Source organism: Cupressus sempervirens, chromosome 5 (assembly GCF_028749045.1).
Source record: "Cupressus sempervirens isolate cs-2001-9-10 chromosome 5, ASM2874904v1, whole genome shotgun sequence".
Classification (NCBI taxonomy): domain Eukaryota; kingdom Viridiplantae; phylum Streptophyta; class Pinopsida; order Cupressales; family Cupressaceae; genus Cupressus; species Cupressus sempervirens.
The window spans coordinates 330,476,244-330,620,422 of NC_143122.1; the positions used below are offsets into that span (position 1 = coordinate 330,476,244).

At 35.4% G+C, this 144,179-nt stretch overlaps 1 protein-coding gene across 3 annotated transcripts; it reads right to left on the bottom strand.

Annotated features, from left to right (window-relative positions):
* Nucleotides 1-23,445: 23,445 nt before the first annotated feature.
* LOC149556030 (UDP-D-xylose:L-fucose alpha-1,3-D-xylosyltransferase MGP4-like) lies at nt 23,446-95,341 on the bottom strand. Of its 3 annotated transcripts, none has more exons than XM_089830143.1 (5): nt 94,981-95,309; nt 94,327-94,890; nt 93,911-94,072; nt 78,266-78,481; nt 23,446-24,187 (listed from the first exon to the last, which is right to left on the bottom strand). In XM_089830143.1, the coding sequence occupies exons 2-5, from the start codon at nt 94,822-94,824 to the stop codon at nt 23,972-23,974; spliced, it is 1,092 nt and encodes a 363-aa protein (XP_089686269.1). In that variant the 5' UTR covers nt 94,825-94,890; nt 94,981-95,309; the 3' UTR covers nt 23,446-23,971. The 3 variants fall into 3 exon arrangements, with proteins under 3 accessions (XP_089686269.1, XP_089686270.1, XP_089686268.1); XM_089830142.1 differs by having other exon boundaries at nt 23,899-24,205; nt 94,981-95,231; XM_089830144.1 differs by having other exon boundaries at nt 23,446-24,015; nt 94,327-95,341.
* Between the last annotated feature and the right edge of the window lie 48,838 nt (nt 95,342-144,179).

Below are 144,179 nucleotides of genomic sequence, written 5' to 3' on the forward strand. Positions count from 1 at the left end.
ATTACTATCTTGGTAAACATATATGTTGGATTATCATCTATATGTATCTTCTCCAACTTTAACTATCCATCATCCAAAACTAACTGAATGAAATGGTATAGTAATTGTATGTGTTTTGTCTTTGAATGTAGAGCAGAATTCTTTGCAAGATGAATGGTACTCTAGCTATTTGTAAACAAATAATTATCCCTCTGTGGGTGTCCCAATTCTTCCATGAAGAATTGAAGCCATATCATATCCTTGGTTGCCTCTATAGCAACAATATACTCTGTCTCTATAGTGGATAAAGTATTAACCTTTTGTAACCGAGAAATCCAGCTCATTGTTACCCCCACCAACACTAAATACATAACCTATAGTACTATTCCTGGTATCAATATCCCCTACCAAATCTAAGTCAACATAGCCCTATAAATTAGTAGTAGAGCCCCCAAAATGTAAACACTTACTAGATATTCCTCTCAAATAATCGAGAATCCATTTAATTGCATTCTAATGCTCAATTCTTGGATGACTCATATACCTGCTAACAGCTCCCACTGCATGTGCAATATTTGGCCTGGTACATACCATAGCATACATAAAGCATCATACAATTGAATCATAAGGTACCTTAGACATATTAGCCTCCTCTTCTTGTCTCTTTGGACACATCTCCTTAGTCAATTTCAAATAACCAAGTAAATGTGTGTTGACAGCTTTAGCATTCTCCATAGAGAAACATTGCAACACCTTCATAATATAATCAACCTGAGATAATGCCAATTTTCTATTTTTCCTATCTCTCCAAATTTTCATAGCAAGGATTTATTTTTCTTCCCCTAAATCCTTCATAGCAAATGAATGTGCTAATTATTCCTTTAACCGCTTAATGCAATCCATGTTAGACCCAGCTACAAGCATATCATCAACATATAATCATAAAATAATGTAGTTGTCATCATCCAACCTCTTAAAATAAACACAATGCTCTAAACGACACCTACTATATCCATGTTCATGCATAAAATTATCAAATTTCAGATACGATTTCCGAGGTGCTTGCTTCAAGCCAAATTAGCTTTTGTGCAATCTGCACACTAAGTTCTCCTTACCTTAGACCTCAAATCCCTATCATTGTGCAATATATATATATCTCTTCATCCAAATCACCATGAAGAAAGGTCATTTTAACATCAAGTTGCTCCAAATTCAAATCTTCAATAGCCACAATATTTACAACAATGTGAATACAAGTCATTTTAACAACAGAAGAAAATATCTCATCAAAATCAATGCCCTTTTTCCATGCAAATCCTTTTACCACTAACCTTGTTTTAAATTATTTCTTACCTCCACCCTCTTATTTTAACCTATAAACCCATTTATTCTATAAAGCCCCTTTATTTACAAGTAACTTGCATAAATCCTATGACTTATTTTTGAGCAAAGAGTCAATTTCTTCTTTTTTTGCAGACTCCCACTGAATCTTTGTATCCACCTACACAGCTTCATCATAAAATTCACATTCACCAGCATCAATAAGTAAAATAGAATACAAAAAAGGAGAAAATATTTCTAGATGTCTAATTAGCCTTGTTGACCATCTAACATTCACTAGGGTGTGTGGTATTTGTTGTTGTGGTTGTTGCAGATCATGAGGAGTTGTTGGAACATCATCTTTTGGAGTGTCATCCAACACTACATAATCATTTTCTTTCTTCCCATGTTGTTGCAAGATATCTTTGTACAATGTTTTCTCATTGAATATGACATCTATGTTTCTTATAATTTTAAAAATTTTAAAATCTCAAAGCCTATAACCAAATTCATCAATGCCATATCCAACAAATGCACATTTATTTGACTTAGCTTCTAGCTTGGTTCTATTTTTAGAATCTATATGTGCAAATACTTCACAATGAAAGGTTTGATAAAAGAATAATCACCTTCTTACCAGTCCATGCTTCCTCTAGAATACCATAGGCCAAAGGAGTAGAGGCACCTCTATTAATCAAATATACAACAATATTGACAACCTATGCTGACTTGTTTAAGGGCAACCCAACATGCAACCTCATGCTCCTTGCACGTTCCATTATTGTCCTTGTCATGTGTTCAGCCACTCCATTTTCCTATGGAGTCCTTGGAACAATTTTTTTTCTACAAATGTCATTAGTGGAGCAATAACCTTCAAATTCTCTGTTGCAATACTCACCACCATTATCAGATCTGAGACATTTTAATCTTTTACCAATCTCATTCTCAACCAAGCATTTCCATTTCTTAAAAGTTTGAAATAGATCAGATTTATGTCTAAGGAAATAAACCCATACTTTTGTAGTTGCATCATCAATAAATGTAACATAATAATGAGATCCACCATGGAAAGATACCTGAGTTAGTCCCCATACATCTGTATGCACAAGCTCTAATTTCTCATTTTTCTTTTCCTTCCCAATCTTCACAAAACTCACTTTCTTTTATTTTTCATACACACAACTTTCACAAAAATCCATATTAAGACATTCTAGACCTGGTAAAACTTTCTTTAAACAAAGTAATTTCATAGTTTTCTCACTCATGTGCCCAAGTTTGTGGTGTCATAGTGTTGTATCAGAATCTACAGCATTTGTTTGTTCTCCCTGCTCAACTACAGCAACTGTTCCTGAACATTCATTTTTCTCTGAAACAATCAAAGTAGAAGGAATTGTATAACCTATACAAAGATATAAGGTGCCTACTTTCACACCTTTTGATACTACAAGGGAACCTTTTGAAATCTTCCATTTTTTATCATTAAAAGTAACTACACAACCCTCATCACTGAGTTTCCCTACTAAAATTAAATTCCTACTTAGCCTTGAAACATGTCTTACCTCATGTAGTAGCCAGTGATTCTCATTTTACAACTTAATCTTAGTTTTTCCCTTTCTAACAATCTAACATGGTTCATTATCCCCCAAATAAACAAGCCCAAAATCCCCTCAACATAATCAATAAAATAACCTCTATGAGGTGTAGCATGAAATGAAGCCCAAGAATCTAAAACGCATGAATGATCAACACTTTCTAAAGAAAGAATCAAAGCATCCTCTTTAGATTTGTTACTTACCACATTTGCCTCCTTGTTCCCTTCTAGTTTATCTCTTTCATTGTTCTTTTGAGTCCAACAATCTTTCTTCTTATGCCCCAGTTTACCACAATACTAGCAATCTCTTGGTCATATGGATTAAGACCTATTTCCCTTTGACTTTCTTCTTGATTTCCCACAATTCTTAGATTTACTTCCTCTCTCAGTCATTATGCCTCTTCTTTGTGTGTTCAAAGCACTTCCTCATGTAGATACTCCTGAGGTTTTCATACGAGTTTTCTCACTCAGAATAACACCAATCAAATGATCAAATTTTAGGGTATTAGATCTAGAAACAGAATTACTCACAACCATTACCAAGCCGTTCTATCTTTCTAGCAAAGAACACAAAATCAAGAGAGCCCTAATTTCTTCATCAAAATTGACATTCACAGAAGATAACTGACTAGTAATAGTATTAAGCTCATTTAAATAATTTGCAATAGATCCACCTTCTGACATCTTCGTATTAAATAGATGCTTTATGAGAAATGCCTTGTTTCAAATGGAGGGATTTTCATATAGTTTTGCTAGGGTTTGCATCAACTCTTTCATCGTCTTTGCTTTTGTAATGTTAAATGTCACTGATGGTGCCAAACATAATCGAATACTTCCAAGTACCTTATTGTCTAGAACCTCTCAGTCCTCATCTATCATAATTCCTTATTTCTTGGCTTTTTCTTCCAATAGCTTCAATAAATCCTTTTGATAAAGATAGTCTTCCATTTATATCTTCCATAATTGAAAGTTCTACACATTAAACTTCTCAACCTTCAACTTATCCTCATTTGCCATCGCTCCCACTCAACTGTGAGACCTTCCTATAGAGGATAGCTATAAAAAATGATGATAGTCTGGTTAAAATAAAAATATAAAAAATGACGATTTTCTGGCTTTGGTACCACTTGTTAGGATTAACCTCAAACTGAAGTAACAGTTACATGAAAATATAACCAATATCATAAAATAATAAATTGTACAAAAGACAACACAAGAAACAAAGATTTAACATAGTTCACCCAATCCTTGGGCCACGTCCACCAACAGCAAGTCCAATATTATTATTATCCAATGATTACAATCCACAATCCCTTATAGTTCAATATTGTCGCAAGAAGATACAATATCACCATACATAATGAAATCCCTAATCTTAAGCCTTTTTATACAAGTTTTTTCTGCTTACAAAATTAGGGCTCAAATAAGTCGTCCAGCAGAAAAATAGTAGTCAACATCTTTTACAATATAAGGTCATTTTTTACTTTGAGAGCGATGTCCCCAAAGACCCCTGAGTGGGGTTGCGCCTTGACCCCACCCTGTACTGCAACAAGGAGCGCACTTGGAGCACTACCCCAAGACCTCGTAGGGGCACTGCCCCTTGACCCTGTGTTGGGGGCGCTACCCCCAAACCCCCAAAAAAATAATATGGGGAGAAACCATGTCGAATAAACCTTCAAGATTGATTAGGTTCCACATCACAACATAATTCTCCCTCTGTTTCACTACTTTCTTATTTTTCTCTCCCTCTTTGACAATAATGCCAAAGACATCTTAGTCACTATGTTGAGTTCAATGTCAAACATCTCTATTTTCATGCAAATATCAATTATTTCTAATCTATAGTATTTCCTTGTCTGTCATCAAGTAACAACTTATGTTTCAACTCTTCTCACTACTTCACATCACTCCACACATTTAGGAAGATCCTAAAGTGTGATCTCTTGCATCAATATGTAAGATATTTTGATAACAACATTTGATGTAAGGCTACATTACTTCTCAGTTTGTTTTCAATAGGGGAATGACCCCTAACTTGCCTCTTAAGTACACATGTGCTTCTTTAAGTAGTGCCTTAGTGAATAAATAATCTATATGTTCCTTTGTGTTCACATATTCAAGCCTCACTTCTTTATCTTGCACTAACTCTCTCAAGTAATGATACTTGATCTCAATATGCTTTGTCTTTGTATACATCATAGGATTCTTTGAGATGTTCATATCAGTTGTATTGTCATAATAGATCACTACAGGTTCATTAATCTCTTCCTTCATACCTTTTAATAATTGTTTAATCCACACAATATTTGAAAAATCCACTGTTGTAGCAACATAATCATCTTACTGAGTGGACGACAAAGTTACTCTACATGGTGTGTCTACTAAGCTAACTGAGAAATTCATTTCTAAAGTCACTGGTCTTCCCATGAAAGGTATCAAGTTTTTGAAGCAGCCCAGTATTTCCAATGTGGCCAACAAAAAATTCCCGAAGACGAAAGAAGAGGAGCTAAAATTGGAAAAGAATGGTGACTTCTTTGATGTGCAACAAATAAAAGGTATTTGGCATGATGTGCTTGGTTGTATTCACGAATATTTCATCCTTGATGGAAGAAATAAAAGGGTGCACAAACTAGGTGGATGACAAAGTTACTCTACATGGTGTGTCCATTAAGCTGACTGAGGAATACATTGTTGAAGTCACTGGTCTTCCCATGAAAGGTATCAAGTTTTTGAAGTAGACTAGTATTTCCAATGCGGCCTACAAAAAATTCTCGAAGACAGAAGAAGAGGAGCTGCAATTGGAAAAGAATGGCGACTTCTTTGATGTGCAACAGATAAAAGGTATTTGGCGTGATGTGCTTGGTTGTATTCGTGAATATTTCATCTTTGATGGAAGAAATAAAAGGGTGCACAAATTCCACTTTGTCTTCCTTAACCATTTTAGTTCTCGAAGAAAAATTGAGGAAGAGGAAACTAAGGTGGAGAGCATTGATGGCTCAAATAAGGATGCCCCTGAGGAAGAGGAGGGGACGGATGCTGGGGAGTTTAGCTCTAACCTAGATGGTTACCTGGATTCGAAAGAGAATAATGAGGATGGGAGAAAGGAAAATACTACGGAGGTGAATTCAGAACAGAGCAAGTCTGATAATGAGGACACTCATATTGTGGCAGGGGGAGGTGATAAAGAGAAAGAAAATGATAATTTAGCCATTTTGAGTGAGGAGGAAAGCATGGGGAAAGCTTCCACTCCTCTTAAGGAGACTGAGGGACATGATAAGGAGGGCCAGAGCCATCATATTCATGCAAAGCCTAGTGAGGTGAAGTCGTTGGATGGGGGGATTCATATTGATAAAGATGGCCCTGTTCCACACACCACTGTTGATGATGTAGGTGACTCCCCGGTGAGGGAAACCAAACTCTCCTTCCTTCACTCTGCTAAACAAAAAGTTGACTCCTTCCTTTAGGTCGATTCTTGGTTATATAATGAAATAATGGGGCTGAAGAAGAAAATGGATACCTTGCAACATAACTAGGAGGCTGACCGGGCTATTATTCAACACATGGAGGTGCAAATGGGAGATATCCCAAAAAAAACTAAAGGATTATAAGCAGAATCTTAGACTACTCATCAAGGAAAGTAGAATAAAAATGGAGCAAGTTACCTCTAGCATCTATGCAGTTGCGGCAACTTTGGGTAAAAGAGTTAATGAAGGAACCATATCTTCGGAAGGCCCAAGCAAGAGGAAAAGAAAGAGTTCAAGGAAAAAAGCTTTGATTGTTGATGCTTCTTTGGCTGCTAACTCCATCTAGGACACGGCTAAGATTGGTAAGGAGGCTATGAAGATGATTACGAAATTGCAATAGTTTCCTGGGTCTTCTTCTTTGCTCGAGTTCTTATGCAGGTCCTGTTTGCTGGTTGGTTCTTCTAGTTCCTGTGTTTGGTCTTGTTTTCTGGATTTTATTTTTTAACTTGTACTATTGGTTCCAGGTCCTTGTAAAAGTTGGGTATATTATCTGGACTTTTTTAGTGGTTTCAAGTCCCTGTAAAACCTGATTTTGATGCTACTTTTCAGTAGGTTTTTGGGCTCTTTCCTGTTGGATGGCTCATTTTTTCCTTTTTTGAGGATGTGAAAGGGTTTCGGGGTCCCTTCAAAACCTATTTTTACTGTAATCTAAAACATACTCATCTTATACTGTAGGTTGTGAAAAAAATTATGCTTCTTGGTTGCCCATGAAATCAGACTCTTATGTCATCAACATTACTAGCCCAATCAGTATATGTAAATACTTTCAGTTCAAACATGTCATTCTTCTTGTACCATAAGCCATAGCCTTCTATTCCTTTCAGATATCTCATTATTCTTTTCACAATCATCATATGATTCTCCTTAGGATTAGCATAAAATCTTGCAACTATTCCAACCACTAATGTAATGTCGGGTCTGCTATGGATAAAATATTGCACTTTTTCAATCATTGATCTATACAGTATTTGATTTATATCTACAGAATCATCATTCTTTAGAAGTTTATGTCTAGTAGTCATAGGTGTTCCAACTAGTCTTGAACCTTCTATACCCAAAAAAAATTGTATCTCCTTGATATACTTTGATTGTGTAATGTATATTCCTCCTTTTTTTTGATAGACTTGTAAATCAACAAATAATTTAATCTCTCCAAACATTCAAATCTCAAACTCTTTCTTCATTTCATTTGCAAAAGTTTTACATAATGAATCTTGTCCTTGAAATATGATATCCTCAACAAATATTTCAGCTAGCAATACCGTGTTCTCAAATTCACTTTTCAACTACACACTGTCGTTATCATTAGTTGTTGCAAAACCAATCTTCACCAAATAATTATATAACCTTTCATAACATGCTCTAGGGGCTTGCTTCAAACCAAAGTTTTTTATAACTTACATACAATGTTTATCTTGTTAGGCTCAAGAAATCTTTCAGGTTGTTCAATGTAGACTTCTTCTTCTAGCATGCCAATGAAAAATGTAGACTTCACATCCATTTGATAAATTTTAAACCTTTGTAAGCAACATATGCAAGAAAAGATTTTACTCCTTCCAACCTTGCAACTAGAGAAAAATTCTCTCCATAGTCATTCCTTCTTCTTGTGCATATCCCTTGCAAACTAGTTTTGTCTTATTTCTTTTGACTTCACCTTTCTCATTTAGCTTGTTTTTGAATACTCAATTTGTTCCAATCACATTCTTGTTCTTTGATCTATGTACAAGTGTCCATGTTTTGTTCTTTTCAATATGGTCAATTTCCTCACTCATAGCTCTTATCCAGTCTTCATTCTCAAGTGCAACCTTAACTCTTCTAGGTTCAAACTCACACAACTAACATGTACCATTCTTTAATTTGTTTCTTGTCATTACTCCTAAATCTTTATCTCCAATGATTTGATCTGTTACATGATGTTTTCTTACTATTTCAAATCTTCTTACTTCTTGTGGTAGTTCAATTGGTTCAGCATGTTCACTCTCTTCATGTCCCTCTTGTTGTATCTCTAGATGTATTATGGTTCATTCATCTGATGGTCAGCAATCATTGCCTATTGCTTGGCTTCAATAGTCTAATGCTCGACAGGTTGTTGTAGCTCAGCAACACTCCTTTTTGAGACTCAATAATGTCCTCAATCTGCATCACTTCATCTTATCTTTCAAGTTTAGGAATGGTACTAGGTTCTCCTTCATAGACATATACAAAAAAATTGTAATCTTTAGGTTCCTTCTTGCATTCAACTTCATTATTTTATGTGAATTCACTAACACCACATTTGCACTTTCTGCAATCTTGTTAGTGTTAGAATTCAAACACTTATATGTCTTACACTTTGTGGAATATGTCTTAATCAATTTTTGCATTAAGTTTACCTTTCCTAGTATCTTTTGTAATATAACATTTTCTTTGAAATACTTTGAAGTAATTCACATTAGGTGCATGACCATACCAAAGTTCAAAAGGTTATTTATCAGTACCTTTCTTGACTTGTACTTGATTCAAGGTATAAACAGTAGTACTTACAGCTTCTCTCCAGTATTTTTGTGAGACATTCTTTTCCATCATTAATGGTCTTGCACAATCCATGATAGATCTATTCCTTCTTTTAGCTATACCATTCTATGGTGGAGTTCTAGGTGCAGACATCTGCCTTATGATACCTCTATCATTGCATAATATGTTGAATTTTTCATATACAAATTATCCTCCTCTGTTAGATCTCAAGAATTTCTAACTCTTACCTATTTTATCCTCAACTCTAGCTAAATGCCACTTAAACATTTGAAAAGCATCGAATATTTCTTTAAGAAACATCACAAACATCATCCTATAGTAATCATCAACAAATAAGATAACGTACTTATCACCATAGTAGCTTTGCACTCCAATGGGACCACATAAGTCAGTATGAACTAACTTCAAAACATCATCAAATGAGTAAACTTTTCTCTTAAAACTAGACTTTGCCATTTTTCTCAATTGAGAATTTGTGCACATCACCTTATCATGTTTACTCAGTTTTGAAAATCCTCTTACTCTCTTCTTCTCACTAATCTCAACAAGATTATCAAAATTCACATGACACAACCTCCTATGTCATAACCAAACATCTTCAAATTGTGCAAACAAACATATTTCATTAGATATGTCTGATAGGACAAGTTACCTTTAGTTTGTTTTCCACTTCTAATTAGTTCACAACTAGCATCAGAGATTTATTTTTTCTTATTCTAAAATTTAACTCTATAACCTAAATTGATCAATTGTGCCACTCAACAAGTTATATTTCAGACCTTCAACCAATATGCATTATCACAATTTGGTCTTATCATTGTAATACCTCTCATTTACTACCATTGTAGACTTAGTTGTTAAAGTTCTATATGACTCTCCTATAGATATGTTAGCTCTTATTTGATATTTGAAATGCAATGCTTTGATATGTTGAGTAATTGATTATGTAAGATTGTAACAATTTTCTACTTGTAGTAACGATGTTTTAATTGCTCTTAGTTAGTTAATTAAATTACTTTTATGATGATAACATATGGTGGGGTCTTAGAAAGATGTTTTTTATGTCTTCAAAATGATGAGATGCTAATGTTAGAATATGATGTTATTTATATTTAGAATTTACTGTTATACTTACCTCATACTTGCATGTGTATGGTGTGTGTGTCTATTTTACGTTTACGTTTGACGTGTCTGTATGGTTGAGGGAGTGAGTCATAGTCACCTGATAGTCGGGATCTACACGTTGTACCACTCTATGTCATTTCTTGTTTAGCTTAGATATATATGCACATCTACATTCTTGTCTTTTATACAAATTCGTAGGCACCGGGTATCGACTTCCCTGAATTGTCAAGATGAGTGTGCCCAGTCACAAAAACTCAATGGTGAAAATGGGAAGATAAAGTTCATGTCCAATCCCAGCTATGGCCTAATTACTTGTCCTGAGAAGGACATGTATTTGACTTTTCACCCTTTTTAAATCTATGAGTGTATCTTTGTCTATGTTGTTTAATTTTGAGTTTTGGTCAATCTTGGGAATATTGCTTTTATGTGGATTTCGCTATATGATTTATTTGGTAAATGATTTAATTAAAAATTTTGAGTTAATCATATAATATTGAGAATTATTAAATATTATTTGATTAAAAAGAAAATATTAAAATATGAGAGTATTTAATTATTTAAAAACTAATTAAATGGGTGTTTTAATTTAAAAGACTTAATTTGGAAGTCTAAATTGAAAAATTGGTTAAAGAGAAATTAAATTATGATGATATTTAATTAATTAAGTATGTGCTTCAATTTAAAAGTTTTAATTTTAAAGTCTAATTTAAGAAGTTGGATAGAAAGAGAATTATAGTATTAAAAGATTAAAGATTTAATATTGCTTTATTATAAATATTTAATTAATAATAATAAAATTAGACTTGCATTTAAATAATGAGCTTTAATTATTATTATTAATTTAATTAATAAATACACTTTAAATAGTGCTTGCACTCATTAATAAAGTGGGGGAAAAGAAAATAAAAGAATATTTTAATTAAAAAGTTCTTTAAGAATGAATGAAATAATTAAACAATTAAAATAGTAATTATTATTTAATAAAGTTAGTTGTTTATAGTAATTATATAACACAAACCTTAGTTAGGATTACGGTTATTTATTAAAGGGTTTGTAGTTCATTTTAGTGACACAAGTTTTTGGGAGCGAAATTCAAAATTGGATCAAAAGAATTGTTGAAAGTTTTAAAGGATTTGGATTTGCATGAGTTTACAAATTGTCTCAGATTTTAGTTGTGATTTTGAGGTGGGGTTTTAAAATCCATTGTGGAATTTTATTGAAAAATCTGTCTATTCTGTGTCTTCTTGGTGCTTGCAGAATACTTATTAATTTATTGTATTAATTTTTGGATAAAGAATTATATTGTAGATTTTGAAAAGGAAAACTTATTGATCAATAAAACTTGACTAAGGAAAATTGTAGAAACAACAAAAAATTATTATGATTGTATTCTTTTAAATCCCTTCCTAATATATGAAAATTTTAATATTGAAAATTGGAAGAAAACAACAAATTGAACAGTTAAGGTTTCAACTTTAAATTGTCATTAGAACCTTGTGATTATCATGAATTTTCTAAATAAAGATAAATATTCTTCTTATATCTAAAATAATTTAATTGTAAAATTTATTGAAAAAATAAAACAATTTTTTGAGAGGAAAACACATTGTAACTAAACTTATACATGCATGTGAAAACAAATATACTAAAGATAGAAAACTAAGTATAAATTATGTTTGCATGATTTGAGACATCAAAGACATATGAAAATACTAATTATATGTTTATTTTTATTTTATAATAATATAATTTAAGTTTTGAATTATTTTTTTTTAAAAAGAAATTATGATTAATTATTAATTTTAGAAAAAAAAATTTAAAAATTTTTAAAATTATATATATATTTGTGTGTGTGTGTAATTTATTTATTTTGAAAATGAAATAAAGAAATTTTATTTATCTTGAAAATTAAATAAAGAAATTTTATTTATTTTTTTATAAGTTGGTTTTTAATATCAATTACTTTTAAAACTCTTAGTGCAATATAACTTATTATATATTTATTAATGCAAGTGGAGTTACAAATTAATAAATATATAATTGTGATTTAGTTATATTTTAAGAAAAGTTATAGTGGAGTTCACTATATAATCATCTAGTTATGAATATTTAATATTATGAGAGAAATGGTAAATAACTTAACTATAATTATAATTTCAAATTTGAGTTATCTCTAATTGCATTATGAATTAGAGGAAAAGTAAATATTAATATTGGAATTAAATAGAAGTCAAATTAATATTTTAAAAATAAAATTGATATTAATATTTAATAATAGCATACATTTATGTTATTAATTAAATCATTTATAATTTAATATTATTTAAATTAATAACATGATAATGTTGCATGATATTTTATATGCAAAAAGAGATTTGATATTTAAATACTTATTGATTTAAATAAGTATATTAGCATAACAATTTATATTAACATGTATATTTTTATTTTATTTTTAAACACATCTTTATGGTCCAAACTAAATAAGAGAAAATGATGGAAATAAATCATATGGTTGAAAACATTGTGTTTTCTTATATATTATATTTATAGTCTTGTGATATTTATTTTCGTGATGATTTTCTTTGTGGGTTGTTTAGTTGGCCAAGTTAGGATGTGCACCAAAGGCATTTTTGATATTTTTTTTATAATTATTTGACTGGATGTCATGATGTATTTTATGATTCAAATCGAGGTTTATCTTATGAGATATCTTTTGATGAGCATTTATGGGAACTTGGGTTTTGAGAACCAAGGTTATTTTTGGGTTACCTATTAAGGAACCAAATTCGATTAATGTTACTTTTTTGGTATGGGACACAATTTTGGTTTGTGAATTTTGGAAACATAGTCTAGGTGCATGCCTGTAGGATTGGCTTGCAATAGAAGTCAGGGCCCAAAGAGGCTACCAGGGTAACTCATCGTAAGTTGTGTAACTAGTGATAACATAGCAATTTAAAATATTTAGACACATCAAAATGATAAGTTAGAGATGTTTCATCATCCATGCCGTCAGTGCTTGTATGGGCTAAGGATGGGAATGAGATGATATCTAATGAGAGGTATGACTAGTTTTTCTCATCTTCATGAGAGGGTATTCTGGTTCCGCATGTGTCACATTGAAAGTCTAAGTTCCAGAGTGACAACTCCAGGGTAACTCAATGCTTGAGGGTTTGGGGTCTAGTGAGAGACCAATCCAAGGTAACTCAAGTAGTTTGACCATGTGATGACACTCTCTAGTATGTAGCATGAGTCTCCTTCATGTTTTCTTTATATTTTCCTCTGGTGGTTTATTTTTTGGTGATATTTTATGGTTGGATGTGTTTATTGCTAATGATTTACTTTCATTGATGATAGTTGGTGATCTATTGGTTGTACTTTTGACATGTGATTTTGACTAGGAGTGTATATTTTTCGTTGATGTTATCTCTTAATTTTTGATACTTGATTTATACTTGGTATTTGTATGTTGACTTGGTATGTGGTGTTGGTATTGGATTGAGTGTCCTTTCCATTTTAATTATCCCTTCTTCTTGAGTAGTTTGTGTTAGCCTTGAGGTAGTTTTGGCTGTTAAGATTCATTTCCTAGGAATGTTTTATAATTGATTAGTCATTTGTGGATCGCTCATTATCTTCCCTGCACGGTAGGAGTGGAAGCCTAACTAGGTGACCACGCGGTCGGGAGGTAGTGTCTTCTTACCATTTCGGTTCCCCTCACATTGCTAGTTGTTGGATGCTCATTGGTGTAGTTGTACCCTTTATTATCCTTATTCATATCTTGGAGACTTCTATTCAGTTAAGTTATATATGTTAACATGTATCATGTATTTAGATGCACTTGTAATTATTCTCGCATACCCTATAACATGTGCAGTGGATTTTATTCATTAGATGTATTGTGTTCGATGTATTTATGATTTTTCTTATGAGATGACATATTTGTTATTTTCTTGTGATCATGACATTGCACTTGAGACTTAAACTAATTATTATAAACTTCTTAAATGTGACTCAATGTTAAGGAACCCTTGAGGAATAGAAATTTGTATTTGTAATTGCTTATGTGTACTTGATGGGTATGTGTATATTGCTTTCGCATTGTTACCTTGTGTTCTTTAAACTTTAAAAGAAATAGTTCAATAAAAATTGAATCATGTTAGGTTATTTCTCATGGGTTCCCGAGCGGGGACAATCATTTAGTGTAATTGATCATTTTCCTTTCACATAACATGGTGCATCATTTTCAAACTTGACACTGCTTCCTTTATAATGTACTAGCTTGTCAAACTTACTTGTATCACCAGTCATGTGGTGTGAACATCCACTATCAATTATCCATCTATCATTATTTCTTATATTTGAGACTAAAGCTGTTTTCTCATACATTTCATCATCAGATTCATCTTTCATAGCAACGTCGACAACTTCTTCATCATTCTCATCAATATCACTACTAGTAGTTCCTTCAACAATGTAACAGGATTTCTTACATGTTCCCTTGCAGTGTCTATTTCCTCAGTTGTGTCCATTATCTCTCCTTGGTATTTACTATCCTTCCTTTCATCCCTTTCTTCTCTATCAGGACACCTTGCTGCAATATGGCCAACCTTGTTGCATGTAAACAAATAATAATGAGTTTACCTTCATATTTTCCCTTTCTTCTTGGTAGTCCTTCAGCCAATAATGCCTCAAGTTCATCATCTCATTCACTCTCACTATTCACATTCTTACTTTTCTTTTTTCCTCTAGATTTATCAAGAGTTAGTTTTCCTTTGAAAGCACTTTCAACAGTAGTAGGTCTGTAATTATCAAAATTAGCCAACTCAAAAGTTGTGAGTCTACCAACTAGACTATCCAATGTCAGATCATTACCTAGTGTACATCTAAGTTCTTGTATTGCAGAAACTCTAATAGCATAGATAGGAAGTAAAGTTCTCAATGCCTTCTTGAACATTGTTTCCTCATATATGATACCACCAGAACTCCTGATAGCATTCACCACTTATTTGATTCTTCCAACATATTAAGCCACATTTTCACCTTCCTTCATCCTTATGTCATCAAACTTTCCTCTTAAGCTTTTTGCCTCAACTCTCAGCACATTTGTGTCTCCTCCATGGATGACATACTTGTATACAACAAAGATGTGGGCGAGCACAAGGAACATCTTTGGGAGGTATTTAAACTACTCAAAATGCATGACTTGTATGTGAAGAAGGAGAAGTGCATGTTTGCACAAGAGGAAGTGTCATTTTTGGGACACATCGTGGGACACGAGTAGATCAACCTAGATCTGGAGAAGCTAACAACGATTTGAGACTAAGAGTCGCTTCACAATGTTCACGAGGTGAGGCAGTTTCTTGGCCTATCCAAATACTACCAAAAGTTCATAGAAGGCTACTCCAAGATTTTCATCCCTTTGACCGAGTTGCAGAAGAAAGACAGAAGTTGGAAATGGGGTGACAAACAAAAATATGCATTCGACACTTTGAAGGTGAAGCTAACCGAGGAGCCCGTTCTAGCCTTGCGGAGATTGGATGGATCATTTGAGGAGTCAAATGATGTGAACCTTGGTGAAACTACCATGTCACATGCGATCATACTTGATTGAAGTTCTTGGGAAGCCAAGATCACAAGTAGTGAAGAAGTGTTTGCAACTAGATAGCTTGGGTTTCCTTCTAAGGAACAAATTGGCAAGCACGCCTCCAACATCTACACTGCATGCTTCACTTTCAAATGATTTAGGGGAGGTTCTACTTGCCTACATGTTGATTTCAGGATCGAGAACCATCCCTCTAACCTAGATGACATCTATTTGGAAGATGCCTTACTTGATCATTGGGAGCACCATGGATCAACTTCATTGAGAGATCTGATGATACTTGGTAATGGTGTGAACTTGCAGACTGGAGGATGCACTAAGGCCTTGACACTTTTGGACAGTTGTGCAGAGGCACTTGACCAATGGAACTAGAATAGTCAAGAGACCTTGGATCCATTGGATAATAATCTTTCCAAGCTAGCAAAGCTACTTTACCATAGGTTTGTGTCCAAGGCTAGATGGTCGTGGCCAGACTTGATAGAACAACACAGAATGGTATACTTGGATGATGTGGAGATTGTTTTGGGGAGAGAGATATTGATCCAACCTAGCCAAGTCAGGAAGTTCAAATGAGGTTGAATACTTTGAGTGACATAAAGCATGAAGATGAGGATGGTAGTAATGATCAAGGGGAGACACAATTTGGAGCTACATTGGGAGATTCACCTCATGGAGAAAACCAAGACAATGTTCCACCAGATCCCTATACAGTCTTGATCACCTTAAGGCGTGTTGGAGATGGCTTGACGCGGCTTTGCTTTGATAGTAGCAACCTTATTCCGGACTACATTGGACTTCATGATGAGCTTCGCCAAGATAGGATCATGGAAGCATGGAATCGTGATGGAGTGATTCATTTTGGCGATATGTTCCACCTTAGGGATAGCTTGGATGCTTCTAATGCAGTGGGGTACACAGAGACTTCTGAAGTCTTCACACAATGATCGCAAGTCGTGGACTGTTGGGCATGGTAAGACCACGAAGATGTGCCCTATGAACCTTTGAGAGACAGGCTTGTTCGATTGGAAAAATCCATCCAAGGGGATGATGAATAGATTAATATGGAGACTCGCAACCAAACTTCTGAGACAACCCAGTTTGAAGTCGTAGATATAGACAGGATGGAGATCTTGTCTCATGTTGTGGGTCAAGATGACTTGTCTTTACAAACTGGTGCCATCCCTTTCACTATAAACCAACATGGCAAAGAGTTTATACAAATCAATATTGATTCAATGGACACATATCCAAACTTCATTGGGTTCAACAATGAATTTCACAAGGATGATATTGTGGCAACTAGGGATTATCATGAGTCCATTCATTCTGGAGATGTGGCACACCTTGGAGATATTTTGTATATTGCTAACACAGAGGTGTATTGGGGATTCGGAGATCTTAGCACGATGTACTCAAGTCATGAAGACTTGGGCTGGCCACGATGAGGCATCATCTATACCATTTTGAGAAGGATTGGTTCAATTGGCAGATTCCATACTGAGGCAAGATGAGATCAAGATCGAGATTGATGAGAAGAATGGGTTCCTTTGGAAAAGGAACTCAAATACATAGAACTGAGACCACATGGTTGATCTCCTGGTGCATGGAAGACTGCACAGGCATTGGGCACATTGCCACTAGTTTAGTGGGGGACGATGTAAGGGGTCTACACTTTGGGCCAACTTGGGTGGCACAAGTTACCTTGTCGAGACAGTCGACCTAGTAATTTATTTTTTCACTTGGTCAAGCAAGTCAACTTGGGCCTTCACTAAACTTAGTGATGCACTAAGTATGAAAGCAACCTACTTGATAATTGTGCAAGAGTAAGATAGAAGCCATGTGGGGTTTCTCTAACATTGGATCGAGAGCACCTAATAGAGTGGTGCCTTGAAGATTTCAATTGGATCGACCCTAGTTGGTTGTTATGGCTTTAATGGTCACTTGCATTAATTAAAGAGCTTGATCCTAGCCTATTGGACAATGGATAGTTGGAGATCTACCAAGACAGCCTTCTATATATGAAACATTATGCATTTGTTTGAGGACAGACATAATAGAGCAACTGGAGTCTTTGGAACAAGGAGCAGCGAAGTGTAAGGATTGGCAACCATTGTTGGGAGAACTACCTTGGCAATTGGTTGCATTCAGTTGGTTTTCTTTTGGAGGCATTTGGATTTGGAGGCACAATCCATACTGGGGGCAATATGTGTTTGTAATGCAGCATCGTATCCATTGTTACTTGTAATCTGGTTTGCACTCAATATATTGGATATTAGGGAAATCCCCTTACCATACATCTTGGTTAGTGTTATTGCTTGTGGCACCATTTATAATGTCTTGCTTGATTGAACTATTTGCATATAATTGGGAGTAATCAAATATGATAGATTAGGCATTCTGCATTGGTGCATAGAAGGTGGCGTAGTCTAGTATCCCACTTGTAAGCTAGGCCTACACATTATTTTGCACAGGATAGCAAGTGTTGCACAAACAACTCCCAAAGTCTGTGACATCTAGAGTAGTAAAGGAGATAACATAAAGACCCTTCCCAAGTGATTGCAAAGGGATAAATTCATCTTGATCAGTGGGCAAAAAATCATAATGTCAAGAATCAACCCCAACCCACCAGTTGGGCCAATTGTCAGTAGTACCAGTGTTAGTCCACTAAGAGCCATGTATCTTCCTGTAGCAAGAGATAACATTTTGGTTGAGAAATATTTTCTACACCTGAAACTTATCTTTTCATAATCGATTAGTTGTCTCCATCTTCTATCACCTATGTTCAAAGTGATTTCAGCAGGGATGTCTTTGGAAAAACTAATTCCAACGCATATTTAACACAAGTGAAACTTTTGTAATTATATTTTTCCTTTGATATATTGTGCAATCTTGTTCAAACCATCACTTATGAGCTTAAAACAATTGATTTCCCAAGATCGTATAGTGAGATAAGATAAACACACCCAAAACATGTGTGTTTGAGCATCAAAAGGAAACCATGACTTCATGCACAAGAAATCTCACTATTAAACCATGCACCAATTTTAAGTATCGCTTCCTTTTCTGATAGACAAATTTTAGAATGACAAACTCTAGGACACATGGATATAGATTAATTTCTATCTCCATGTATTCCTTCAAGGGTTTGCATATCCTAGAGAGAAGATCCCAAAGCTTTGGGCAAATTTTCATAAACCTATAAACCAGAGCATTATCTTGTAAAACTTCTCCTTTGACACAAGCAATGCTATCCAGACAAATTTTAGGCACACAGGCTGAAGCGCAGACAAAAAAAGTAAACATTTAGCAAGTGCAATGAAGAGGAGAAAGGGATTCCAAGAAAGAAACCCCAAATGTACCCCCCAAACGCAAAATGGAATGCACATTATGTTGAAGATTGTAATTGCAATAGAGATCTCTATCTCTGATTTTATGATAGATAAATTTGTTTGTTATGACCATTATGGTCATCTTCAGCTGAAAGAGATAATTGTGATCATATTTAAGTTAATATTATGTAAAAAGACATGTGTCATACGTCATGCAAAGAGGCATGCATATGGAAATGTGAAGTATTGTATATGTGGAAATATGAAGGGACTCAAAGAGACCTTTTGTTGTAATATGAAGAGTGTCATGCTTATTATATATATTGCATCAAGCGAAAGGCATTGTACACTTGAATTTTTATTATCAATAGCAGAGATATTTTGCAAGTGTGGTTGGGTTTTTTCCCTCTAAGTGAAAGAATTTTTTCAGGATAAATGTTTTGTGCCCCTTGTGTATTGTTTATGCTCTATTATTGTTGTTTATCTATAGTTTTGGGTCAAAACATTAACATAGTTTCAAAGCTAGGTTAGATTATAGCTAAATAATGGAGTTCAATTTTTTGAATGATGAGATTTGGGTCAGCTAAAGGCTGGTTTTTTTTATACATGTGTCATAATTGCCTCTAATGGGTTCCATTTATTTAAGAAAGGATTCATAATTTGTTTCCCATACTTGGCATCATTAAATATGTTGCAGATCAAGAGTTGTTTTCAAAAGCACTTTTAATTTGGAATTGATGAATTTGGAATCATCTTTGTTACTGAGTGAAGTTGTGATTGCCAACTAAGTGTTCTATTTTCAAATTGGTGTTTAATGTCACAACCCATCATTCAAGGTCTGACATTGCTCAATAAACTTGATGGCAATAAAGATTTGCAGCAATCTAGGCAAGTCATTGGATCATGGGAAGCTCCTTTACCCTGTAGAAGAACACCATATGAAACTCTTGTTCATATTTCCAAGATATCAATGTTTGTTGTCTAAGGAGAAGCTTGAGGCACAAACCTTTTGGACAAGACAATCAAGTGTATGTGGTGAAATCCGATTAAATAGCTCCAGCCCTTGCTAGAAGGAGGTGTTTCCTGACATGATGCTTCAGGATCTCCAGTCGATTCATCGTTCCCACTTCTTTAGGCATCAAAATCTTCTGAAATGTGTATCCTAGGTCATCGCGCAGGACTCGAACTCGAGTAAGGAGTTTTTGGTCAGGCTGTTTTGAGGCACCATTTGTCATATGTATATGATCTTTTATATGGTTATATGGTTGCGGTGATTAGTATTATATCTTATCATCCTTCCTACATCGTCTATTGAATTTTAACATTCGTGGATTCTTTTTTATATATTATTTGTCAGCTTCATATGTCTTCCTGTTGTGGTAATGTAACACTTTTGTAACTGTCGGTGATTGCAATGGGCATCGATTCTTTTTTGTATTTATGCGATTTCATGTGCCCATCTTATAAGAGATCGAGTAGCTATCAAATTCATCGACTACGATGTTGGAAGCGTCATTATTCATACTGGTCACCATGTCGGATTCAATTAGCTCGAACATTCACTCATGATGTTCTACTTTGAGTCTCAAGGAAGCAAAGCAGATGATTTTGTTATTTTTTGGTCGAGCAAAGGTCTTGGATGAAGCATTTATCTAGTTGTGTTTTTTAAGTCTATATTAAGGGAGATGGGTGTTTCCAAACTTGCAAAGGATTACGAAATATGGAGCAGAAAGTATTGTTATTCAAAATAAAGACAGACTTCAATGCAAATTCTCATTGGAGTCCTTCATATCCCTCTGGTTGAGTATCATCATCATTAGTTTCCTTCTTGATTGTTGTTATCGTCTCCTCTTTCATTCATCCATTTTCTTGTTTATTGCGGACATCAATTTTTTATTTCATTGTTGTTTTTGTCTTCATAACTAACATCTTCTAGCTTCTTGCAGTATTCAATTCAGGACTATTCATGTTGTCCTGATTGACGCGAGAAAGTTATAGAGGCGAATATGTCATGATGATGGTGATGAGGATTTTGAAGGTGAATTTGATCTTATTTTGATTACCATTGTAACTTGGCATCTAGAAGACATCTAAGGGTTGATATACCTAGACTTTGTGTAATTCTTTCTCTGGCAGTTTATGTTTTAAGTTCTTTTCAGTTTCTTTTCGGTTCTTGCATTATTGAGTATGAGTCATCATTCATATTTGACTTGATTCGATGAGATTGTTCATGTTTGTTTTCTTTATACTGAAGCGCTCAAGTTGAGTGGTTGTTGAGATTCATTGAAGGTTATGGTTTGTTGAAACTAATCGTTAAAAGATATGTTTGTATTGATTTTGTGTTGAGCATTTGAGATGCAATGTGCACACATACAGAGGAAGTGGATTTGCTATCGTGAAGAAGCTTACTAGTGACATGAATAGAAAACAAACCCAGCTAATGCTATGGGAGTTTTTGCCTAGAAAATAGAGCACAATGACAAGAAGTCTTCTTCATCGATAATGATGATGGACATGAAAAAATTTCAAGGGCACGTCAAAATGCAATGAGGTGATAAGAGATTGTTGTAGTCATGGGACTAAATTATCATTAAAAGAAAAGGACCTTATACAAAGGGAGGCTTCATGACCGATGGGGCCACTCTTAAACATCACATACTAAGGGAAGAATTAAGCTTGGGAAAAAAAAATCAATTTTGACTATTTAACACTTTTGCTCTAGGAATTAAGCTTAGTGTGTGATGTTTACGTCGTCCGGACCAATGGAGATGTCTTTAAAAGCCCACATGGCAATGAAATTACTTTGTTGATTAAATTATGATGTGATTTGTGTGCATGTTGAGATTAGATCTCAAAGAAATAAGTACTTTTGATTATCTCCTAAATATTGACCATAGTGATGGTTTTTAGTTACGAGTTATCAGTCTCTCTCATGATTACAAGATGCAATGGGATAGTGAGGGATTATGCAATGTTGTTTGCAATCTTGATTGCCCTTTTAATGAAAAGAGAATATATATATAGAGAGAGAGAGAGAGATTACAAGACAAGGAAATGTCCAACCCTTTGCAAGTGTATAATCAACATCTTATTGTGGTGACTAAAAGTTGTCCCTATTGAGAGGGAGTCTCAGTTATTAAAGTTGTCCCAACTGAGAGGGAATCTCTGTTAAAGAGAAGAAAAAAAATCTCACTTACTAAAAAATTGTCCCTGCTGAGAGAGTCTCTGTTAAGAAAAAATATCAATTATTAATGCATTCTTCTTGGCGAGAAGTTTGAGGTGGAAGTTTCGTTCTACCCTCTACGAGTAGATATGATGGACCACTCTTTGCAAGTAGGCATGGTGGAAATGTATTCTTCTCTAGGAGAAGTCTTAGGTGAAAGCTATCATTCCACCCTCTACATGTAGGTAGGGTGGGCCACCCTTTTCAAGCAAGCATGGTGGAAATGTATCGTTCTCTGGGAGAAGTTTTGAGATAAAAATCTTTGTTCTACCCTCTACGAGCAAGCATGGTAAAAGTCTTGTGTGTGACTCCATTCTACATACCTATGAAATAGCTATGGTGGATTATGTTATGATGAAATAACATATGTTATGTGAATTTATCATTTTTTGTTGCAGCTATGTAAGCATGCTTAACTAAATGGTTCTTGCTAAGAGGGAGTGTTGACGTTTGTAGCTGCGATAGAGATAGTCTCCATACTTATTATATATATTGCATCAAGTGAAAAACATTGTACACTTGAATTTTTATTATAAGTAAAAGATATATTTTGCTAGTATGACTGGATTTATCCCTTCAAGTGGAAGGGTTTCCCCAGGATAAATGCTATGTCCTTTGTGTATTGTTTACACTCTATTGTTGTTGTTTATCCATAATTCTGGGTCAAAACATTAACACATTAAAGATTTCAAAATTGATTAATTAATTGTTCAAATCTTTTTTAAATATATATTTAACATTTATAACATTGAAAAACATAAACATTGATTTCAGATAAAAAAACCACAGATACACGAATCTGTTATGCAATAATTCCTGCCTTATATTTATTGGAATTTGAAAACCAGTATCAAATTAATTATAATTTCTTATATTTTCAAACTTTTGAGATCATCGTGAGAAGGGAGAAAATATACGTCAGTATGGAGAAAATAAACCTCAACTAAATGAGTACGGAGAATCGATATCCCCCAGGCTATGGCTCTGGGATGAACACGCGTTATGTTATCGAATAGCTAAACTATGTTATGAATAAAAAGCCCACCCAAAACAATGTTGATAGAGATCTGAAGTGATGTGTGATCCGAAGTGGAGAGTGACGGCTCATTCAACCGACACTTCAGCTTTTTTTTTTGTCAAATACCTACTTGAAATACATTACAAGGATCACTTGTTTAAATATGTGATTGGTCATTTTACTGGTACGACCAGGACAAGCTTAATAGATTCAAAGTTAATTGCCATCAATACTTCCAAGGCCTTTTATTGATTCGTATCCCTGATTGAAAATGCTTCATTTTCTATTGTCATGCAAGAAGAATTGCAATACAGGAATTAATAATAGAAAGTTTGAGACTCCCCATCCGCAAGCAATGTAGAGGAAAATCATTCCAGAATCTACTTCATATTTACACATTAATGCCTCCTGCAAAATAGTTTCTTGAGATCTCTCTTCCTTGCAATCCAAGGGAAAACAGCTCAGTCCAAAGGTTTTGAACATAAACCTTTATGCAAGAAGTGTAGTCGCCCTAATCACCCTCTTACGAGAATGAAAACAGCAGTCAAGAAATTTCTAGTCTCGTGAAATAAATATTCCGGTTGACTTCATTTTCTTAAAAAAATTGAAAAAAGCAGTTTACCTTTGGAAGTTGCTATGCTTGTAGCTCCGGATGAAAGGGTGAACGAAAAAATTGATTGGTTATCCCAATTAAAGGACACTTGATTTCTTCAATATAAATATTACAACTCTTTCCATGTGGAATGTTAACTTGTAATATCTGACAAAGGTGACTCTCTGGCATGTTCATCTACAAGCCAGAGACCAAAATCATGAAACCGCTTGATTTTCTTATCAAAGCCTACAACGTAATTGTTATGAATAATAACATGTTTTCCTTCTGTTTCTTTCCGCCATGTTTCATTCTTGAAATATAAACCCCCTGATGGGAATGCATACTGAGGTAAGAGATAAAGCCTCACCTGCAGCCACAATAGATACTTTAAGGAATGTTCAATGATTAGAAGGCATTAAGACAAACTAGAAGGTACATCAAAAAAACTTTCTACAATTTGTTAACCTCGAGAGAGCAACTGAAAAAACATCAATCTGAAATATACAATTACAAGAACCAGCTTTATCTATTTGCAGATAGCATTCAACATTATTTTCCTGTAGAATTTAAGACATTTAGGGAAAAAAATTGTTTGCTTAGCAAGAGATATAACATTTCCACAGTTCATGATAATGCTTAAGCATGATTTTGGATTTATGTGTAATCATTTTGTATCAGAGTTTCAGGTCAAATTCTATGATCATTTTTCTCTATTTTTGTATCCTTTCTGCGTTTACTAGTAAAAGTAAACAAAATTCAGAAAAGAACATGTCATATAAGGAAGCGACTCCTCTCAAATGCAGAGGAATGTCAAATTATTAGTCCCTGCCTATATATAGGAAGGGAACTAATGTTTTGATTAGGCCCCCTCCTATTAATTTTGTGCAACCCAACAAAGTTCAAGTTCTGAAGTTTGACAAATTTTTAGTTTTGAATTAATTTCTGTTGATTAATTTCTTTTCTCCTAATGGTCTCTTACAATTTTCCTGGGTTTATACTATTTTCCCACTTCAAAAAAAGGAAAAATATGAGAAGACATCATTAATTGCTTTAAACAAAATGTAGACACATGTTACTTCAAGCACAGTGCACGATGGAATAAGATGAAATGGAACACAAGCTTGGGAAAAGCAAATCTGACAATCATAAATTGGATAATAATTAATATCATAACTTTTTCCTTGCTGATATCACATGGCATATAATTTTTTTAAAATGTTTATTTTCCTTCACCATATATTACTAATGGAAGCACTTGGTTTTGATAAAGAATTGGTTTCCTCCATAGCCACGACAGACACAAATATACAGTGTTGAAAACTATGTCATTTCTCTCATTTTTACCCGTATTAAAAGTTTCCCTTGCTGCTAAAGGGATTTTACTGAAAGATTCCAGATAAATAGGTAAAATAATTTAAGTAATATATTTTTTTATAATAATAGTAAAGAATTTTTTATTTTTCATATACATTAATATTATTTGATTAAAATACTTGTGAAATTGTATTATATTTAATATGAAATACATTCCATTAATATTATATAACTTCACTGATAGATCAGTAGTAATGAATTAATATTTTATGCCTATATTTTTGTGAAAAAAATTAGTGTATTTAATTTTCAATTATTAAATAGATTTTTAAGATACATTTCTTATAATGTTCAGATTTTAAAAATAATTATTTACGTTAATTGCTAAATAGTATGACCTTATTTTATTGATCATTATCTTTTAAAATTTTAAATACATATATAATTTATTAATTTGAAATTAATCAATTAAAATAAAATTAAAAGATCAAAAATCTTGATAGATATGATATTATGAACACTGCTCTTATTTTCAAACAATCAATTAGATCTAAAAAAAAATCTATGCATATTCTTGATATATCCACAATATAATATTTCGGGCTTGAAATTTCTAACACAACATGCATCCATCCTTCACTTTCAAAATATATTTCAAAATAATATTTTCTTATACTTTTTACAATAAGCAGGGACTCCTGCTCCAAAGAGCTCTTGTTTAAAATGAAATCCCACATATGCAATTTGAATTTCTCACCATCCATTGTGTGACATATTTTGCAAAGGATTAGGGGAAGAAGATTGTGAATTTAAGTTCTGTAGAAAAGGATATTCTATAAAAAGATTTGAGAGTTGTCTATTTCTTTTTCAAAGACCAACTAATAAAGCTGCCGTTGCCAACTTGCAGCTGGGTTTGGTGGTTTTTTCCTGACATTTTTTTGTTCCATAGGATAGGCATTTAGTGGGTTTAGCCACACAAAAACTTATTAAAAACTCGTCAAAAACTGGGTTTAGCCGTATTATATAATAATCATTATATCATAATATAAAAATACAAAAAATATTGAGAATAAGTATATATAAGTATACTATAAACTTGAAATATAAATATAAATATTAAATTATCAAAAAACAAATAATCTATAATCTAAAATTTATATATATATGAATGAATTTAACTCTATAAATATATCCGTTTACTGAATTAATTATTATTAAATCTATAATAAATATATTATATTAAAAACAAAGCAAATATGGCCTTGAGAATTAGACATGGTTGAGGAGATGAATAATGTTTGCAAGTTTAGGGTCTTCTGGTATTTTTGCATATTAATGTCAACTACGATGGAAATAGACTTTGTACAGGACAATGAATATACAAGGACCCGTGACTGTCAATTCCACTGGATATGTGGATGGTAGAAGGCATACCTATGATGTGTTTACTCTGCTTTGAAGTACAGTTGATTCGATATGTTAGCAATGGGTTGTGCTCACCATTCCAACAATTATGTGAACTCTATGGCAAATACTGTTCTTGTTTTGGAGGAGATGGAATCTGGTGCATGCATTTGGTTTATGGGTGACATTCAGAGTATGGTCTTGGCTTCAGTTTCTTATATTCTGCAGGTGGGCATGATAGAGATTGAGCATTGTAGTCAAGGTAGCGTGCACTCGATGTTGTAGATGCTTTGTTGAGCTTGTGACCACAAAATGTAATGTCTACCTCTAGTTTACTTTTCATGTTCTATTGCCGAATTCTTTTAGGCCAGCTTTTATGGTTGTGTTATGATTTAGTGGTACTTGGTCACCTGATTTTATTGGATGTCTTGGCTTCAGTTTCTTATATTCTGCAGGTGGGCATGATAGAGATTGAGCATTGTAGTCAAGGTAGTGTGCACTCAATGTTGTAGATGCTTTGTTGAGCTTGTGACCACAAAATGTAATGCCTACCCCTAGTTTACTTTCCATCTTCTATTGCCGAATTCTTTTAGGCCAGCTTTTATGATTATGTGTTATGATTTAGTGGTACTTGGTTACCTGATTTTATTGGATGTTGTTTATTTGATGAGTTATTTGATACTTGATTATTTCATGTATTCATGGTTTATTTTTTCGATGATGATGCTTTGTATGTTCATATAGTGATCTTAGTTGTTTTATAATGATAGATGGATGATTATATACAATTTTTATAGTTACTTACCTCATACTTGCATGTGTATGGTGTACATGTATGTTTTACTTTATGTTTGATGTTTCTGATGTGGTTGAGGGAGGGAGTCGTAGTCATCTACTAGTCAGGATCTACACGATGTATCACTCCCCCACATTGCATGTTTAGTTTAGATTTATATGCATATGTACATGTTCAGCTTTTATGCAGATTACAGGTACCAAGCATCGACTTCCCTTAATTGTCAAGATGAGCGTGCCCTATCGCAATATCTCAAAGGTAAAGAAGGGAGATAGGTTTCAAGTCCAAATCCTAACCTTGAGCCAATTGTCCTAGAATCTAGGACAAGTATCTAAGTTATGTACCCTTCTGAATTCGTCACGTGACATGAATTTGAGATTTTGACCCTTTGAGCTTGAATTTGTACCTTGTCTTTTAGATGTGTTTGTTGGAAATATAAAAAGAGTAACTGAGACGGGAGAGGTGAATCATTTACTGCAAAAACAAATCCAAGATCCCTTAAGATGTTAATACAAATCAAAATCAAACTCTGCTGAAACTGAAATACTATTGTAACTCGGTTAGCACTGAATCACTCAGTTGACACAATAACTCGGTTAATACTAAATATATGCATTGTTACTCGATTAACACTGAACATACAGATCTTATGATATTAAATGTGATTACCTTTAATTAACTTAGTTGTAGAAACATAAAGCAAATAACATGAAAACATATGGCACCAAGATTTAACGTGGAAACCCAATTTGAGAAAACCACCAATTGCAACTAGTTACTCTTTTTCACTCTTCTGAAGTGAGCCCTGTTAGAAGTCAACCCTATTAAATGTTATAAAACACATTGTTAGGTGTGACACTGTTAAAGGATTTAAATCACCTTGTTAGGAGTGGCCTTGTTAGAGGACTTTAGACACTTCAATCTAGAAATGCCACCTTGTTAAAGGATTTGGCAAATAGTGTTTAAGCGAACTCTGTTAAGAGATTTGATACACTGCTACAATTATTAGAGACTAACAATGATATAACCTGATTGTTGATGCAACTGTATATGCTGATTTCAGATCTTTGTTCTGGCTTGAATACTTGATCCTCCTTGATTAGATAAAACTTTGCAGCTCGGTCAACTCGGGATACTCTGTTATCCTTCCAATTTGCTTATTTGGTTTATCTTTTCAATCCCATGCTTCTCTCTTTCAGTCCACAACTTGACCTTATATCATTTACTTTGCCAAGTCAACTTGAATATATTTTCAAATATTCAATAATCATCCCTTTAGTCGGCCAGACTTAATAAATAAATTCATCATACTAAATATGCTGACTAAAGAAAATCCTTCATTAGCCAACCCAGCTTGGTCAACACTAACTCAGAAAAAGACTTTCTTCAGACTTCCTTTGTCAACCGTATGAACTCGGTTAACACTGCATCCTGAACTGAATTCCCTTTGGTAACCGAGTGAGCTCGGTTAACACTAGTGCCTTGCCAACTTCTTTTTGGTGCCCGAGTGAACTCGATAGACACTGTCTTCTTGCAAACTTCCTTTGGTGCCCGAGTGAACTCGGCAGACATTGACTCTGAACTTGATTAGATCTCTGGAGCACTCCATAGACACTGGAAACTGTCTTCATCGCCCGAGTGAGCTCAGCAAACACTGACTAGTAAAGACTTGACATTTTGTGTAACATCAAAGATAATATACAATTGAATAATTGTTTTCAACAAAGTTTTATTATTTAATTCTGTGGGTCCATTGTGATTTTCAGCTATAATTAAATCAAATAAAAATATTATTAAATGATTTAATTTAACAAAAAATTTATAAAGTAAAATAAATTTTTAATTATATATAAATTATTGAGAAATTAATTAAATAAAAGAAATAAATTTAATGATTTAATTAAAAGTTCCAATTTGGCGTAATTATATTTATTTAATTTAATAATAATTAATTTAGAAGTTTCAATTTAATAATGAATTCCAAATATTAGTATTAGTTAAATTAATAAATATACTTTCTAAATACGACTTATTATTTAATAAATGCAAGTGAGAATAATTTAAATAAACTTTTTTATAATTAAAACACAAAAAATATGCACATGGAATTAAGAAATTAAAATAATAATTGGAAAAGGCTTTTTCTTGCATGTTCGTCAAACTGAAACCCTAGAGGAGAAAGTTCTTTATTAGGAAATTAGAGCTCATTTCTCCACACGAGTTTGGAGGAGCAAATTTCAGAAAGGGTTTCGAAAGACGGAATTCTTGCAATGTTCAACCATTCATCTAGTTTAGCATCAGATCGAGGTAAGAATTCTATTGCGATTCTCACAGTAATTTCCCTTCGAATTTTTCCTTTGTCTTCTTCATGTCTGTTTATGGATCTTTTGTTGGAAATTGCATTTTAAATTGAAACCCTTGTTTGAGAAATTATTGTTCTTCGTTACTAAACGTTTGTGAAAGAAAAGAATTGAAAACCCTCATTGAAAATATTAAAATTGATGAAAATTAATTTATGGGTAGGGTTTGGAAACTGAGAAAAGTTTGTTTTATAAATTTGACTAGTTGAAAATAATTTTCCTATCAGATCTATACTATAAAAGTATTTTAAAAACTATATATAAATAAATTATTACTGTGGTAGCAATATTGTTCTAGGCTAGGAATCAAATTTTTTGTTTAAAAAATTATATTTAAAAAAATTAATTGGGTGGGCGGGGGCCACAACCCCCCACCCCCTTCTTCCCTTCCATTGTACTTGGCTACAATGGCAGCCAAGGCTGTCATGCAGTCCAAGCAGCCAGGCCGCACAGCAGCCACCCCTTCATTAGGGGATTTTACATTTTATATTAAAGCTTCTTTTTTAAAATTCTTTTAAAAAACTAGGAATCAATTAAAAAAAAAAGATTTTATATTTTAAAAAATTAATTGGGTGGGTGGGGGCCACAACCCCCCACCCCCTTCTTCTTCCCTTCCATCATACTTGGCTGCAATGGCAGCCAAGGCTGTTGTGCAGTCCAAGCAGCGAGGCCGCACGGCGGCCAACCCTTCATTAGGGGATTTTACATTTTCTATTAAATCTTCTTTTTTTTAAATTCTTTTACACAAAAACAAGTTTATACATATATTACTATTACTATTACATTAATAAGTATTATTAAAAAAAATTTAACTAAAATTTTATTTTATAGATTATTATTATTATTATGAATTATTGTTATTATGAAAATAAAAAAAATAAAAATTGTATTTTATATATATAAAGTGTACATTAACGAGATTTTAATTACTTTTTATATTAGTAAATTTTATTTTGTGGAAATAGTATTATATTATGGTGACTATTAATGGATTGTTATAATCAGTTCATTTGGAATTTTAGATAGTGGGTCTTATGTGTAGAGTTGAAATCAAAGAAGTTTTCCATATAGATCATGACTGAAATAAATACATTAGCTTATTTGGGAAGATGTAGTTGACTAAATTAAATAAATGAAATCTATATGTTTTGATCAATTCAAATCAAAATCCTCATTCAATTGGGATACTTTCGAAAACAAAAACTTGAAAACCTTATTGTGAATTGAATTTTTATGATATTATTGGCAAACCAAATGAACTATGTAACTACACTTGTTTAACTACTTGATGAGATGTATGTTTTATTTCGTGTTGGTGTTTGGGTTAAACCTAGTTTTGACCAATTTAGCTATGTATGCCAGAGGCTTGGGAGGTGTTTAATCTATGATGATATGTATAATATTTTGGTCACGATCTTTTATTCCCAACCATTGTGATGCATTCACGTATTTCTGAGACGAGATTCTTGATGAGTTATTTGCATGCTTTCCAATTGCTTGTATAGGACTGAGGTGAATAGTGTGATTTTCTTGGTGTAACCTATGATTTTTCAATCAGTTATCTTTTGGTGCTTTCCAATTGCTTGTATAGGACTAAGGTAAATATTGTGATTTTATGAAATATATTTTTTTGAGCTTAGGGTAGGTTATCTATGTATATGTTGGGAAGTAGCTTGCAATGGAAGTCGGAGCCCTAAAGAGGCTACCTGGGCAACCCATTGTAAGTTGTATTAATAAGTGATAACATTTCATTAAATGGGTTACAAAAAATTACAAGAGTTAATGTTTTACCTCGCCCATGCCTCGAGTACTAGTACAGGCTAGGATGGGAGTAGAGAGGATGCTTAGTTGCGACCTTGCCTCGTTAGTATGCCTTGTCTGTAAAAAATGATACTAATGCCGCATAGAGTCATTAAGAGGGCAAAGTTTAGAGAGACTACCAGGGTAACCTTAGAGTTGGCTCATGTGATGGCACTTGCCCACATGCAAATTAGGTTTCCTATGTGTCTTTGTTGCCTCTGGAATTATATGTTAGTTGTGTACTTGGTACCTTTAAGATAAATTGCTATCAGGGTTCCTTGACCTAGACTCTTGTTACAATTTTTGGATTGTTATCTGTTTGGGACTTGAAATTCTCTCCTCAGCATAGTGGAAGTGGACCATTTAAGTTCCACGAGATCAAGTGGTAGTGTTTCTTATACCATTGAGCTCCGACAACTGGATGTCATTGCTGGATATACTTGTGCAATTGCTTTATTCTTCTGATCTTGTGATTTTGTTCTATGGTCATATTTTGATTTAGTGTACTTTGATTATTTGAGATCTTATGAAATGTTGTATCTTATCATGATGTATATTCTTTTAGCATTTCATACCATGTGACTTGTACAAAGGATGATTATGCATTTTGGTTATGTCATGTGGCATCTTATGTACTTGTATATTATTTCATTTGATTTCATACTTGTGATTTTCCTATGAAGTGGATTTTGTTTATCTTAATATAAAATTATGTATGTGATTCAACGTCATGGAACCCTTGAGAGATGTAGTTGTTATCATATTGAGAGATGTAGTTGTTATCGTATGTATGTATGTGAATTATTGCTTCTGCTATGTTATCTCTTCTTGTTTTAATTTTTCAAAATAAATTGTTTAGCAAACTTAGGGACTTAATTTCTTTTAGGTTCCCTAGTGGAGCATTATACACAATAATCAAGTGGTACAACATGGTTATACCATTGGTGGTTAATTCATTTTGTTGGAGGCACATTATGCTTTTGCAACGTGTTTTTGAATTGAGAGTATTATTTTTAGGCATACCATTCACCTTGCATATTGCAAGTCTAATGTGACCTATTGTTCACAAATGGTTAGTTAAATTATTTATCTCCACTAAGATGGAGTGGCAAGATGGGCACCCATGTGAGGGTGAGGACGTGTGATTATTTGATTTTCTCGTGACTTGAAAACATCATTTTAATGAGGCATTAATATAGTAAGAATGACATCTTCCCTTTCTAGTGTGTGTAGGATGTAATTAATGCTTCATGAGGGGGATGCTTAGGAGTTACATATACCAAATTGGATGGTGGAAGTCGAAGACGCTTGTGTACAAATTTTTCTTTTCTATTTTCTTGCTAGGATGGCTCCACATCTCGAAGCCATTAAATTTATTTCAATGGTATTGTGAGTTATTGGAGGCATAGGATAAAAAAATGAATGGAATGTTCTTTTCCAATTTATGTTTTTAGTTATCCTCCAAAGAAACAAGAATGCTGATTTGAATGAAGTTCAAATACATATCCTGTATATGTATATGTATATGTATATGTACATGTATACGTATACGTATATGCATATGTGTGTAGTGGACGGCTATATTAAAAAAAGAGATCTTTAAAATATATAAAGAAATTTCAAATATTAATAGGATAGCATTGTAGATTTGGTTGTGTTTCTGTTTTTCATCAATGTTTCAGATCACAGTACCTAATCCATCATCAGGATGTTAGAAAGCTAAGGAACACAACTGAATCTAGAAACAACAAATAGCATCTCTATGGATTGTGGAAATCCAATATTCTTAATTGATAAAGCATTTGTCATATGCATTATAGATCTTTAATGCATGATATACTAAAACATACGCTAAATATCTACTTAAATTGCTCCCCATGGAGTGCACCAGGCACCAGTATAAGGAAACACATTAACAACTACATGCAACCAATATTAAAAAGAAAAGAAAATTAAAAATAAATCAATATTGTAAAGTTTCTGCAAATTCTGCTATAAATTACACTGAGATAATACCTCTTTGTTTTTCTTTGCTGAAGATGATCTTCTTTAGTTCAGACTTGAAGTGTTTATCAATAGTATAAATACTATTCTAGAAATGGTCTTACTCTACAATAATTTGAATAAAGCAGTAATGTAGAGGAGCAGACTTCATTTTTTATTGTTTGCTCTCTATCCTCCTACTTACCCTATATTTATATTGAACCCAAGAGGCATGTCCTTACAAAGGACATGACTCTTCTAGGTCGGCCCTTATAATAAACACATAATTATCCTCCAAGATCGACGTCTATTAGAAGATCAAATTAGACAACAAACAAAGTTTAACAATTATGCGAACTAAATATTATTTAATGCTCCTAAATGAGATGCTGATAAAGTACTTCATAAAGGGTTATAAATAGGCAAATCCTACATGAGGATGTTCATGCTTTATCTGATCATGTACAATCTATTGTTCAAATCAGTATGTTATCGAAGTTGCATAGAATTAACAATCCCTCCTAACTTGATAATCATACTAAGAGATAACATATCTAGCAACATCAGTCAAGATGAATAAGCATAGATTGATACTCTATCCATCTAAATCTTCTAAGCATGTGGTACCATAGAACACATGATACTATGTCATATTACCATCATGTGAAATGACTTATCACTCATACTAGTGATAATAGTATTGCATGGAACGCAACATACAGGATAAAATCCGAAGAATGATTAAATTCTTCATTTATCCAAGTTGTGACTCATAGGTACTAGCAATCCTATATAACAACATGATCCTGAGTTAAGATCTACCAAAACACAGGATAAAATCCGGAGAATTATTAAATTCTTCCTTTATCCAAGTTGTGACTCATAGGCATAGAAATGTCTACATCACAAAATGATCTTGAACTCATCTAGATCTGATAGTAGTTCTCTATTGTTCAACATATTATCTAAGAAATCATCATCTCTTGTAATGTCTTTTATACAAGTGTTCATTATCTCAGAAATCGTCACCACTTAAATAATGAATACAAGTGGTGAAACCCATAATAGTCAATACCCTGACAATAATATTTTTAATTAAAAATTATTAATAATTAAATAATACAAATGTATTACAATTCAACCATACCAAGTTTTTTCCTGAAGTGATCTATCTTCATGAGAGAGAGAGAGAGGTGTTTGGTAAGAATATCTAATGTCTGATCTGTAGTGCAAATGTATTCTAATTTTACAGTATTCCTATCTACCATATCTCTTACATAATGGTAAGGAATTTCAATATGCTTGGACCTGTCATGAAAAACTGGATTCACAGAAAGCTTGATGGAACTCTGATTATCACAATGAATAATAGTAGGATTCATGGGTTGACCAAATAATCCCACAACTTTTTCAGTCAAACGTCATTGTTGCGGCAATGTATTCAGCTTCTATAGAAATTTGTGTTACCAATGCCTGCTTTCTGCATATCCAAGATATCATTGCTGAGTCTAAACTGAAACAACATCTTGAAATGTTTTTTCTATTAGTAACAATTCTAGCCCAATTTGAGTCTGTGTAACCATGTAAATCCAAGTCAACTTTCTCATACTCAGAGCCCAATATTAAGAGTGCCTTGTAAGTATCTCAAGATGTGTTTGACTGCAACTAGGTGAATCTCCTTTGGCTCACATATAAACTGACTTGAGGCATTACTAGCATAGCAAATATCAGGCCTCGTATTTACCAAGTACATAAGAGACGCAATCATCTGTCTGTAAAGAGTAGAATCTATGGAAGGTGATTTTGTTGTTGCTTCCTTAAGTTTATGTAGATTAGTCTCCATTGGAGAAGACATAGGTTTGCAGTTCTACATTTCAAATCTCTTCAAGATATCTAATGTATACTCTCCTTGATTAAGTATGACGCTGTCAAAATTCTGCCATACTTCCAGCCCTAGTAAGTAATGAAGCAGTCCTACATCTTTCATCTCAAATTCTCTGATTAGATATTTCTTGCATTGATCTATAAGATGATCATCACCTGTTATTAGTAAGTCATCAACAAACAATATCAAAATTACCATAACATCTTTATCCCTTTTATAATAAAGATTTGGATCAGCTTCATTCTTTCATACCATGCCCTTAGAGCCTGTTTGAGCCCATAAAGAGCTTTCTTGAGCCTGCAAACAAAAACTTAAAGGTTATGAGTTTCAAATCCTTTAGGTTGCTCCAAATATACTTCTTCTGTAATCTTTCCATTCAAAAATGTTGTTTTTACATCCATCTGATGTACTTTCCATCCCTTCGATGTTGCAATAGCTAGGACAACTCTTACAAATTCCCTCTTTCTGAGAGAATCCCCTGGCTACAAATTTGGCTTTATATTTTTCAATGCTCCCATCAACAGCATGCTTGATTTTAAATATCCACTTAGCGGAAACCACAGATTTTCTTTCAGGTCTTGGAACAATTTCCCAAACATCATTCTTAATAATGAATTAGTATTTTCGTCATAGCATCCTTCCAAGCTGTATGTTTAATAGCATCTGGAACATTGGTTGGTTCTGATTTAGATAAATCACTCATGTTTGTTGCATAACTAGAAAATCTTTTGGGTCTTTGCTTTCTTTGAAGGTTCCAGATGGTGCAGCGAAGTCTTGTGCTTCCTTTGTTGTCTTAATGGCCCAAAGTGGTCTTTTCTTTGGATTTTGAGTTTCCTCAAGATTAAGATTTTGAATTTCATCTTCAATTTCTTCAATGTTCTCCCTCTGGAACTCAGATTCAGTATTTTCTTCAAAACTAGGTAAGGGAGAGGGTTCTCCAAAACTTAGGGCTCTTTTGAATGCTAAATCTTCTTCAAATATTACATCCCTACTAAGTTCAATGTTTTTCTGACCAGGTATGAAAATCCAATATGCTTTAGATGTTTCCCTATACCTAACAAACATACCTTTCCTCCCAAAGGGTTCCAACTCAATTCTCTTTTCTTTTGAAACATGTATATATACTGGAAACCCAAAAAACCTAAGATGACTTATATTAGGTTTAACCTTAGTAAAGACTTTTTCAGGAGTTTTATCTTTAAGGTAGGAGTGAGGACTCATGTTTTGAATAAAACAACTTGTTTTATCTTTAAGGTAGGAGTGAGTAGTCCTATTTTGAATATAGATAGCAGTACAAGAAGCTTCTGCCCAAAGATAATATTATAAACTTTGATCAAATATCATAATTCTTGTTGCTTCTATAATTGTTCTATTCTTCCTTTTTGCTACCCCGATTTGTTGTGGGTTATAAGGAACGGTATACAACCTCTTAATTCATGTTTCTTTATAAAACTCTTTAAACAAATCTGAAGTATATTCCCCTCCATTATCAGTCCTAAGAGTTTTAATTTTGTGTCCCGATAAGTTTTCAATTAAGGTTTTGAATTCTTCAAATCTCGATTTCTTTTGATTCTTTACACTTTAAGAAGTAAATCCAAGTTTTCATAGAGAAGTCATCTATAAAAAGTATATAGTACCAGAATCCTCCAAGAGAAGGAACATAAGTCCACATAAATCTGAGTGGATTAATTCCAAAACATTGTTAGTTTTTCTAGTGCTATCATGAAATGGACTTTTGGTGTTCTTACTCAAAGCGCATCCTTTGCATATGCTTGAGTGATCTTTATTCAACTTCGGTAAACCAATTACCATATTCTCCATAGTTGATAAGGTTTTGAAATTTAGATGTCCTAACCTTTTGTGCCATATTTCATTTATATCAACAGCTTCATGAATTACGGCTTTAATAGGTTGACAAGGTTTTGTATTGAGTTCATACAAGTATCCATTTCTTTAACCGATCAACTTTGATTTCTAAAATGAAGAGTTCTTGGACCAAGTCATTACTTTACTGTCCATGAATGCAACATTATGTCCATCATCTTCAAATGTTGTAACCGAGATTAGATTCTTTTTTATTCCTAGTACATAGAGTACTCTTTTGAGATGTAGAGAACTACCTGACTTCACTTTCAAGGTGCAATTCCCAATTTCTTTGACTGAATGAGCGGAATTATCACCGATGGTAACTTCACCATCAACTTCTTCAGATATAGAGTCCAGTGCTTCTTTGTAATCCTATAATGTGTTGAGATGCTCCACTATTAATTAACCATGTTTTGCTTGATACTTCATTTGATAGTGCAGAATACAATACACGATTCTCAGGGTCATAGTTATCTTCTTTCCTAGTAATGTTTGTACAATTTACTTGTTGCTTTGTATTCTCAGGGCAATTAGATCTATAGTGTCCAAATTTTTCACATTTGAAGCATTTTATTTTGGATAGATCTTTCTTAGGTTTGTCATTTCTTTGATTACCCTTATTCTTGAAGTGCTTCTTCTTACCTTTATACGAATTTGTATTGAGAACATGAAGTTTTTCATCTTCAATTTTCAATCTTCCTCCTTTCTTAAGTTTCCTAGATTCTTCTTACAAATAATCTCCTTTAAGTCTATTAAAGTCTGGAAGATTGTCTCTAGCACTTACTCCTTGTGAGAATGTTTCCAATGAATCTGGTAACCCATCGATAGCCATAAGTGTTAGTTCCTTGTCTTCAATTATGGTCCCTATACTTGCAAGTTCATCTCTTAGACTAGCCATCCTTAGTAAGTAAGAGTTCATAGATTCTCCATCAATATATGATTTAGTTGCCTTTTTAGAGCAAGGGTTCTAGTCGCATTGTTGACTTCATATGCATTTAATAATGCATTCATCATATGAAATGTTGTTTGATTTTTCATTAGCATAGGTACTATTTCATTTTTCACTCCCTCTAATATGATTTGCATGGCTTTCCTATTTCCTTTACTCCAGATAGTTTTATTAAGTTCAACAACAAGTTGCTTAGATGCTGAATCAACAAACTGTTTCACATCATTATCTTCAAGAATCATCATAATTCTAAATTTCCAAGCAACGAAGTGTTCTTTCCCATCAAACCTATCCTCAGGTCTGATTGCGCTTGCCATTGAAAATAGAAGGATGTTGCTAGATATATAAAGTCTGATTGTTTAATTTGCAGAACCTAGGTTCGACTACCAGAGCTCTGATACCATGTAAAGTTTTTGCAAATTCTGCTATAAATCAAACTGAGATAATACCTTCTTTGTTTTGCTTTGCTGAAGATGATCTTCTTTAGTTCAAACTTGAAGTGTTTATCAATAGTATAAATACTATTCTAAAAATTTTCTTACTCTGCAATAATTTGAATAAGGCAGTTATGTAGAGGAGCAGACTTTATTTTTTATTGTTTGCTCTCTATCCTCATACTTACCCTATATTTATATTGAACCCAAGAGGCATGTCCTTACAAAGGACATGACTCTTCTAGGTCAGCCCTTATAATAAACACATAATTATCCTCCAAGATTGGCATCTATTAGAAGATTAAATTAGATAGCAAACAAAGTTTAACAACTATACAAACTGAACATTATTTAATGAGACGCCGATAAGGTAATTCATAAAGGGTTATAAATAGGCAAATCCTACATGAGGATGTCCATTCTTTATCTGATCATGTACGATCTGCTGTTCAGATCAGTATGTTATCGAAGATACATAGAATTAACAAATATTAGGTAATCATAACTCCTGAGCTATTACCATTATCAACTAGCTCTTCTAATAAAGATGTCATCCAATCCACTACACATCAACATTGTTTAAACCTTTTTTCCTTAATGCAAAACACCTACTATTGGGTATTACTTGATTAAGGACTGCTATAGGTAGTAAGTAGTAGGACAAGGAAAAGGCAGGTCACGTCACGTCAATCACAGTGCTAACCATGATCTGAGTACCTTCAGTTATTATGCTCTTCACTGAATTAACCTTTTATTTGTAAAGAAAATTGAACTATTTATTGGAGGAAGTCAATACCACCACCTTCTCAGCTGATTCCATGTAGACAAATTATTTTTTTATAGCAATGGCCAAACATCCCCAAGACAGTTGGGGAATGTCAAACATACATATGTATGTCTCTTGTCATCTTGTGATTGCTTCTATTATTCTCCTCTTGTTCATTCCTATCTCTAAATGTCAATGCTACCCCAAGTTTCCAGGATGAGGACGGCAAGAGATGAAAGGATGAATTTTGCAGATGGCTTTTTTTATCTTCTTTAGGGTGGTGGTAAAGGGGAAGTTTATACATTAAAAAAGGAAACATTTAAAAAGTTTGAATAAGTTTCAAATATTCATATGATAACATATGTAAAGCATTCATTATACACATTATAGATCCTTAATTAAGCTAATAGGTTTTTCACAGACGGAAAATTGTCCAATGCCCAGAAAATTGTCTTACGCCCAGATAATTATCTTATATCAGAAACAGACTAACCGGATACTGAAAATCAGGAGGACGACGCAGTTTCTGTCACGCCCTTGCTGTCAATGGTCTGATAGAGGAGCTTTTCTTACTGCTGCGGCAAACATGACAGCGAGATTCTTGTAGGAATGGCCCTCGAACAACCCATCTAGTCTATGACCTGACACAAAGCTACTATGGTGGGCTTGTTCCCATCGGTGCAGACAGCTGGAGAAGAGTACCCTGCTTCAAAATGACACATTGCCATGATTTGGAATGAAATTTGGCCCAAGTAGTGCAAGATCCTCCTCTTTTCTGCGTGATCTCTTTGAAAAGGATATGCAACACAGAATTTCTGTAATGTAAATGATTCTGCCGAGACTGACCTCCTTGGGCATGACTTTTTAAGCTGTGGTTACTCAAAAGAAATTTCTCAATGGGTTCCTTTACGAAAATTGCATTATTTATCTGTTTACGGTGTGAAAAAAATGTGGAGCACTATTCATCAACAATTGGAAACCAATGCTCAGGTATTTCTCTATTCTTTGCTGCAGATATGTCATTTAAGGAACCTTGTTTTATGCAAAGTTCTTTACATCTGATGTTTTATAGCAATTGCGAATGGCAGGCCAGTTTTGAGTTGAGAAAGCTAAAAAATTCACACTGTCCACAGGTGGAAAAGCTTCCAGATTTAATAGGAATGTTCTCTGAAGATTGATATTGCAGCCCTCTTAGAATCATTTAAACAGCTTCGTACCCTTAGATCATTGCATTTGATATCAATTTATATCGATGTCTTCTGCAGTGAGACAAATTTGAATCTAAGCAAAGGAAAAGATTCAAGCTGTATGACTAGCCTTGAAATCATAGATTTCTGGGGATTGGATAAAATTAAAAATATGCTAGTTAGTGGAGAGTTTTGTCCCAGACTTAAACAGTCTCTTAAAGTGGCATTTTTTTCCCAAATTGGAAACAATATCAATAAAAGGGCTATCTTGTCTAACAGAGCTTAAAGTGTTTCAAGTAAAAACCTGTGAAGGGTTCAAAGCCTTGCCAAGCCTTGCACAGCAAAGTTGTCTGGAGCAATTTGCAGTTGTCGGTTGCGATAAGTTGTAGAGTGTAGAGGTTTTGAAGAGGAGAATGGCAAGCATTGAAAACTCTGGTGATTGAAGTCCCTGACAATGGATATGCATGGGTATGGAATTGCATTTATGGACTCAAGGTAATACTCAAACAATTGGTTTTGAGAGGAAAGCAAGTTTGTTTATTTTTTTTATTTTATATTTATTATTTCATGTTTTATTTTGACACATTAAATGTTTCAGATGCTGCCATCAAAAAAAATCATCTTAGCAGGGAAGCCAGCCGATGGAGCATTGTCTAGATTGGATGTAAATTTATTTTCTGAGGTGACTAGCATCAAAACGCTCACTGAGATGCGGAGAGGAGTGCATTCTTGACCATGTATGAGGAGCTCGTCGAATGCAATCACCATATATGCTTTCCTTGCATCTTCTAAAATTTATAACATGGATAATGAACCTATGCAGCTTGCTTCATTGGTCTTCCAGCTGCTCCAATCTACTTAGCCTTCCTCAACACTTGCTCCATTCACTCTTTCAGTGCCTTCATAGCCTGGGCTTTGTGGGGTTTTGCTTTCTTCGTTGCCTTCTTCTATGTGAGAAGCAACTATTTGATCTGCTCCATTTCTCCTTTGATGAAGCCCACCTCACAGAAAACTGGTGCAAGATTCTTCTCTAAATCCATTTCAGCCATCTCTAAATCTATGGATTCATAGCTCTCATCCTTCTCTAAATCTCCAGAGAATAATCTTGACAACAAATCATTCATGGTGATGAATGAAAAGAATGAAAAAAACTAAACCTCTGAAGATGTTCTGAATGTTCATTGATGAAAGAAGAAAACTAAAATTCAGAAGATTTGTTCTAAATGGAAGATTAGCCTAACTGTCGAAAAGCTCTATTGTGATAAAGAGATTGACTTCAAGAAATTCCACCAGGAAAAAGTGAGTTCCTGGCTGCTTCTTAAACTTCAAAGAGATGTGGTCTAATAGAATGCTATGATACAGAATGTATCATAGGTGGAAAATATTTTACAAAACTTTCCACAATATGCAATTTCTTCTTGTACAGCTGATAAGGAAGATCGATTTGAAGAGTTGACAGAATACAATAATCTCCATTCCCTGAAGACAATGGATAATATGTTATTAAAAAATTATATTATGGGCAAAGATTAGATAATGTTTGGCTGCTTCCTTCATTAGATAATTGTGTTTATATCTAAAAAGAAAAACCACTTTCATGAAAATACTGGATAAGGTGCTTGCTTAAAAAATTTAAAACTAATAATAACAATTAATAGGATGAATGTTTTTTAGGGGAATTTTATTCAAATATGTTTTAATAAATATATTCTCATTATAATATTTTGAAGATTTTCTTCTTTTTTTTCCATTTCATGGTTAAGAACGAGATTTAATTTTTTTCAATTTTTATAAAATTTATACTATTTTTAAAAATAATTGAAGTATAAAATTTATAACTTAGTTCATAGAGATTACAGTTATTAAAGATTAGAAATTGTTAAAAAAAATCATTATACTTTGAAGATTTATTAATAATTTAATTAAATAATTTAGTTTTATTATATCATTATTAGACTCTTTTAAAATAAAATTTAACTAATTTAAATTTATCATTTAGAGGAACCTACAAATTAGAAATGAGAATAAATTATAGTTCATATTTTCTGTCTTTAGTTGTATTACACTCAGAAATATCACTTTGTACTAATGTAAATATATTTTTTTAATTATATTAAAGCTATAGATAATTTATAAGATTTAGATGTGGTAAAATATCTAATATTTGAACTAGACTCATTAATGTCTACAATGGTAATTATAAATGAGTGTGTTAAAACATCCTCACAACAATATATAAAAATTACTAGTGTAGTATATTTTTCATACTTATATAAATCTTTTAAATAGATTAAGAAAATATAATATATAAAAAAATTGTTTAAAAAATGAAAACTATTATTCAAATGTAAAATATTAAAGCTAAAATGTTAACTAATGTACTAAAACTTACTAGTACAATTAAAATAAAAAACCTTAAAAAAAAAAATGAAATCTAATAAAATGTAAGAAGTTAATTTGTAATTAATAACTTATTTAATTCTTCACTCTCTATGTATATACTTCAAACATTAATTTAAATGTATAAAAACATTAAAAATATTCTTTTGGGGGATGAATATAAATTAACAAATATATCATTGAAGGAGGAGAGAAGTAAGGAGAGGAGGAGGAGGAGATAGACAAAGATGAAGAAGAAGACAAATAAGAAGACAAAGTAGGGATATAAAGAGGAGGAGGAGTAGGAAGATAAGATAAGGTAATGATATTGATGTCCGACAAAAGACCAACGAAGGGTCTAAGGGACTGGAAGATACAACAGGGCAAAAAAGCAACCCACCGGGAGCACCAAGCAGTGTTCGACAAAGAATGAGCAACAAAACAAAACAAAGAGAAGAAACAAGAATGAGCAGACGAGAGGACTACATATCCTTTCTCGATACAAAGAAATTCATTACTGAGGGATAAGATCCAAGGAGACTAGGAGCCTGGGCCCGAATCCAAGTAGCCCTGGGAGTAGAATGTCGTTGCCTGATGAATCTGTGACGTGATCGAACAGATCTAGTGTGTCCCGATGCAGGTGTATCCAATGGTCGCTTCCTACCCCTGAAGGGTGACGAGGGGGGGGGGAAGAAGGTGGTGATGAGCTCATCTGAGGCATGACTCTGAGGAAATGTGAGCTGTAAAGTGTGGTCACAGAGCTGCGAAGTCTCACGAAGGTAAAGGGCTAAACATCGTTGGTTGGGGCAGCTAAAGAAGGCCGACAAAGATCTGCAGTCTTTGAATAGGCAGTAAAACATGCCTTTGATTTCATAGTAGATGGGACATCTAAAGATGAAATGGATCTCGATCTTCGTCTCAAATAGAGTACAAAGGCAATAGATCCGATCGTCTCTGACCAAGTGATGATCGGTCTGGTAACGCAGCCTGTGTGAACCCACTCTGAAGGACCCTAGGGAGATATGAAGGGTGTGGCTCCAGCGCTGACTCAGGTAGAAAGGGCACACAATAATCCCCTCGTAGATCTCAAGAAAATAGTCCAAGTAGAAGGCCATCTATGGGCACAAACTACCGTGTGGTGCACTGTTTATAAATGTCGACTCTGATATGCCCATTCAACTCACCATGTGAGGGGAGCAGATGAGTGGGAGCATCCAGTGAGAAATGGTAAGGTGGAAGACGATCAATATCAATCCCTATCAAGCTAAGTAACATGGTAGCCTTGGCATATCAGACACAAGCTCTGTGTCTCAAATCGGAGCTGCCGATATCAATAGAGGAGAAATAGGTGAGGTAGGAGTATCTATGTTAGCCGTTCGCGTAGTCAACAAAGCCCCTAAGGCGGTGAAGAAACCAAATCAGGTCGAAGATAGCACTAAGTTTGAAGGGATGGGCCCCAAACTCAGACAAGACAATACTATATGGGGTGTATCGGTGACATCTGATGATCCAACAAAGGAGAAGGGTCTAGACCCACTCCACTGATGCCTAATCACAATCCAAAAGCAAAGGTCCCCAAACCATTGAGTAGTAAAGAACTGTTGGTCTGACCAGAGAGTCCCAAAGTGATAACTTGGACTCGATGTCCTGAAAGTGATGTCAGTAGCATTGTCTCCCCAATAGGGCAAGGGAACCTATCCCCTTGGCAACCCTAAGCAGGCAAGTTGGCCTCATGTTGAACCTGAGGCCAAAGAACTTAACCCCAAGGTAAGTGTATGACAAGACAATCTCAATCTCTTGATCCTAATAGGTAAAGTGAAGATGATAGGTCTTCAAGCCATTGAAGATCATGACCAGAGTCTTGCCCAAGTTCACAAGAAGCTGGTGATGGACACAGAAAGAGGCAAATCCGTCAATAAGTTTCTGGAGCCCCTCAGGAAAGGAGGCAAGGAGAACCACATCATCAGCAAAGAGGAGAATGGAGATAAGAACCTGGTGTAAGTAGCAACCGTCTTCGGGGAGCGAGGTCTCCCTAAGGAAGGTCTCCAGCTCATCAATGTATATACCAAATAAAGTGAGCGAGAGAGGGCAGCCCTACTTCACCCCAATTGTACTGTGAATCGGATCGAAGAAACCCTCAGGAGTTAAAATCTGCCCACCACTATCTCATATAATCTCATGACTGATGTCAAAAGAATGTCTGAAATACCAATGTCTCTAAGCCTTTGGAAGAGGGCTCCACAGGGAACAGAGTCGAAGGCCTTACGAAAGTCTACGAAACAACAGTAGACTTTCGCAGCACAATGTTAAGCCTCCACAATGACTACCCACAACGTCAAGATAGTTGATACAAAACCCAACCTATCCTCTAGCATGGTGTCGCCCACTGTCAAGGTAACCGGACAAGATAGTATTCAAGATTGTGGCATAGAGCTTGGCAAAGGTATGTCCAATCGTGATGGTCCTATAGTTGTTGGGTTCCGAAACCATCCACGACTTATAGATGGAATAAATCGCGTCTCGAATAGGAGTCAAGAAACCCAGTGCAAACCACTTTGTTGAAGAGTGTCAGAAGATAAGAACAAAGGATCAGAGTACCAATCTTGAAGAGCTCTACCTGAAAACCTTCCTCATCAGCAACTCTGTTGAATCTCATGAGTCTAAAGGCTTCACCAATGATTGAGGAGGTGAAAAGATGGCAGTGTGGGGGGGCGAGATGGTGAGTGGGCAGCTGGCCAAGGATATCATAGAGGGTGGAGGTATGCAAAACCAATGAGTGCTAGTCGAGGGCAGAAAGCAAGGGAGGGTGGTGAGGGGACAAGGTACGCCAGAAGGTTTTTGGGTCATGAGCAAGAGTGTCACAAAGAGATCTGCACTGCGAGACCACAAAAACATGCTTCTTTAAGTGAAGAAGATGACGGTAGGAGGAACGCAACTGAGTGTAAGAGGAGGAATGCGCCGCAAAGGAAGCACGCAGAGAGTGGTGGAAAGATTTGTAATCCTCACCGAACTACTGATTCATGGGGCAAGATTTTCGACTAGCGGGGCTACAGTGGGAGAGAGTGCGATGGGGAATGGAGAGGAGGGCGGATTCCCATAAAGCAGAGGCAATGAGGTCGAAAAGAGGAGCATGGGAGATAATCGACAAGTGGTCGAATGGGGGGAGAAGTTGTCTGAGGTGGAGGGTGAAGAGGTAGCAATTGCAATCCAAGAAGCGAAAAGTGGTACGAGGGCCTAAGGAGAAATTGGGGGTGAAGTGGGGGGTGTAGGGGCGGGGGGTGAAGCGAACTAGGAGACTGAGGATGGAGTGGTTGGCCAAAGGGAGGTGGGTGACAATGAAGTTGTTGATCAAGGGGACTAGGGAAGCTGGCGCAAGAGCGTAGTCGACCACACTCGCACCCCCCAACAGGTGAAGAGCTCAAAATCCAGGAAGCAGGAGAGGCCATTTAGGATCAACAAATCAGTCAACTCACAAAGCTGGAGGAGATGGCGGTCGTGAGAGAGGCCCAAGGAAGTCCTGAGAGTGCCTTTGAAGACCAATTGTGGCTACATCAGTCTCCCGAGTACAAGTCAAGTCAGAGGAACGGTCATGGAGAGGGGTATGAAGATCTCTAGTTCGTGCAATGAAGTCTCCTAGGATGAGGATGTCACCGAGGCCTGAAAACTTGGTGATATACTCGTATAGATCAAAGAAGGGATCTCCATCAATCGAGCTGTGTATGGCATAAGGAAAGGTGGCCGGAGAGAAATAGAAAACTGCAATAAACATGTCTCTAAGACAGTGACCAATTTGACCAATATGGCTGATATCGATCCACATAAACCTAGTTGTTGTGTCGGAATGGACCATTTTCGTGATCCTGGTAAGGTCATCTTTAATCAGACAGGCAACACCCCCAGAGCTCGGACACCACCCGACGTCCAAACCTCCTCTTTGCAAGTAGATAGCCATTGATAGCCCGAGAACCCAGGGAGAGGGCGGACCAGACTCTCATGAGCCTCCATAACCACCAAAATATTTGTTGAACCAACTGCATCTTAGAGCAGGCCAAGTAATGACCAAAGAGTACCATTACCATTCTAGCAGTTGACATGGAGAGAAGCAGGGGAATGTTCTCTCCCATGTGACTGTTGGCGTAACTGTCATTTGGCTAGAGGAGCCTCTCTGTTCCCATCCACTAGGGGGGGGGGGGAATCCCAAATGATAAGGTTTTGAATCACCGCCTACTTCCCAGCTCGTCTAGCCTCTGCAACTAACCCCCTAGAATGTCTCAGCTCTGCCATCTGCACTCTAGTAAGATCCTCGTCCAAAAAGATCTTCAAAGGGAGAGGAAAAAGCTTCCTTTTCGATTGAAAAGCCCATAATCTGTCTGAGAATGAGAGGAATCGCAGACAAAGAGACCCATCCAGTCACACCCAACAACTGTCTAGGGTAATATCTACGATGCCTAGCTGCTCCACGAGAAAAGATTGCCTAGCTATCAATGGATCAATGGTAAAGCTAGCGAGACTGCAAACCCTAAGGTTAAGTTCGCGGCCCCATCTCCTGTGCTCCGTAGTAAGCTACCCCCTGACAATCTTTTCCACCCCTGCAAGAGGGGTAGAATCGGGAGTGGTGCACACTGACACCCAAGACTTGGCCTTCTACTCGGTCTCAGATAGAAGAGAAGTGTGTTTGGCTACTAGATCGCTCTATTGTTCCCTGAAGGCGTCCAAGTCCCCAAGTTGTTCTATGACTGTGTCAAACTGAATCTTGATGACAACAATGTTCGAAATGAGAGTGGTCGAGTACAAGTCAACTTAGGTTTTTAAAGCACAAACGATTTCAGTGAGTGCGAGCACACTGTCAGTGGATTCAAGCTTGACCACCCGATTGATTAATTTTTGAGAGAGGTTGGATAGAGAGAAAACTGTATCTTTTAGTGCTATATTATCCTTCTCCACTTTTGCACAGTCAACAATATGCTGAAATGCGACTGGATCAAGTGGGGGATTCATTCCGTCAAATAGTTGATGAGCAAACCCCAACAACCCATCTGTTCACAAAATTCCTTCACCTGAAGCTTGAGACCTTCTCGAGAACCTGATGCAATGCCCCTTCCAAATCACAGAGAATTGTCCAGTCAGTGACACAGCAATTGTTGTGGACTGTTACCCCAAGTCACCTCAATACACAGCACTCCCCATTCTGTCAAACAGTTGTCGAGCGAACCTCAGACCAACAATTCTGAAGGAGGGATACCTTGTATTTGCTCAGGATGGATGGAGCAGAGATAATTCGAGCTGTAAGCAAACATCTGGAACTGTCATGTGAGCAACATTCTGCAATATATAGATAGCGGCAAGGGCAGCAATGGCAGATCAACAATGGCTAGGGAAAAATGTATGTTTGTAAGATGTCGGTTTGGCACATGGCTCTCACAACATATAGTGGCAAGGGCAGCAACAGCGGAGAATACTCTGTTTGAATCATAGCACTCTCAGTCCTCCACTGCATCAAACCACAGCTCACTATAACTGCAAACGGCTCACTGCAACTGAAGAAGAAGAAGAAGTATGTGGGAGGGAGGAATATGAAGAGGAAGATGAGGAGGACGAGGAGGAATATGAAGAAAAAGAAGTATGCAGAAGGGAGGAAGAATAAGAGGAAGAGGAAGACGACAAGTAGCACGAGTTATTTGATATAATGTTACAACACAGATGTCATCTCATGGAATGTGATGATTGAACAATATGCATTAAACACGTTTGTAGATAAGACTTTAAAAACTTTCAAGCTAATGCAATTGGCACCAATAAGGCATAATGGGTGAGCCAGAATAAAGAAGACTCGGATACTCATATGAGAAGCTATGTGATGAACATATAATTTGTCAGGTTTATATAGTTCCATATATTACAGTTTCATGGTCTCTTAAATATTATATTTTAACCTTTGTGGAAGAGATAATTTAATAAGAAACATTAGAAGATATGAATAAAGATGATTAATTTTCTTATCGAAACTACTACATGTCACCACCAAATATTAAATATCACATTTTAACCTTTGTGTAAAAGATAATTTAATAAGAGATATTAGAAGATATGAATAAAGATTATGTTAATTTTCTACAGGTCACCACCAAAAAGATTTTTGCATGTCTTGGCAAGCGATCCCATAAATATTTAGAAATTCAGAATTGAAGCAGAATCATGAATATTTTATGCAGGAATTCGCATGATTGATAATATGATTAAAAAGAGTGTTTCTGGTGAATATTTCATGGAAGAATTGGAATGACTGATAGGATGATTAAAAAGAGTTTTTCTGGAGCAAGTTTATAGCTATACTAGAATTGCATAGAAGGGTTTTGATTTGACAATCGGCTTGACCCTTGGACCTTTGGGGTACAAGTGCTAGTATATAACATACTTAAACATACATAAAATACCTACTTAAATTGCTCCCCAAGGAGTGCAGCAAGCACCAAGATAAGCAAACACATTAACAGCTATAGACGGCCATTACTAAAAAGGAAAAAACAAATTCAGAAAATTTTTTAAAAAGTCAATATTAGGTAAACATAACAGCAAAGCCATTTACATGATCAACTAGCTCTGCTACTAAACATACCATCCAATCCACTGTACACATCAACACTGTTCAACTATAAAAAAAATTATATCTTTGAAAATCCAAAACACCTACTAGTGGGTGTTACCCAATTAAGTTGATAATGGGACAAGCAGAAGGCAGGTTACCTCATGTCAATTTCAGTACTGACCTTTATCTGATTACCTTCAGTTATGATGGTCTTCACCAAATTAATTTTTTATCTGAAAAGAAATTAAACTATTTATTTGTGGAAGTCAACGCTGCCACCTGCTTAGCTATTGCATGAAGACACATTAGCTTGTTATGGGGACAGTGAAATATCCTCAATAAGGCTGGGGAATACCACAGTTGTCCCCAACCATTGTTAGAACAGTTGGTTGTCCCCTCTTGTTTTGTAGGGTATAATCAAATTCCGAAGACATTCCCTAAAACATTCCAACAATGAGGACTCCCCAAAAAAATGTTGGGGATGCATCCCTTGGTTTCCCTACAAAATATTGTTTGATATGTTGTTAGACCGCTGAATTTGTTTTTTAGAATTAGTGTAGAAATATCTATGTATTTGGTAGTTGAGATACATTATGTGTTTAATACATAATTGCAAAGGGATTGCCAGCACTTTGCCTAAGATATTGTATCAAAGCAAAGGTGGTTTCATGGTTCACATGTGATTGCAGGTATTTGTATGCATTTGTATGTTCTTGCATATTCTTGCATGTAATATGGTAACCGGTTCTAGTTATTCACCCATTCATTATTTATTAGCTTGACAAGCTTGAGGTAATCTATTGGAAGAGAATGACTGATTATTAATCCTTGTATAGGTGAAATTTTGCAATGTATCTGGATTGATAATTTAGAAAATGCTATGGTGATCCTTGGTAGAAGAATGGAAGAGAGGTTCAATGGAATAAACTTTAGGCCTTATAAGCTCAAGGTGGATAATTTTGGAGTTTGTCATGTGTTTGCATACTGCATGGGTGACCTAAAGCTCCTGTTTGACAGTATGGTTCAATCATTTGGCACGGTGTATGGGTTCCTTCATCTTGAGCTCATGTGTAGTGCGCATTAATTTTAGGTGTTTTCTTTTGGTTTCCCAGTCACATGGCAAAAAGCACAAACTTTATTGACTAAATCTAGAGTGCATATGTTAGGTTCAAGGTTATCCGTTGAGATGGTACCATGGTTGCATGTGGATTGTGGAGTGGGTCTTTTGATGACCTAGAAGTTTCTAACTTTCTAGAAAACCTGTTTACTCAATTTGGATGCATGTATTTGATTATGGCTGTTGAATTGGTCTTTTAGTGGTCTGGATTGCCTTGTTAAAGATGATTAGATTTATTGCAGATCTGAACTGTATATATCTTTTGACTCTTGAATGATATTCTTGTTGATTGATATTTTCTTCTTGCAGGTTGTAATCAGAATATGGATAATTATTACGCCTCTTCAAATATAGAAATGATGCATAAACAATATTAATGAGTTCTGGTTATTGTATTCACAAGTCTGAATCTGATGAAATGTTTGATCTCCAAGAGGCTTTCGCTAATTGATTTCGGTGTTCCTCTTGGTCCGATCGGATCCGATATACGTATGTTTAAGGTTAATTTGAAGGGACGTGCTAATGAATTGTCCATTCATTAACATGTCTCTTAGATAGTGTTGTTTCATTACTCAAACAAGTGCTTGATTAGTATTGGGGGTTTACACATTAATTTGCAATTATAAATTGTGTATGTTAATACCATAATTAACGATCTGTATAGATAATGATATCAGACTCTATCTGATTGGAATCTCTGCATTATCAATCATGCATTGATCAGAATTACATTTGGAACATGCAATAATAATCTGCAATATTAAATGCAGGTCGCCATTATACTTGGAACTGATTGTATGGTATTTCGATCTCGTTTATGAATGATAATTAATTTCAACTATTAGATCGATACACTGATATTATTGTAAGCATATAAATATGTATGTATCTATATAATGAAATAATAATCTGCAATATTAAATGCAGATGGCCATTATACTTGGAACTGATTGTATGGTATTTTGATCTGGTTTATGAATGATAAATAATTTCAAATATTAGATCGATACAATGATGTTATTTTAAGCATATAAATATGTATGTATGTATATCAGTATACACAATGTGTGTGTGTGTGTGTGTGTGTGTGTGTGTGTGTGTATATATATATATATATATATATATATAATTGTGTCATAGTATTGATTATTATCATTCATATATGACTGAATTTACCATTTTCAACACTCCCTCTTAGCTAGGGAAGATAAGTTAACCAAGTATACAACAATATCACCTTACTCGTGATATCAAAAGATATGATATGTTTAAGAATATCAAGTCACGTGACATTCTTCATAACACAATATCCATATTATGGTATGTGCACTAACATCAAGTCTCATGATGTCTACCGTAATAAATCATGGTATATCCATGGATACACTATCCACCATGATTATCTCTTAAGGATCATAATGACCTTCAACTGATATCAAGTCTTAAGATATCTATCAGAATGTCCAAGAGATACTAACTATCATGATATGTCTATGGAAATCAAGTCACATGATATCCATTATGATAGTGAAGCAAATTCTTGTAAAGCCTTACAATGTCAAATACAAGTGTTCATTATTTGAAAGATCGTCACTTTCAATGATGTCCATAGAGGCCCATAAAGTAATGAAGCCGCACACATGACAAAAGAGTTTACACATTAAACATCTTTTATATATTAGTACAAATAAAGAATAGTTTTGAGACTCAATCTCAACTTACGTTTTCAACCATATCAAGTTTATTTTGAACGTGTTCAACTTTTACACTAGAGAGAGGCTTGGTGAGAATGTATGTTGTCTGATCACTCGTACTAATCTACTCCACTTGAATCACATTCCTTTCTACCATGCCTCTTACATAGTGATAAGGAATCTCGGTGCTTTATCTATCATGAAACACTGAATTCACTGAAAGCTTTATACAACTCTAATTATCGTAGTGGATGATAGCAGGACTCAAGGGCTCACCAAATAATCCCACAAGTAATTTTTAGAGCTATACTACTTCTCTTTCTACCATAGAGGCTACAATGTACTCAGCTTCAGTAGAGCTTTGTGCAACTAATGATTGTTTCCTGTTCATCAAGAGATCATTGCTGATCCTAAACTGAAACAAAATCCTGATCTGTTTTTTTGATCATTTACGCTTCTAGCCTAATCTGAATCAGAGAATTCATGTAGATCTAGGTAAATATTTTTGTATTTAAGACCATAATCAATTGCATCTCAAAGGTATTACGATAATAGATAGTTTCTATTGTCTTTGTTTAGTATCTAATGGTTATCTATTGTAATCTCCTGTAAATATTAGAACGTTTCTAATATTTAGTTTTATGTTTCTAAAATAGAATGTTTCTATTCTTTATGATTGTTTCCTAAGGAAACATCGTTCAGCCTCTTGCATAAATTGACCTCTCGGTCTCTATTAGTATCAGGCAAATATTTTCCAATTACTTTGTAATATGGTATCAGAGCCAATACTCTAATAAAATTTGAAAATAATTATAAGTTCTTGATTGAAATTATCTGTCTTTTATTTTCATGCATATTTGCTTGCAAAACCTCTATTTCGATTGGGGTTTTCTACCAAAAAAACAAATTGTGCCATTTTGTCTATAATTCCTACGATTTTTTTCCGGTCTGCGAACTCGCGCCCTTCTATCTGCAACTAGCACAACTAAATCCTTTGAAAATTGAGGGTTATTCTCTATTGTTCATGTGGTCTGTTGGGCATCAGTTCTATGCAACTCATGCCCAAATTATTCTACCACTTGCGTCTGAAAATTACACATCTGTTTTGTCACCTTTTTTTCCATTTTTTTTAAAAAGGGGTCAATTTTTGCATATTTGGAAGCGTCTAGGTTTTTAACAAACCTCATGTTTATTCGAGCCTAGATTCTGCAATTTTCTTAACTCCGCCATTTTCTAAGCTTTTTTGAAGATTTTTGGAAGCCAGGGTCATTTTTGTTCGAAACCCTAAATATTTGTACCGGATCAAAAAAATTCATACAGATCCTTGGTGGGTTTTCCGAGATCTCAGCTGAGTTGTCGTCCATTATTTTTGTGTGCCTCAATTTTCAAGCCAGTAGATCCATAATCTAACAACATATTCCTTTTAGGTATTTTGAGCTCTCTTCTGGGTACCTCTTCATTTTTTTTGGGTCTACAATTTTTTTGCCTTGAAGTACATGCCTTCACAAATTTTCACGCTTTTTAACTAAAAAATGTGCTATGGCATCTTTGACTAATATTTTGCTTGAGGGAAATCAGAAGTTCAACAGTCGCAATCATGGCACGTGGAAACAGCAAATGCTAACCATCTTTGAATATTGCGATAGCGATAAGGTGGTTTTGGTTCACAACAATCTTCTCAGTAGAGGTCCTCTGCTCTAGCTTCAAAAGGCTCCATTAAAAAGAACATTCAATGCAACTATTGCCACAAGTATGGGCACATGAAGGTTGAATGTCGTAAGTGCTTAGCTGCCCTATCTAGGCAATCTGGTTCATAGCCCACAGCGTACAGTGCGGAGCACTTTGAGTAGACAAAATCTACCTTATATGCTTTTTGACAGCTTTATGCTCTAGATAGATTAACCATTAAGAGAAGGTATTACAATGATAAATAGTTTTTATTATCTTTGTTTAGTATATAATAGTTATCTATTGTAATCTCCAGTAAATATTAGAATATTTCTAATATTTAGTTTTCTATTTCTAGAATAGAATGTTTCTATTATTTACAATTGTTTCCTAAGGAAACATCATTCAGCCTCTTGTATAAATTGACCTCTTGATCTCTGTTAATATCAAGCAAATATTTTCCAATTACTTCGTAATAGAAGGTATCTCAGAGCATGCTTTGCAGCAACAAGATGTATCTCAGTTGGTTCACACATAAACTAACATAGAACATGCACTGCATAACATATATCCGGTCTTGTGTTGACCAAATGCATCAATGATCCAATTATCTATCTATAGAGAGTGGGATCTGCAAATTTTGATTCTGCTGCTACTTCCTTTAATTTGTTCAAATCAATTTCCATAGGTGTAGACATGGGTCTATAGTCCAACATTCCAAACCTCTTCAGAATGTCAATAGTATATATTCCTTGATTAAGAGTGATACCATCTAATTTCTACCAAACTTCCAATCCAAGGAAATAATGTAAAATGCCCAAGCTTTTCATGTCAAATTCTGAAGTTAGGTCCTTACAATGAGAGATTAGGTGACCTTCTGCTGTGATTTGGATTTGCATTGTTCTTGGAAAACCCTAGTCCCACAAGATAGTGATCAAGCCTCTCACACCAAGCTCTAATGGCCTGTTTAAGTCCATATAAGGCCTCCTCTAATTTGCGTACATGTGATTCAGCATTATATATTACAAAGCCTTCAGTATTATGTATTACTATGTCCCACACATCATTCTTTACAATGGACCTATACTCTTATGTCATAGCATATTTCCATACTTGATGTTTGAGAGCTTATGTAACACACATTGGTTCTGATTTGATGATCTCACTCATCAAGGTAACACAGCTAGAGATCTGTGGGGCCTCTTACTTTCTCTAAAAGTTCCTTTGGGTGTTACATAATTTTCAGCATCCTCAATCATCTTTCTGGCCCGAAGTGGTCTCTTTTTGTTATTGTTAGGTTCATCTACTAGAGTAGTCTGATTTTCATTTATAGTTTCTTCAGAAGACTCTCTCTGAAACTCAAGAGCATGATCATCTTCCATATCCTTAGGAATATCTTGTATTTATATCTCATGAGAGCTCTTGGATCTCCTAAAAGCAATGTCTTCCTCAAAAATGACATCTTTGTTGAGTTTAATCAACATTTGTCTGCACACACACACACATATATATAGTACATAGGCTTTTGATGTTTCACTATAGTCCACAAATATCCCTTTTTTGCCAGTGGGTTCTAAACTTACACCTCTTTTCTTTAGGCACATAATGTAGATAGGGCAACCAAAAATCCTTAGATGACTTATGTCAGGTTTGACACTAGTGAATGCTTCTTCAAGAGTTTTGTTATCTAGTAGTGAGTAAGGACATCTATTTTGAATGTAAACAAATGTCCTAGAGGCTTTGGCCCAAAATGAAGTTTCTATATTTTGGTCGTATAACATGGCTCTGGCAACTTCTACAATGGTCCTATTCATTCTTTCAACAACTCAGTTTTGTTGTGGATTGTAAGGTACAGTAAACTCCCTCTTAATCCCAACATTGACACAAAATTCTTTAAAGATTTCTGAAGGGTATTCCCTCCCATTATTTGTTCTTAGTATTTTAATTTTCATCCCGGACATGTTTTTTGTAAGAGCTTTGAATTTCTTGAACCTTTTAAGATTTTCCTCAAACTCTTTACATTTAAGAAAGTATATCCATATCTTTTTAGAGAAATCATCTACAAAGATTATATAATATAAGAAACCTCTCATTAAAGGTCCAAATATGGGTCCACATAAGTCAGAATGAACTAATTCTAGTACATTTTTAGCTTTACTAATACTATTTTGGAAAGTCCCCTTTGTATTCTTTCCTAGGGAACACCCTTTTCATGCTCCTTCATGAGATTGATTTAGTGTAGGCAATCTAGTCACCATTTTCTCTACTAAAAGTAGGGCACAAAAATGGAGATGCCCTAGTTTTCTGTGCCATATTTCGTTTGAGTTAGAAATCTCATGGATTGGGGCTTGATTTGAATCAGTGCAAAGTTTGTAAAGACATCCTTGTCTTATTCATATAGTATATGCTTTCTTTATAGTGGAGTTCTTTATCTATAGTTATACCCTTTGTCTTCAAGTGCAGAAATGGAAACTAGGTTTCTTTTTATCCCTGGTACAAATAATACTCCAGTGAGTTGAAATGATGTCTGATTTCAAATTGATGGTGCAGGTTCTGATCCTCTTTACTAGATGGTTTGAATCATCCCCAATAGTTACTTCTTCATCAGATTCTTCTACCATAGTGTCTAGAAGTTCTTTGAATCTTATATGTGTCGTGAGGATCCACTATCAATCACACAAGTGTTTAGTTTATTTGAAACTTGGCTTGATAGGTCTAAATAGAAAACAAGTTTCTCTGAATCGTGATCTATGTTGGTTTTTCCAACTTCTACAAAAGAGGCTTGTTGTCTTGTTCTATCAGAGCACTTGATTGCAAACTGTCATTCTATTTAAGATGTCCTTCCTCTTCTTGGAAGGTCCTTTTCCATGTATATTTTTCTTCCTTTTAAAATTCTTCTTCTTTCCCTTCTTATGAGAGTTAGTATTTAATCCGTGTATATCCTCATTTATGGAATTTTGATTGTTTCCTCTGGTCATCAGTCTGGGTTCTTGTAAGCAATTCATTTTTAGTCTATCAAATTTAGGGAGTTTTGACCGTGCACTTATTTCCTGAATAAATGATCCCCATGATTTGGGGAGGCCACATAGAGCTATTAATGTTAATTCTTTACTGTCAACCTGATTTCCAACATTTGATCTCTCAATTTAGTGATCCTCGTAAAGAATGTAGGGACAGATTCTCCCTTATTCATTCTCACATGGTGAAGTAGTCTTTTCAATGCAAGGATTCTGCTAGTGTTGTTTATTTCAAATGTATTTTCAAGAGATTTCAATATTTGATGTGCAGTATCACATTTTCACAAAATAGGAACTATATGATCCCTAATTGCATCCACAATTATTTTCATAGCCTTTTCATTGTTCCTGATCCATAGAGTTTTCTCAAGATCATTCTCTCGTTCAGGTTTGTTTTCTTTCACAAATGAGTCTAGTTCATTTTCTCTCAATATCATCATAACTCTAAGCTTCCATTATAGGAATTTGGTTGCTCCTTCAAGGCGGTCCTCAATCTGATTACACTTGACATTGTGAAGAATGGAATGTACTTACTCTTTCAAGAGAATATAAATCTTGAGTAATATGAATTCTCAAATCTAATCAGATCCTCCTTAGCAAGGCTCTGATACCATGCTAAAGATGATTAGATTTATTGCAGATCTGAGCTGTATATATCTTTTAAATTTTATGACTCTTGAATGATATTCTTATTGACTGATATTTTCTTCTAAAAAATATTAATGAATTCTGGTTATTGTATTCACAAATCTGAATCTGATGAAATATTTCATCTCCAAGAGGCTTTCATCAATTGATTTCAGTGTTCCTCTTGGTCTCATCGGATTTGATATATATATGTGTAAGTTTAATTTGAAGGGATGTGCTAATGAATGGACATGTCTTCACATTCATTAACATGTCTCCTAGATAGTGTTGTTTAATTAAACAAGTGCCCGATTAGTATCAGGGGTTTACACATTAATTTGCAATTTATGAATTGTGTACGTTGATACCATAATCAACCATCTGTATAAGTAATGATATTAGACTCGGTCTGATTGGAATCTATGCACTATCAATCATGTCTTGATTGGAATTACATTTGGAACATGAAATAATAATCTGCAATATTAAATGCAGATCGACATTATACTGGGAACTGATTATATGGGATTTCAATCTGGTTTATGAATAATAATTAATTTCAAATATTAGATCAATACAATGATATTATTTTAAGCATATAAATATGTATGCATGTATATCAGCATATGCAATGTATATTGATATATACATATATATAATTGTATCATAGTATTGATTATTAGCATTCATATATCTGACCAAAGCTACCATTTTCAAAATGCCTAAACACCCTCTAGTATTATTTGATATTCGTAAATGCATGTTATAAATTTATGTTGTTTAGATCAAAGGCTCCAGAGTTTGTTAATATAGTGCAGTCTCAATAATTAAACATTCTTTTGATGTTAAAAATAATTTGGAATGCAGTGTTGTTAGTAGCATTTTAACATCCACTCACATCACACAACAAGACTAGAGGTTTATTGTCATACCATTTAATGATATGATTTAATGTTAATTAAGCAATAACTTAGGCCACTTACATACAAAACTTACCAAATAATCATTTGCTCACAAAGCTTATATGCTACACCGCATTCTGTTATTTTATAGAAACTTCTCGTTTGGACAATTCATGGACTCTATTTTAGACAATTCAAGGGCTTAAAGCTCTGTTCACTTTTCTCTCTATATCTCTATGCTAATTAAATGTCCTTACATTTCAAAAACAAATTTTTTTTTCATTTAAAAAAAAAAACTGATTTATCATTTTTTTTCTTATTTGTTCACAATTTAATTCCAGATTTTTTGCAAAAGATCATATACCTTTAGTTTGCTACTGTTTACCCAAAGGATTTTTGCTGCTATGGTTTGTTTAAATTTGCAACTGTGAAAACAAAAAATATAGAACTGTTGGAAACTAGAAAATATTTAAGTGGGAATTGCTGGAAGATTTAAAATGGAGAATGTTATTCCAAGAAATAGCGCCTAGCACATTCGACTATCATATTTGATCCAAAAGGTTTATGCAAGTGGGTTGCAGCTGAGAATGCTGGAAATGCTGAGAAAGGCTGACATTAAGGGGTCAAGCATAGGACAAGTGTACACGTTCATGACAGCTGTTGCACACGAATGGAAAGATTTCGAACTCAATTAGTTGTTCCTAGATAACATAATCCAGATCAATGCTAATGCAAGGATAATTCAGAATTCTTTGATGAAGTGTCATTTCACACACTGACACATATTCCCCTATAGCAGATCCCATTTTCTTGAGACTGTATTCATGGTAGTATTCTCTATTACAATAATAGATAATTGTCTACCATTAGTTAATGGTACTCTATTGTAAATATCTAGTTAGCTTTAGTTAGCTTTTGCTTTATTAGCTTTATCTGTTAGAATAGAATACTTCCATTCTTTTTGATAGTTTTCTAGGAAAACATCACTTTATTCTTTTGTATATATAGACCTCTCGGTCTCTGTTAATAACAAGCAAGCATTTTACAAATTATTTCCGTAATATGGTATCAAAGCAAGGGTTTTTAATTTTTTCGAAAATAATAATTTCCTTTCCGAAATTATTAGAAGCTATTTTTGAAATTATTTGTCTGGAATATTTGCTTTGAACTAGGGTTTGTTTGGCTTTGTTTTCGAAAAACAAATCACACCTATACACAACAAAGGCTGTCATTATTCTATGGTTGTGATCTGAAGCAAATTCCTGCCTTTTTTAAGATGTTTTTAACAGCCACATTCTTCTGTCATTTTTCTTTAAAAATGTGTCTGAAACACCATTTTTTGGTGTCTATTTCTTCATAATCTATGAGTTTTGGCAGAAAACCAATCTTTATAGAAGAAATTGGTCATTTTACTGCATGCAAACATTTTTTTCTGCCATTTTTTGCCTATATTGCTGCTGACTAGGGTTTTTTTCGAAACCCTGATTTCTAAGCTTGAAAAAAAAATTGATTTCAAATTCTTGGTGGATTTTTCAAGAGCTCAACTGGGTCGTCACCCGTTTTTCTAAGTACCTCAACTTTTGAGCCAACGGATCCAAAAAACAATAGCATATTCCTTCTGGGTTTTCGGAGCTCTCTTCTGGGTCACTCCATTTTTTTGGGTCTTCCGTTTTTTGCCTCAAAGAACGTGCCTTCACAGATTTTCACAAATTTTCACAGAAAAACGTGCCATGGCATCTCTGACAAACATTCTGCTCGAGCACAACTCCAAATTCAATGGTCGAAATTATGGCACTTGGAAGCAACAAATCATTGCAATTTTTGAATATTGGAACACTGATCAACTTGTTCTGGATGTTACGAAATGTTTGACTGCTCCTGGTTTTGATCAGGATACATGGAATCTGAATAATCAAGAGGTTGTGATGCTTCTCAAATTATGTGGCTGATGATCAGCTTTCTTAGATTCCATCCAACAAGATAGCTACCGAGATCTGGACACATCTTAAAGGTCTCCATGAGACTTATGACAAAAGCAGAGCCTTCTTTCTGAAAAACATTGTTTTCTATTGTCATGGATGAGCGCACCTCGCTCCAAGCACACCTGAATAGGATTTAGGAAATCAGTGATCAGTTACTTGCCATAGGTCGCAAGATGGAGGAAGAGGATATTGTGGTTATCACTCTTCGGAGTTTACCAAAGTCCTATGAGCATTTTATCGAGACTCTCAACATCACATCTTCTGATGTTGATTTGAAGTTTACTGATCTCTGCAGACTGTTGCTTCAGCAAGATCGGAGGAAACAACAGTTCAATAGTAGCTCCAATTCCACCTCCACAGAGCAAGTCTTCGCTACGAAATCCTTTCAGAAGGATAAAGAAAATTTTCAGCAGAAGTCTTTTGATCTAGCATCAGATGGTTCCCCAAAGAAGAACATTCAATGCAACTACTACCACAAGTTTGGATACATGAAGGTTGAATGTCGTAAATGCTTAGCTACACAGTCTAAGCAACAAATTTGCAACCCAGAGCAAACAGTGCAGAGCACACTGAGCAGGCAAAATATGTCTTTTACACCTTTATGGCTAAAAGACCTGCAGATCATGTCAAGTCATCCACCTGGTACATTGATTCAGGTGTCTTTCATCATTTCATTCACCGCAGAGACTGGTTTACTAACTACCAGCCTTATTCAGACTCCGTTATTTTTGGTGGCGGAGAAGAGTACATGGTTGTCGGCAAAGCCAACATTCAAATTCAGTCTATTAGAAAGAATCTCATATTCCTTAATGTGTACTACGTTCCAAGGATGGAACTAAATCTACTCTCAATCAGTCAGTTGCTGCAACATTCTCCACATGGCACTCACCTTCAATTCACATTAGTGCACCATCATTGATCGAGTGACTAAGTCTACTGTTGTAGTGGGTCTTGAAGATCACGGTCTTTTCAGACTTACTGATTATGGTGATTCTCAGGACTTAGCTATGGCTGCTCAACGGTCTTCTATCAGCACACTTTGGCATCAGCGATATGGGCACTTAAATGTGCATTATCTCTCACAGCTTGGTTAAGATGAGCTTGTTCTTGGATTGTCAGTGATTCAAACTCAGCAACTTGGAGTTTGTGACGCTTTCCAGGCTGGGAAGCAACATCACAGACCTTTCACCAGTGGTGACTCATAGCGAGCTTCTCAGGTACTTCAGCTTGTACATGCCGATATCTGCGGCCCTATGGCCATTCCTTCTGTTCTTGGGTCTAGGTATTTGAAGTTGTTTGTTGATGATTTCAGTAGAAAAATGTGGATGTATTTCCTTAAAAAGAAATCAGATGCATTTCCTCTATTTCAGAGGTTTAAATCTTTAGTTGAAAAAGAGTTTGGGAAATCTATTATTACTCTTAGATCAAACAATGGGGGGGGAATTTTGTTCTAATGTTTTCTCCAGCTTCTTGGATACACATGGCATCAAACGCCAATTAACCACAGCCATATGCCACAACTAAACAGTGCAGTTGAACGTCAGAGCAGGACAATCATCGAGATGGCTCGATCCATGCTCGAACACAAACATATTTCGAAGCAGTTTTGGGCAGAAGCAGTTAACACTGTAGTTTATCTATTGAACCGATCACCCACAGTGGCGGTCAAAGGTTAAACTCTAGAAGAGGCATGGTCAGGTCGCAAGCCCAAAATCAGTCACCTAAAGGTTTTTGGCTCCCTTGCTTTTGTTTGGATCCCTAATGCGTCACACACCAAGTTGGATGCCAAGAGTCAAAAACTCATGCTTGCTGGATATAGCAGTCTTCACAAAGCCTACCACATGCCTACCACATGATCAATGTTGAGACATCTCGTCTCATCTACATTCGTGATGTAGTCTTTGATGAGTGGCAAAGACCTTTCATATGCCTATTTCTCCTATTCCTGATCCAGCAAAACAGCCTATACAGGCTCATGATTTGGGAGTTCGGCTTCCATTAGGGCCACCTGATGAGATAGTTCCAGTAGCTCCTACAACTCCAGTGATACTTGTACAAACACCTCCAGCTTCTCCTGCATGATCACCTCACTTTGTAGATGCTTCACCAAAGTTTGATCTAGATTCTTCTGATGAGGACCCTGATCATCATGCATCTCCTGAAACTAATGTTGGTCATTCTCCTATCTGGCCTAAGTGGTGGGCTAAGACACTTGGTGATCTTCGTGATGATGAGCCCATTGATGGGAGAACTACTCGAAAAAAGAGCAAAACTACAAATTTTGTTTACTTTGCTCTCATGGCCAACATTCACAATGTGTTTGAACCTCAAACATATTCTGACGCTAAAGGAATTCCAAAGTGGGAACAGGCCATGCAATCTGAACACCAAAGCTTGTTGAAGAACAACACCTAGGTCCTTTTCGATCTTCCACCAGGGAAGAAACCATTGGCTGCAAATGGGTTTACAAAATCAAATACAAATCGGATGGTACTTTGGACAAGTACAAAGCTCATTTAGTGGCGAAGGGCTTTTCTCAACGTCAAGGCATTGATTATGAGGAGACCTTTGCTCCTACTGCAAAGATGAGCACCATCAGATTAGTCCTAGCCATGGCAACACAGTTTGGCTGAAAGGTTCATCAGATGGATGTCAAGAGTGCTTTTCTAAATGGTGATCTCCATGAAGAGGTCTACCTGACGCAGCCTCCTAGTTTCAAGGTTGCTAGTAAAGACCATCAAGTTCTCAGATTGGTAAAAGCCCTCTATGGTTTGAAGCAAGCCCCTTGGGCATGGTACATAAAAATTGATAAGTACCTTAGTGATCAAGGCTTCAAGAGGAGTTCTTTAGACTCAAATATGTACATCAAGACTACTGACAGTGACATCATCCTTCTAGTTATTTATGTGGATGATCTAATCATCACTAGCAGTTTGGCATCTTCCATTCAGGGAATCAAATTGAATTTATGCTAGTCTTTTGATATGATTGACCTTGGGCTCTTGCATTATTGCCTAGGTGTTGAAGTTTCGCAACAATCTTTTGGTATATTCATCTCTCAATCCAAATATGCTAGGGCCTTGATAGACAAATTTCGTATGCAAAATTGCAAGCCTGCATCTACACCTATGGAGAGAGGTCCCGAGTTATCAGCAGAGTCTGATTCTCCTTCAATTGATGATACTACATACAGGCAACTAGTAGGCACCCTCATCTACCTCGTTGCTACTAGGCCTGTTATTAGCTTCGCAATTAGCTATATTTCATGCTTTATGACAGCTCCTAAGGCTGATCATTGGATGGCAGCAAAGCATGTGCTTCATTATGTGAAGGGCACTTCAGATTATGGACTTTTGTACTCTCGAAGTTCTAATCCTAAACTCATTGGATTCGCAAATTCAGATTGGGCAGGCTCTGTTGATGACAAAAAGTCAACTTTTGGATATGTGTTCAGTTTAGGATCTGGTGCAGTCACATGGACCAATAAAAAGCAACAGGTAGTTTCTCTCTTCTTTACAGAGGCCGAATATAGAGGGACTGCTAAGGCAAGATGTGAAGTTGTTTGGCTTCGTCGGATGCTTGGGGATATGCAAATGTCACCAACAGGACCGACTACTTTGTTTGTTGATAACGAAGGCGATATCAAGTTAGCACAAAATCCAGTCTTCCATGAACGAACCAAGCATGTGGATGTTCACTGTCATTACATACAATAGCTGGTTGAAGATAGGACTATAGATTTGCAGTATGTTCCTACCACAGATCAGATTGCAAACATTCTCACCAAGCCTATTGGTCCTGATAAGTTTGCCAAATTCAGAGAACAGCTTGGCATTCTAGATAGATTAACCATTAAAGGAGGGTATTACAATAATAGATAATTGTCTATTATTAGTTAATGGTAATCTATTGTAAATATCTAGTTAGCTTTAGTTAGCTTTTGCTTTTTTAGCTTTATCTATTAGAATAGAATATTTTTTAGCTTTATCTTTTAGAATAGAATATTTCTATTCTTTTTTATAATTTTCTAAGGAAACATCACTTTATTATTTTGTATATATAGAACTCTCGGTCTCTGTTAATAACAAGCAAGTATTTTACCAATTACTTCCGTAACATTCTCAAGGAAGGAGTAGCAATCTAACCCAAAAGATCTTTAGAGGAGATAAAAGGAGTCCAATTATTTATGAAAAATACCAAAATTATCAGGAGCTACCTGAAAGACTAGTCTCTTTCTTGTTCGTAAGACAGTATTGTCATAAGTTCATGACCTTTCAGCATCATCAGGATATCAATTGAATGCATAGGATTCTTACTAAAGACCACAATAAACAGCAATGATAACTAGTACCAATCAAAGCTAAACAAATAATACATAACTTGTTTTGAAGGGATGTGAGTAAAGATAAGATAAATTTAGTATTGTCCAACAAGAAGCCAACAAGGTCTAAGAGACTCGGAGATTAGAAACAAGGAAAAACACCCACAACAAAAACACCAAACGGTGCCCACAAAGGAACAAAGCAACAAAGAAAGCAAACGAAGACACCAAAAGAAATCCAACACCGAAGGATAAGGACCAAGGCGACCAAAGGTCCCGAGTTGTCTCTAAATACTATCGGATGAGGAATGTCACTGCCTAGTGAGTCCACTACAGGGTTTTACCAATCTGATGTGGCTGGGAGCAAGAGTGCAAAACTATCGCTTCAGGTCCCTGGCAGGGTACATGGGCACAAAAAGTCGGTGATAAGCTGATCCAACGCTTGATGCTAAGGAAAAAGGAGCTGCAAAGTACGAGCCCAAAGCTGTGTGGCTTCCTCGAGATAGAGTGCTAGGCAACACTAGTCAATGTAACTAAAAAGAGTTGATAAGGACCTACAAGCTCTAAAGACAATGAAACCTCCCTCGGATCTCATATTAGATGGGACAATGGAAAATGGCGTCTTTGTTTCCATCTCCACTAAGGTACACAAATGCCAAATCCAATACTCTCTACCGATGTGATGGTCAACTTGATATCTAAGTCAGTGGGAGCCAACTCTAAAGGAACCAAGAGAGATACAGAGGGTGTGGCACCACCGTCGGGTCAAGTAGACAAGACGCACAAAAATCCCATCACGAATATCTAAGAAGTTCTCAGCATCAAAGGTCATTTGCAGATGCAACCCTCGCCCGGAGGGTTGCTCCAAGTCATCATAATGTATTGTCTGTATATATTGAGTCTAACATGCCCATTCAGCTTTTGACGTAAGTGGAGAAGGTGAGCAAGAGCGTCTAGAGGAAAAGCGATGGGGAGGGAGATGATCAATCTCAATCCCAATAGACTAGTGGCTTGAGCGTACCAACAAAGAACCTTGGTGGTCAGATCCAAAGCTGCGACAATGACTGAAGAGCAGTAAGCCAGGTAGGAGTTTCTGTGGCAGCTGTCAACTGAATACACAAAGCCCCAAAGATGGTGAAGGAACCAGATCAAATTGAAGATGACACCAAATTTGAAGAGGAGAGCCCCAAACTTGGTCAAAATAACATTGTGGGGAGTGGAACAATGGCATCTGATGATACGCCTGAGGTAAAGCATTTAAACCCGCTCAACCAAAGTCCACTAGGAATCCAAGAGGGAGGGGCCCCAAACCACTGAACCATATTAAACTGTGTGTCTAACCATAGAATCCAGGAGGGTCAGTTTGGAAGTAGGGTCCTAAAAGTGATGTTTGAAGCACTCTCTCTCCAACATGGCAAGGAAGCCTAATCCTTTATCAATCCTAGGTTGAATAGCAGGTCTCAAGCTAAAACGGGGCCCAGAGAACTTGACCCCAAGTAAGTATATGAAGAAACAATCTCGATCACCTGGCCCTCGAAGCAAAAATGGAGGTACGAAATCTTCAAGCAGTTGAAAACCATAACCCGAGTCTTACTCAAGTTCACAACTAGCTGACATTAGTCATAAAAAGAGATCAGCCCATCAATAAGCCTCTGAAGCATCTTGAGAGAAGAGGCTACAAGAATCACATCGTCGTTGAAGAGGAGAATAGTGATCATGACCTGGTGTAAGTAACAGCCATTGTCGGGGAGCAAGGAATCTTGGAGGAAAGCCTCAAGCTCATCAAAATAGAAGTCAAATAAAATAGGGGAGAGAGGGCAACCCTACTTCACCCTAATGGTTTTCTGGATCAGGTCTGAAAATCCCTCAAGAGTCCTAAATCTGCCTACAACAGTCTCATAGAGCCTCATGATCGCCTTCAGTAAAGTCTCTAAAATCCCAAAGTCTCTGAGCCTCTTGAAAAGTGTCACCCAAGGCACAAATCAAACGCCTTGCAAAAATCCACAAAACAACAGTAGCCTTTCACCAAGTTGTGACGAGCCTCCTCAATGTTAGTCCGCAACATCAAGGTATGTTCCATGGTTTGAAAGTCTGCACGAAAACTAGCCCGGCCTCTTGCCCTACGTCTCCTATCAAATACTTTGGAAAGAATAGTGTTCAGCGCAATGGCATAGAGTGTGGCAAAGGAATGCCTGATCATGATGTTCTTGTAGTTACCAGGGTCTGAAACCAACCTAGATTTATGAAACGAATAGATACTATGTCTCGACCAAGAGCCTGAAAAACCAGCATACACATTATTAAAGAGCACAAGAAGTTAGGAACCCAAAACCGCAATACCAAGCTTGAAGAGCTCCACCTGGAATGTTTCTTCATCAGTCGCTCTGCTACATCTCAAGGATCTAATAGTCTCAAAAATGGGGGGAGTAAATAAGTGGTAGTCAAAAGGGGGGATGTGATGAATAGAGGGTTGGCCACGAAGGTCGTAGAGAGTGGAAGCATGGGAGGCGAGCGAATGAAGGTCAAGAGTCACAACTTCGAGTGGTGTCTAAGCATGTCACAGAGGGATCTACACTAGGAAGCAACGTATAACCACTTCTTATGGCGAAGAAAGCAGTGATACAAAAGTCGCAACTGGGAGTAAGAGGGAAAGTCAATAGCAAGAGTCAAGTGCAGGGAGCGATGGAAGGCCTTGCAGTCATTGTAGAACCACTAGTTCACTAGGCAAGGTTTTTGGCGCATGGGGCTAAGAGGGTAAGGAGAGGTGCAGTGGGGGATGGAAAGGAGAATCAACAAATCACAATGGCCAATAAATCGAACATAGAAGAAACCGCTGGTATTAGAAAAGTGATCAAGGGGAGAAGTCATCTACGATGGAGGGTAAAGAAGTCATGATCGCTCTCAAGGAACTAAAATAAGGTACAGGGACTGGCAATCGCAGACGAGGGGTGGTGAGGGGGGGGTCGAGAGCTGGGAGGAAAAGCGGATAGAGATTTTGAGGAGGCATGATCGACCAGAGGGTGATGGTGAAACGTCTAATGGAGGAGATGAATGAGGCACAAGTGAGGGCCTAATCCACAACATTCGTCCACCGCAGTGAGGCCATCAAGTAAAAAGCTTAGGACCAAGGTAGCAAGAGATATCGTTCAGGATCACTAGGTCGGAGGACTCGTAAAATTGGAGAAAGTGGCAGTTATAGTACGAGAGAGATCCATGGCAATCCTTGGAGTGGCGTTGAAGGCCCAAACTGTCCAGCTCCCTCTCATGAGTGCAAATCAACTCTGAGTCAAGGTCGTAAAGAGGAACCTGAAGATCCCTAGTCTGTGCATTAAAGACACCCAAAATAATGATGTCACCCCAGGCAGAAAACTTGGAGATACACTCGTGCAAGTCCATAAAAGGGTCATCGTCCTCGGAATCGTGCATGGCATATACAGAGGTCAACAAGAAGTAGCAAATAGCCACGAAGATATCTCTGAGATAGCTACTAGTATAGCAAATACGGATCCACATAAATCTAGTAATGGTGTCATAATGAACTATCGAGGTAGTACTGAAAAGGTTGTCTCTAATCAAATAGGCAACGCCTCCATAACCGCGCACCCTGCTCGATGCCCAAACCTCCTCCCTGTACACTGACAACCACTAGTACCCAGCAAAACCAGAGACAGGACGGGTGGGACTCTCATGAGTCTTATTAACGGCCAAAATGTCAACAGAACCCACAACATCAAGAAGGAGACCAAGCAATGACCAAAGAGTACCATTGCCATTCCAATAGTTGACAAGAAAAGAGTCGAAGGAGGGCTTACTGTTGCCCAACTATTGGCGAGACCGTCATTGGCTATGAAAGCCGGTCTTACTCCCAACCAAGGGAGGTGAATCACAAATAACTACCCTGAGATTCAGGATAACGGCCCATTTCCCCTTGCCCCTTACCTTTGCCACCAAATCTCTAGAATATTTCAGCTCTGCTACTTGTGATCTTGTGAGATCCTCATCAATAGCTTCCTCTTCGCCCTAAGAGCCCATAACCTATCTGATAGAGAGAGAAATGAAAGGTAGAAAATGCCATATGAGCCAAAACAACATCTCTCAAGTGTGATCACTAAGGAAACATTGACCGGCTACTAAAGAATTTAATGTGGTGTGAGGAAGGCCTTGGACCCTCAGGTTGAGCTCACAAGCACACCTAACCCACTCATCATTGAAATTTCCCTAAATAAACTTTCAACTCCCGAAAGAGGTGTAGGGTCAGTGTTGTCACAAATGGTGGCCCAAGACTTGTTCAATTTTCGACAATATGGAAGTTTTCTTAGCGGCAAGTTCCAACTATTTGTCTTTGATAGTTTCCAAATCCCCCAACTGTTCAATAACGAAGTCAAACTGTGTTTTTCGATGATTTCAATGCGCAAACCAGAGAACTCCAAACTCCGCTTTATGATCGATGTTCTAATTCCATCTGCTCCACAAATATTGATTTGATTACTTTGGGACTTAAGCATTTTTTTATGAGGCTCTTGGGCCGATTTCCTGTTATGGTCGCCATTTTCTACAGCTTTGTGAGTCCTCTGCACTTGTGATCTTGAACGATCTCTCATGCTTTCCTGAATCTAAGCTCTTTACTTGCTAGCCTCATTGTAGGGGTGCTAGCATGGTTGACTATGCCCTCACCTCTCCCTCCATCCCCTTCATCCACAGCTTCAACATCTTACGCTTTCCTCTTGCAGACTATGCTCTCCTCCGTATTCGCATTTCTCCTCACTTGTCGCCTTCTCTTCTGTCTCCTCACCTCTTTCCTCCTGCTACCTATCCCCCTGCTTGCTTTTGTTTCCTTGACGGCAACAGTGAGCTCTTTTCCTCTTACCTTGCGAGGCTCCTTAATCCTATGTGCTTTACTAATTCTTGTGAGGCCTCCATATTTGATTTGCTTACGATGGCCATTTGGGAGTCCGCCATCCTTTCCATACCGCACCGCTCTTTGCTCTCCCTTCAAAGCAAGCATCGTAATACATGCCCTATGAATCAACGGTTCAATGTTGACTGCAAAGTTTTTCATTGCTCAGTGTATTCCGCTTTTGAGGCTCATTCCCCCACTTTTGCTCACCTTCACTCTTCTTACCTTTGTTTTCTTTGCTGTAAGAAACGATCCTTTATCGCGTTCCAGTGTAAATCCCTATGCCCCACACTTATCCACAATCCCCAGCTCTTTTGGCACACCCTGTTTTCACGTTGTCCCCCTCCGTCCTCCATCCTTGACTTTCGCTCGCTAACCTCTCACACCACAACTCTTTATGACATTTTAGGGCAGCCATCTATCCACCCCATTCCGCCTCCGTATTGTACTTGTTCACCTCTTCTAACATTTATGAGGCCATCAGATCCATGAGATGCAACAGAGCGGCGGACGAGGAGGGGTTCCAGTTTGAACTCTTCAAGTTTGGTGCCTCGGTTCTAGGCCCCTATCTCTCTATTCTCTTTAATAGAGTGGTTTGCACTGGGTTTCCGGTTTCTTGGTCAAGGCATCTGATTTATCCGATTCACAAGACCAATCCTATGTCTGATCCTGGTAATTACAGAACAATTATGATTGAACATACGTTTACCAAACTATATGCTACAACCCTAAATGCTATGTTATCCAAAGAGCTTGACAGGAGAGGTTGTAGAGCTAGCGGGCAGGCTAGTTTTTGGGTAGACTACCAGACTATGGATCACATTTTCACATTACGGGCTATTGTTGAGGAGTCTTGACACAGATCAGCGAAAGTTTATTGCTGCTTTGTTGATTTTCGCAAGGCTTTTGATTATGTTCCTGGGATGGCTCTATTTCAGAGGCTTCGCGAGATTTGGATTTCAAATATGTTACTTACTGCTATCATGAGATTATACAGATTCTCAGTGCCAATCCATAGTACCATTGGGGTTAAACAAGGCTGCCCTCTCTCCCCCACTTTGTTTGGTTTGTATATTGATGAGCCTGAGGACTTCCTTTTGAAGTCCTCGCTCTCAAGAGACAGTTGCTATTTACACCAAGTCTTGATCTCCATTCTTCTCTTTACGGATGATGTGGTTCTTCCTGCTTCTTCTCTAGAGAGTTTATAGAGGCTTCTTGATGGTTTGGTTTCCTTTTGTGATTAGCAACAGAAAGTGCTTAACCTAAGTAAGACTCGGATGATGGTCTTTAATTGCTTAAAGACCCATCATCTTCATTTCTTTTTCAGAGACAGGAGACTGAGATTACTTATACGTATATTGGAGTGAAGTTCTCTGGACCCCGCTTCAGTATGAGACCGGCGATACAGCTCAGAGTTGGTAAGGGTATGGGTTCTCTTGCTATGCTTGAGAAACAATGTTTCAGAAACCATTTTCAGGATACCTCATCCAAATTATACCTCTTGGACTCCCTTGCACGACCGACTGTTCTTTACGGCTCTGTGGTTTGGGGGCCTTCTCTCCTTGTTTCTAATTGGGCCTCGATCGAACGGGTGCAATCATTGCTTTTACGATATATCATCAGATGCCACAGGTTCACTTCTCATAGCATCATTCTTGCTGAGTTCAGTACTCATCCCTTCTGTCTTGCAGCCATATTTGATTTGATTTGGTTGCTTCATCGCCTTAGCGGTTTTGCGGATTTGATTGGAGAACAAGATAGATACTCTTACCTGGCGTATTGTTCTTTTGTTGCTACTATGAGTTCTGGTACCAGTTCTCGAGCTCGTTGCTGGTATGCACAGGCATCCTCTTTGCTAAGTTTGATTGGGATTGATATTGACTGCCTCCCTCCTTATCAGTTCTCACTGAATGCTCTTGCTCATCTCCTCCCCTCACGACAGGAGTTAAACAAGCAAGTCAAACTAGATATCTACAAACAGTACATTGTCACCACCTGGACTAACCCTCCTGGTTATTTACGTCCAAGGATGGCCTTCTATGCTGACCAATTTCTAGAGATTTGTGATGGGAGTATTGTTCGTCCTATTACCTATCTCGACGGTGGTGTCATGCTCTATGTATCTCTCTGGAGTCCTCCAAGGTTGGTTCTCACTGTCTTCGAGCTCAAACCAACCATCATATTGATAGCGGAGAACAGATCTATACACTATGTACTTTAGCGGAGATCAAAACGGAGACTCACTTTATTTTATGTTGCCCTATCTTTTATGAGATCAAAGGGAGATTTTATTGTCTGATCCAGGATTGTTTCTCTTTCAACTTTTTTCAATTATAGTGATCAGCGACATCTCGCGCTTTATCTTCAGGAGGCCACCCTGCTCCACGATAGTACATTACAGTCACTCCTTCCTTATCAACATACCTCTGATCAGCTCATTACTGCCTTTTTCTCACCCTTATCTCCTTTACGAGATGTGAAAAGGTCGTCCAGTTCTACTGGTCATTCCAAGTTTGTCAAACCTCGCAGCAGTTTCTTACGTCAGCAACAATCCTCTAGGAGCTCAAAGACAAATCAGGGTTCCTGTCCATCCGTAGTCTCATCCTTCTGTAACTGAATTCTTTTTGCCATTGAAGGACTCCTAGTCTTTGTCTTGGCCTTTCTCTGCGCCTCTCTTTTCCTTTTCTTGTTTCTTGTTGCTCGCTTTTCTAGGACACCGTTGGTTGCTCCTGCTGTTGTCTCTCGTCTTATTGTAAACTCTCAGTCCCATAGACCTTTTGTGGTCTTTCATTGGACATTAATATTATTATCTTATCATACTGTCTCAGAGGTGAAAGTGGTGGAGAGGCTGTTAATGTGTGAAGAATTTGAGTTTGTCTACAGTTTCAAGTCAGCAATGGTTTCGGAGAGTGACTAAACACTGTCTCTAAGGTTCTGGTTCTCAATTTCGAGCTTGAGTAGCCTATCGTAAAGTCTTTGGCATGTCAAAGAAGGTTGTTGTGACTGATCTCCATGAGGGCAAAAAGAGCAAACGAACAACAAAACAGGAAGTCAAGCAATCACCAGCAACAATCATAAGAAAACTGCAGAACACCACAAATAAACAGATGGCACCCAAGACTATCTTTCTACAATGGAGGAGACACTAGTACAACAGGAACAACGCCAGCAACAGAAATCAGAAGGAAGCTAGGGACTAAGCAAGGCACGGACTGGCAAAAAAAGAAACAAACGGCACCAAAAACACTTAGACAAGCCACGCAAATGCACTAAGCAAACAACCTAGCAGGGGCGCAAGCCCAGGCGTAAGAAAGCTCAAACCCAGCATGAACGAAGTGATCGAGCAGCAAAAATTGATGGGCCAGCAAAATGGACAAGCAACAGAAAGAAACCTTGCAATAGAATGAAGCCTTCCCACAACAACCAAGCACACACAGACGACAAGTGACAAACATGGGGTCCAGCAACCAAACTAAATGGTAACATAAGGACACCCAAAGCAGTCGTGTATACCAAGTCGAATAATTCAAGTAGAACTCGATGGCAACACTTTACCAGACCAAGAGGAGTGACCACGAAAACAGCAGAGCAATACGGTGAAGCAAGCAAGCTTGGCGAAGAAACAAACGAACAAAGCAAGCCAAACCAACAGTGCACGGGAGCAAGCAGGGGCACAACAGCTATGATCCGCCATAGCTGGTTGCAGGTAGCGATCATGAGATGGTTGCCTGGGGAGTCACGGGAATAGAACTCGTCACAAATTTCACCAAGATCACGAGTTAATAACATATGATAAGTTAATTAAATGACAATTAAGAAGAAACATGTCCCATTACAAAGGGTGCCACTCCTAAAGGAGTAATAAAAAATATATGCATAGGGGCTGCAATGCAGGGAAGGGCATCCAGAAAACAGATACACAGCAGAACATGACATCAGCGTGCAATCATTCTAGTATCGAATATCAGTAAAGGAATTAAATACAACACACAGACGCACACATCTGTGTGTGCATGCATATGTGTGTGTGTGTGTCTATGCGCGTGCACGCACACACCCACATGCACACACACATGAGTGTGTGTATATATATTTGTGTGTGTTAATGTATGTGTGTGTTGTATTTAATTCCTTCGATGATGTTCAATGCTTGAATGATTGCATGCTGATGTGATAAATGTACAGTTCTGCAAATTCTGAGTCTGAATCAGAGTTAAAAATCAGAACCCAGAATGGCTGAGAGTGAACTTCTTTAATATACTAAATATTCAGTGTGTTGACTGAAAGTATAAATTAACTTGAGTATAAATCCACTGTATTATTCTGATCTGAAAATATATATTTTGCAGACTTATCAAATGCTAGAAATGAAATGCATAGAGGAGCAGACTATTGCATTTCTGTGTGTCCTCCAATTCTACATCCACAACCGATCATATACCTTGCTTAAGGGGTGTCTCCTTCAAGGAGTATAACCCTTCAAAAGACATTAATAAAACCTTTTCCTAAGTCGGCGACTTCTAGTAACTTTAGTTTAGAACTTAACTAACTAATCAATAGTTTAGTCAAATACTAACAAAGGCACCTCTAAGAAGATAGCCGGCACCTATAGGATAGATAGGTATAAATAACAAATGCCATTCTTAAGATATATTATCATTTAGGAGAGGTACGGTCTGTACTGTCAGACCTGTAGGATTATTTAGGTTAGGATTTAACAATAAACACATAGACACATACATACATGTATGCATGTATGTATGTATTTTCAGTAGAGTATATCAATCAAATAATCAAACTTACTCAGCAGAAAATTGTGTCTTCAAACATTGTCATCAGAAAATTCAAAATACAGAAGCAAGTCAGCCCAGAGCCCAGCGCTCGAAGACCAAAGTGATTCACAAGAGTTTCAACACTTGTACAAAAGAAATTCATCTGCAGATCGGTAGGCTGAGATGACATCAGATCTGCCCATTTACAAGTAATTGTGATATATCTATATTCATGTGTTCAGGAACAATAGGGAATGCAGAGATGAATATTCATAATAAAATATGAGATGTTCTCAACTTTCTGCAACCAACCTTGTAGGTAGGTATTGAGGTGTAAGAATAGGGTAAAAGGATCAAGTAAGCAGACCAAGAGAGCACTTCAAACATGTAAGGAGTCTACAAAGGCACTTGCATCATGTGCAGAAAAAGGGGTCCTTAGATAGGATCAAAAAACCCCCTTACAGCCTCAACCTCTGCAAGGTGGCATGGGTCTTTAGGAGGTTGAGAAGGAAAGCAGATAGAAGCATACCACTATGCAAGCAAGAGGGCTTTTGTATACATCTACCCTTGGGCTTAGTGTAGACATTACTTTGGGCAGACCTATCTTGTTTCTCTCTCCAATCTTTAATATGTTTATCTAATATTATTAATAGTTTATGACCTACCACCTTGTTGGATCAAGAGGTCAAATTGATTAATGAGCAATTGAAGCCCATAAAGGATTCATGGTTTGAGACACGGGTAACAATTCTTTCAAAAGGATGGAAATATGTTAGAAATTGTCCATTGATCAATGTTTTGGCGGTGTCCCCTAAAAGGGGCACTGTTTTTGGAAGCAATGAATTGTGAGGAGCAAATAAAATATGGTCTATCTATTGCTAATATTCTCATCTCTACCATTTAAGAAGTGGGTGCTAGAACATTGTCCAAGTCATAACAGACAACGCAAAGAATTGTAGAGCTGTTGTTTTGTTGGTTGAAGAGAGATTAGAGCATTTTTTTGAACACCTTGTGCAGTCCATTCGCTCAATCTTATGCTACAAAAGATTGGGAACAATATTGAGTGGACCAAGGAGGTGTATGCAGAGGTTGAGGACATCCAGATGTTCATCACAAACCACCACTTGACTCGAGAAATCTTCAAAATGTTCTCACATTTGGGCTTATTGAAGGTAAGTGAACTTGAACTCAAGTTAGTAGTTTAATTTTACAAAAATAGTATCTTACAATTTGATTATTTGATTGTGTAATATGTACTATTTTCTGAAATATGTATCTAGTAGTTGTATTTTATCTTTTTGCTCTACAAGTTGTTGAGACACATTTAGCATCAAATTTAATCATCTTGACATGACTTGTGCAAATGAAAGAGGCACTTTCCAGAATGATAATCAGCAACAATTGGGCTATATAGAGGCAAAGCAACAGTGAGAGGAAAGCCAAAATAAAGCTTAAGATATTGGATGACATATGGTGAGAACATGTAGAATATCTCATTAAGTTCACCGAGCCCATTATGAGCATGCTTAGGTATGCTAACATGGATAGGCCTTGCCTTGGAGAGATCTATGATGTCATAGACTCAATTGCTTGAGAAGAACAAGCAAATTGTAAACGAAAAAGACCAAGATCCTCAAGAGACCACCTTCAAACAATTGCAAGCAATTGTTGTAGAATGATGGAACAAAATGACCACTCCTCTACATTTGCTTGCATATGCATTAAAGCTCAAATACTATAGCACCCAATATACTGATCTACCAGGAAGGCTATCACCCTATAGAATTTTAGAAGTGTATGATGGATATAAGGAAGCATTTGAAAGAATCTTTCCTAATGATGTGATTACAGATCAGTTCATACAGCTTGTGGATGAAAAATGTCTAAGTAATGATGCTCTGCGTCGTCAATTTAGGAAGGATGCTCATAGTTGGTGGTACCTCCATGGCCAAAGACAAAGTTATATCACAAGTTTAATTTTTCAAAAATTACTATAAGTTTACTTTGTCTTCATAAATTGCTAGAAATTATAAGAATCAAAATTAATAGTTTTATTTTAATTGTTACTTTGTCATGTCTTCATAGGTTGCTAGTTCATCTACATCGGAAAGAAATTGGAGCACATATTCCACTCAATGAAACGCAATAGGCTGTAATCAAAAAGAGTGCGGAACTTGGTATTTGTACATTACAACTTACGTCTCCTCTCACACAAGAGTAAAGACTACCAAGAAGTGGAGACAAAGAGGTGGGATGTATATGCAAAGCTTGTGGATTTGGATGCTTCTGCTTCTCGACTTGTTGAAGATTTTGATGTCGATACTATTACTATTGCTTCTGATCCCATTGGTCTTATAGCTCTATTGTTAAGTCAACTAACACCAGAGAAGAAGAAGAAGAAGAAGAAGCATAAGATGAAGAAGATGAAGAATATTAACAAATTTTTAAACCATTAGTGAACTTAAACAATACTACTTAAACTTCTTGTTATGATTTAATTTTAATGTTTTGACTATTTGATGTTGAACTTGAAATATATGATGGTATGATCACAATTCATGATGCTATGATTACAAGTTTCAAAGTGTATATGGTGTTTTTGTTGTTTAAATCATATGATTTTATGATACTATGTGACAATCTAAATTTATCTCATGCTTCTAGGCTTCAAAAATATGTGTGTGTGTGTGTATACATATATTTTAATTTATTTATTTTTTAAAAATTTTACGTGTTTTTGTATGAACAAACCCAACCCCCTTTCCAAAAATTTTCCATACAGGAAAACTGGTTCTTCACACTCAAAGCAGTAACTTCAGTTTATGATTTTGGTATAAGCTAACCTTTATTATTGATTGGATATAGAGATGTATATTTGTATATGTTGTTTCTATTATGATTGTAGGATTCAAATCCAAGATCACAATATTTGAAGGAATATCTACTTGGTAAGATGTAACCCTGACCCTAATTTGTGCAATTGTGCTTCTGGGGCAAATAGAAAAGGGATATCACAGGCATCAACGATTTTGTGGATTGAATGTAAAAGGTGTGAAAGTTTGACCATTTTGGAACATAATATCATGTACATACAACTACAGTAAAGCTATTTTGAGATTTATTACTATCATTGCTGTTCCTTCCCTCACTTGATTCATAGGTTTGTTTTGTTTGAGGAGACATTAATGTTTAATACAATCAAGTGTTAGGATACACCATAGATAGATCAATGGTTTGTGTGGCCTGTACTTAAGAAGCATCACAACAATAATAACTACAAGGTAAGGGAATCCCACAAAGCGCAACAGATAATGCCAAGCAATCTAGTACTACACAAGGGATCACTTAAATAAGGACTTGGAACCCAAAGGCTGGGCATAATCATCTTACACTATCTTAATTGTGCACAAGATAAACACGGATGGAAATATATTTTGACTTGATAGGTATCCATCTTCAGTGACATTGTTACAGAGGAATAATAACCCTATCATTTAGGTTTCTAAAATTATATCAGTATGTATCAGTAGAATCTAAAACTAAACAAAGTGTCCTCACCAAACGAGCAAAATTTGCTATACAGCTTACTAAACTATTCATTTGGTTATGCACAAATTCAAATTTATCAGTTGTAAAGAGTATTATTATGCGAATATAAGGGAAATTATAACATTTCTTGGCTTTATGACTGCTGCAATCAAGATTTAGTATAGATTGAAGTAATGGTATAGAGTAATACCTGGTCAGCCGTTTTATTTAATGCCCAATTGAAAGCAGGCTGGTCATTTGTCTTGGCAGTTCGTAACCACGGCTGCGTTTCAAGTTCTTCAATCCATTTTTTCATAACAAGTTTCGCTCTAGGTGTGGGACGCATAAAGATCATGCAGCTGCAAATGTAAGTACGTCCTTTCTTACCCGGAGGTGGCAAACTATTAGAATGGTTCAGTGGTTTCACCTGACAATTTGAAAAGCTTAACAGTTAAATATAAACCTGGAAACTTAGAAATCACACTTTTCTAAATAAGTTAATACAAACAATATTCTTAAGCACCTATTACTGAATAGACATCCCAGAACAAATGTTCTCGTCAAAGAGATATAACCTACAGATCCTGTGTGAGCAATACAGTAGTTATAGCTAGCTTTAGGAAGCTTTTAAATATGACTTTCATCTCGGTCGTTCTTCATGCTAGACAGTTCAAGATCGGGTACTGTTTCCATGTCTTCCCCTACAACTGATTAATTTAACTTTGACATTTTAAACTACACAATATTGTCTGTTCACAAGAAAATCAGAGTGCAAGAGTAATATAAATTGTTGCATGAGGACATGCCACTACCCTATAAAACCATCCTGAATGCCCAAAACGTTTTGGACAGTCAGAGACGTACCTTCAGCATCACCTTTTTTGAAAACTTTTCCTCACATTCCTGAGGCATTTAAGGATTTATTAGGCATCCCCAGGATGTTTCTTGTTTTGGGGAGCTAATTGAAAGTTGGGATATCTCAACTTCATATGAGCAAAATATTGTACACATTTATTTCATGATCATTGATAATATAAAAAAGAGTTACTCATATATACATCATATAAGGTGGATAATTTCTACTGTTTATGTCTATGACCACTGATAGCATAACTATCAGATATTCTTATTTATTTTGATATTTCACTTTATTGTTCAATGTTCCCTGAAATATATATTAATGATATCTGCGTTTCAGCTCTTATACAGTTAAAAAATTTAAGATATTTAAGAATTTAAATTAATGCGATTTAAAAGTTATAAATATGTTCTTTTATAATTTTCAATTTCATACATTCATAGAAATAATTTATTTAAATGTTAAACACAATGAAAAATATCATATCATATATCAAAACTTGCAAAGGCTGAAAGTTTCAACAAAATGAGAAGTTAAAAGACTTAAATATCACATCATATATCAAGATTCAAATATCATTGCATCAATCCATCATATAATGTCAGAAGACTCAAAAGTCTCAAATGTCAAATTCAAAATGAAAAGAAAAATAGTATGCTGCTGCCCCTAAGATTTGGTCTGAGAATACAAAATATTCCTCAGATTTACACTCTTGATCTGCAGATTTTCGCCAAAGACTTCTAGAATTCACTGGTAACTATGTTCACATTTTAACAGCAGCCAGAGAAAATGATTATTCACTTGAGCCAATCTTTACACAACTTGCAAGGAATACACAATTTGATATTTTGATCATATGCTTAAGGTTTGATAATTTTTTAATTTTTTTTTGGCTCTATGGAAGTTATCCCCATGAGCTAACCCGGCAACCAGCAGCTCTTATCTTGGGTACCTGTGCGAGCTAGAAGTAGACTAATCCCCCCAAGGGTGAGATCGTCCATCCTCAAGCTGTCTCACCTCTTCACCTCACGAGCAGATTTGAACCTGAGACCATGGGGAACTAACAATAACCTCAAGACAATTCTGCTAGCCATGCAGACATCTTAAGGTTTGACATTAGTAATAACATATTCTAATATTTTGAGTTGCCCTGAGGTCTGGGGCCCACATGAGATCAAAAAAAAGCAAGTATTTTATAAAACTATCTTACTTTTCTCCTCTTGCTGCCGGAAACGGCAAACAGTCCTCTGGTTTTTTAGGGGGTGGCTTGGCTCTCCCCAACCATTCCACGGACGATCAAAGTTGCTAAAACTTTTATTGACCATCCCCAAGTTTCCGGGACAGTTTCCAAAAAAATTGCTTCATTGGGGACAGCTTGTAAACATTTCCAGCCATCCCTGAAACATGTTTCCATGTAACACTGATAATTACTGAAATTGATCTGCCTTTATCATCTCCTCAAATGAAACCATCTCCCCTTCATATCTTCCAATGGGGGAGAAACACCTCTTCATCATGTCTGCTATTTGCAATGGTCACAACCTTTCATAGTTACACCCTTTGAAAGAGTCACAATCCTTCATAACTTTTGTCTTTTGAAGGAGTCACTCCTTTATTTTCTTCTCCATTATTTCTTTCTTGATTCACACCTTCAAACTATGCATTCTCTTTATACTTCTTTTAAGTCTGCATATACTTTCCTTCTCAGTTCGCATCAGCATATTCTTTTATCTCTGCATATACATTTCTTTTGTATCTGAACATATTCCTCTTCTATATCCACATATACTCTTCTGCACCCATGAACACACTGTGATTCTCCCTGATCTTTCAGAATTAGGAAGGTTTATTTTATTCACTCTTTCTTCCAGGTCTTTTTCTTGTAGTGCTTTTCTTTTCTCATTAGAGATCGATTTCATCTTAGCATCACAATAATCCTTAAAAGAGATATCCCTTCTACACTTGGGGTCAATTCTAGAGTACGCATCTACAATGTCATCAATACTATTCATTAAAGGGGTGTCTGTTTCTTCTTCTTTCCCAAGTTGATCCCTAGGTAGAAAGAGGGGCCCTGTTGGCCTAGTATTAGGCATTCTAGGAGAACCATTATGATATGTTGAATGGTCAGAGTTAGTATCTCTCCCATTATTACTCACATTTTGAATGGCTTGAAGGAGTTGATTTGTTCTTTCTTTCCTCTCATTCTGAACCATGAGGGATTGGGTGGTTTGGATTGTTTGTTACATGAAATCCCTCAATTCAATGCTCATTTGATCAGTCATGGCATTAGTGAGTTTCTTTTTCTCTCTTTCTAATGCTCTTTTAGCCCTTTGGCTAGTTTGCATCAACTACCTCTCACAAGTTGATAGGAAAGAGGCTTCGATGCAACTTGTAATGTCCCTTTCCTAATTTGTCCTAAAATCACAATTGCACAAGAGTAGGGTTGCATAGTGTTTCCTTCAATTGTGTAAGCCATAATTTCAAATCCTACAACATTGTTAGTATTCATTTATAATCATATAGCCATAGTTAGATTTCTTTTAATTAGCAAGAAACATGCAAATGAGAGATGTAGATTAAATCAACTGATCACTACAATTAACTTCAATGTGATTCAACTATAGAGATAACAAGGTGAGATGGTTTGATAAGTATAACATAAAAGGACAAATGGGGATTGTAATAAATTGTGAGTTCCATATACAGTAATGAACTAGGCCCTATATCCTTTTATGTTGCCTTGGAAGGAATACGATCCACTCAAGCAATGGTTTCTTCACCGTTATGCAATTGAGAAGGGATTTTATGAATGTAAATTGACTACGAAATACAAGATGTAGGGTGAAATGAAGAACAATGTTAACTTTCAGCATACACAAACTGACACAGAGTTTATAGATAAATTTTGCCATCAGAAACAAAACCTACAAATTGTAGATAAACCTACAAATTCAATTTGGAGCTAATCTGGAGGGACTGGGTTGACTGGGTCAGCCTATTCCAAGGATTAGGTCGGCTGGGGTCAGCCTATTCCCTACACTTTTGACTATAGTCTATTTTCAATTGGAGACTATAGCCGAGATCTTGTACTTTTTAGATTAAGTCCTAAAACTAGTGCCACCTAATCCTACATATAGAAATGACAAAAATTGTAGGGTAAAGAGGGGTTTACCTTGATCAATCCCTGATTGAGGAATCAACCTTGAAATTGAAATGAAATAAACTTGAATTTAAGTGTACTGGTATACAGAAGAGCCTAGATCTGAAAATGTAATGTTTATACCTTCACAAATGAACTTAAAGTACTAATGGCTATGAAGATGCCTGAAGTGGTCTTGAATGATACTGTAATATCTTGAATTGTTGAGCAGAATCAAAGACGTCTTTCACAAATGCCTAGATTTGCAAATACTCTTCAAATCTCCAATGTTGTTATGCTTGATGTTGCTTGCCTTGAAAAAGGATTAATTCGCATTAATAATCATGTGCTTGAGAGAAGGGTCTCCTCTTATTGGCCTTTAATGAGGGAGAGAAGCATGCTACAATGGAGAAGAGTGCCTTGAGAAATGCCTTCGATGCTTGAAATATGCCTTCGAATGCTTGAGATGAGAGAGATCTTGAACTTCCACTTGAGTTTACGACCTTTTATCATGTTACGTATATGCCCAAAAGAGGAGAGTTAGGTTGCTTATATACCTCAAACAAACATTTTAAATCTCAAAACTAAAAGAAAGCTAACAAAAATTTGAATTTCCTACTCTACCATAAAGATCATTAAATGGTCCAAATTTTGACGGAAACATTGGAGAATACGCTAACTACATCAACCTTCTCACTCCTAAGAGCGCCAAAATTCAAACCATGTGTCCTAATTTCTAAGGGGATGCTGAATGGAAAGCTGAATTGGGGCTGGATCAAGCATAAGAAGCACTGAGACCCAAGAACACTAAAATAGGACCTATCTAAGCATCCAACTATGAGTGTAGTGGAGGATGCTACAATGACGTGTCACAAAAACCTCGTACCCTAGGCCCAAGAGCGGATATATCATCCCTCTTGGCCTCATGTGATGCGTGCCATACATGTGAGGTGGTGTACCTAACGTGGGGTCCTATGGTCATTTCCCTCTATCTAGTCACCCCTAACTTGTCTCAACTAATTGAAGGTCCATTCTCATGACACCCTTCATGCCTTGAAAGTCTACCCTTCCTAAGCCCAAAGGCAGTCCATCTTGTCGCCCTTTAGCTCCATGGGACTCCTTAGTCACAGCATGGGGCCACATGCTTAGAAAGTGACCTCATCATCATTTCCCCATAATGGAAGTCCTTATTATTCTCATCATGGGTGATCACAATCAGAAATTAAAACATATATAGTATTTTATCAAACTTATAATCTAATATGCTCATATATTAACTAAATGATATGTAAAGAATCATCAATTTTCTCATTGTGCCATAATTATAAACAACGACATAATTAGCCTTAAAGCCTACCATTGTATGCAATTTGAGCAATCATACCTAAGTTTTAGTATTAAAAAGACATGGATAAACTCATAGTGTTGTAACTTGTATCTGCATAAGGAGTTTCTCATACCATATATGGTTGAATGTTGGATATGAGATTGTGCAGAAGTATATCTTCCTCTTATTGAAGTTTTTCTATCTTAATCACTAATCTCGGAGAGAATTGTACCAATCCCCAATTTATACCTTGGGGAATGAAACAATGGCAACCTTTGACGGTAAGAGATATCTCTCTCTAATTGTTCCTCTTCATAACAAATGCAAACGCTACCTTACAAATTATTGTAATACTTCATAACTAAATCAGTTTTATGTTAACATCATGAAATTGTAATCCATTGTATCTTCCCATTGTTATGAATATAGCTTAATGAAAATTAATTTAAAATTCATTGATACGGATGCTAACATCAGATTTGATAATGATCGAGGGTGATCATGACTAGTGTGATCACATCATCAAATATATCAAACAGAGCAAGGTATTGTGATCATTTTGCAAATGTGGACTTAGTATTTTATTCAGGATTGGCTTTGTTCATCAATAGGGAGAGCTCCAACAGATTCATCAATTATGACCATCATTAGTCTTCACACACCAGCAGCTATGTTGCTTATTTGACGGGGATATAACAAATCTAGCTTCTCAACTTTCCTTTCTTTCCATTCTTGTTGATTTCACCCTTTTCAACAATTCCCTTAAACTCAATCTCAGTTTTAAAAGGGACTAAATTCCTACTCTCAACCAAATCTATTATTGAGCATAATCCCAAAAGGGCATATCAAAGGCAATTTTAGGTTTTCATGACCTCTCGAACTCCTTTTGCCCTCAAGGAAAGTTAGAGTCTTATACTACTTGATCCATAAACCACTTGGTTGATAACCCTACTAATGCACTAGCAATGGATATCTAAAATAGTTCAACCCCTACTATTCTCCTTAGTGTTATTATTATTAATAATAGTTAAATAAGTGAAACAACATTAAAAGTTGAAATGACAGAAGAAAAATGTAGTGATAATACAAATCACATGACACGCAACACAAATCCCTCTGGAGAGAAACATAATTGGGTGATAAACTCTAGAAGGGCTATGTAGTTAGCAACCTATTACTAGTTCCAATCTTGTTAAAATAGAACGTCAACAATGCCTTCCAAGGAGCTATCCCAGCTATACACAGTCTCCTATATCTCTACTTCACTATTGCACAACATTACCTTGCACTTCTATCTGTATTCTCCTTAAATCAATATAATAATGTCTTTTAAAGCTTACCCAGTCCTACAACTATTCTCCTCAGCCTAATATACTTCTCCAAACATTCTACTAAAGGATATTGTCATTTGCAATTCCCCTTGTCATTCCAATTTCCCCATTGGAGGTGGATGGTTGCCATAGGTGATAACCATCGTGTACACAACTGCCAAGGCACTCATGAGGGGGGGAAAGCCCAACAGCCCACATGGAAAATTAAGGACTTGCTTGCCAAAATGGATGACTGTGAAAAAGTCATCAAGGAAAAGATAAACCACCACAATTAACAAACAAGATAATAACTACCTTGACTAATGAATCTCACAAAAAGAACATGTAGTTAATACAATCATAGAATCACTTCTTCCAACAGGTTAAAAGTGGTCAAACCACCTCTTTGTAATCTTCTAACTTAAAATGACTTATAACTACTTAATATGTCCTAGACTAGCCTATAGCAAATATCAATTGAGATGATCCACTCTATACACCTCATTGTGACAACCTAAACCAACAACAAGACTCCATAGACCTGAATCTCAAACCTACAGCTATCCACTTTTTTTCTGAAACACTGTAGCATTGTTGGAAGCTATACAAATTGCTCTCAATAATAATTTTAGCATAAACTTGTTTTCGTTGAGTTTTAGCATCTTCGGTAAACAGTCGTAGCACCTTTCTTGTCACTCATTACAGCCTATTGAACACCTATAGCAACTTGATGCTTAGTTATAACAGACTATTGCATCCCTATAGAAACATTTGGCATACATGTAGCAGCCTTCTAAACTATAGAAGCATGCATAACTGAGAACCTTCTAATTTGAACAACCAGGTAAAATTTTGGATCAAAAATTGTTGACAAACTAGTAAAAACACCTTTATGAAAAAATTCGTAGTTCTGCAAATTTGCAAAACCCAATCCCACAGTACAAGAGGTCATGGAATTTATTAGAAACCAATAATTAGACAATGATTTTTTTTCCAAACCTACCATCCTTCAATCAGATTGTGGCTATGCTAGAAATCTCGCAGTCTAGCAAGCAAACCCAGCATTTTGTAAGAGGTAAAGGCCATGACTTTATTCTAAAGTTGCAGTCTAATCCTAAATTTACTACCTTTGAACTTTTAAGCGTTTCTTGTTCTCAATTTCATATGTAATCCTAGATTTTTGTGTTATAGAATAAATAAAAAATAGATTGGGAATATTATGATCTAATTGCTCAAAATAATCTCTCTTGAGCCCTTGCACACATCCCCCTCTCCCTACTTTGTCTATATTTAGACCTTAGAGATTTTGCTATAGTAGACAAAGAAATTATAATTCAATTAATTGTATCCACTAATTGATATGTTAAGGAAAAGTAGTCATGACACAAGCACTAGTTTCTATACTGTACATTGCGCCCATCTTGAAATGGTTAAACTCGGCAAATTGATCATATCGCATTAAGTTTATTGGTGTAGGTCGATGTGTGAGTTTATCATGTTTAACTTCTTAGTTACCGGATTCTGGGTCTTCGTACTGATACAGTTCAGGTACTGGTTCTTCCTGGATTCTTCCTGGTTTCTTTGTGGGTTTGTCTATGAAGGGCCCACAGCAAACCTGAGCACTCAGGTTGTACCCAAGGGCAGTAGATCAGTTTATGTATGTATTTCTGATTTTTTATAACCATACTCTTTGTATCAACTTTAGATAGTGACTTGCAACAGCTTGGTAATACTATTCAAGTCAAAATTGGCCTATGTATTGCTCTTAGTCTATGACAGTAGTGAATAGCAATACACTTCAATACGATTGACGGTTAGGGATTGATCTTAGAATAATGTCCTTTTTGTAGGCATGTAATCTAAAACTATATAAGTAATACGAGAGATTTTATTGTACAAGTAATTTTATTGGCAATCATGGATTATATATATTTATATGTAAGGTAAAAAAAATTCATAACCAAATCCTGAACTTGAACCCAAATCATGAACTCAGTTTAAGTTGATCATTTGGTTTCTTTATGCTTAGAGTAGCTTGTATCTTTTCAGCTTTAACCCTTCACCGTCATCTAGCATCTTTCATCGAGCATTGATTACCATGGTGACACTCTTTACATACCATGCTCATTGGCATCTTCTCCCTGTCTATCCTTCGCCTGCTGCAACATCAAGTTTGTTGTTGATGCATGAGCACCTAAGTTGTTGGCAATCTCGCATCACCCAAAAACATTTCCTTTTAATTTCTTTGATTACTATTCATTTGGACAGTCTTTCTATTGTTTTAGCTTGCGATCGATTCGGCAGGCTCATTTCCTTATGAGATCCACATGGTGTGGTCTAGGCATCATGGAGATCCTATGTCTAGCTTCACATGGTGTTCTGATATTTCCAGATGAAGTTATCTTAAGATTGGTCTGGTCCTATACTACTTTCTTGTTCTATGGGTCAGGGTGTCAACTTACGGATTGTGTTGGAGATTCAAGGCGTGCGATGCATAATGGCGCATTGTTATATGTTGTAATACATTTCATCAAACCTCTTGTATGTTTGCACAGCACGATGAATTCATATAGGTTTGTAATACGTTACCTTTGTATAAGAATTTGATGATCGGATAAGTTGACCTGTGGCTGGCAATCAGTAATAGTTCTAGATTAAGGTAGCGCAAGGTGGTAGCACGAAGGGTGGCAAAAATGAAAGATTGTCAAAGATAGATTAGAAGCCATTGGAAAGCTAGATTTGTTGAATGTCCATATATGGAATGATCAGCTTCGAACTTGCTAATCATTGTATATTGGCAATGGTGATGTAATAACTGCATTTGTGGACCAACTTGATGATAATCTAGTGATATTCTTCCATATTGTACCTTTTCTTAAGTTTGTTTGTGCATTTCTGCTGTTGCTTACTCTTGCTGCAAGGTTAGATATCTCCTTTGGGGAATCTCTATCCTTGGCTGCATCAAGTGGTATCCGAGTTGGTTTTGTAGGTTTGCTAGTTGTTGGTGACTACAAGCACTTGGAATCAAGTGTTTCATTTGCATCTCTTGTTGTTGTGGAATGGAAGAAGTTGAGGTTCTGATTTACGTCAACTGGAGGTTAGTGCAAACTAGTAAAAGGAGGATTCACAGCTAGAAGATTGAGATCACACTTGTGAACCTAAATGTGAGGTGGCAGAAGATCAGATCTGACTTGCAATTGTGGTGGTTGCACAAGAAGGATTGGTTGGTTGATGAATTTGATAAGTTTTCTAGTTACCAGACAGACCTAGTTGCTTGAGGCAAATTGTTCATGTTGATCGATTGTTGGGTCCGATTAGGACAATCAACATTTCTAATTGGATCGCTAAACCTGAAGAATTGAAGATTGGCATCTTGGTAACAATGTCGCTTGGAAGAATGAATCCTAGAAGACTAAAGAAGATGATAGAGGATTTCATAAATGAGATAACGACTCAGACCGAAATGCTTTAGCTGGGGAAGAAGCTGAAAATCTTGAGACAGCTGAAGTTGAGATTCCTACCGAGGAGAAAAGATTGTTAAGAGATATGGGACAAATGGGTAAGAGTCATAGAATTTCAATTGACATTGCATGCTTTTCTGGTTCTTTACATCCAGAACAAATGGGAGATTGGATTAATGAACTAGAGGATTACTTTGAGCTTGAATATGTTAGGGATCCACAAAGAGTTAGGTTGGCATAGACTAAGTTGAAGGGTCATGCTCTCGTATGGTGGAAAGAATTGCAAAAAGATGGAGAAGATAATGGTGAAACTAAATTGCCCAGATGGAGGGTTATGGTCTCTCAACTTAAAGCTAAGTTCATACCGGATTATTATGAACTTGAATTGTTTAAGAAGTTTCAAAATCTAAAGCAGAAAGATTTGACAGTAAAAGAGTATATTGAGGAGTTCTACATGATGACATTTAGGTATGGGCACCAAGAGTCAACAAAGGACAAGGTGGCTAGATACATTAATGGCCTGAGACTTAACATTCACGAAGAGTAAGTATGTTGAGGATTAGTACAATTGAAGATGCTTATCAATATGCCCTGAAGGCAGAAGATAAGTTGAGGAGAAAGCAAGCTACCCTAGGGTTAGGGATAAACCGTATGTTGATAAAAGCAAAAATAAACTGGTCATTGAAGATGAACATGATCAAAAGATATAGGAAAGGAGTACAAGCAGTAAAGAATTCGAAGGCACTTGTTTCAAATGCAAGAATATTGGACATAGAGTTTTCCAATGTTCGGCAGGTTACAAAGGCTTAAAGAACCTAGTGGCACATAAGGGACAAGTTGAGAAGGATGAGCTTGTTGAAAGAGAAGTTGTACCTAAGATGGGAGAATATCTGATGTTCAGAAGAGTTATGTTGAGTAACAAGGAACTGGAGCCCAGGTAAAGAAGGCATTTGTTCCGAACTATTTGCAAATCCGGTGCCAAATGCTGCAAAGTGATAATGGATGGTGGAAGTACAGATAATCTTGTAACTAAGGAAATGATACAAAAGTTGGGATTGAAGAGACTTAAGCATCCTTATCCTTATGCGATAAGCTGATTCCATGAATCACATGAAAGAATAATGTTGGGTTAATTTCAACATTAATCCATACAGAGATGAGATACTTTGTGGTGTGGTAACATGAGCGCTTTCCATGTTTTGTTGGGTAGACGTTGGCAATATGATGTCAGTGCTAGTCATGATTGCCAAGGGATGTTGTTTCTATCATCAAAGATGGCAGAAGATTTACTTTACTTCCTTTGAAGGATGAAGGAATGAAAGCTAAGAACTAGAGCATGATGAGGACTTAGACCTTAAGTGATCAGACTGTTTTGGATCAGAAGATGAATCTGCAACAAATAGCTGATAGGATTTCTAAGGTTAAGAAGTTGCTAAAGAATTTGATGGATAGACTTGGACCAATGAACTTGAAGGCTGGTGACAACCAGATGTTACAGCAGGTTACCAGAGATGGTATTGTGGTATCAAATGAGAAACAGAATCCTGTGAGTGGATTGAACGCTGATGTGCTTAATAATTTCAGAGGTAGAGTCAAACAGTAGAAGATGAAAGCAGATATTGATTGACAATTGCAGTGATGGCAGAGGCAGAGATAAATAGATAGTTAAGTTTGATCAAAGCGGAGGTTGTAGCAGCAGCAGTGGTGGAATACCTGATGAAGGATGTTATTCTATTTGAGTTTGGGAGAACACTTGCATCAATAGTAGGATCATGGGTAGAATCAGACCACTAACAGTTCTTCAGATGGAGAAGACTAGTGGTTGAAGAATGTTCGTGGCATCTACATTCCAAACCTTGTCAAATGTTTAGAGATTCTTTTTATGGAACATCTTTATTCACCTAGGGTGTCTGATGCAAGGGCATCCATGGGTCGTTAGCAATCTTACATCACCCAAAAAATATTTCATCAGTTTCTTTGTTTACTGTTCATTTGACCGGTTTTCCAATTATTTTAGTTTGTGATCAATCCAATAGGCTTGTTTTTTTATGTGATCCTTATGGTGTGGTCTAGGTATTGTAGAGATCCTATGTCTAGCTTCACATGGTGTTCCAATATTTCCAAATGAAGTTATCTTAAGATTGGTCCAGTCCTATATTGGCATTCTTGTTCTAATAGTCAGGGTGGCGAGTTACAACTTGCAATGGAGATTCACAGCATGCGATGTGCAATGGCACATTTTTCTATGTTGTAATACATTTCATCGACCCTCTTGTATGTTCGCATGGCACAATGTATTCATATGGGGTTGTTCTTATGATTTGAGTCCTGACCTATCTATTTATTATGTGTTTCCTTTGTCTTGGAATTTAATAATCAGATAAGCCGACCTGTGGCTGGCGATTTTGTATATAAGTAGGGTAGTAGTGCTAGATTAAGGTAGTGCAAGTAATGCAAGGTGGTAGCACAAAGGGTGGCAAAAATAATAGATTGCCAAAGATAAATTAGAAGCCATTAGAAGGTTAGCTTTGTTGAATGTACATAGTTTTAGGGAATGATCAGCTGCAAACTTGTTAGAAGTTGTATATTGACAATGGTGATGTGATAACTACATTTGCAAGTCAACTTGATGATAATCCAGTGATATTTTTCCATATTGTGTTCTTACTTTTTGAGTTTGTTTGTGCATTTCCGTTGTTGCCTATTGCCTACTCTTGTGGCAAGGTTGGACATCTCCTTTGGGGATTCTCTGTCCTTGGTTGTGTCAGTTGCATGGAGGCATGTGCCACCCATATTCCCTTTGTGTCTATTCTAACACCATTTATAATCATTCCCTAACAAATCCTTTCTACACATTGTTAATATCAAGTGGCATCACAGATGGAAATGACACTTGTGTGTAGCACATCCTCATCTTGTGGCATGCATTGGTTACCAAAAAATCAATAATTATGTTCTCACTAAGTTTTCATCATGGTGCTTTTACAAGCATTACATTATCAAACTCTTTGGTGCAATCCTTCACACTGAGATTGCATTGTTGCTAATTCTAGAGCTTCTTCAAGAAATCCAACAAGTAATCTCCTAGCAAGAATAAGCCTCCCATCTTGGCCACCACTGAATCCTTTTGGATGGTCTTCTACTTGATCTCTGCAGTTTTGATTCATTCAACATGATGTGATATGTATGTCCTTTGAGCTTTGTTTGGCTGATCCATACCTTTGCATGTTCATGATACTTTTCTACTCCATCTAAGCTGCCAGCCACCAAGGCAATTCTAGGTAAGTCTCTACTAGTAACTCTTGTGGGTGGCATTGTCAGCTGCAGGTCAAAAGAATTATGTATAATTATAAGCCACATCACACAGATCAAGCTTCATAAATTCTCAAAGATCTCAGTGGACTTCAGACAAGGCAAGAGCAAATCTTGTCCGGGTATCATTTGAATTGGATCTAGTTTTAAGAATCCAATTGACTGTCAAACTAAACAGCACAATACAGATGCCACACTGTACAATAGAATAAACAGAGATGAATGTGGAAACAAGAGAAAATTTTTAATTCAGAAATTCAACTCATACAGCAAGGCAAAAGCCCTACAACAGATAAGATTATCTTTAAAATTTGCAAAAGATAGAAACATCATAGATCAAGCGAGGCCTTACAATAACAAAGGGATGCATATTTATCAACATCCAAAACCTGTTGCCATCCCCTACAGATCAAGACTGATCTCTGAATTAAGTGCGTTAGTAGGATCAATGCAGATCAATCTACAAGCATGATCTTCAATACAGCCTATGTTTTGAAGTGGGTGAAACCTTTTCCATTGGCCCCAAGCTGATTCTACCTTCTGAGAAGTCCAGCAAAGACTGCAAAATCAAACTATGCTGCTCAGGTGATAATCCAGCTATCGAATGGCCCCTGGATGCAGGGCTTAAAAGTGTGAATCCAACATAGGAAAGATAAAAACATTGAGTCTCAGATCAAGGCACATACACAAATTTCTCAGATTACTTCGGAAATCTTTTAGGGAGATAGAATGGCTAGTGAGTTTCAAATGATACAACAAATAGATCCATCTCTGGCAAAGTCCTATCTATGATCTGAGCAGAAAATAGGATCTAATTGTTACTGCATAGCTCACATTGTAAAGCTTGGTTGAGAAAATTGACGCAGATTCTCTGGCAATAGCTGTATCCCTTGGCATTAACACATAAGCTTCCAAAGATCTTCATAAACATACTAAAGAAAATGTGAACTCAAAAAAATAGAGAAAGAAATAATAATCTGTTTTGCTGCTTTCACATTGCCTGTTGAGCAAGGATGCTCCTGCATCACACTTAATGTGATTAGGATATTTAACCTCAGTATCTTAATGAACACATTACGATGTTTTACCCTCAATATCTTAATGGAGACATTTCACTCATGAAATATTTAGAATAGAAAAGATTTAGGCTCATGAATCATAATGCTTCTTTTTTTCTTCAATGAATACGCCGAAATCAAATCATCTGCTGAATAATTTATTTTAGGAGCCGTTAGCAGCCGTCTCACATCCCGTCAAATCAAATCATCTGCCAAATAATCTATTTTAGGGGCCAAGAAACGCCTCACATCAATCTCTGTCTTTTGCACCACCCCAATGACAGCAGCAGCAAATAAGCAGCTACATTATGATCGTCCCTACCCGCCCCCAGCAGATAACTTGAAGGCCGTACAATTTTATGGGCACCACAAACAGCGGAGAATTTTAGTAACAGTGGTTGTAGGAAACAAGTTTTTCTTAGTGGTTAAAATATAAATGATCACCTGCTATTATCTGTGATTCTGTACACAACTGAAATAAGAGGAGTTTTCCTTAAAACAAAAAGTAGACATATTATAACATAAACTATATATCTAAAAAGTAAATAAAAAATATATTCAACAATTACAAAGAAGACAAAAAAAGGAAGAATAACAGAATCCTAACCACCAATTCAAAAAATCCCAGTTTGCATCCTCAACATCCTTGCCAATAAAATTTAGGATACACAGATTCAAAATATTTCCTGACATTTCTAACTAAAAACAAAAAAGAGAATCACCAATAGATAATGTCAGCTCAAGCTGTTTGCTAGGGCTTTGATTTGAGGGATCTTCTAATGATGCCCACTGAGAGAGAAACAAAGGAGACGATTTAAATAACACAATTCTGATAATCTCCCTTATACCCTTTCAATTTATCACACTTTCCTTAATTCTTATCTACAACTGTTGCCCATTCACGTCTTTCCTTTTATCTTAAAACATGGTTCCATTGTTTCACAAACAAAATTCAAGAATTCCGTTCTATCTGTTCTAATGTTATTAAGAATCGGTATTCTACGGCACCTACATTTTTATTCAATATCCAGATTCTAGAATAACTCACTCCCTTGGGTACAAAATTTTTCTTGGAAAGATCTCTTCAATTGCACATAAAGTACCTATTATTTTATTTTCCTTGGCATCTCCTGTATGATTTTCTTAATTATCTGTGCTATTTTCGAGAAATTATCTGCAAGGCAGTTTCTAGCTCAAGTGATCAGGAGATGCAGAAAAACAAGATTTCGTGCACACTAAGTTTTTCACTCTTAATAGAAAACTATAACAATTCCTCCCTTCAGAACAAATATCAGCTTCTTTCTACAAGATATATAAACAGATTTATAGTAATCTTTGTATTCAAAAAAATTACAAAATAGTAATATAGAAGAAAGGAAAGAGAGTATACCGCGGTCATGTCATCAGTGAAATAAATATCATAGTTTCCTTCGAAGAAAGGGAAAGGATCTGCAAGCCAGACCATGTCAACATCATTATACATGACCTGGTAACCAAACTCTAGTATTTGCAACAGGTGACGAGGTCTGCGAGATGTGAAATTGAAGAAGCCCTAGCACGCAAGAAATCAATTCATTAAATTACTACACAAATTTGTCAATTCATGTCACTCTACGAGCAAACCTAATTACCAAATGTGTATATGAAACTTGAATGCTTTAAGTAAAAGATAAAACAGTTAAGAGCCTACAAATGAGTAGTGCTTCTAAATACATGCTTTATTATTGCCTCGCATACAAATAACAGCTGTAGTAGAAAAACTCAACCCATTATTCATTCATAAAAATGTACTTGTTCACCACGAACCTGGGATCCAAACCGATGTGCCGCCTGCAGATCAGGAACGGGAGGAATGAGTACAGCATGCCCAGGCCATCTTTTATTCACCTTGTAAAGGGTAGCATAATCCTCAGCAATTATGAGAACTTGATCTTGACGTTTTTGCTTGCTAATGCTGATCAACCAATTATTGAGAAAGGGCAGGTATGGTTGGCTAACAGCACAGATTATAACTGTTCTATTTTTAGCTACAGTTTGCAGTGCCTGATCCAGAGTATACTCCCTCCATTTTAACTCAGACCATCCAGTGCCAGTAAACAAAGATACCGGCAGTCCAATCCATGGGGAAAAAACACCCAATATGACAACAAGAGAAAGCAAAACGATTAAGCCTGTCGGATTAAAAATTGAAATCGATCTATGAGGGATGTTCGGTGTAGAGTTGGCCGATGTGGGTATCGAATTAAATGGTTGCTGCTGCTGTCTCTGGTGCAGCTGAGCCATGGCTTTTAAATTCTCTTTCATCCAAAAGATCAAAAAGCCCTAATTCAATACGTTGGTATTGAACTATGGTAGATTAAAATAACTTTTCTGGTAAGGACGAAAAACCAATCATCAAAAGTCTTCCAATGATTCGTAGTTCATTGCATAGCAAAGATTGAAAGCTCAAAGAAATCATACCAGTTCAGATCCTGATGGCCCATTGACGTAATATCTCTCGTTTAGATTTGTATTATGCTATATAGTGTTTTGATTTAAATGCGCATTGCCGGCCCAGTAGATCATGAGACTAGCATAACCCATCAAAACAAATGGACTGGGCGTATTTTTTAAAACTAAACAACAGAATTGGCGAACAGAGAATGATCAAAAATCAACTGAAATCGGCCGAGAGACCTGAGATACTCTCCGCAGTATAATTAATGGGCATTAGTTTTGGATATTAGGCTGTGAAGTTATATCTGGATGCAGCGAACTACGAAGGTGCATTTTTCCTGAAATTGGAAATTGCAGAAGGGTAAAAGTTAGGGAGAAGATAATTACTGGTACGCACAATACATTTACATAATTATGAGTTCTACAAATGATATTTTAATTCTGATACATGTTCAATATTATATAAATAGTTAGATAGAAAAATATTTTTTAAAAGAAGTCATATGATGATTTGTACAAATAAAGTCATTTTATTTGAAAAATATATGTTTAAAAAAGTGGCAAGTGAGTACTTATTGGTTCCTCGATTGATAATTTATAAAATAAAAATGAAGAGCTTAATGGGATCTCTTTAGCACTTTCTCTAAAGCATCAATTCTCATTGATCATAGATTTTTGCATTGTCAATCGATTGAAGTGAGGCTCTCCAAGAGATTAAAAAAATATGACAGCAAATCTACACAAATAAAAACTAAATAAAAAAATATGATAGCAAATCCACACAAATAAAAATTAAATTGAATATGCAAGAATGAAAGACCAAATTAATGCAAGCAATAAGAATTCAATATGAAATATGAAAGGAGTAAATGAATGCAAGCAACCTTAATTCAAGCTTGTGCTACTCATCTCCTAAGTAAGTTTGAAATGACTGATTGTTTCCTATCAATATTCAAATTTTAAATTCAATGTGTTCATATTCAAATACAATATAATTTTAGGCAAGAGCCTAGCCCCTCATGTGGGAGGTCTTGGGTTCGAATTCACTTTTCACATTAAAAACAAATTAATTACAATAAATAACAATAATTAATCTAGGCTTAGGTCGTTTGCCAATCAAAAAATACAATATAATTTATAAACTTCTTAACTTGTTCAAAATTAATTGTAGGTTTCTTAATGTAATAGTTTATGCATTTTGCTAAAATAGATTCCAATGCATTTAATTTTTTGTCATCATTTTACTAAAATGATTTCTTATTATCATAGTTATTACATTTTATTGAAATACATTTCATTTCCTCAAAATGTTTAATTAATTGCAAAGGTTATTAATGATTTTCAAATTTGTCCACATTGATTGTATGTAGGCATAAAGGGTTACAATTAAATGATGGATTTGTCTTCCTCGTTCATGCATTTTTTCTATTGCATATTAGGAAAAATAACATAATAGTAACAACACTAAATATGAGTATCAAGCTATGTGCCCGAAGTACTAAACAAAGGTCTACAACCCACCCAAGATACAAAAAATAGTCACCTTATGTGACACTAAATAGTTTAACATTTTACATTGCAAAATTGAGAAACAAGCTAACCTAAGACTACTCTCCTTCCTCACTATCTGATTCATAAGTAGTAAATGGGCAGGAGATGACATGAATAGGTTAGTTGGTATCTCACTCTCATGGGTCTAAGGAATCCATCTAACCTCATCTTTGAGCTTTTGAATCGGTTGAGAAAGAGTGATGTCCAACTTAGAAGCATCTTTTATTGACATGAGCCCATACTTGAGGTATTTTTTCTCCATCACACCTATGCCCTCCTGAACAAATTTGAAGAAAGCACTCTCCTTGAGTTTGAAAATAGTAGTGACCTAAATAGAAACATCAAACTTTATAAGTCTCCTCAGAGACTCGGTAAGAGACTTAATTTTACCTAAAAAAACATCATTAGTCCTAAACTTCCAAATAAACCAAAGAATGGTAGATGAAAGAATAGACCAAAAATCATTACACCATTTGTTGTTATTGACTAACTTCTAAGAAATAATATTGACCATAGAAAAATTAGAATCCACTTTTTGACCAAACAAACTCTAGATTTCCTGGGCAAAGGAACAATGAAAGAAGACATGAGAAACAATTTCATCTTCCCAACATACAGAACAAGAGCTAAATTCATCCCCTAGCTTCTTGAAGGATAGCTTTTGCAAAATCAATCTCCATAGGAAGCAAATAATCTTGGGCTCAATTGGCCTTGACCAGAGGTTAAGAAGGAACTTCTTCAAAGTGGGGGGTTCCAAAGTAAAATTTCAACATGAGTTAATGTGATCCAAAATCTCAAATTTGCAAGTGACGGCAAAGTACACACGTTTGGACTTGACCAAGTGAATAGTGGTTTAATCTGCTCAGCATAGAAAAAAGGAACACAAATCAGGGGGACAACATTGGGGACAAATAGTAGCATATTCAATAGCATTCTTAACTAGGCAATAGGTCCTCTCATGGGAATCTGGTGGATTAAATTTATCCTTCGAATGGGTCCACTACATGAGTGCATTATCATTGAATATATCCTAAAATACACAAACGTCTGTGTGCTCCCATTTTTTTTGTTGAGCACCCTTGAACCAAGGCAAGGGGTTTACCATAGTGACTTAGGTTCCACCAAATGGAACCTTTACCACACCAAATATTACCATCTTGTGTCCTCTAAATAGAGCCAAGAATAGGCCTAACATTGATCCAACTCCTCCATAGGGACTTGAACACATTGGACCCTTTGATAATGGAGTTGCCCTCTAAGGCAAGAAAGTCACCCATGCCTAGGCCTCTCCAAGATTCAGCTCTACTTGGATAACCTCTGATAATATTATGCCTGATTAAAACTTTCCAAGGCTCATTACCACAAGTAACCTTTGCAATCCACTTAACAACTAATGCAATGACTTGTTTTGTGAGATCTTTTAAGCCCATGTAATGCTTCTCCCATTTGACTTTTGTAAGTCATCCTAATGGATGCAACCCTGATGATCTTGCTTGGTGAGTGATCATGTTTGGGACCATGAGTGGTCTACCTCCTTGAGGTGATTGGATTTATGTTATTGTATCAGTTGTTTTGATTATGCTTATGGCTGATTTATGAGATTATGATGTGTTAGATGGTTTGCTGAGGTTTGTGCCAATGGTTACCAGGATTGATGTCGTATCATGATGTTATTTCGCGATTACCCTGAGATGTGTGCAAAGATTGCACTATGTACTATAACTGTGCTACATTGGACTAGATTCTTGTAGTAGTGGTTAGTCATATCTATGATTGTGTTTGCTTATGTGTTTTAAGTGCCTTTTTAATGTTATTTAAACAATCATTATTAAATACATAAATAATTAGAAATGGATTGTCCATGTTGGATTCATTGGTTTTTTGTTGCGGATATTTACCTTGTTGAAATTTGATCCGAGAGATACTTGTTACTCATGTTATGTTTTACATTTGAGATGACCTGAGGGTTGGATGTTATACTTTGATTTCAGCATCATAGATGTTAAACTACTATGTTGTTCAGTTGAACATATAGCATGATGATGCCATTTTGAGATGACAGTGTGTTTTATGATGATATTTAGACATATCTTTGATTATGTTATGTGGTGGATTTAATGTTATGGGTATTTATTCATTCTTGCTTCATTATGCTATATGTGAATGTGACTGATGTAAATGAATTATTTTGGTATGATTGAATAAATGGTTAAATTAGGTGATTTAATGCATATATTTCTTTGGCTATGTTATTATATGCAATTGCACTTGATTGTGTGTTTTAGTGTGCATGATTTATATCCCTGGCAGTGGCACATGGAGTTAGTGGTTCAACCATTCATATTTTACCAATGTCATCCCTATATGGTTGATGTATCCTTATTTTAATTGATTAATTAATCCTTTCAGTGATTATTAAATCCAAACTCATTTGCATTATTTGATTAGACCAGTGAGCGTGTCTGTGCATTTAGAGGTTCGCATTGTCGTAAAAGTTGTTAAGGAAAATTCTACGATTTTGGGGTTTTCGGGCTTTATTTTAATTTTTGGCATTTTTTCCATAGATGAATTCCTATTACTAGGAATAGCCTATTTTCACTTGGGTCGATTCAGGGTTTAACTAGGTTGGCTAGTTATTTGCCCTGATCAATTATTCACTCAAAAAGTGAATAAGTATTGAAAAAAGGAATTTAATTCCTCACTTCTCACTTTTGAATTAGAAAGTTGGAGAGTAAAACCCAAAATCATCTTCACAAGGATTTAGTGTTTTGTTTGTTGTGGGAGCTATGGGTGTGGGATCATCACGAGATCAAGCTCATTGGATCCATCTCAGGGAGACCTTGGATTGCAACAATTTTCGACTACTTCTACAAGCTTTTTATTTCATGGTTCAATTTCCTATTTTTCCCTTTTGGCTGTGAGGTAGGGCTCTCCCATTTTAGTTTTTGGTAGTTGTTTATAAGGAGGCTGAGAACTAGTGTTCCCCTCAATTTTTGTATGCTAGCTCTACTCAGTTGGGTGGTATGAGCATTTCCCTATTTTTCAGGTTGAGGGTTTAGGGTTTTGCATCGTTATGCTGGCTATTTTTCTATACAGACTCCAAACCTAGATTTTATTGGATTTTTGTGGCTTGTGTGCCCTAAGACCAAATGGGTTTTAATTTCAAAAAAATTGAGTTTTGAGGTTTTTTGCCTCGATTTGTGTGTCACCCAGTATTTTGGGTTTTCTTGGCATGATGTTGGTTGTGGACTTGGATTATCCGTAGGATGTTAGTCAAACCATTATTGCACTTTTTATGTTGCATTGGGATGCATGTTGCATCCATACCCCTAACTTTGTGTTTGGTTGAGTGATTTTATACCTGATGCTATTGTTTCTTTTGGACCCTTGTTATTTTGTAGACATTAGAATTCATCTAGTATCCATACTCCTAGATTGAGGTTGGTTGAGTGAGTTCATGATGTTTAGTCTTATTGCATCATTAGGGATTAGTGTAGAATCCATACTCCCAAATTGAGGCCAGTTGAGCAAGTTCATGGTGTATGGTTTTATTGTCTTTGGGATTCATGTAGAATCTATCCTCCCAAGTCTGTTTTCAATTGAGTGATTTTATGCATTGTGTTCTCATGCAATCCTTGTGTCATGATCATCGTGATGGTGGTGTGCCACACACGAGTACGTACGAGTACATTTGTTGGGTGACTTGCAAAGCCTAATCTTCTGTGGTGCTTCCAAAAGTTATGATCATTTGGGTTAGGTTGGGAATTTGCATGCCTACGGGCACTCATCATTGGATGAGCATGGGTAGGGTAGGGTAGCATATGGAGGGGGCTTCTATCTCTGCAACCCAGTGTCTATTTCCTAAGGATTGGCGTGCAAAAGCTTTGTAATCGAGAGATAACTAAATAAAACATTGGGTGGTAATAAAACTTAAAGATAATAAAAAGTATTTAGGATGTGCTCCTTCCATTGGGAAGTGGAGAGTTGCCAGTACTAGCTTAGGCTTGTCAATGCCAAGTGACTCCATGATGTCAACCCCTACTTAGTAGCCCATTGAGTGTCTGACCAGGACCTATAGTTTATGCATTGTCTATTTCTTGGTTTCAGTCATCATATTATTTGGTTTGAGTGTTAGCCATGGACGTTGTGCTTGTGTGTGTTTGTAGTTGGATCATTATCTCCATCAGCACGATAGGAGTGAGCCTATAGGTTCCACGTGGTTGGGAGGCATAGCTACCTATATTATTACTAAGGACCAATGTATAGATACGGTCTTTTATCCTAGTGTGACAGTTGTTGGATATTTTCACTTGATACTTTGGGTTTCGAAGTATGCTTTCTTGTGATTTATGCTTTCATTGGAATTCTTGGATATCATGTTTATATTATGCTAGTTTATTTGATGCATTTCCTTATTATGATGTTTAGCATATGATTAGATGATGTGATTTGATTAGTTGGAATATCTATTGCATTACTGGTTAGCATGTTAGATTTCCTATATTACGATGTTTAACATATGTTAGATGATGAGTTTGATTTGTAGGATTATCTTATGTTTTACTTTTAGCATGTTAGATTTCCTTATTCTTATGTTGTAGCACATTTTAGTAGTGACATCCTCATAAGATAGCTCCAATGATCTGGTCAGTGGTTTGGGAAGTTATGTGTAGGGGATGGCTAGGACCCATGATGGTCTTATGATGCTATTAATGGTTGGGAGGAACCGCATACTTAGTTTGGTTGTTCTATTCATTGTGATGTTGTTTCAGTTCATTGTGATACTATTTTAATACATTGTGATGTTGCTTCAGTACACTGTGATGTTGCTTTCAGTTATTTCCCTTCACTGCTATGTTGGATGGTTAGATGCAATTTTTGTCTTTCAGTTATTTCACTTGAGTGTTTGTTCCTTGATCTATGTGGATTTGGTACTCCCTGGTGTGGGGGAAATTTATTTCCTATCTTTTTACCTTTATGTTTTCTAGCTTGTTGATTTGTATCCTCACGTGAAATTGTACTATCTCGCATGAGAATGCAATTGTTTGTGTGCTGTGTTGGGTTTCCTCGCATGACTTGTGGTGAATCCTTGCGTGAAATCCCACACCAGTGCAATGCTTTCAACTACTAATCCCAACATGTCCTCTTGTGATATGGTGTTTCCTCGCATGGCTTAGTGTACTTGCTCAGGTGATGAGGTACTTCCTCATGCAAGACTATCAGTTGTTATTCTCTCCTGCAAAAAATAGGGGGCATCTCCGTAATTTTTTAGAGAATACAATTTTGACTTTTGAGTACCCTTTAAGAATGCTAGTGGTTCCATGATTTGACAGATCAAAGATTTTGTGTTCTGATGTCATCTTGGGTTTTCGTTCTCTAGTTTGGTTATGTCAATTAGGTTGTGGCGTTTGGAGATATGTTGGTTGTTGGGATTGTTGGTGAAGTCTTCCATTGTGATCTTTGTGATCCATGTATAATGTTTTCATGTGAATTCATACTTGTACAAAAAAAAAATCTTGGCTTGTATTGAATCCTTGTCCCAAGGATCTCTGCACGAGGGATTATAGCCTAACCTTCCAACTTCCTTACTTTTGGTACACCACTCCCATTTCAAAGCATGATTCTTCTTACTGCCCTTGCCATCAAACCCTAAAAAAATATGAATAATTTTCTAAATACATCCAAATCTCCCCATGTTGAACAACTGAGTAGAGGAAAAATAGATAGTATATGAAGACAAAACTTTTTGGCATACTTGGACCCTTCCTGCCAAGAATAAATATGAAGAATTCCATTTTTTCAACTTAGTCATAATTTTCTCCTTTATCCAGAGCCATGTGTTATTAATATTAGGCCAAGTAGCAAAGGGGATACCAAGATATTTTACCACATGGTTAGGCCTTCCCCAACCAATATTGTATTTATTGCACCATGTAGGAGGCTGATTATCCCATCCTAGTAGAATAGACTTACCAATGTATGTTTTACTTCCATATGTTGAGATAAAAGTTCTAGTTTGTTCATAAGACATTCCATGTTCTCTTCTTCCAGAATAAATAAAATGGTTGTATCATCAACAAATTGAACATTAGTAAACTCATCATGGTTAGGAAGGATAGGGCCTTGTACTTTATGAGAAGGAAGCTTGTCTTTGAGGAGATAATACAAAGAGTTAGTAGCAATCACAAATAGGGTTGGGGCTAGAGGGCACCCCTACCTAATAGATCTTGAAATCTCAAATAAAGTAGACCTATCACAATTAACTTCCACAACTGATTTAACCCCTCTCATCAAGGTGGAGACCATATGACAATAGTTTTCAAGAGAACCAAGAGCATAAAGCATTATAATAATAAAGTCTCATTCCACCCTATCATAAGATTTCTCATAATAAATGAGAAACATCCCCACATTTTGTCCCAAGGTCTTAGCCCAGTCTAGGGTTTCCCAACAAGTGATCAAGTTTTCTAGAATGTATCTCTGCTTAACAAAACTAGTCCGAGTTGGGTTAATGATTTTAGGAAGGATAAAAAAATCATGGATGCAAGGGTTTTGGCAAGAACCTTATAAGTCACATTAAGAATGGTGATAGGCCTCTAGTTCTTGATGAGAGTCTTATCTCCACCTATAGGGATCAACTCAACAAGGCATGCATTAATTTATTGCCCCAACAATCCTCTTGGTAATGCAAAGTTGTACAAATCTTTGAGCTCAAAGTAGATCCAGGTGGAATTAACTTTGAAGAACTCAATAGGGAGCTCATTAGGCCTAGGGGACTTCTCTCTACTCATGTTTTGAATAGCTCTACTAATATCTCCAATCAAAATAGGTGCATCTAGTAGAAGGGAGACCTCAGGGGACACTTTATTTGGACTGAAGGAGCGAATTTTCACCCTGGCATCTTTCATCTTTAAAATTTCATCCTCTGACTGGAAGAAAATCCTATAGAATTGAGTAAAACAATCAAGAATCTCCTTGGGATCTATAATGGTGGCACCATTCTCACACAAACAACCAATTTTTGATTTGGCATCTTTGGACTTAAGGGCGCGAAAGGAAATTTTAGATCCTTTATCTCCAAATTTTAGCCAATTTAGCCTAGACTTGATTCTCACACCTTTAACTTTCCTAGCTTGTAGTTTCCTAAGATTATGTTTAGCATTAGCAATAACTTCAATCATTGTATCATTAGAGGGTTGTTCTTGGATAGAGGTTTCAGTATCATGTAGGGCAATAATCAAACGAAGCTCACATGTTCTAGCATCCTTGGCTCTTTTCCTGCCAATGGTTTTAAAAAGATTATACAAGGACAATAAATTTTGGTTCCATTTGCTAATATGATCCTCATGATGATAAAGATCACTATTGAACTAGTTAGTAATACTAACATTATGAAGGATGTCTTGATCCTTAAGGAGGGAGACATTCAAAGCAAAGGAGAAAAGTTTTCTAGGAGTGGACTTGGGATAGCCAATCCTAAAACTTTCAAAGACAATGAAATGATGATCAAAGAGAGAGAAATGAACAACTCTAACAACATTATCAATCAAGGGTTTAGAATAACTGAAAATATCCCTGTTAAAGTAGATTCTATCCAAACTACAATAAATCATTTTCTCACTTTTTTTGGAGATTAGACCAGGTAAATCATATGCCTCTAGACTAATTTCTCAATTCTTCCTTGGGGTTAATAAGGTTAAGATTACTCATAGCTCTGTTCCAAACAAATTGTTCATTACCTTTCCAAACAAATTCAAGCCCACCACATTTGTCTTGAGCCCTTTCAATCATATTAAACTCACCTGCTAGAACCTAAGGGATGTTGGGAAGGCTAGCAAGCCACTACCAAAGATTAATCCTACCATTAAGCTCATTAAGTACATAAACTAATCAAATGCTAAATTCAAAATCACCAGTCTTATGGGAGATCCAACTGACCCTATTACAAGGAGAGCATCCCATCTAATTGATAAAATTTTTCCCATCTCAGGCCAACAAGGATGGAAGTGCCACCTTTTCCTTTTGATGTTTTGTGGAATATGCATCTGGATCTTTCTAGATGTATTTCAAAGCAATGTATAGGGAAAAGCCAATAACTTTAACCTCTTGCAACATAATAACATCAATATATTTAGTCTAGTTTAAGAACCTCTTCAAAATATACTTATGGTCCAAGGTTTCCAAACTTCTAACATTCCATGACACTTGTTTAAGCTCATACATTCAAACCATTAAATGTTTGTATCCATGGGAAACTATAAGCTTTTAAAGCATTCAAGTAGCTTTCTTTTAGCCTTTTTGGAGGGCTTGGGATTGCCACTAGTAAGGGAACTATTATGAGGTCTACCTCTCTTTCTTCTTACAATTTTGCCTTCTTCTTATAAGAAAGGATCATACCTCCTAGATTTCTTTCTACCCCTCTCCTTCCTACTAGCATTGAAAGCAAACGTTCCCCCATTCACACTGTTCTTCACCCCATAAATTTTTCCCATTCTTCCTACTGGAGAAGCACCTGACTGCACCTTCTCTTCTTGACCCCCATTGGCTTGAAAAATGAAATGCCACTTATCCAAAGGGGGAGACAAAGGTAGAGTAGTTGGTATAATAAACAAAGAAAAATCATGGAGAATTTCCTTCTCTAAAAGGAAATCAAAACAATTTGGAACCTGAATACATGTAGACTCTGAATCATTAGCCAAGACAAGAACAACCTCCACCACCTCAAACAATTGAACAATAAGGGGAGATGCAACCACCTCCTTCCATAATAGGAGAGTAGATAGAGATATACCCAAAGGTTGAGATGTAGAGCACATAGCTCTTTTGTGAATACTCCTAAGGACTAATTGTTCAACATTAAGTAGGAGAGAGGAACTAGATGGGTTCTTAGAATGGAGAAAAAAGTCAAAATTTTGAACATTGGGTAAGGATTCCAACTCTTTCAAAGGAGAAGGATTTGCCACCACTTCTTGACTAGTTGAAGGCTTAAAGAATTGACCTTTCAAATGATCAAGAAATGCATGGATATTATCTACATCTTGCATCCATTGACAATTACCAAAAGAGGTTAACGATTTCTTAGGTGTTGACCCAAACTTAGTCATGCAGATGATTAATTGAATTTCAAGTCATAGATTATAAGATGGGGCTTCCTTCTACGATGAGGGTTTCTTTTTCAGGATAGGACAGTCTTTCTTCATATGTCCTTCCCTCCTACAAAGGTAGAAATCATTTAATCCTCCCATATAAAGACACAGAGCATTAAATAGGAATACCATCGATTTCTAGGCAAATATTGTTTGGAGCTTCAACACACTGGTAGATGGATAATAGGACTCTTACATCTAAGTTTGGAATAAGCATATTGGAGTGGTCAATCTTAAGAGCTTTGTCAATTGGTTCTAACAATTGCGGGATGGAATTATATAGGTATGGAGGGAGATTTCTCACTATAACCTGCCTAGGATTGGATAGGCTAAGAATTTCACCATTTATGGGTTCCAATGACCATGGAAGTGTTATGAATTCACACTCACCTACTTTCCAAAATTATCTTTTAGCCATGGCTTGTTGTGAGTTAGGGTTTGAAAAGATAAGAATAAAAATCCCTTTTAGTATCATATGACAAAAGGAGTAGTGACACCTAAACTTTTGCCCCCAAACTTTCAGAAACCAATTGTTCAAGAAATTCCTAGATGGGAGTTTATTAATGTCCAATGCAACAAAAAAAAAATCAAAATTCTTTACCCTATCCTTTTCTCTACCTATATCTACATTCATTTGAGGATTAGGTTTAATGATGAATTTAGGCATAATAGGCCTCTTACCTCCATTTCCTTCAAAGGTTGGTTGGTTGACAATGTTGGTTGGTTGGCTCCTAATGAACTTGGCATCTATAGAGATTGCAATGATTCCCTGAAGGGCTTTCTTAAAGGTCAAGGGTCACCCACCAAGTCCCTATGTAGTAGATCCATCCATTTCTTGTCCATGGCGGTTATCCAATTGCTTAATAGTTTGACAGTTACAAGTAGAGAAAAAGGGTTTTTGATGACTGATTGAAGAAACATTATGAAATGGTGGAAAATTAGATGTAACTAAATACAAGGCTCAATCATCCTTGCCAAGACCGAGAGAAGTTAGGGTTGTTAATGGCTAGTACGTAGGCAATCAAGAGGTATCTGTAGATGCATGTTTTAGATCCCTCTTACACCTTCCTAATATTATCCTATATTTATCTTATTCATGCATTTTATTTTTTGTCATTTATTATATATATTGTTGTGCATAGAAATGTTTGCCTACACATACATACATATATACACACATACACATTATTAGTATAGTTAACAAAAATGTTTCCTATTATCAAAGTTATTGCATTTAACTTAAATGGATTATAATGCATTTAATTTGTTGCCATCATTTATTCAAATGCATTAGAGTACCTCAAAATGTTTATTATCATTCAAATATCATTGAGAGTTCTCATCTTTCTCTAAATTGAGCATCCATGTGCATAAATAATTACACTACAATGATTAATGTTGCTTCTGCGGTTACAAACATTGTGTGTGTGTGTGTGTGGATTGATGTTTAAGTCTTTATAGTATAAATCAAGATATATAATTGATGTAAAGCTTGACCAAGCAATAGAGTAAAAGACTAAGGAATTTTGAGTGCTGCTAGTGTCAAGAACCTCAGTACAAGCCGAGAAAATTTAGTGTTGACCAAGCATCAATATCAATCGAGTGATAGTTGATGTCGATCTATATAGTGACTGAGCAATCAAGTGATGACTGAGTGCAAGAAATTAGTTATTGCTAAGTAATAATATTTTGAATGTGTTTGAGGAATCATGATTTCTAGTTGACTCAATTGATTTCTTAGGATATGGAAATTGTGTTGAAGATAAGATTGATGAGTTGGATCATTTAATTCAAGGAGATGATCAGGTATAATACCTAAGATCAAATTTGATGGATGAGAAGTTTCTAGAAATGAAGAAGATGGATAGATACAATGAACCTGATCATAAACCCTAAGATCTACAATGATCATGAAAAATGGAAAAAGACTAGAATTACCTATTTAAGGAGGCATAGAGTCAATAAGATAAGTAAGTGTGAGAGAGAAGTAAGAAAAAAGACTACTTGCGCAAATGTTGTTGAAGTTGATAAGTGAATCTGAGTAGAAGGCTTAAGTTTGATGTGGAGAAGATTGACTGGTTGAAGGATTTCCAAGTGAGTTAAGAGATAGAGTTGACAAGGGGGACTTATCATAGAATCAACACATGAGTCAAACAGTGATCTAAACTTGCAAAAGTGAATTGTAAATCATACAAATCAAAACCTTGATGTTTTCTTTCTAATCATTGTAAATAGTTTGTATTGAAAACCTTTTAATCAAAGGTTGACCTAACAGTCATTGAAGGACTTAACAATCTATGTAATGTAAGGAAACTTGCAATAAAGAATATAACCATTTTCACATAACCCATAATGGATCTGAAATAAATATGGAATTAAAATCCACATGTAAGAGAATAGACAACATACCCACAAAAATTGTGACACAAGATATACACTGGGAAACACTCATTAAGGGAAAAACCCAGCCTCCAAAGCACCCATCACCATGTATTATTCAACAGAAAACACCATTGCAATACAACCATGGAAGCCTTCAAAGCCATAGCCACAATCGAGCAATCTATGTGAACAAGCATGAATCCACACATCCCATGCCATGCTTCTAACCTTCACAAAATGCTCCCTTGGCTAACCTGTCAAGCCTTGTCCCACCTGACTCTTGTCTTTTTGTCTTCTTCTCACACCAACAACTACCCTTGTGGCTGCTTATATAGTAGCAAGTCCCACAAAAACACCAAGTGGTATTACATAAATCATGTGCTAAAATAATGTGCTACCTAACCATTGACCCCACATTTAATATTGAAAATTTAATTATTTTACCCAATATTAAATAATTACATGAAATATTATCACAATGTTACAATACAACTCATCAAGTATATCCCATGGGAATCTTTATATGTTGCACATTCATCTAGGTGCTCCTAGATACAACATTACATAATAAAAAATAATAATAAAACTATGTGATGTGTACAACACCCATTATCTCAACAATCTTCCACTTGTTGTATACATTGCATAGGGTCAATTTGTAGCCACATAAATGAACAAGAGAACAATCCCACCTAGCACATCCACCATCATGGATCAAAGTAAACCATGTGCTCCATCCTAGTACTCGCAACAAAGTCAAAGTATCCAGCATCTCAAACATGAATGATCTCACCTCCTATTATGCCATTGCCACTAAACATACATAGAAGCCATCCAAAGAGAAAGCCAACCAACCCGTCACATTAGAAGATCATAAAATCTTGTACCAACTGAAATGCCAAGCACAAAAAACCTGATCCAAAGGTAATCACATGTATCCATAGTTGTCAAAACATCCATAGCTGAAAATAGCACCCACAGCAAGTGCCAAACCCATCCAACTATCCATACCTCCAAAGGTATACCAAGTGAATCTCACAAAATCAACATATCCAATCTATAACCTATAATCACGAGCTTCAAAAGAAATACTTGCCACATATATACCAAGAAGCTCCCACTACAAAAGATAATGTCAAATCTATAACCAATCCACTCACAACATCTCAAAGAAGTGAATCCATGTAGTCTCAAGGACATCGACAACACATAAACCAATAACCTGCAAGAACAACTCTCATGACAAGTCTAACACTCTCCCAAATTATCCACAACCAACAAAGGAAAGAGATAAAGGCATAACCATGTCATCTCTCACATGACATACATGAGCATGAACTAGTGATCACAATCTCTAACCAATCTCAATTCCAATGTAAGTGAAACTAAACATCTAGGAAGATAACCAAGACCAAGAGAAACCATACAAATCATAACCTGTATCATGTTCTTCTACACACACCTCTAGATGTAAAAGTTGCAAGTATTATCTCCTCCATAAAACCCCAACCAAGAAGCCTCAACAACACCCAAACCATACCATATAACTAATCATGGATGTAAGCCTCTCACAAGAAGATCAAACTCATAAACAATTCCTAAACCAAGGAATATGCCTAATATAAAACCATCTCCCAAACTTAACCAACATAACAACATATGTAAATGGAGATAACGAATGCTAAACCATCTTTCAAATGAACTCTCTAGAACTAACTCATTTACCGTAGCTCAAGATCCATATCTATGAAAGACAAGCATAAACATAATGCACCTAAGAGAAACAATGGGCTATACCTCTCAAGTAGCAAACTGCTGAGTAGACCAAGAGGGGGGAATGAGAATGCTCATCAAGACATCCAAGTCTCCAACCAAGACTCATCTAAGAAAAATCTTCTCTCAAGTCAATATCAGGTGAATGCCCCTCAGACTTCTTGCTGAAACCATCAACTATCCCAACAAATACTTCTCTAATCCAATAGAAATTAGCATCACCATGGTCTCTAAGTATCCATGAACATTTGTAACCAATCAATCCATGCAAACTCCAAATGCAACATAGTAATATCATGAAGTATCCAACTTATGATCAATTTATTCCATGCCAAGAAACTAAACCAAGATCAATGTCAAAGTTCCAGCCATGGCCTCGGGAACATAAAAAAGACAACATGATCTTACCATCTCAACTAAAGAGATAACATTCTCCATATGAACACATCATAACATGTCGCAACTCTAAACATGTATCAAGAGTATACCATGACATAAAAATGAAACCATCCTAACACCAAGGATAACATGTCAAATGAAAGCATAAACCACACCTTTACCAAGAACTCCATTAGTCCTCAAGATGCAACTATCTCCACACACCATGAAGAAAAACCATCTCCACATACCATGAAGAACCATCTCCACACACCATGAAGATAACCAAGAACTCCATGAGTCCTCAAGATATAACCATTTCACACACCATGAAGATAACAAGTGCACCATGCAAATGTCAAAGATGCTTTTTTAGTAGCAGGATCTAAGACAAAGCTCCAACATCTACAAACACTTAATAAATATATCAATGCCAACAACTCCCACTCAACTATGGTACTGAGTCACCTATGACATCATATAAATCCATCTCCTACATGAAGATCCTCCAGGTCTACACTCACACAATCAAAGTGTGAGTACCAAATGAAACCAAGATCTTTAAACCCGAGAAGATACATAACAAACTAGGAATTAATCCTGTACTGTCACCCCATCACTGCCACAAGCTCCCACTAAACTGTATATCCAAGCTATCCATTACACATGATGAAATAACTATTCTCTAACCATGAGAACCAACCAAGAAGATAATACCACCATAACCAAATTAGGAATCCAAACCAATGAATATCAAGGATGTACCTGTATATCCAATCATGTCATCCAAAATCTATGACACCATGATCACATCCATGAACTGATCAATTAACTCTTAATGTGTCAAACTTATCAGCATAAAATAGTCAACCACAATCCTCCACCATGATTGTACCTAGTAACAACATCTCATCTCTTCTACATGAAGAAAAAATAGCAAATTATGTGACTTAGGGCATAGACAACCCAAATTCAAGCCACCAATCTAAATATGCATCAATAATGAAAGATCAATGAGCAAAGACAACTCGTAACCAAGCTATAAATGCAGCTTGTAAGTATAGATCGCTTACAATACTACACAACTTGTAGAACCAACAAGTCATCATACATATTCAAAATAAATATTGATAACCATATTATCATGAAACCAATTTGAAATATGAATTGAGTATACAATGACATCAAATCTTAAATCTCCAAACATACAATGTCTAAACTCACAATGTTACCATAGTCAATATATAAAATTAACTATTTAGATTAATATATCACCAAATAAACCATGCCAAACCTACACCAAATCTAAACCAATGTGTAGAGCTCTCTAAGAGCTTTTCATTGACTACTCAAAGTCCAAAATCTGACTTCATATGTCCAAGTTATGCCCTAATTTGTGCTCAAAATTAACAACATCTAACTTTCAAGCTCTTAAAACTTGAAAAAATGTCAAAATCATAGAACCAAACCTATACCAAGTTGTAGTGCTCTGAATTAGCTTTCCAACACCTATAAAAAGCTTGAAATTTGATATCCTAAGAGAAAGTTATGGTTGTTTTACTAAGCCAATCTTTTTATCATTTTCACTGCAATTTTTCACTTTTTGTTTTGTGACGAAAATTCTAATAGGATTAAATTTGACGTCCATCACGGGCTAAAACTAGAAAACTCTTTCATTTCCTCTAAACATTGCCAAACTAGGATATATTACATATCAAAATTTATGGAAACATCGACCCAAATCTAATGATGAGGTTTGTTTTTATCTAGGAGGTCATTTATGCAAGCTACCCCCTAAAAACTTCATTTAAATGAAGCATCTAAAAACTCTTTTGTCCAACAATTTCACATGCCCAAAATCTACCAATATCCCATCATAACAACAAATCCAAATCCCTTAGATTTGCAATAAACAACTCATATATCTTGCACTTTCTTTTATCCTCTCATGCATTCCCATGGATTCAATATAGGATTACAACAATAAAACCATAGCTCTGATACCACTTGTAAGGAAACTTGCAATAAAGAATATAATCATTTCCACATAACCCATAATAGATCTAAAATAAATATGGAATTAAAATCTACATGCAAGAGAATAGATAGCATACCCACAAAAATTATGACACAAGATATACCCTGGGAAACCCTTATTGAGGGAAAAACCCAGCTTCCAAAAGCATCCATCACCATGTATTGTTCAACAAAAAACACCATTGCAATACAACCATGGAAGCCTTCAAAGCCATAACCACAATCAAGCAATCCATGTGAACAAGCATGAATCCACACCTCCCATGTCATGCTTCTAACCTTCACAAAATGCTCTCTTGGCTAACTTGTCAAGCCTTGTTCCGCTTGACTCTTTCTTTTTTGTCTTCTTCTCACACCAACAACTACCCTTGTGACTGCTTATATATGAGCAAGTCCCACAAAACCACCAAGGGGTATTACATAAACCATGCGCTAAAACCATGTGCTACCTAACCCATTGACCTCACATTTAATATTGGAAATTTAATTATTTTCCCCAATATTAAATAATTACATGAAATATTATCACAATGTTACAATACAACTCATCAAGTATATCCCATGGGAATCTTTACATGTTGCACGTCCATCTACGTGCTCCTAGATACAACATTACATAATAAAATAAAATAATAAAACTATGCAGTTTCTGCAACACCCATTATCTCTGATGCAGGAGCATCTTAAATTGCACTACTATCTTACATGTTTTTAGTTTTTATCTTGCTGGTAAATGTAATGTCCCCTTTCTAGCATTCATAGCATGATGTTGTCGTTAGCCTATTTCTCCATAGTCCCGTAGGCTAACTAGGACATTAAAGGGGCTTAGAGGCCATTTGGCCTAGACAGTTTCAATTGCAGGTCTTTCTGAGGGGTTTTGGGGCAACTTTGGGCATACTTACTATTTATAGTAAGTCATCTTGAACATGGCCGGACATTCAGTCACAGTGGTATGTCGATGGTAATTGTTTAAAATTGACAGGAAAACTTATTTATCATTGATAAGATTTGTTATGCATTGATAAAGCCATTTTATAAAGTTAAATTTAAATATTTAACTTTATTAATGCATAGACTATAGTTTGTGGGAAATATTTAAATTAAAAGAGTTCCCTTTATTTTTATAACACATTGGAGACATAAGGTACATAAAGGGAGTTATGTTTTATCCCACATTGAGAAAACGAAGGATTGAGCTCTTGTGAGAACACTATAAAAGAAATGGAAGAGCTTTTTTTTGTATGCTTGGATGAAGATTAATGTTATGTTGTTGGATATCTGATTATCAGGCTTGGAGGATGGAATACCTCTTTGCTAGCATTCTCTTTGCCATTGGAAGACACAGTCAGGAGGATCAAGGGTGTTTTCACTTCAGGAAACACACTGGGTTTCATTTGGGGCATTCGCATAAAGAAATTTACAAGGGTTTGAGGTGCAGATCTGAAGTTAGTTATTGCTATAGTGCCACATGAATAGTATTTTGCTACAGTCGGCATGAATAGTATTTTGCTACAGTACGACGTGAACAGTGTTGGTATCAAGTTTACTTGTTTTTCTGACTGATTAGAAGTTTGGAGGGCTGCCGACTACATCTGCAAAATACTACGGCAACTAATTCCAGGTTTCTTTTGTCAAATTTTGATACTTTGCATAATAATTGTTGAATACAAGTCTGAATAGTTGTTGCAGCCTTTAAGGTAGCTGTAAGTGCACATCTACATTTAAAAATCACCCTTTATTAGCAGATTGAAAGAGTTTCCAAATTTTTCATATACTATTGAATGTGTGCCAAGTGTTTGTGAAAATGTTATGATGTGTATTATGCATTTTAATGTCACTTCATAGTTGTTCATAAATCTACTCATTGGAAAGCAATTTATTGAGGAAATCAGCTTTATGAGTTTGCATACAAAGTGTTTGAAAATATTCCTTAAGTTAAATTTCTGCAAGTCAAAGTTCAAATCAAGGGAGGATATTACACTAAAACTATGTTCTGCTGAAACTGTATTTTCTAGTTTTTGGGTGCCTGTTGCAGACTGTCTAACTAATTTTTCATAATGAATGAAAGGTTGCATACTTTAAGGATTGAAGAGGGCCTAGAGTACTATCTATGGTCCAAGGTGCAAGTTCTAACTCCTTATAGGTTGGGAGATATGACAATTCTCCTGGAGTATCAATTTATGGCAGTTCTACACAACAATTTTATGTGCTTGACTTTCAGGTTGGATGTGCACTTTTCTTTGGTGAATCAACCTGTGTGCACTTAAGGGGTTGTAGAGAACCTAAATATCTACCCTTAGTTTGAAGCGCGAGTTCTAATTCAATCAGAGCTAGGAGATATTGCAATTTTTCTTGGACATCAATTTCTGGACATTTAATTGTTGATGCAAGCCGACTTGTGGCTCTTCAAATATTTAATGCTAGGTTTATTTTCATGATGGGTATTTAATATTTGTCAAGGACCAACTTGTGGCTTCTCTATGATTCTAGAATGATCTATAGGCCATTTTGGCTACTATAAATAAAGTGTTTAGGCTTAGAGCTAGGGCAATTTTTTGGAAGAGATGATTGGAAAGCAGAACTAAAAAGTGCGAATTTGAAGTTGGATCTTCGATCATGAATGTATTTGTATCTGGTCATAACCCATAAGGCCTTATAGCTGGGCATGTATGTTGAATATTTGAAAAATCAATGAAAGTGTTTTCTCTTCCTCCTTTGGTTGTTGATTCTATGTGTTAGATTTCCACTGTGTTAACTCTTGCAGGGTGGTTCAGAGAGCTGCGTGTGCTATTGGCCCTAGTTTTTCCTATCCTTCCTTGCATCAGGTGGTATTAGAGCTTGAGGTTCATTCTTGTGGTGATTGGATCATGTAGAACCTCATTTTGAATTTGGTTGTAGGGTGAAAAATCTATAGATTTGACCTATAACTTGCAGAGGGTTATGATCTTGCAGGAACCTAATTTGTAAAGATGGTTCATGGTAGAGAAAATGTTGATAATGCTATATTGGATCAGTTGAGACAAATTGCAGCTAGATTAGATGCTATAGAGATAGCTTAGAGGAGAGGAGCACATCTTGATGATGTAAGTGATGATGAAGCAACAACACCAAACCATAATTTAGAACTTGAAGGAGATCAAGATGAGGAAAGATTGTTGAGAGTATTATCTAGGGAAAATTGAAAACTTGTTGTAGAAGTTGTTCCTTATGATGGAAATTTGGACACCAATGTTGTGTTAGATTGGATCTCAAATATGAAGAAGTTATTTGAGTATGAAAACACTCTTGATAATAGAAAGGCAAAGATTGTAGTTGTTAGGTTGAAAGGTCATGCATCACTATGGTGGGAGCATTTGCAAACTGATAGACAAAGGAGAGAAAAGGAGAAGATCAGAAATTGGCCAAAGATGGTGAACAAGGTAAAGAACAAATTCCTTCTTGTTGATTACCAAGTTAGCTTGTTGAGAAAGATGCAAAATTTGAAGCAAAAAGACATGACTGTGAAAGAGTATACTGAGGAATTCTATAGATTGGACATCAGATTTGGACATGTGAATGATGATGTTGAGAAAATTACAAGGTACATAAATGGATTCAGATCTGGAATTCAAGATGAAATAAGAATTGTGAAGTTGGAAAGTGTGGAAGAAGCATATCGATATGCCTTAAAAGCTAAGGAAATCTTGACAAAGAAGAATGAACAAAGATAAAGAGGTAGAGGTGGTAGATTCCAGAGAGGTAGAGAAAGATCTTATGGAGAAGGTGGTAGATCAGACAATTTTGTGCAAGATAAAAGCAAATCTGAATGAAAGAATGATGACAAAGACAAGATCGAGTGGAAAGATGGTAATTCATACCGAGGAGACACTGGATCTTACTGAGGAAGAGGTAATGCTTATTCTAGAGGTAGTTTTCATGGTAATTGTTTCAGATGTGGCAAAGAAGGACATAGATCTTTTGAATGTAGATCTTCTGAAAGTGGGTAGAATAATAAAAATGTTGTGATTCAAGGAGAAATTGAGAGTTCACCAAGTGGACCTAAGGCTAGAGAAAATCTGATGGTGAGAAGAACCTTATGTAATAAAGGAAGCGATGAGGAACCTATTCTTGAAATAAATCTTTTCAAGACTAGATGTAAGATGGATGGAAAATGCTGCAAGGTGATCATTGATAGTGGAAGTTCAACAAATTTGGCATCAGAAGAACTGGTTACAAAGTTGTAGTTGTAGAGGCTGAAACATCCCAAACCCTATGATATTTTATAGATCAAAGATGATCATAAGATATTGGTAAGTAAGTAATGTATTGTCAAGTTCAAATTGGACATTACTTTGATGAAGTTTTGTGTGATATTATGCCTATGGATTGTTCTCATATTTTGTTGGGTAGACCCTGGCAATATGATAGATATGTTGTGCACGATGGAAGATTGAATCAATATACTCTTTGGGTGAATGGAAAGAAATAGGTATTACTACCTTTGATTGAAAGTCCAGATGAGGTTAGTTGTACTGCAATAAAAGTTTGCATGGTTAATGGAAAGCAATTTGAAAAGGAAGTAAAAAAGAATCAAGTTTGTTTTGCTATAGTTCCTAGAGGATTGAGTGTTGGTAGTAATGACCAAGTAGCAGAAGTTGGTAATGACAGAGTAATAATAGAAACTGTAGAATTGCCAAATGAGTATAGAGATATTGTTGCTGAGGATATTCTTGATGGTTTTCCTCTAGTAAGAAGCATAAGTCATTGTATGGATCTGGTTCTTGGAGCTAGTTTGCCAAACAAAGCACCATATAAATTGATACTTACAGAGAATGAAGAATTTAATAGACAAGTGCATGAATTGCTACAAAAGGGATTGATCAGAGAGAGTTTGAGCCCATGTGTTGTACCTACTACTAGCACCTAAAAGAATGGATAATGGAGAATGTGTACTGATTCTAGAGTTTTTAACAAGATCACAATGAAATATAGGTTTTCTATGCCGAGGATGGATGACACAATAGATTGTTTGAGTGGAGTAAAATATTTTATCAAGATTGATTTGAAGAGTGGCTATTATCATATCAAAATCAAAGAAGGTGATGAGTGGAAAACTACTTTCAAGACAAAAGATGGTCTATATGAATGGTTGGTTATGCCTTTTGGTTTGACTAATGCGCCTAGTACTTTCATGAGCTTGATGAATGAAGTTCTCAAAAGATTCTTGGGTAAGTTTGTGATTGTTTATTTGGATGACATTCTGATATTCAGTAAGACCAAGGAAGAATATCTTGAGCATATTAGACAAGTATTGCAGAGGTTTAAAGAGGAAAAGTTATTGATTAATCTAAAAAAGTGTTCTTTTATGCAAAAGGAGATTGTGTATTTGGGATTTGTGATTTTAGCTGATGGATTGAAGATGGATCTTGAGAAGGGTAAAGCAATTTTGGAGTGCCCTACACCTGAGAATGTGGGTGAGGTAATATCATTTCATGGTTTGGCTAGTTTTTACAGAAAGTTTATAAAGAATTTTAGTGTTGTTTGTAATGCCATGACTAAGACAAGGAGAGGAGATAAAAAGGAATTCAAGTGGACACATGGAGCTAATAAGAGTTTTGAGAGTTTGAAACAAAAGGTTGTTGAATTACTTGTATTGGCTTTGCCTAATTTCAACAAAGTATTTCAAATTGAATGTGATGCAAGTGGTAATGCAATAGGAGTTGCATTAAGTCAAGAAGGTAAACCTATTGCTTTCTTTAGTGAATAGTTGAATGATGATAAAAGGAAGTATTCCATGTATGATCAAGAATTTTATGCTATTGTTCAAGCTTTGAAGAAGTAGAGACAGTATTTGATTCCTAAGGAGTTTGTGATGCATACTGATTGTAAAGCTTTACAAAACTTGGGAAGTCAACATAAATTGAATCAAAGACATATGAAGTGGGTTGAGTAATTGCATAACTTTACTTTGTAATTAAGCATAAGAGTGGAGTTATTAATAGAGTTGTTGATGCATTGAGTAGAAGACATTCTTTGTTGACTGAAATGAAAGTTGAAGTTCTTGATTTTGATAAAATGAAAGAGTTGTATGATGTTGATCTTGATTTTTCTAAGGCATGGAAGGAGTGAAAAGCACCAAATCTAACAAATCACATAAGTAAGTATGATGAGTATTTTATTCAAGAAGGTATGTTGTTCAAATGTATTTAATTGTGTATTCCTAGAAATTCTATGAGGTTGAATCTGATTAAGGAAAAACATAGTGGTGGATTGGCTAGACATTTTGGAGTTGATAAGACATTAAATTTGCTGAAAGATAAGTATTATTGGTCACAAATGTATAAGGATGTTCAAAAATTTGTAAAGAGTTGTGAATTTTTTCAAATTGCAAAAGGAGTGAGTCAAAATACTCATTTGTATACACCTATTACTATTCCTAAGAAACCTTGGAGTGACATTAGTATGGATTTTGTTCTTGGATTACCTAAGACAGTGAAAGGGTGTGATTTCATATTTGTTTTAGTAAGATGGCTCATTTCATACCATCTAAGAAAAGATCGGATGCTGAGCATGTTGTTGAACTTTTCTTTAAAGAGATTGTGAGATTGCATGAATTATGAAGAAGTATTATTTCTAATAGAGACAATAAGTTTGTTGGTTATTTTTGGAAGACTTTGTGGAAAAAGATGGGTACTAAGTTGAAATTTAGTTCTACATTCTATCTGCAGACAGAGGTTGTAAATAGAAGCTTGAGTAATTTGTTGAGATGTTTAGTTGGGAATAAGCCAAGTAATTGGAAGATGATATTGGCACAAGCTGAGTTTGCATATAATAATTTTGTGAATAGGAGTACATGGAAGACACCTTTTGAGATTGTTACTAGAATGAAGCCTAGAGGAGTATCAGATTTGAGAGATATTTTTGGTGAAGAAAAGAGAAGTGCTACAAGAGAAGAATTTGCTAATTTTATGGAGTCTTTACATAAGGAAGTGAAGTTGAGGATAGAACAAAGTAATCATAAGGAGAATGTTGATTAGTCTAGGAGACATCATGATTTTTAAGTTGGTTATGAGGTGATGGTTCATTTAAAGAAAATAATATTTCTAGTTAGAACATATAGTAAGATGATGATGAAGAAGTTTGGACCTTGTAAGATCTTGAATAAGTTTGACAATGGAAACACTTATGAAATTGAGTTACCTGATGACATGGATATATCTCCTATATTCAATGATGCTGATTTATACAAGTATCATGAGTTAGATGATGAAGTTATTGTATCAGAGGACTATCCTAAGAAGCAAATTGAAGAAGTTGAGCATATATTGGATCAGAGAATTGGTAAGAGCACAAGGGGAAAAGATTATTGTGAATATTTGGTGAAGTGGAAGAACAAACCTATGGAAGATGCTTCATGGATTTCTCAAATATGAGTTGGATTCAGCTTAGGTTGTGACATCTTAATGATTTAGGAGAATCATTTCTTCTAACCCTGGTTGTCTGATGTAGGAGCATCCTGGGTTGTACTACTATCCTACATGTTTTCAATTTTTATCTTACTACTGAAACTGTGTTTTTTGGTTTCTGGGTGCCTATTGTATATTATGTAACTAATTTTTCATAATGAATGAAAGGCTGCACACTTCAAATATTGAAGAGGTCCTAGATTACTATCTATGTTCCAAGGCACAAGTTCTAAATTCCTATAGGTTGGGAGATATGGCAATTCTCCTAGAGTATCAATTTTTGGCAGTTCTATGCAATCATTTTTTTGTGCTTGACTTTCAGGTTGGATGTGCACTTTTCTTTGGTGAATTAGCCTTTGTGCACTTAACAAGTTTTAGAGGACCTAAATCTACCCTTAGTTCAAAGTGCGAGTTCTAAATCAATCGGATCTAGGAGATATCATGATTTTTCTCAGACATAGATTTTTGGATATTTAATTACTGATGCAGGCCGACTTGTGGCTCTTCAAATATTTAATGCTAGGTTTATTTTCATGATGCGTATTCAATATTTGTTGAGGGATGACTTGTGGCTTCTCTATGATTCCTTTAATGATCTGTAAGCTATTTTGGCTAGTATAAATAGAGTGTTTAGACTTAGAGCTAGGGCAATTTTTTGGAAGAGATGATTGGAGAGCATAACTGAAAAGTGTGAATTTGAAGCTGGATCTTATATCATGAATGTATTTATATTTGGCCATAACCCAAAAGGCATTACAACTGGGGATCTATGTTGAATATTTGAAGAATCAATGAAAATGTTCGCTCTTCCTCCTTTGGTTGTTGATTCTATGTGTTAGATTTCCATTGTGTTAACTCTTGCAGGGTGGTTCAGAGAGCTGGGTGTGCCATTGGCCCTGGTTTTTCCTATCCTTCCTTGCGTCAATCTCAACATGTAAATCCTTTAGAAAGGTTACACTTTAAATAGAATGATCAAAGTCCTCTAACAAGGCCACTATTAATAGGGTGATTAAATCCTCTTACCAAGTCACATTTAACAATGTGTATTGTAACCTTTGACAGGGTTGGCTCCTAACACAACTCACTTCAAAAGAGTGAAAAAGTGGTGACATGTTGATGTTGGTTTTTCCCAAATTGGGTTTCCATGTAAAATACTAGTGCCAAACTTATGTTGAATGTTTTATGATGTTTTTCATTTACATGTTTACAGTCAACAAAGTTTGTAATAATAGGACAGTGAACTACTAGTAATTTTGTTTATTAGTATTCAATAGAGACCAAGCTACAATAGGATAAGAAGAACAATGAATGTTTAATGTTTTGATTATTCAAATGGTAGTTATGGACCTTGAGTAACTAATTCACCCCCCAACCCCCCCACCCCCCAGCTATTTTAAACACTCTAACACTTGTACAGTTCTTGTCTCAAATTCAAAAATCAAATAAGTATTATCCTTCAACTTACTTCTTGTCATGAATTGAGTACTCTTATTTCTATCGATTTATTCTGGTGAATGGTTTCTTATCACATACTTTTATAGGAGTAGTTCAACTCTTTGATCTCTAGCATTATCATTTCTCAATTGGGGCTGAACATTTGTCTTGGGTTGTTCTATCTACAACTTGGGTAATGTAGGTTGTTGCTCAATATCTTTCATTATTTCCTAGGTACTATACCAGGTTCATCTTCATATACATATACAAACTTGTTGTAATCACCAAGTTCCTTTTTTCTCTCATCAATATTATCTGCAAACACATCAATTCTAACAATTGTACTTTCAATCATAATGTCAGTTGCTTTATTCAAACATTTGTAAGTCTTGGTTCTATTAGAGTAACCTAGGAATATGCCTTCATAACATTTTCAATCAAACTTCCTATTTCTTGCATCTTTATGAATATAAAACCTATTTCTAAATATTCTAAAATAACTTACATTTGGTGTATGACCATACTAGAGTTCATATGGTGTCTTTCTTGTTCATCTCTTCAACTAAACTTAGTTGAGAGTATATATAATAGTAGTTATAGCTTGTCTCTAGAACATTTGTGCATCTCCATTTTCAATTAGCAATGCCCTAGTATAATCAATAATAAATCTAATTCTTATTTATGTTGTGGTGTCCTTGGTGTAGATAGTTGTCTCTTAATTCCATTCTCAACACAAAAATTATTGAATTCATCATATAGAAACTCACCATCTCTATCATATCTCATACATTTCAATTGTTTACCAATTTCTTTTTCAACTCTAGCTTTATACCACTTGAACATTGGAAAACATCATCTTTCAACTTAAAAAATATAATTATCATCATTTGAGAACAACAATCATCAACAAATAGTATGAAATACATATATCCATAGTAGCTCTCAACTCTCATTGGACCATTGAAATTAATATGAACTAACTCTATAATTTCACTAGTTGAATCCACCTTTCTTGAAAAACTAGACATAGTCATCTTACCGAGTTGACATTTCTTACACATAGAATTCTTCGGTTTATGTAGATTTGGTAAGCCTCTCACTTTCTTCTTTCTAATTACTTTGACCATATTCTCAAAGTTAATATGATAGAGTCTCATACGCCACAACCATACATTTTTAACTTTTGCAAATAAACATGCACTTATAGTAGGATCTAGGTAAAATAGATTACCTCTAGTTTGTTCTCTAGTACCAAAAAGATTGCCATCATCATCATCATCATCATAGATCTTTACTTTTTTGTTCTAAAATTCTATCTTGTTACCTATATTATTCAATTGTGCAACACTCAATAGATTATACTTAAATCATTAAACCCAGTATGCATCCTTACATCGAATTTTATCATTTAGCATTAGTGAACCTCTACCTTTGACATGACATGGAACATCATTTCCAAGTTTAACAATTCCACTATCATATTTGTCTACCTTATCAAAATCACTAATATCATCAATCATGTGATGTGAACATCCACTATCAATAACTCATGTATCACTTTTACTAACATGAGAAATAATGGATTTTGCTTCCTCATCTTTCCTCATCTGGATCTTCTTTAACACCAGTATATACCACTTCTACTTCTTCCTTCTCATCATCAATTTCTAACTCGGTGTGCTCTTCATTACAAATATAGTGTGACTTCTTCCCTTTGTCCTTTTAGTCCTTTTTATTTTTCTATTTTTGCTCCTTCTTGTCCTTCTTGTTACACATACTCTTGTTAAGACATCTAGCAACAATATGGCCAACTTTATTGCATTTAAAACATATTAGAGGTAATTTACCTTTGAATTTTTCTTTACCTCTCAGCAGCCTACTTGCAACCAGTGCTTCAATCCCATCTATATCTTCCTATGTATCTGAATCACTTTCATCCTTACCACTATTTTCTTTCTTTGAACTTCCAATGGTTGGTGATGACTTGAAAGCATTCTCAATATTAGGCACATTATTATGAAAGTTACTTAATTCAAATGCAACCAAACGACCGACTCAACCATCAAGAGTAAGATCATTCTCATGCATAGCTTTGAGTTCCTAAATTGTAGATACTCTTATAGCATAAATAGGCAATAATATTCTAATAAATTTACTTACAACTTCTTCATTATTGATGAATCTTCCAATAGCTTTGATAACACTCACAACTTCTTTGATTCAGTTCACACACTGAACAATATTTTCTCCTTCTTTCATCCTCATCTTATGATATTTACCTCTTAGACTTTCTGTTGTGGTTCTCAATACATTTTTATCTCCACCATGCACAAGTATCATCTTGTCCCACATTTCTTTAGCAACACAATCTTTGACATCATCTAATTCACCATCATTCAGTGCAAAAGTAATCTTAATCATAATATTATTACATTCTTTCTTTTGGTTCATCTCATCAATTATCACAAGAGGGTCAAGAGAGGTGCACTAGTTATCCAAATAATTTAGTGCATTGTCTCCAATCCCAGATAGATAAATCCTCATCATGTTTTTCCATGAAGAGAAGTTCTCCTTGCTCAACTTTGGTACCTCTCTCTTATAAATCTATAGATCTTTAACTTAAGTCCCTTCAAACTTCTTCCTTTAAGAACTCAACTCTGATACCATTTTTTAGATAAATGAGGGGTGGTGGGGGGGGGGGGGGGGGGGGATTCCCTAAAAACACTTTTCACCAGCTTAGACTTCTTCAACTTTCATATCATTAACTTGGAAACCAAATCTAACATCATAATTAACACTGATATAAACTTTGCATCAAACTATCTACTTACTATATCGAGTATCAGAGTAATCATCCAACTTATACTGAGTTGAAACATTAAACAATTAACATGAATAAAAATGCAACACAATAAGCATTCACACATTTTGACACGAGTATTTAATGTGGAAACCCTATAAAGGGAAACCACCTAGGAATTGGCAACCCAAATATTTTCACTCTTCTAAAGTGTGCTTTGTTAGGATCCAACCTTGTTAAAGGTTACATACACATTTTTAATGTGACCTTGTTAGAGGATTTACAACAAAGATCATCTAGACCTTATTGCTCCTTGACATTTTTAAAGAGTGGCCTGCTCTAAAGGACTTACAAAATATTCAAAATAATGCTTCCATATGAGATTTCAAAAGACTATTAGGTCTACTTGGTTAAGATATTTTTCTACTACAATGGTAAGAAAGTAATAATAAAATGGTCTATTTGGTTTTAGCACCACACCTTGCTTGTTTAGATCTTTGCTTCAGTCAATCTCTTTCATCTGATCCATGTCTAGATGATTCACACTCTTCACACATCAACTTAGCACTTTCTTTGCTTGATCTTCACAATAATGTTTTCTCGGTTCACCTTGTTCTTTCATCAAATTGATTAGCAATAATCAAATCAACATCAGCAACAATAAACATCATGTTTCATCCCTTAAATAGAAACCTTTTGTTACTTAATCACAATTGTTAGCTCTTTATTAGGTTTAGATTTGTTGAATTTAAATGCTCAGCAAATAGAATTCCACCTTGAACTTTGTGCTTCATTTCAAATTGATAAATCTTCTCCATTAGATCTTCTTTGAATTTCTCTAGTCATTGATCTCATAACTAACTTCATCCTTACCCCGAAACTTCTCAAACATTCTTAATTTTCATCAAATATCAGCCTTAGATTAAATATTTTCTAAATGTGTTGCTGTTGTTCATGCTTGATGAACATTACAACTTGCTCAATTAACACTAGACTCGGTTACCACTGTAATTGTTTAGTTAAAACTATGTATTCTTAACTTCTTTATCACATGCTCGGTGAGATCTACAGTAGCTCAGTTAAAACTATGTTCGTTCATTTACCGACCAAACTATCTTGCATATACCTAATTTTTCAAGACTTCTCATATGTTGAAAATCATGTAAAATAATCAAAACAACATTAAATTATTATAGTCTAACTCATTCAAGTGCCCATTGAATACTATACACTTATCAAGTGTCCATTTAAAATTCATGTCCCAAGGTATAGGTCAACTTGAGTTAACCTATACCTGAAAAGGAAAATTACAATAATTGGTTTCAAGATATGGGAAGTTTCAGAAGAAACAAAATTAAGCATAAACATATCCAAAATACAGGAAATCACTAAATGGATCCAAATAGGTCCTAGAGCTTCAAAATAAATGGGTGCTAACATTTTAGGAGTATATAAAAATTTGTTTTTATTTTTTTTGAAGTTTTTTTGAGAAGTTTTTGTGGCATTGTTGTCATTGATGTTAAAGTTTCCCACCCAAATGGTGTTAGCTTAAAGAATAAATTTGACAACTGAGTGTCAATACACTTAACCAAGATCAAGAGTAAGTGCCGAGTAAGATGAAGTGCCAAGCTATATCAAGTGTCGAGTAACAGTAGGTGCCGAGTGTAACAAGTGTCGAGTGTAACAGGTGTCGAGTGTTAACAAGTGCCGAGAGCAACAAGTGTCGAGTGTTAACAAGTGTCGAGAGCAACAAGTGTCGAGTGTTAGCAGGTGCCAAGTGATACAATTTTGTTGAGGTGCCGAGATATCTAGGAAACAACATGTGTCAAAGCATCAACAATGATTCAGGAGCCAACTAACACAGAATATCAACATAAAAGTTTGAAATTGCACAAACTATGATGCAAACAGTTTTTGCAGCCGACATAAGGTAAACTTCGAGGGATTTAATGATAAAATTGAATCTTTTATTTTTTCCATGCAATTCACATGCAGCCAATAAGAAAAATGATAAAGGCATGCAACCAATCAGTAAAAGACAAGTATTGAGCGGGAAATTGAGATTCAATATGGATCGTAGATTCAAATCAAACCCTAAGTCTTTGAAGTCTTTATAAGGAAGACAAAATTTCATTGTAAATATACATGAGAGGACATACAAGGATGTACAAGGAAATTTGTTTTCAGAAGCAAGGGTTATCAGATCACAAAGGATCAAGATCAGAGAAGGCAGAAAAGGAGCCTGCATTTAGCAATCAAGGATTGTAATCTATCAGGTTTATTGTATCTAATACTCTCTAGCAATTGTATTAGAATGAAAATCCTATGATGATAGGTTAGCTTTACAGCTATTTTGTAGATCCTTTTGATTAGGTGATTAAAATCCTTTAACAGGGTGACACTTCATGTTAAGTGTTTGTAAATCCTCTAACCAGGTCACTATTAATACAGTGTAAAGCCTTTAATAGGGCAAACCATCAGAAGTGGTTGAACAATATTGCTGCAGTAAATTTTGTGGGTATCATCCCCACCCCAGTTTTACCTTCTTATTCCTGGAGGGTTTCTGGGTTACCAAATTCCAGTGTTATGAGTTATTGATGCATGTGTTTTGTTACATGTTTATTTGATGTATTTACATGCATGCAATTTACTTTTAGTTAAAAGTTTTATTGGCTAAAGTGTGATACTTATGATTCACCCCCTCCCTCTCATAAGTACTCTTTCCATATTTGAATATTCCAACAAATGGTTGTGCTTTAGATGATGTACAATCTTGATACATCCTACGTAGTATGTTATGATGATGAATCATGTGGATTCAATCTTATTTTGGACAGGGAAATATTATTTTTGGGATATTTATGGAAGAGAGTTATTATAATATAATGAAGATTAAATAGTTTTTATTAGCTTAGGTGTTTAGCGATGATTATAGGTAATTTATCTATCCAAAAATGCATGTAGTATGTGAGAAGGTTTTGGTATTTCACTCTTACTATATTCATGACATTTGTTCTTTCTAATGTCCCTCTGATTGGTATTAAACTATAGATCAATACTTGGTATTGCTTGTGACATTCCCATGATCTTTAGAGTATATTTCACATTGTTAAAAATTCTTCGACTTTTAGTAATTATTTTTTGTAATGGATTTATATTATATATGATCTATGTATGAGTCTTGTGGTAATGTGTTATGGATATGCCTTATGTACAACCTATCCTTTGGGTTTGTTTCTAGCTTATTGAGTCTTGATTGATTTTTTTCTTAAAGTTGACATGTTTTTGCTAGGTTGAATTTTTTTTTTGTGTGTGTGTGTGTGTACACACACACACACACAAGTAGAGAGAGAGAGAGAGAGAGAGAGAGAGAGAGAGAGAGAGAGAGAGAGAGAGAGAGAGAGAGAGAGAGAGAGATTTTGAAAATGCATGTAAAGGTGTGTGTGTGTGTGTGTGTGTGTGTGTGTGTGTGTGTGTGTGTGTGTGTGTGTGTGTGTGTGTGTGTGTGTGTGTGTGTGTGCAAACAAAGAAGATTGTGTACAGGGTTATAAAGTAATATGACAAGGATTGGAGGATAAATTATAAGGAAATTGAAATGGAAAAGTATTCAATAATATTAATTAATGTTGAAGGTTGGCTTAATATTCTTAATTGGATCTATTGTAGATAATATTTCTTGTGCTCTTAACTAGAACTGGTTGCATGCATACGTAGATGCAACATTATTAGTTCACATTTTTCTATAAGACTATTTTGTAATAAATTATATTTGTACTAGGGTATTTAGCCCAATGATAGTGAGTCTTACCTATAGTGAACAAATAGGTAGTTATACATTGTAAAAATTACCTTAACCGGTGCTTTTATTCAAGAGAATTAGTTTCTTCATTATTTTTTCCATCTTGGATTTTGAAGTAGATTTTGGTGTTCATGATGTATGATGTCTTGTGTTGTTTCATGTTCATATCAATTTTAATTATTTTCTTGGATTAATATTTTTTTATGGATAAATTAAGTTTCACAAATTTAATTAATGATAACTAATTCACCTCCCACCCACAAATCAAAACTATTCAACATCTCCCATACAAACTTCAAATGCTTTCCTATATATTCCATCTTCTAACACTATAACATTCTAGAATCAACAAATTCTTACACATGAGCAACATAAGAGAACATAGGAACATTTGAATATGTATTTCCATCAATTTCCTAAGATTAGGTTGACATCAATGACAATACTAACTCGTATTTCCAACAACCTCATTATTTTTCATTGATGACAACACCATATATATGATCATTCATATTAGTGTGAAACTCCTCATCTAAAAAACAATTATCTAACAAGTCTATCTTTCTTAATGTAGTATTATCATATATTACTCTCCCCTTATGTACATCTCTCTACTTTTTACATCAAGGACAAAGGGAACACAATAATCTTATGAATTATCTCTCCTCTTTCAAATTTATACAAAATTGTTTTGTAAACAAAATGTTTCCTGCTCCCCCTCAAAGAAGTCACGAAATAATCTAGAATAAAAATGATAGTCCTTGAATTTTTTTCCCTAAAATGATGCACCACTTTATATATCTAATCAAGAGAGGCAATGGCCCATAACTTCTACTTCAAATACTCAAAAGTCTGCTTTCACAATTCCTTGATGAAAATGCCTTCGAATTGATCTTCTGTGGCTACGTACTCTAATTTGTACATATTTATCTGAAATCTTATCTCTTAAAAACTAATACCTAATAGCAATGTGTTTGGTCCTTGAATGCATTGGTAGGTTCTTTACAATGTTAATTATACTTGCATTGTCACAATTAATTTAAATAAGTTCATCATACACCCTTTTGATATCTCTTAGAGTTTTCTTCATCCACATAAACTAAGTGGAAAACTATGTTGCAATGTACTCAACCTCTTCAATTAATAAAGATATTGGATCTTTTTTTTTAAAACTTATACAAGAGACCAAATTGTCTCCAAAGAAAATTTCCCATCACTGGTACTTCTATCATCCATGTATCCAACACAATCAAAATGAGTATAAGGTTTAAGAGATAGGTTTATCTTTCCTATACCATAGAGAAAAATCTAGAGTTTCTTTCAAATTTCTACGTGTCTTTTTTATTGTCTTGTCATGAGATTGCCTATGATTAGTGTGATATCCTACAACCAAACATTTTTCACATATAATATCAAGTCTTGAACTTGTTAAATATAAAAATCCTCTAATCATAGACTTGTAAAGAGTCTAATACACATGTGTATGTTCTTCATCCTTATTTAAATGACAATAAGTAACCATAGGGGAACTTATTGGTTAGAGTTTTACGTATCGAATTTCTTCAACATCTCTTTGATTTACTTAGTATAAGAAATTAAAATACTATCATTTAACCAAGTTTCTTAAAGACCAATAAAAATTGACAATTTTGAACCTCTCGGTTTAGATTGATATTAAAAAGTCATACACAATCTTAACCATAAGCTACTAGTTCAAAATTCTAATGGATTGTGGAAAACTAATAACGCTAGAATGACAACTTGCCAATAATTGACATATCAAACTCTATTTGTATCTCTTCTACAAATATATTGCATCCACATTATCTCCACCAAAGATGATTTCATCAACATACACCACATCTAAATAATATTTTTCCTCCTTCAACTTTAATACAAGGATTACAATTTATTACATCTTTATTGAAATCTTCTTCTACTAAATACTTATCCAATATTGCATGCAAATTTTTGAGGGCTTGTTTGGGATTATATCGTGCCTTTTTAAATGTGCATACTATGTCTAGATCTTCTACTAATTGAAAACCATTAGGTTATTAACTAAAATTCTTCAAAATCTCCATTCAAAAAAGCTAACTTTTGATTTGATACACCTTAAAGTTTAAGGACCAAAGATTCACTTTCCTTGGCATGTCTTCTTCAAGTATGAAATCCTTTATCCTCATCTCTAATGATATATTCTTAAAAATGATTTTTTAACAGACTTTTCTAGTGTCTTAGGGAATTTTTTAAGTCCTTTTCTTTTGAATGTGACTATTCCTTTCCTTCATCTTCTTTCTCTTGTTAGTGTAGGGGGTAGCTTCTATTTTAAAAATCTCAATTTTTGTAGCAACTTGATTCCATTCTCCATTTACTTTGACTTTTTTACTTTCCATAATCCTCTTGAATCCCTTATTATGGCAATACCTATGTATTTTTTTTTTGGTTGAAAATTCAAGAAAGATCCCTTCCTTTGATCTTACGACAAACTTTTCATTATCTTCATCATCTCTATTGATGTAACATTTTCTTTTGAAGTCTTTTAAAATATTTGATAGTATAAAGTTTTATGTACCACATGTCATAAGGGGTCTCAGAATGATTAACATCACTCTAACCTTTTTAATAATATAAAAAAAAGTATGCATAACTTATTTCTAATACATATCAAGAAAGTTAGCATCTTCAAAATTTTCCTAGTCATTTGTTGAACGGGTATATCCATTATTTCAAAATTTGAATTCTTGTTGAGGATTCCTAGGTGCTAAAAGATGTCTTCTAATACCATATTCTTGATAAAGTATTTCAAACTCATTTTATGTAAAATTGCCACCTCCTTCAAACCTTAAATTAGTCTTATCATCTATTTCATTCTTAACTAAAAGTTTGAACACTTAAAATCTATCTCCAGAATCTAATTTTTATTTTAGGAAAGTAATATGTGTCATTATAGAGAAATTATCAATAAGTAACATAAAATACCTTTCACCATTTATTCCTTTCATTTTTGTAAGTTTGCATAGATTAGTTTGTATCATCTATAGAATTTTTGTATTAGAAAGATCTTTTTTCTTAAATCTAGTCCTTGTTAGATTCCCTAACTGACATTCTTTACACATAGAATCAGCAATATTAATTTTCTTAACAAGTCTCTCACTACATGTATAGAACTAATCTTTACCAAGTTGTCAAATTTAGTGCATCCCATCCTTTTGTGTCATAACTAACATACACAACTTTGAACCATTACAAAACTAATTTGCTTTATTTTATATAATAAATATTTGAATTATTCATTATTCATTATTCCTTATTCCTTTTACAACCAATCTACCCAAGTCACAGTTTTATATCTAATATTTGAAATCATGGGAAGTAAGCTTTTGTATCCTTTGTTTCACATATGACTAACACTGAGAAGTTTATGTCTTAATCCCTTAACATAGTAAACATCCTCTATCTTTTTTTGATCTCTAAGTCATGTTGACTATTAGTGTCAAACACTTAGTCATTTCCTAGGAAGATTTGGTCGGTCATCACTATGATCAAGCTACTCAATGAAGGTCGAATGATGTATTTGGACTTGTTTATATTTCAGTCCAATTCAAGCAATTCTTAGGTTCCTGAGCACCCTAGTATTTACCGTGTGATAGTTCATGCCAAGGAACTCATAAGACATTGAGCTAAATAGAGTTAGTTCATGTTGAGTTTCACATTCAATGTTGAGCATTCAGAAGTTGAGTAACAACAATAATTATTAGTCGTGATCGAGCATTAGGGTATTCAAGTGTCAATTAAATTAGTTTTTTATATGTGTTTGGAATGCCATAAACACTTCTATAAATTATTTTGGCTGATTTCTAAACATGATTTAATGATTGTTGAGACAACTATGGAGTTTTTTACGTGTTTTGTTAGAGATCATTAATACCTATACAAGTTGATCAACTAATCAAAAAAATGGAAGGATTAAGTGGAAAAAGGGAGAGATTTGGATCATTGGTTATGATCTAGAACATTCTCCAAATGGTTATTTAAGAAGGGTCCAAACCCTAAATCAATGTGGTGAACGAGAGAGATGAAGAGATAGTGAAGGATATAGTGAATGTGAGAAAGAGGCTATGTTTGATGATTAGAAGTAGATATTAGAAAGAGAAACCTAGAAATGAAGGGAAGAACATAGTTTATCAGATAAGGAGATCATATCATAATTGGAAAGAGGAGATCTGTTATCTAGCATCAGAGTGCTAACCAAAGGATTAGTCATTGATACATTCTAGCAAGTGAATTAGGGTAAATCACTCAATAGAGTGGTCCTAACAGACCCATGTAAATCTCCTAACAAAGGGCTTAATTAGTTGTAAATTTAAATCCTTTAATCAAGGTATACTGAATAAGTCTTGCAAGCTCTTAGCAAGGTAGACCCCTCACATGTTAGATCACTAGAAATGATAAAACATTGCAGCCTTAACAATCCCACTTTATTGTTGTAGTGGTGAAGATGTATGGGTGTCATCCCTACCCCAGTTTTAGCTTCACCTTGGAGGGTTTATGGGTGACCAAATATTTCTATGTTATGTGTTTACATTTACTTTCATGTTTATGGATGAGATGAATAGTTAGATCTATTTTAGTTATATGATTCATGATGCTGATATGAGATGGGTTAATGGTGAATACGTTTGATTTGATACAAGAGATAAAAAAGAATTATAGATCCTTATTCATCCCCCCCACCTTTCAATATCTTTATTTCCCAATATATTTCTAACAATTAGTATTAAAGCACAGTTCTCTTAGAAGGAGTCTAACAACTTGAGAGTTGAGATCTTGGAGATCGAGGCCTACAAGTTGGGAAAAATCATTGAGAACTGGAAGCTCTACATACAAATCTTATTACAATAGCTTGAAGCTATTGGTATCTCTAAGTCTTGTTGTCTATTAGTGTCAAACACTTAGTCTCATATAAGCTAGAGTCAGTCATTCATCACTACAACTAAGCTACTATACAAAGGTTAATTCATGTAAAGACTTGTAAATAATCATGTATATGATGAACTCTATAGGAGCCACACAAGTCTTTGGTCATCGAGTACTTTTAGTATAAGTCAAGTTCAATGAATGTCGAGTAGACAGAGTACATAGATGTCGAGTTATACAGAAGAAGTTGAGTAAGTTAAGGCCAAGCAACAACAATAAACATAGTTATGACTAAGCATCAAAGACAATGTGTGTTGAGTAACATAGAGATAAAAATAAATGTATGGAATAGTACAAACTTTGAGGTAAACTATTTCGAGCCAACTTATACATGACATTTAATAATCATAGAGTTTGTTATGGAGGTTGTTACACATTTTGACATGGGCCATTGATCCCTATGAGGGATGAACAATCAATCATATGAAGAGGCAAAAATGGAAGCGTGTAGATGACTCTATAAATGTCTTTAACTAGGAAGATCCAAACCTTATTTTTATATATGGAGGATAGGGAGAGTGGATGAGAATATGAAGCGTGTGAAGGGAGCGAAGTATTATGTGAAGAAGTTTTGGATGTTACATGCAAAAATTGTGAAGAACAGAGTTAGCGACCTAATGAAGAAGCGAAGGACAGAGTAAAAAGATATCAGATTGGAGATCAAATCAGGGATTGGAAGGAGGAGATTCATAATAAAAAATTGTAAGTGTAGACCAAAGGATCAGGTACCAAATCAGTTTTGATAGATTGAATCAAGGCAAATCTCTTAACACAGTGTTTCAACATACCTTTGTAAATCTCCCGATAGAGTCCTTACTTCATTGTAAGTGTAAAATCCTTTAATCAAGGTAGACCTAACAATATCAAAGCTTTTAATAGGGTAGACCCCTCATAGGGTCAATCATTAGAAGCGGTCAAATTGTAGTCCTAATAGGCTAACTTTGTTATAGCAGTAGTGACTATTTGTGGGTGTTATCCCCACCCCAATTTTACATTCACTTTGGAGGGTTTCTAGGTTACCAATTTTTTTTTTTATGTGTTTACATTTCATGGATGTGACGCATAGTTAGATTTATTTCAACATTTGATTTTTTAAGTTATGCCATGCATAAGCTAGATATGAGTGTTGAATGTGGTAAAGTTATTTTGAAGGATAAATGTTTTATAGATCTTGATTGAGCCCTCCCCCCCTCTTAGTATCTTAGTTTCCTAATAAACTTCCAACAATTGGTATTAGAGCATTGGTTCTCTTGAAAGAAGTTTAACAGCTTGGGAATTTAGACCTTGGAGATGAAGGCTTAAAAATTGGGAAAGGTTATTGACAATCAAGTGATTGAGATCTAGCTTATATTGCAGCAACTTGGAGAAACAAGAGAGGAACTAAGGCAATCCTTAACAAAGAGAAAAGATATGACCATTAAGCAAAATGGCACACTTTATGAAGAAGTTGATACATAAGGATTGTTTGACACTGGAAATTCCAATGAAAGTGATACAACCATTGTAGATCTATTTAAGAAGAACAATATCCTGAATGAAGAAGTCAGAGGATTGAAAGGAGTACATGAAATTCAGTTAGTAAGGCTATGTGAAGTGATCGAAAAGAAGAAAGTTGAAGAAGAAAAAGTTGTGGCTGAGGAAGACAAAAGAAAAATGGCTATAAGACTAGAAGAAAGATCATTTGATGTATAGAAGCTTACAAACACTCAACTAGACATGATGAATCCACTGATTCTTGTAAATTAGGAATTGAATAGGAAAGACATGGAGATATAAAATTTGAGATCATAGAGTGACCTATTGAGGAACAAGTTAAGATTTGAGAAAAAACTTGTGGAAAGAATGAACAATCACAATGAAGCAATAAGATACTTTGAAGAACTAAAGAGATCACCTAGGTCATTTGGAAGCACTTCTGGACTAAGACATATAAAGCAACATTCATCTTCTAAAGAAGAAGCATCATCCAAGAGTGGAAAGATAAGGAATGAAAAATCAAAAGACAAACCTACATTCGATCATTGTAATAATCTTGGACAAATTGTAAACATTTACAAAAGTAATAATGGTATACAAAACCCTAAACCTAAGTTTTTCCTAGTTACTATTTTAATTGTAAGAAGAAAGGACATCGAATACACGAGTGTAGATCTAAGATGAGAAATACACACATTGCATCTTGATTTGAGGATATTTTTACAATTGTCAAAAGTTTGGACATAGAGCATATGAATGCACCTTATAGGAAAAATCTAACTGGACAAACAAAAGGAAGAATAATGAACCTAAGAAAGTTTGTTCTAATTGTTACAAGGTTGGATATGTGAGTAAAAATTGCAAGACCCAAACACCAACATCAAACAATGATCACATAAAGGGTAAAGACAAAGTAGATGTTGAACAAACAAAGACGGATATGAATCAAACCTGGAAGAAAAAGGTGGAAGCAAAATAACAGTGGAATAAATGAAGTTAAGATCACCCAATCCAATGGAAAAGGTGATCACACCACCTCAAACTGATCAAGAAAGGTATGTAAGGAATTGTATACTTAATAGTTTACCTTATATCAGTTCCTAACATAAATTTTGCAAAAGTTCATATTTGCATGATAAAAGATGTATTTGAACAAATCTATGAAAAGATAGTGCCAAGCATTAGTAAAATTGTCTATATTGATCGAGCATTGAAATATGGACCGAGTACCCCAAAAGTTAAACTGACATATAGGCCAAGTTAGATGGAATTGACCGAGCTGTGTAGTGTAGACCAAGTTCAAAATTATGATATCAACTAAGAGAGTTGGATTCCACCTAACAGTGAACACGTCATTTATGGAGACCCTAACTTGATTGAATGGAGGTATATATCAAGAATTTGAAGGTGTTTTACACACCTTGCATTAAGATTTCGAGAGAACAAAGCAATTTGAGCAACTTTAAGGCGATTGGAAGTGAGTTAGCAGTGGAAGAGTGATCGAGTATTGATCTCAAGTTGTGTCAAGGTGTTCAAAAAGAAAAGTTTCAAAACTCTAACATGAAAAAATAGCATCTTCATCATTTGTAGTGCAAAATCAAAAAGAAGAGGTAAGAAATGTTCAATTGGCGAAGAGTGATAATCGTCCTCAACCTAAGTTTCATGTTATTCTTGAAATTGCCATGAAAGGAGATTCAATGGGTGTGTTATCATTGACACTACCTAAATTCATTATGATTCAAGATGTAAGGAGTTGTTACATGTGCAAAATTGGTGAAGTTAGAGACTATGAGATTCATGTGACATTTGAAGAATTGTGTGATGAAGGAATATTAAAGGATGAGTTTAAAATTGTTGAGAGGAAAGGGTTAACTTGAGCCCTAGATTTTTTGAGAAATTTAAAAATCAAATAGATTAAGGTTGTGCTGAGAAGAATTCATGACATGAAGTTATGGCTAGAAAATGGAACAATTAAGATTACAAAGAAGATAATTCATGCTATTAATGGTTATCCAACATTCAACAAGAAGAAAACAATGCGGTGTCAAAGCAAAGAATTTGTCAAGGCAAATACCAAAGCTAAGGGGAATGGATGTGACATGTCTATTTCTATCATCACTAATCCATTAATCAAGTTTTTTGTGAGAGTAACCTCTCCTATATTTTATCAGTCAAGCTGACTGAATAGTGTGTCATGTATGACAGTTGATCATGCATGGAAGATTATTTTGAAGGATCATGAATATGATCATGCCGAGTTACAATAATTGCAACTAGAAGAGAACCCGACATCAATCAAGTAAGAAAAGAACTCAATGTGTAAGTTTGGATCATTGATTATGTGTATTTTCTTTTACACTCAAAATTATTTTCTAGTTATTGGGAATGTTGTATGGAAAAAAGATAAACCTGCTACAAAACATATTAGTGAGTATGTAACACAGTTGGGAGAAAACCTTGAGAATGTTCTTGATGGATATTTTGAAGAGTTCAAACAAAAGATGAGAAAGAGATTAAGGATTCTTACATCCTTAGTAGAGAAGCATTATAATGATGTATGTTCTTTAGTTGATGTAGATAACACATTTGTAAATGTAGTTAAGCCTAGGATAGCCCGACTTAAGCCTTTTGACTATGAAATTGAGGTTGATGATGTGAGTGCAGCTATCACTTCACTACTAAAGGAATAAATTGAAGAAGCAAAAGCTATAATAATAGTAGACATCAAGATTTCTTCTACAAATTTAAAAAAAAATGAAAATGATTGAAGACCTAAAAGTTAAACTAGGAACACAAGTAAAATGAAAAGAACCTTTATTTTGACACAAGGTCTTGGAAAGGATAAAGAAAATGACAATGATATTGAGGAAGAGGAAGAGAGTGTAGAGAAACAAGGTAAATCCCTAGCACTTGTCAACCCACCTATCAAGAAAGCTAAAATAGTGAAAACCACTAAGCCTAAGGTGAGGAGGGTTGCAAAAACAATGAAATCCAAGCCCGTCTCTCCTCTCACACCATATAGACCAAGGACTAGGGAAGAAACAACAACAAGTCTCAAGCCACCAGTAAAGAAAGGAGTGGTAAATATTACAAAACCAAGTGGCACAAGTGCAGTTAAGAGGAAAGTGCCAACCACTATAGGTTAGGCAAAGAAAAACAAGTCTAGTAAAGTAGAAAGATATTGAAGAGGAAGATGTAGAGAGGAATTAGTCTGATGAACTTGGTCATCATCAAGTCATTGTATCTACAAAGTTGAGAACTATTGATGAGGTATGTGCCAACATCAAAAACTCTGCAGGCCTATCTAGATTTAGATATGTAAAGTATGAGACATTGAATAATGATGAAGAATCTAAGGTAGAGGAGGCCATGATAGAGATGATGGTTAACAATAAGCTTGCACCTATAGAATTGGAAAAGAATATTCCAAATTATTTGTATAACAAACTTGATGGCAAGTGGCAACAAGCAACCGAAATTGAGAAGAAAATAAGAGAAGGCACATTAGCCAATATTATGCCTAAATTGACAAATAAACAAAAGGCAACATTTTTGGAGAAGTATAGGAATTGATTTGTTCCTAAATTCAAAACATTTATGGTTTTATACAATAAATTTGAGGTTGTTGTACAACAAAATGAATTGTTATGGAAGAGTATTTTTGGATTAACCACAAGAGGAGTTGAACAGAAGAAAGTAGTGGACACTATAACTATTGAAGATGATTAAAGTGATGAAGGAAGTTTAGGTATGTCAAGCCCACAAGACAATCTATCACCCATTCATGATACTAAACTTAACACTCTTATATTACAACAAATAATGGACTATCCTAAGGAAGGAGAAACACAAGTCCAAGTTGTTTACTTCAATGAACAAATAAAGTAGTTGGAGCAACAACAACAATAGGCCTCACAATAAAAAACTCTAGTCATAGAGGCTAAGGAACTTTGAAAAGGAGGTAGAAATAAAAGAAGCAAGATAAAGACTTAAATGTAATATAATCTACTACAGGTCAAATAGGACCACATGTCTCAAGATCTCAAGATGAGGGAAATAAGGAGACTGGACAAAAAGAAGATGAAACAAAAAAAGTGGATGTAGTGTTGAGTGCTACTATTGTTGTTCCCAGCACTGATATACAAGAAAGACCAAGTGGTGACACCCCCTCACCTACTCTAACTCTAGCAGTGTCAAGCAGTAGCACACCAAAGACAAGAAAAATAAAGAAGAAAATTGGGCATTTCTCTAGGTAATATTGTTACTCTAGATGAATTTACTGAAATGCCAAAATGGGATTTCAGAAATCTCACATCTGAACAAGCTGTCATCTTGCAATATATCCTAGCAAGAAAGAAAAGATAAGAAGAGATGAGGCAAGAACATAAACATAAATAGGTGTTGCATGATATCAAAGATATATTTTTTGATGCCTTTGATATTAAAATCATTGATGACCATGCCCCTATTATCTCTCAGTTGGTGCAAATCATTGAAAAAGTCAACACTAAGGATATTGAGGAAAATGAAAAACTTATGGCTTGGTCTAAAAAGAAATTTGAAAAGAGAGTAATAAAGAAAGTTTGTACTATCATTGCAGAGAGAAAAGTAAAGTTACATGCACTTATACAAAATTTAGAAGAACTTGTAAAAAATGTACAAGATCTGTACAATATACTTTGTGATGTGCCAAGGTTTACTAATGAATTTCGAGAAAACATTCAGAGGATTCAAGCTGACATGAAGCTATTAGGAAGTTTTATCTCTTGGTTGAATTGAGCTCAATGCATTATGATAGACTATTGTTTGGCCAAGCTACAGACCACAGATAGTGGGATGAGGGCCAAACTTATCTCTACCTAGTCAATGTTGATACCTCACTTGGAGGTTGTAAAATGAGAGCTAACTTTTGCAAAAGATCTAGTGCAAAGAGATCATAATATTTCTATTACTAATAGCTTAATTGAATTGGAAGCCAATATGGAGTTAAAAATTTATGTTTTGAAATCAGTCAGAATCACATGGGATCATGCTCTTTCCATGATCAATCAAATACATAAACCATTCATTGACAAATATGGTTTGATTACACCAACTCAACCCCAGTAGCAGACATAAGTGTCAAAAACAAGGGGGATAGATGATTGATATATATATATATATATATATAGAATGGTAAAGCTACAAAGGGAGATAGAATGTTAAAGCTACATAGGTTCACAACTCAGTAAGGAAGAATTTAGAAAAGGTATGAAAAAGCTACAATCAAACTATTTTGAGTCATGTAAAATATGTATTGTAAAAGAAATTTTTGAAGTTCTATAAGAACTAAGTCATAGGCTTAGGGGGAGTACTATTATTTTTCTACTGAAAATTTGTAATCGTGACAAAGTATTTTTGTCACTAATATCAAAGGGGGAAATTTTTGGTATCTCTAGGTCTTGTTGTCTATTAGTGTCAAACATTAGTCATATATAAGACAGAGTCAACCAGTCATCATTGTGACCAAGCCACTCTATATAGGTTGAGTCATGTAAAAACTTGTAAATAATCGTGTATATGCTGATCTTTATAGTAGCCAAGTAATTATTTGGTTGTTGAGTACTTTCAGTATAAGTTGAGTTCAGTGAACATTGAGAAGACATAACACATAAATGTTGATTTATACAAAAGAAGCCGAGAAGGCTAAGCAACAACAAGAAAAATAGTTATGATCAAGCATCAGAGACAGTGTGTGCCAAGTAACACACAAAGAAAAAAATGTCTAGAATGGTACAAACTTTGAGGTAAATCATTTTGAGCCAACTTGTAAATGACATTTAATGATGGCAGAGTTTGTTACAAAATTTGTTATGCATTTTGGCATGGATCATTGATCCCTATGAGGGATGAACAACCATTTAGATGAAGAGACAAAAAGGGAAGAATTTAGAAGACTCTACAGATGTCTTTAATAGGCAGATCCAAACCCTATTTATATATATGTATATTTAGTATAGAGAGAGTGGATGAGAATGCAAAGTATGAGAAGGAAGCTAAGTATTATGTGAAGAAGTTTTGTACGCTACATGCAAAAACTGTGAAGAATAGAGTTATCAACCTAACAAAGCAATGAAGGATAGAGTAAAGACATATCAGGTTGGAGATTGGAAGGAGGAGATCTATAATCAACAATTGTAAGTGTAGACTAAAGGATTCGGTGTTGAATTAGTTTTGATAGATCGAATCAAGGAAAATCTATTAACAGAGTGGGTTTTACAAACCTTTTTGGATCTCCTAACATAGTCCTTGCTTCATTGTAAGTGTAAAATCCTTTAATCAAGGTAGACCAATAGTCTTAACGCTTTTAACAAGGCAGACCCCTCATAGGATAGATCATCAGAAGTGATCAAATTGTAGCCATAAGAGGCTAACTTTATTACTGCAATAGTGAAGATTTGTGGGTGTCATCCCCACCCAATTTTATCTTCACCTTAGGTTTTATGGGTTACCAAAATATTTTGTGTTATGTGTCTACATTTCATGGATATGATGCATAGTTAGATTTATTTCAACATTTGATCTTTTAAGATATGTAATGCATAAGCTAGGCATGAGATAGTTAATTCACCCCCACCTCGCCCCCCTCAGCATCTCAGTTTCCCAATAAACTTCCAACAGAAGCAGCAAGAGAGGAACTACAAAAATCTTGAAGAAAAGAAAGGAATTGTTTATCCAACAAAATGATACACTTTATTAAGAAGAAGACATTGAAGGACTATTTGATCATGAAAATTCTAGTGAAAGTGATGCAACAATAGCATCCTGTAGGAAAGAAACAACATACTAAATGAAGAAGTCAGAGGACTGAAAAGAGAACATGAAAATCAAGCAATAAGACTATGTGAAATGACTAAACTGAAAAAGAAAGTTGAGGAAGACAAAACAATGGAAGAATAAGACAAGAGAAAAATGGCTACCAAACTTGATGAAAGGACATATGATGTGTAGAATCTCACAAAAAATTAGCATGATATGTCCAATCAATTTCTACTTGCAAATCAAGAACTGAATAGACATGACATTGAAATTGCAAATCTGGGGAATGAATTGAGATACAAAAAGGAACCCATTGAGAGGATGTACAAACCTAATGAATTGTCAGATACTTTGAAGAACTAATGAGATCACCAATAATACCTAGTGACAGTTCTAGATGAGGATATACCAAGCACCTATCATCTACTAAAGAAAGAGAATAATCAAAGAGTGGAGAACAAAGGACATCAAGCACATGTCCTTGCTTCTTGCAAAATGCCAAACCAAAATTCAATGGACATTGTCTTAACTACAAGAAGCAAGGACATCAAGAACATGAATGTTGGTTAAAGGCTAGCGATGCACCAGTTTCACCTAGGTTTGAAGGTCATTGCTACAACTGTCAGAAGTATGGACATAGAGCTCAAGAATGCATAGCTAAGGCAAAACCAAATTGGACAACCAAAAGGAAAGCTAATGCATCCAAACAAGGTAACTCCTACAATTGGTATTACAACGCATGGTACAGTTGTCACTATTATGGTGAATATAGACATATTGCAGAGAATTGCATCAAGACACACTTTAGAGGCAAATCCAAGAATTAGAGGAATGGAAGTTTGGTTTGTTAAAGTTATCATAAAATTGGACATGTAGTAGTAACTGCAGGACCCGGGCACCAACACCTAGTAATGAACAATACAAAGGGAAAAGGAAAAGTTGATATAGAACAAACAAGGAATGTGACAAATCAAACTTGGAGAAAGAAGGTAGAAGCTGACAATAGTGGAATCAATGAAGTTGAGGTCACCCAATGCAATGGATCAAGTGATCACACTACTTCTAACTAACTAAATGGTATGTAAGGAATTGTACATTTGAATGCTACATTATACACCAGTTCCTAACATAAGATATGATAAAAGTCTATTTCTACATAATTCAAGATGTAGGACATTTGTGTGGTAAGAACTAGGCAAATAATTTATATACACAATTGGTGTCGAGTATCAATATTGGTATCTATAATGACCATGTATCACTATGTGAACCAAGCTCCCATACAAATCGAGTTTATATGTTGACCGAGCCAAGTGTAGAAATGGTAATGATGACCGAGTTATAGTCTTGACTGAGTGATGGAAGGTAGGTGTTATCATAATTGAGTTATTATATTAAGGCCAAGAACAAATTTATTGCACTAACCATTGTACGAAGCATTTATTGAAGACCTAATTCAACCATTTAGACTATTTAGCTAATTTTGCAGATCATTGTTAATAACCTAGTGACCAGAGAACCTGTAGAGTGATTCAAAGGTGATTAAAAGAGAAAATTGTGCAAAAATTTGTGTAATTCAATAGTGTATCGTCAACAAAATCAGAAGTAAAGTTTGTGAACTGTGCTTAGTTGTTTTGTAATTGTTGAATTGTTTCAAAACCCTAGTTCAAAATGGAATCATCCACATCTGAAAGTGGAAAGGAAGCTTTGAAAGACACTAATGCACAAATTGTGAGGAATGATACTTGTCCTCCAAAATTTAGGGCATATCTAGTAGTTGCAATTATTAGAGATGCATTTGGCACATTGTCATTAATTCCTCCCTAATTCAACATGGTACATGACACGCGATCATGCTATTTGTGCATGATTGGAGAGATTGGTGACTTTGAACTTAGGAATTCCTATGATAAACTATGCAAGAATGAATTTTTTAAAGCTGTGAACAAAGTTGTTGCAGACAAAGGGCTTACCCATGCCCTAACTTTTCCCAAGGTTTTAAAGATTGAACGGATACAGATAATTTTGAGTAGGGTACATAATATGAAGATGCGGGTGGAGAATGCTCCAATCAAGATAACAAAGACAATCATTCAACGAGTCTACCCTAGATCGTGTAAAGACTATGAGATGCCCTGCTAGAAATGTAATAGAAGAATAGAATAAGGCTAAATGGAATGGTCTAGGAATGTCTATTGATGGCATTAAGGATCTTGTTATAGAGTTTGAAGTTTGAGTAATTTACCACAAATTCTATTAGTCAAGTCGACTGAATATTGTACTGTGCATAGCAGTCGATTTGGGGTATAAAATTTTGAAGAAGGATCACAACTATGACTTGGATGAGCTACAATTTGTAATGCCCCACCGAGAGATCCTTGGAACAAGGATAAATAAAAGCCAAGATTAAAAAAAAAAAAAAACCAAGTATGGATGCACACGACCATCAACATACAAGGATTACAAAGATCACAACGGAAGACTTTAACCAACAATCTCGATAACCAATAAATCTCCAAATACCACTACCAACTGACATGTTCAAACTGAAGGATGAAAACCAAGGATGACAACATAATGAATAATATTTGATTTGTCAAATCCTAGAAAAATAAGCAATCCTAAAGGTTACTCAAAACACCAAATTGTGTTCTCCCAAAAACAACAAAGATACCCCCTATTTTCTATGCAAGAGAATGCTCGCTACAATCTCACACAAGGAAGTGCGCCAAGCCATGCGAGAAACTACCTTCTCACACAAAGAAATGCTTGGCCTAGCCACCAAAACCACTACATTGATGCTGAGGCTCGTGTGAAGAAGTGCAAAGAACCACACAAAGAAATGCAAGCCTCCACACAAAACAACAAAATCTCATTCAAGAGAGTACAATCTTGCATGAGGAAACACAATAACAAGTAAGGAAAAAAAAAGATGAAAAGATCAGGAAAAAATTTCCTCCACAGCAAAGAGTACTGGATCCATAAATCGAGGCTTGAACCCTTGAACACAAGAAAGCCATAACAAAAAAGTAACTAACCAACTAAAACATAGCAATAAAGGAAACATACTAAAAGCAACCTCATAATGAATGAACATAACAAAAATCATGTGCGATTCCTCCCAACTGTAATAGCATCATGAGACCTCGAAGGCCCTAGCCATTCCCCTTGTGTAACATCCCAAATTGCCAACTAGATAGTCAGAGTTGTCTTATGAGGGCATC

Bases quoted from the DNA above. Each gene is read 5' to 3' on its own strand.
- LOC149556030 (XM_089830142.1), bottom strand. From the start codon at position 94,824: ATGAAAGAGAATTTAAAAGCCATGGCTCAGCTGCACCAGAGACAGCAG. The intron at 94,073-94,326 runs GTTCGTGGTGAA...CTTGCGTGCTAG, and splicing joins CACATCGGTTTGGATCCCAG to GGCTTCTTCAATTTCACATC. The intron at 24,206-78,265 runs GTATTACTCTAT...CATTCCTTAAAG, and splicing joins TAAATAAAACGGCTGACCAG to TATCTATTGTGGCTGCAGGT.